Source organism: Homalodisca vitripennis, chromosome 2, assembly GCF_021130785.1.
Source record: "Homalodisca vitripennis isolate AUS2020 chromosome 2, UT_GWSS_2.1, whole genome shotgun sequence".
Lineage (NCBI taxonomy): Eukaryota > Metazoa > Arthropoda > Insecta > Hemiptera > Cicadellidae > Homalodisca > Homalodisca vitripennis.
The window spans coordinates 60,703,428-60,847,606 of NC_060208.1; the positions used below are offsets into that span (position 1 = coordinate 60,703,428).

A 144,179-nucleotide genomic window follows, 5' to 3' on the forward strand; every position below is an offset into this window, starting at 1 on the left:
GATAAGACGTTGATAAAATGGTTTGAAATTGCATGACAGTAAACCAACGTACTGGCACTGCTCAATAATATACTACTAATATACCATATATCTCTCGTATTTGAGATCTAGGTTTGTGACAAGTGACAAAACGCAAAACTATGACATGTTAAGTTTTATAGACGTCACGCTGAATTATATCTAAGACCGGTCAACAGAATACGCTAAAGCAGCCCACTCTTTGTCGCCAAAGATAAGTCCTATGACTTTTAGAGACTTAATCCTTTCCGTCCTTAATTCTCTTCTCTCCTTATTTAAATTCATAGTTAAAGTTTTCCTAAGCTCGGATTTCCCTTAGCCTTGTTCCCTATGACCTAGATATGTTCTGCTTTCCGCTTTTACCAACGTTTCTTTGCTCCTAACCTATTAGTCCAGCGTGCCTTTTCACTATCCTACGTTTCGCGCTTCAACCTTCATTTTCCTTCCATTGATACATCCCGATTTGCACTTCACCTAACACATTCCCCTACTGCCCTACTATTCACAAACATTCGGCGTCGTTCTCAATTCCCTTGCTTCGAGTTCCTCCTATCTCTTTCACCCTGACCTTTTCCATCACCTTAGCGGTTACTCATGTTTCCGTTTATCACTACTTATTTCCTCTTCTCTTGTCTTGCAAATCCACCTTATGTTTAGAATTCAAGTAGTCGGTATCGCGCTATACACCTTTCCCCTAAAAATTGCTTGGTCACTTTCCCCCTTTCCGGGATGACAATAACTTATGTCATACTTTCCTACGTTCAATGTTGTCCCTCCGTCACTGCACCCGACCCCCGACCCAACGACATCTTTGAAACTCTTGTTATCCTAACGCCTTCCGCTTGTTTCCCCATAAACTTAAGTCTCTTCCGAACGCCTCTACTCTTTCACCTAGCTCCTGTACTTCCCATACATCCTGCAGCGCCCCCTTTGAAAAGTTGGCATATTTTTCCCTTCCCTACGGACCCCTAACGAACCTGTCCAAGCATATTTTATGATCACCTTGTGGTCTCCCAGAACAACAGAGTCACATTTTCTGACAGGTATGAGCAGACAGATCCTGAAGGATTTAAACCCCTTATACTTAAAGGATTTAAGTATATCTATATGTTCCTAGGAAGAGATAGTATTGACTATTTCAAGAAAGAAAACCCCTGTTCAATAAATAACTATAGGCCCGTCTCAATTTTGCCTATCTTAAGCAAAATATTTGAAAAACTTTTTCTAGCGAGAATGCTTTACTTCTTAATAAAAACAACCAGCTTTCTGAACACCAATTTGGATTCAGGAAAAATAAATCGACAATAGACGCAGTGGTGAGTCTCGTTGATATGGTTGTAGAGGGGCTAGAACGTCAGGATGACACATTAAGTGTGTTCCTTAACCTTTCTAAAGCATTCGACTGCGTTGACCATGAAGTACTGCTTGACAGACTACAATCTCATGGCATCAGAGGCGTGCCGCTCTTATGGCTTAAATCATTTTTAAGTCAGAGAGCTCAAGTGGTTCAGATCTCAAACCAATTTTCCAAACCAATGCAACTGAGTTATGGAGTTCCCCAGGGCTCTATACTCAGCCCAATCCTTTTCCTGTTGTATGTCAACGACGTACATTCATCGCTGCTGCATGGGAAAATCGTGCAGTATGCTGATGACACGACTCTCTGTTTCAGAGATAACTCACAAGAAGGTTTGGAACTACAAACCTTTGTCGATATCAACAATTGTGTTCAATATTTCAATAGCCTCAACCTTCAAACAAATTCTTCCAAATCCAACGTGCTAAATTTCGCACTGCGCCCAGTGGACTCCCAGTGTGGGTCAGCTGTCATGTTGGCAGATTCCATATTGGAAGAAGTCTACTCCGCAAAATTCCTTGGAATACTCCTCGATCGAGGGTTGACATGGAATAACCATATTGACCATGTGTGTACCAAACTGTCCTCAGGAATATATGTTTTGAGGTCCTTGGCCCGGTATTGCCCCAGTCAGGTATTGATTGCGGCATATTATGGGCTAATTCACTCTCACCTTTCCTATGGGGTGGTGTTGTGGGGGGCCTGTGCAGGCAATAATTTCCTGAGGGTGTTCAAATTACAAAAAAAAAAGCGATTCGTATTATCGCAAAGTTGAATTTCAGAGAGTCGTGCGGGACAGCATTCCAAAAACTGTTGACTTTGCCCAGTCTCTACATTTTAGAAACATCTTTGTTCTGTTTGTCTAAATGTGCCCTTACCAGGGGACGTGACATACACGGGTATGAGACTAGAGGCAGAGATAACTACCGAACTGAAAAACACAGAACGGTAGTTTATGAGCACTTGCCTTCACAGGCAGGTGTTCACTTCATCAACAGATTGCCAAATTCTATGAAAAACGCCCAAACGCCCAAGGCGTCAAAAGCTCGTCTTAAGCGCTTTCTGGTGTCAAAGGCATTCTATAGCGTTGACGAGTTTCTGGCGTTTAACTGGGAGACCGCCCAATTCGATAACTGACTCCAGCGCTGTAAGTGGGTTGAAATTGGCGAAGGATGAATGAGACTGGAATGTATGAAAAATTATGTAAGTTTGAATGTGGTAGTTTTGTGGTATGAGAGTTTAAAATTTAGAAATAATTATGACGTTTGCCATACAATGTGAACAAATTGTTGCGAGCAATTAAAGATTTGATTTGATTTGACATGGCGGTTAGAAGCCAACAGTCAACATTCGTTCTTTTCGCTAGAGAAATCCAAGTATACGAGAGAATACCTTCTCCACTAGAAAAATCCAAGTGGAACCTTTCGCCCTACGCTAGATTAGCCTAATCCGAGCTTTTTCATCACTTTCTCTACTTGAAAAATCCGAGTAGAACCCTTCATTTTTTCGATTAAATAAACCCAAGCAGAATCTTTCGCCTTGCACTAAAGTAATCCCAGTGCACCTATCACTTCCTCCGCTAGATAAATCCAAGCGAAACTCTTCGTCTTTTCCACTAGAGAAATCCAAGCACAAGTTTTTCCACTTCTTACACTAGAGAAATTCGAGCCGAATCTTCGTCCTTTCCGCTAAAGCAATCCTAGCATAAATTTCATTTCCTCCACTAAAGAAATTCAAGTAGAACTTTTCTCCTTGCGCTAGAGTGATCCGAGGACCTCTATTACTTCCTCTGTTAGACAAATCCAAACGCCTATCTTGCTCCCACCGCTGGAGAAATTTAAGCGGAACCTTCGTCTTCTTCGCTAGAGTAATCCAAGCGCTTTTGTTTTCCTTACCCCTCCCTACTGCTACAGAAATCACAGCGTACTTCTCCCCACACTGTGGGCTATGATGATACTACGTGTTTTTATTGATTTAACTTAGGTTGATTCTGCTTTTAATCTGAGTCATCGGCTTACCTATCCCGACTCCATTCTCCCGATCTTTGGAATATTTAATCAATTTACGACAAAGTCTTTCTTGGTGTGAGAAACAACAAAACTAACGTTTATGCGAAAAAAACCATCGTTACAGTCTGGCTGTCGAATTGGGATTAGAACAGTGTTTCAGCATCAAAATCAATGTTTTATCTTACAACTAGATGTGTTTAAATCACTATCCGTTCAGTTTGTAAAAGTTTATTTGTACACACCACAATTTTGGGTTGGTCTAGTCTAATCTTTTTTGTTCCCTCAAGACTAACATAAACTCCCAAGTCCAGCGGTTTTAACTCCTAAAAATACAAAATATCTGCCTAATCATAGGGTAAGAAATAGACGTAGCACACTGTTTCAAAGCACAGTTCCTAAAGAACATAAAGTATATTTAATGCAAGAGCAAATGCCTTTATTATACGAAATAATGAAGTAGACTTAGCTTGCATAACCATTGTGTAATGCAGCACTATAAAACACTAAAAACTTAGATATCTCGTAACACTAAAATTGTTAGTTAATCTGAGCGAATTTCGTAGTGACCTAATTCACTCTAACCACCCTCAACAGTAAACTGTGGGCCTGTTAACCGGATTTGATCGTATGAGGATATTGGCATGCAACTAATAGAGTTGATCCAGTCGGTTGACTTTGACAACAAGAAATTCAAGTTTTATGACTATAATCAACCATAGTACAACCCCTTCGGGAACGTACAAACCTATATGGTGCTCACTATTATTTGGCCAAGTTTTCCTATTTCCTTTATAAACATCTTTCTAGAAGGTTATTCACAAGAACATAACAAAAGATTTGCTTATACAACGAAAATATAAATTTTTTAGTATAAAAGCGTATTATTCTGTTCAGTATTTACTCAGACTTAGAACTTAATATGCTTCTTGAAAACCGAAAAATGAACACTACGTAAAATTAAATTTAGTATAAATTATCGGGATAAGTAGCAGACAGTCTTTTCAAAATTTGCTCAAAAATTTTTTTAACTTCAATGTTTGGATATTTTACTTTGGTGGAGGTCGGTAGTAACGTGTGTTTCTCTGCAAAAGTTAGGTACCCACTTTCCATCAGTATTTGGAGGAATAAATAAAATTCTGAAAAGTCCTCTTCATGCGAAAAACGAGCAGGTTGGATTTCATTTTTGAGATTTTCCACATCGTAAATTGTTAAACTTGGAACCAGCTGGATGGTGACGGTTTCATTTTTGACCAATCGGGTTATAAATTCGTTTAATTGGTAATATGACTCGAAGTATTCTAGTAGCTCTGCTTTTCTCTTGATCAAGATCCAGTGAATGTTGAATTCCCTCATCTTTATGAATTTCAACACAGACAATGGATTGTAGATAAAGAAGTCACTGTACAAGTAGCAGTAACCACCGTACCACTGGAAAACTTTGTCACTGAATCTTTCTAAACCAAATTTTGATAAAAGGAGTTCTGTTTCACGCCTCGTAAAGCCAAAATACGGCGTGAAGTCTTTGGTCTCCATAAATTTAAAGCGTTGAAGCAAATTTATACCCGAGTACTCGACCCCCAAATTGTAAGAAACACAACCCATCACCACAGCTCTCTCCAAAAACTCGTTCAAATTTATTGAATTATCGATCAAACGAAATATCAGCCTACCTATTTTTTCAGAATCTAATTCTTTATTAAACAGACTCTGTGTTATAGAATAGTCGTAATCGTCAATTAGTAAAATTACTTTCTTGCTGTAATGGATGAAAAGAGCTTCGGATAAAAACTTTAATCCTATCTCACAATCTTCCACCTTTAATGTACTAAATTCTAAGAACTTGTTTTTTGTATCATTATCGACTTTCGATGACTCCATGATGTACTCGTGTTGTAAGAATGTATTGCCAATTGACATTTTCAATTCATTATAAACGTCGCCAAATGTTTCGATGGCTCTTTTTGGCCTCAAACTACAGTATATTACTGGATATTTACATAAATGATTTATCACAAAGTCTCTGTCCCTGAAAATGTTAGTGGTTCTGAAAATCTTCGCAGTGTTTTCTCTCCGATTATTGATGTCGGAAAACACTTTTATCATTTGCATATTCATGGACTTTCCGAACTTAGGCGGAGCGGTGAGTAGAATGAAGTTATACTGGAATAATTTCTTCAAGAACCACGTCTTATCGATAAATGCAGACGAATTTCTTATCAAAAGGAATCGCTCCGAATCGGTAATGTTCTTACTAAAAACTTCAACAAAACTCACTTGAATTATAACAAAACACAACACTCTGTTCGTTGAAAAATTTACCATAATATTTTTCACAGTAATATAATTTCCACGTTGACTTCGACACACCGTTAATAACATAAATAAACATCTCTGCTACCGAAACAAACGACTTGTCAACTAAACCACTTCCGCTTGCTAACATGGACTCGGATCTCTTATCACTAGTTTAAATGATGGCTCATAATGATAGTTGTGTTCAATCCAATTCGGTCTCGTATTGATTATTGTGGAATACATAACACACCTAAAGCTATATAAAGGCTTATTATTTGTTTTCTATAAGGTGACCTACGCTGCGCTTGTTAAATTTGCGCATTTAGGTACATTTTAAAACATTTCTTATAATATCACAATTTTTTTAAATACTTTATACTTTGTTTTAATAAGTTAACCTATTTTTAATCTCTCTATTATGCGGAACTTATTACACTAATTATAAAATACTAGTTCCGTTCATACTAAATTTACAGGAAATATATTTTTGTTAAGCCGGTAATAATACAAAATGTGTATTGAAATAGGTTAACAATGTTTAATATACTAATAAGCACCACTTATAAAAATTCCACGATGATAGTTCAACTGGATAGGAGAAATGTGTTGAAAACATTAATTTCTCGCTAGAGGCGAAAACCCACAATTACTCTTTAAACAACACTGAAAGTCTTCTGCACCATATTGTGCAAAGTTTCATCTTCTTTACCTTCTTTCTTCCTCTTTAAGTTTCTTATTTGTTGTTTCTGGTTTTCTTGGCAATTTGTTAGCTCTTTGGCCTTTAAAACCTTTAATCTGCCAATTTGTGGAAGACCTACTACACAGTTTTTCCCTGCAGCACCACATAATTTTAATGTTCTAAAATCCTTACTCTCTCCAAAGCTACTGTGTTGTAAGTAATGGTAGCATCCCATACACCTACTTCTAAAGTGAGAAAACATACAAACTTATTTAAAATACTGGTCCATGTAACGTTCGTTATTCAGTATTACAATTCTACCTGCGTCCATGTTTGAATTTGTTAAAGTCTCTTGCAGTTAAGCTGTAAAAATAGGCTCAATAACTGGCATTACAGGCTCTGGTACACTATATAGGTGAGTATATTTTTCAGCAAGAGCAAGAGCCGTTTGTACTTGCACCAAGAGATTTCCCTCTTCGGACGTAGCTCATGTTGATGTAGATTTTCATTTGACAATTTGGGTTATTTTACAAAAACGTATATTTTTGTAATAAATTAGAGTCAAATATGCAAGTATCATGTATGAAAATATTCTAAAAATATTGGTCAATAAAAACAAAAAAATAAACTTTAAAAATATTGTATTTGCATTTTTGAACTACAACATTACCTTACGAGTTTTTGAAGCAACAGGTGATACTTGAAGTCTTCTGTTTCGCAAATATACACAGTATTTTATGTAAAATTGTACAAACTTAGTACCTTTGTTTTAAACACGGATAAAACAAAAGTAATTTCATTGTTATGCCCCTTTGAGACAAATTTCAATAGTTTAATATATTGGAATTTTCATGTAAAGATAAGGCCATTTCAGCCGCTAAAAGCATTTTATTTTGCAACCAGCAAGCTACTTTTCTTGTGTAAATAATACGTTTATATACAAACTTTTCAGTAGCAATATATAATTGTTTCATCGAGAGTTTATAACTTTACTATGTTTACGAGGTTCAGAGTATATGTGCTGTTTTGTTAATCCTGCTGGGGTTGATGTCGCATTTGTATTTCTATGTAGCATTTCAAGGAGGTAAAGTTATCATGGCCTAGATCTAAGGGTTAACACATCACTTTTATTCGTAGTGTGATTTTTTTAAAGTTTCTAAATTTAATAACATCAATAAATAAAATATTCTTTTAGAATACTATGAAGAATACAAAATAATGTTGATAACCACTTTAGAATACATTTAATAACTATGGATAAAATAATTATTTTTTTTTTAATTCAGCAATTTTGTGTTGGGTAGTAGTGGAAAGTTCGACGGATAACACTACAGAAAATGATATGTATATCACTTAATATTCCTACCTCAAAGCGCTATCACTAATCTCATCTCTAATCAGAAGATAAAGATTGTCTCGAGATAACCTTGTTTACACCGCTGCAGATATGGCAACACTGCAAGTCACAGTCGCTGACAATGTTGGCAACACTGTTGTGGACTCTGTGCATCAATTTTTGTGCAGCCACATATCGCCGTGAGGGGGAGAAATTCCATTCAACCCCGAAGACCGTCAATCTGACAGGGGTCACTATCAAAGTCATTCCCGCACTTCACGACAATTACATGTACTTGGTAAGTACATGTATACTTTGTCTTTCATAGAGAAGGTACGTTACGGCTGGAATTTCACAGATAAAATGTTATTTAAGTACCTGAGCACATTTAAGCAAGAATCACAAACATCAAAACCTTCTATCAGTGGACAAAGAGCGTAAAATTAATAAAAACATTCTCAACCTCTTTAACCTCCACAAACTAATAAAACTGTCTTCTAAATTTAAAAAAAAAAAAATAGTTTACCACTCAGTGGCTTTTTTGCTAATATTTCTAATTCTGACTGTTCAGATTTGTTGTTTTCCAGCAGAAAGTTCGAGACGTGAAATTTTACATGATAATATAGTTGCAACACAATATTTATTCATAACTTTACAAGACAACAATTTGTAAAAGCATATGAAGTGCTCTTGCTAGAAGTTTAAACAGGTGTTAGTAATTTGTGCTTTCTGTCACATCTCCGTTAAATTCTTCTCGCATTCGGTAAGTCTCTTTTGGCGGATTGTATCGGCATGTAGATTGTCTTCGCGGGGCGAGTGCTTCACTAGGTCTGCTACATTAGGACGGTGATGTTTCCTAGCGGTTAGGCCTGTTGATGTTTCGATGTTTATTTCTTCTTCACGTTGATCCAGTCTCGAAAGAAGGAGAATTCCACGTCTTCAAAACCACACACAATGTAATGAGTGTAGGTTATTTTAAGAAATCGTCTGGTATTTGCAGGCTATGTTTTATACGCTAAACATTCCTGCGCCAAGGATTCTTCTTGGCAAGGTCAAAGATCTTTCTATGCTTGCATCGATTCTATGCATGACACCATAGAATTGGGAGGTGCTGTCACCTCACTAGTTCCGCAATGTTTTCAAATTTAAGGCTTCTGGTTGGATATGGCTCTTTACAACGTAATGCGATCTTGGTACGAGATAAGCGTGGACTTAGCTAAATTAAGCCTGTATACACATCACCATTGCTAATGTATTCTCTGCTATGGTCTCTTATTCTATAAACAATGATTGATACTTCAGTTTCTTAAGATTCACCCAGAGAAAACCTGTGTAGATCCATAGCTATATAACAAGATTCTGCTGGGATCCTTAAAATACAAACAGTTAAATCCATCAGTAATAGAGAATATGGTTAAAATTCGTTGATGATAAACACCAGCACGTTTCGAAAATGAACCGCGTTACGATATAGTTGACTAAAATTATCCTATTTCCGTTCCCACCAAAGTAACATAAAGTCCCTAGTCGTCTTCTCCAATAAACCTAATGTCATTGCTTATTCGTACTTTTGAAAATCATCGCGGTGAGAATAATCTAGATGAATATTATTATCCTGGAGGTAAATTTTCACTAGCTCTCAGGAAGTCTCTTAAGCCCCCCCCCACACCTTCGAACATTTCACCCAACCTGACCTGGCGTCGTACCCAACGCCCAACTGTCAAGTTAGACGTTTACCCCCACACTGTCGAACGTGCGATCGAGCAGGTTGGGTGTCTTGTCAGTTGTATTATGGATTTCGAGACAAGTGTAGCTGTTTGTGCTGGCGCTTTTTGTCTGAAACGACAAAAGAAGAAAAAAGATCGACGCTTGTGGTCTATAAAAAATGGTTTTTGGACCGGAGTAAGTTTAGCCATATGTCGCTTCTTGCTGAACTTGCCATTAGTGAGCCTCAAGACTTCAAAAAATTATCTAAGGATGAGCGAGGAAAGCTTTGAATATCTATTCGGAAGACTGTGTGAGCACATAGAAAAAGAAGATGATAGCCTTTTGAGAACCTCAATTCCTGCAAAAGAACGTCTTGCAGCCACTCTCCAGTTTCTAGCCAGTGGTAGGAGCTACGAGAATCTGAAGTTTAGTTGTGCAATATCTCCGCAAGCACTAGGAAAAATCATACCAGAAACTTGTGCAGCTATTTTTGATGTTCTAAAGGAAGATTTCTTAAAGGTAAGTACAAATATTTGTTAATTAGTTTTAACTCACTCTTTTCTTCTTACATTATTATAATCCATAATTTACACAATTGTTTTTTGAGCGCAAAATTGGTTATTGTCGCCGCGGAGAATAAAGCAGGAGGGTACGAAATGAGTATAACCATCTTCCGAGAGCGACAATAACCTATTTTGCTTCAAATTTATCCTATTACGTTATTACTTATTTTTTAGGTCTAAAAAAAACACACATAATTTCAGAAAAAAAATTTATTTTCAAATCTATCTTTTATAAACTTTTCAAAAACATCAAATTTAAAGTCATCAAATAAACAAAAAAAAAAGCTGTAACAGAAGATGCTGTTGTCAATGTAATAGCCTATTATAAAACAAAACGAACAAACAAAGATGAAAAAGCAACTTATATTATACATTGTCCTCGCTGACACCGGGTAGATTCAAATACTGTTTGAGTTCATTCCGAACTTCTTGTTGAGCAGTTTTTTCTTGAATCGCTAGTGCTTGACCTGCGGTAGGTTTAGTTGCTGCCGTTTGACTTTGAGCAGGTTTCTGGTAAAGAAAAAATTCTTAGGACAACGTACAGTTTGAGGTGAAATATCTACTTTTTGTTGCTGTACATGTTTTTGCTGTACTTGTTGTTGTAGATGTTGTCGTTGTACCTGATGTTGAGTAGGGTTGATTTGGCTTTGTACATAATATGGGTCAAAACTGAATGTCTGATGTTGATAATTTTGATCTTGTAAGAAATATTCAGCGTCAGCCGGCCTATACGGATATGGATTGTTGTTTTGATTAGTGTCCATAAAATGGTTAAGTGATGGTATATTTCCGTTGGGTTGGCTGTTGTTCTGTCAATATGGCCGCAGATGCTTTCAAAACTGCCTAACTTACCGTGGAAACAAAACATCAGATATAAGCTTTTCTGCAATTACTTGTTGTTGACGGTCCATATCTTCCAGTTGGAAGCCCACGTTGTTTCCAAAAATGCCCGGAACTTATTATGATTACATAGGACAGACGTAGCTGTATCCAAAAAATCGTTCTTGTTTCTTTTCAAAAATCAGATATCTTTTTTCGGTTTGTTCGAGTAGTTGATCCTGGGTTAGACCTACTTGATACTGATGGGCGACTCTTACTGGTGTACTTGATGGTGATGGGCGTATATCAGCGTGTATCCCTGTAGATGCGTCATCTTGAGCCTGTAAAAAAACACAAAAAAACTGGGTTTTTAAAACAGTTATATATAACAGCACGTCAATCAATATTACCTCAATATAACATTGTTAATTTTAATATATTATAATTTTAACTTTTATGTTTACTTTTTGCAGTTTCCTTGCAATGAATCGGACTGGATGAACATAGCTGTGGACTTCAAAAAGTACTGGCAAGTTGGAAAACTGTGTCGGCGCTATAGACGGAAAACACATAGCGATTCGTCAACCTCCGAAAAGTGGGTCATACTACTACAACTACAAAGGGTTCCACAGCATTGTTTTTTTTGCTGTGGTCAATGCTAATTATGAATTCATCTATGTAAATTGTGGTACTAATGGGAAGAGTATCCGATGGTGGCGTACTTATGGAAACTGATTTTGGAGAGTTGCTGGAAAATAAGGAATTGCACTTGCCGTCACCAACAAAGCTTCGATGACAGGAGGAGACGTTTGCCTCCCTTTTACATTCCTTGGAGATGAAGCTTTTTCCTCTGAAGGAAAATCTTATGAAGCCCTATCCAAACAAAGGAATCACCCACGACGAAAAGATTTTCAACTATCGGATGTGCCGTGCTAGGAGAGTGGTGGAGAATGCGTTTGGCATCTTAGCGACTCGATTTAGAGTCCTTCTTTCGACAATGAATGTTAGTGTAGAGAGGGCAGAAATCATTGTTTTGGCGTGTTGTACTTTACATAATTTTCTACGCCAGAAAAGTCCAACCTACCTAACTCAAAGTAGTGTGGGATTGGGAGGGACACTTCAGCAGGCCAGTTAAATGAGGGTGAGTGGAGGCAGAACACGCAAGAACTTCTTGGGTTTAAAAGAATGAGGCGGGATGTGCAGAGAACAATCAATTGCCAATGCAGTTCGAGGTTGGTATAAAAGTTTCTATAACAACGAAGGAAGTGTTGATTTCCAAGAAGAAAAAATGATTAATAAGCGTTGACAGTTTCGGTATTGAGTGTAAACAAGTGCGATGATATAGTTAACAACGACAAAAATTATAAAATATATTGATTTTGCTATGTAGTCCTATCTTTTTCAATTTGATAACTAAATATTGGTGAACTTTGTACATTTTTTCTAATTCGTTTAGATACCATAACTGTGTCTTATTTATATTTTAATTCGCTAACTTTGGAAAAAAGCAATGTTGTAGTTTATTTAATTATATTGAAACTTAGAAAAAAAAAACTAAAGTGTATTTGTTTTCCCTTTAACGTATGCCTAAATATTACTGTATTGCAATTATATATTGCAATTTTGATTAATATATTCATTCTTGAAATTTAACTTTTATTATGTAAACTTATTAGATAAAAAATTAACTTATATTACCCTTCAAACATGTGCCAAAGAGCTTTTTGTCACCCACGATATTTTTTAATATTGAGGTATGTTACTCTGAAGACAGTTCTAAGTAAAAAATAAATAGGAAGGTAGATAGAAGTAAAACCAAAACAGATGAAATTCCTAGGAAATATACGCGTTTATTTCATCACCATGAGCAATGCTCAAGGCTACACCTCTGTGGGGTTAAGTTAAATGACTGAATATCTATAAATGTTAGAAAACTTGCACAACATTAACACGCAAAGGATATGAGTTTTATCCTAATTATTTATTATTATTTATTTATCATAATTATTAAATAGTTTTTATCTTGGGGGCAAAATTATAGTCTATTGCAACGTACTACGAAATTAAGGAATAAAGTTGAATTTTTCAAACATCATTGACATAATGTTATACTGTTTATATATATAAATTAGTTTTGTGCTGTTTTTTAACTTTAATATAAATTTATTGTAATCTAACTTAACCGTACGAGGTGTTGTCCAAATAATGACCTAGCGCTCAATCCTAAGTAAAATAAGGAAAGTAATAAAACAGTAAATTGGTAACAATTAAACTGACACTTACTTTGGTTATTTCGTCCTGCGTTTCCGCTTCCACGTCGTCCACTCCTTCTTCATCTTCTTCAAGGGACGCAATACTTCTGGATCTTTTGCCGATCGAAGATACACCTTTCCTGACTACCTCTTGGTCTGTTATGAAAAGCAGTAAATCAAAATACCAAAGAGATGGTTCATACACATCATCCTGACCACTTCCGGTAATCTTTGATTTTTCAACCTTTTTCAGCTCTCTTCGGAACGATGCCCTCAAGGTTTCGATTTTGGATTTGACAAATTTCTCGTCGCAATCCGGATTAACTTCCTTGCATTTTTCAACGAGAACGGAATATCCTTCTTTTTGATATTTTTGTTGGAATAATTTTTACTTTTTATGTCCCATAAAGCTCGTTGCTCCCTATAAAGTTCAATAAACTCACACCAAAATGGTTTATTATCGTTTTAAACGGACATTATGAAACTGGCTCGCTCCGAAAAAACAAATAACAAATCTAGTACTACGCCACTGCACTAGGGAAACTGAGGTCTAGCCAGTCGAGCCGCTCGACAGTTCCCCCACACACAGCCCAACATGACAGGCGCGCGGTTGGAGTTGGGTGGTGCTGTCGTACCCAGCATCCAACCCAACAAAACCATCGCGCATGTTGGGTTGGAGCCCACACACTCTCGAATATGTTCGACAAGACGTTGGGTTCCCAACTGCTCGACCAACATGTTCGATAGTGTGTGGGGGGCTTTACACTGCATTGCCTTATACTACAATAGTTCTTGTCTTCCGTCTTTGTCTCATGTTAGTCGTCTCTAGACAGAGCATCCATAACAGAATTAAATCACAAACATGTCTCCCTTATATACAACTTTCACCGTCCTATCTTATCTTTAAACTAAGGATTTGATTCATCTGTCAATCAATACTAGCGTTGTGATGTTGTGTAGTTTTTTTAAAGCATCAAACTTCATATCATACTCTACTAGAACACATTATACCGGGTTAAAAAACATTAAGTAGATTAAAATATTTATCAGTGATGTGTGTGCTACAATCAAATAGAATTCAATAGAATATGTTTTATCCTACACAAATATTCAAGACATAGGTCGAATATACCAGCTTTGTTAAAGAATCAAATTATCACACTTTGTGTTTTTTATTGATTTGTTAAAATGCCAGATGTAACTATATCATTACAGCGTCAGAGCTACCAAAATATTAACTAAATGACACATTTCTTTTCATTCAAAACGTTTTTCATCGTTTGTTTTACAGTGTTTGGCGAAATATAAGCAATTGCATGCAACTTTTATTCCAACGTTTATTATTTCTAAAGGCTTCTTAAAAGCGGCCATTAATTTAGAATTATGAAAACATTGAATCATTACAAATAAGTATGTTTACATACTATTGCTTAATGACCGTGACCAAACCAAGTCCACATATATAGCAATCATTATATACGGTTATAATGATGATAATATAATATCGAATGGTTCCAAGAGTAAAGATTTTATTTTTAATATAATTACACTCTATACCGTCGTCATAGCATTATTCTTTCAAATTATCCTTCAAAACTAATGTAACTTTTATTTGATATTTTGAGATAACAGCAACACATGAAATCCAACATTTTCCCTACCTACAAGAGAGTCGTAAATTTTAAATAAGCAGTTAATTAATACATAATCGACTTGGGTATAGTTGTAATCAATCCTTGTAGTGCCACCAATTTATATCTCAATTTGTTAAGAGGCATGATCGTTCCATGAAATCTATATCTTGCAATGGAGATAAATAATTACGGAGGTTATGGAGTTAAGGTTGTCATACATCCAGTAATGTTTAATGAGATTTATTTCTTACTAAATAAATTGAGACCGATTACCAAAAATCACTTTAATCTCAAAATCGATTATTATTTATAGCGTCATATAAATAAAATGTATCTTTTCCAATAAAAATTTCTCAAAAACTTTTCAAACCTCTCTAAAAATCAAAATGAGACATTCTCTTCATGAAAACCTGTGTCCACCAAATGCACCCGGAATCAGAGGCTATCAAATCCAGCCACACAGATGTTTTGTAAACTATTCACATTTTGTATATTGATTGTATGATTGTTGATATCAGTAACCATGGTTATTAAACATTCAGCAAAATTTAATTCAAAATTCTGCAAAATTAAGCGCGACTTGTTAAAATTCTTAAGTTTTAGAACAATCACTGGGGCAAAACGATGTCAGTCAAAAAAAAATATACATCTATAAATTCTAAAAGAAACAATATTAATGTGTATAATTTTCAAATCCGTGACAATGGAAAAAACCCATTCCGAGGCCCTGTAATACTCCGTCACAAAAGAAGTGTTTCAACTAGCATGCATAATCTAAATCTCAGTATTCGACTCATTCCAAGAACCAGAATTCTCCGACGAAAAAGACAATTTTAACGGCAACAGGACTCTAAATCCCACTCATCCCGGACGTCTATGAAGCGTCAGAAATTATCCGTGGACAAAGAACATTTTCATCTACAGCAACTCTAAATCCCAGTCATTCCTGCCTGTACATCTATGAAGGCCCAGAAATAATCTGTGGAAAAAGACCATTGTCATCTACAGCAACTCTAAATCCCAGTCATTCCGGCCTGGACGTCTATGAAGGGTCAGAAATTCTCCGTGGACAAAGACCATTGTCATCTACAGCAACTCTAAATCCCAGTCATTCCTGCCTGTACATCTATGAAGGCCCAGAAATAATCTGTGGAAAAAGACCATTGTCATCTACAGCAACTCTAAATCCCAGTCATTCCGGCCTGGATGTCTATGAGGGGCCAGAAAATCTCCGTCAAAGAAGAATTTTGTGACTAACATTCAAAATCCCAGTTATCGCACCGGACTTCATTGAAAATGCCTACATTAATGTCGATACAAATTACTTAGATGACAAGTAACATTTTGCCCAGTGTTAACATTTGACAAACCTCCTAAAATGTTGGTAATTTATTGTTTACGACATTCTTTCAAATTCTGTATTAGCCTTAGTTGACTCCAGTACTTACTGTACTCAGGGGGTGGCGGAGGGTAATTCGTAATAAACATTTTGATTATATCGTATTTATTGTTTTTATTTACAACAATTCCATGAAACGGGCTAAAAAATCAGAATTAAAATTGTAAAAGTTAAATGTTACTATAAATAGTGTGTTCAAAAGTAAGTAAAACTTTCAAATTATTTCTATTCTGGCTCTTGCCAATGGATATTTAAGTTTATGAAATCTTGTAAACACAAGACTGACATATCCTAAATCCTTTAATACTTTCAAAAAGTGCATTAGGCTAAACTCGCGTTACAATGGACCATCAGTTCCTCAGAATTACAAGATTACAAAAACAAACTGTATATTTCTTGTAATCAAGAGTCGTTTTGCTGTCCAAGAAGTGACATTGAGTGGTAAAACTATTTATGATTAAAAGGACGTAGAACATAATTTTCGTGGAATATTTAATATCCCATATAAGTAAAGATAAGCATAACCTAAAATATATGTAAAAATATTAACAGAAACAACACTTAATGTAGTAACCCTTCTTGGTAGGTAGGTAGTGACAGAAGTGTGTGTGTGTGCGTGTGCGTGTGTCGGATATACCGGGTGTTTTATAAGTCTCACTCCCTCCTATTAACTTTCTTATGAATAGAGATGGAGTGGTTTATTTTGGGGGATGTTTATATGGCCTACTGAGAAGTTTTTTACGTATGAAAATTTTTTACTCCCTCCCCCCCCCCCTCCAAATGGAGTATTTTTTGAGTAAGTACAAGATTTTAAATAGGAATCACTAGCAAATTATTTTAAAGCTATTATAATAGAAGAGGAATGGTGAAAACTAGAGTTTCCTAATGTTACTCTATCGAATTTGGTGGCCAATTAAAGTTTGAATTTTGTTATAAACCCCCCGTAGGGGTGTAATTACACTTACAAGGGTTATCATGGAATGTTCACATCGACTCCGTTTGCACCAAATTATCCTCATGTTTTGATGTCTTAACCCAAATACTACCCGAATTAAGCACATTATGGCTTGATTTAATCACATCTTACGTATGAATTGGTGTTGTGGGCCTCTTGTGCAAACAATCAATTTTGGAAAGCATTTAAGTTTTAAAATAAAGCGATTGCAATTATTGCCAAAAAGAATTTTCATAGAGTCGTGTCGACCAGCCTTCAGAAATTTGCAATTGTTGACTCTACCCAGTCTCTACATCGTGGAAACAGTTTTGATCTGTATGTCCAAATGTAATGTATGAAAAGGAGACTTGATGTGGCAAATAAAACTTTTGCACGAATGCGGTTTATAATTACAGCGAAATGATCATAGAAAAACAATCTTTCAGAAATTCCGTTTGAATCTGTTTATAAAATCTATCTATAAAATCTACATACAAACTTTAAAATATTAAAAAATATTTTATAATTTCTCAGGATGTGCTTTCAGCTTTCAGCTTGATTTAAGGCGGAGAATGGATATACCCATTTCTCCCTAAATGTTTTTATAATTCTGTAAATTTTATGTTGTAGGTCATCGATGAGGTGAGCAAGGAGGCTGCTGTTATCGATCCTGTCGAACCTGAGCATATCCTAGAGGATCTCAAAGGAAAAGACTACAGACTCACTAAGATTCTGACAACTCACTTCCACAAGTACGTGAAGGTGTGGTATCTTAATACAAGTAGCTCATTGCCTCCTAGACTACTAAAACTGGAATCAATTTGATTGTTGTACGTATATTAGGATAGATCAATGATCTTTATTGCCTTTATATTACATATTATAGAGTTATCTACCGTGATATTACTAAATGCATTCAGGCTAACCAATTGAAAAGAATAGACAAAGTTAAACAGATTAGAATAATTTCAATGTACATTATAACTTTTAAATGGTTTTTTAATTGAACTGATTACCATTCTTGTATTGAACTAGTATAAACTAAACAAAGTAAAGATTTCTTATTTTACCAGGCGAAGTTAGGGCTAAGAAGCCATCTCTAACACTTCACCACTTAGTATATCGAAACAAAGGTTATATCGAATGAGGTTATATCTTCTGTGTTAGTGACCACGCAGGTGGCAACGAGCGGTTGTTGGAGGAGTTCCCCGAGCTACCCGTCTACGGAGGAGATGACCGGGTGAAGGCGCTCACCACGTCGGTAGCGGACGGGGATCGACTCTATATCGGCGGCCTGGAGGTAGACGTCCTTCATACCCCTTGTCACACACGGGGTGACGTCTGCTACTTGGTCAAGACAGGGCGTCAACAGCCGAGGGTGGTCTTTACAGGTCGGTCGTACAAGTTGATATGACTACTCGTCTGCTTACTGATTACTGAGAGCTTCACCTCCTGTTCCCTTTGTCTATGTAGGAGCACGCCACACCACGTGTCACGTAACAGACTTCACTGAAATTGCATCCATAATTTCAGTCTATCAGGTAGTAAAAAAGTTTATATCATCCATGCAAACATAAGAAAACTGCCAGACTACTAGGTGTTAGCTTTCAACAACACACAGGCAAATCCTATGGTGGACATGCACTGTAATCAGATTAATTCTTGGCTAAGTAAAAATGAAATTTCATACAACATTTAAATTCACAGTACAGATGAAATCGTTCTTGAGATGTCCTGCAGATATCCTACTAGTTAGGCTACATAAGTGCGCAGCCAAATTCCATGTAAGGACATTGCCATTATCAAACTATGTTGCTTAAATAGAAATTAAGTCACATTGGAGATATCAAGTGCGTAGCTCACATCGTTCTTGAAATATCCAACAGAAAACAGACACACAGGTAGACTTGATGGGTACTTAAATTTAAAAATTGATTCATAAGTCTATTCAATATTTTTTTAAATATATTCTTATTTTGTTCCAGAAATGTGGCCATATTATAGGTTCATAGCCCTTTAGTTCATAGCATTTTTCAACTTTTTGTGTTCTGCCATGGACGTATATAAGAAGGGGCTCAAGTCCCACAAAAGTTTGAAAGGCCCGTCCTTGCACCCAGTAGTCTGTTTAAGCTAGAACATATGATATCTCAAAACTCAAGTATTTTACAGGAGAACATTCCCAAGTCCCTATTTTGTAGGGTATTTTATACTTCCTAAATAATCCAGAAAAGTGTATCAGGTACCAAAATAATGTTCTATATATGCCACTGTGTTCAGCAGCATGTTTATGGAATAGTTTCTCCTTATTTGATCAAATGTATCAAATCTACCTCCTTGTTATTCTTCATGATTATATATATATATATTTGCCCAATGTATTGCTGGTTTCATATTGATAATTAATATGTTAAATTACATTCTTGGAGTCATATTTCACACTACTAATGATGGAATGTGTCACACCATTTATTTTTGAATTCTCTGGAATTTTTTAATATTTTGCAAGAATTGCACATTTGTTTATTGTATACTTCACATCCATTAATACAGTTACTTTTTCTTTGGGTAGTTTACGTTCGACAAGTTTGTTTTAAAAATTTGATGGTTTACAAAATATAAATATGGTAAACATATGTAGAAATATGTTACGAATTTAAATGTTTATATTTTTATGAAGCTTGTATAGTATACAGCTTTAAAACATATTATACAGGATGACCTTTAAAACATTATAGGTTCAAAAGCGATGCATGGTTTGTGGAATTGTTTCTTAAGTATGCTTTTTCAGAAGTAATTGAAAATAACATATTATTGATTTTTTTATTTGTTATTAAATGAATATCACATTTTTACTTTTTTATGTGCCTTTTTATAAATCTCCAACTTTTTTAAGCCTTTATAAACTTCTGATTTCCAATGCAGCAAAATGTTTATTACCACATTTTGTATTTTCTGGGAACCATTAGTACCATAGTTTAATTTTAAATTAATTGGACAAAATGTATCAACAGTTTTCAGCTACACTTTAAAATTATAATTAACTATAATTGTGCATTATTTTAATTTTTTGATTGAATTCTAAATATTAGTAATGGTTTTTATCTGGGCTGAATTAATAAGCAGTAAAGTACATCAATTAAAAAATGAAATGTTTCAGAACATTTATGAGTGAACTATAATTTATAAAACAAAATGCTAATGTGAAAATAGAGTGTATATTTTGGATAGAAATTTGAATATTTCTCGGAGTTGAATAACTCATTAACCAAATATTTCTTAGCCTCTCCCTTATACTTAGATCTCTAAATTTGATTTCTTAAATATGCGCATAAGATTAGGATTTATTATATTCTATGAGTGTTAGAAGATTTTATCTTCACAACTAAAATGGTTTCAGGAGACACAATGTTTGTAGCTGGTTGTGGCAGGTTTTTCGAAGGTACTGCTGACCAGATGTATGACAACCTGTACAACAAACTGGGCAGTCTGCCTAACGATACTGTAAGTTAAAAAGGTTTTTTTCATTTGCCTTTTAAAAACAATAAAAATATGAAATCTCTGCTTTTCCTTTGTAGAAGCAATAAGGAAATCTAATAATTCTGTTCAATCGAAATTTACACTTTATCCTGTATTATACATCACTATATTATATCTACAGGTTTGAATGGCAAGTAAACTTAATGTTACATTCTAAAAACAGTTTTAATACCTGAATATTATTAAACCACATTTAAGATTATTTGTTACATCATTAAAATAGGTTTATAGTATAATGAATTTGTTCGTTGTTGTCTCCTTTTCAAACATCTAAAGTATTTAGATTTAATTTTAAGATATTTATCTTTAATCTACATTTTCGATTAAGCCATGAGAATTTCAAGTTATTCTATCAACGTCACTTAACAACTTCACAGCAGGAATGTACTATGTGAATATCTTATTATCAAGGGTGTATTCTGAGTGTTGCTGGTATACAGCATATATTACAGTCAAGTGTTAACAACTAACTCTACAGTAATAATTATTATTTCTGTAGTTACAATGTAGCTAATAAACTATGCAGGAACTTTACTGTTGATATATACAACTAAACAAATATAATCCATGTTACTTTTACAATTATTTCACAAATTTTATAACAATAAATAAATAAAATTAAGTGATCTTCTATCATTGTGAGGTTATAGCAAAATCATCATTAAGCTCGAGAAAGGTGTTATTATTATTAACTGCTAAAAACCTTGCTTATATGATTGATTACATTTATTCCAGAACTGGCTTCTTATTAACACTCCAAAAGTTAATTATAATTAATTGTCAAGTCGTAGGTGGTTGGTCGGCAAATGCAGACCTATTGTAACCTGTATTCTGTAGTTCAGTTTCAATAATTAGTGTTGTGTTTAGTTTTTTATTAAGTGCATGTTTTAGAGTTAGTAAAATTGACACACAACATGGTGGTTGTGATTCCTGACTTACACGTGTCACAAAGCTCTGGTATGATTTCCTATTTTGCCTAGTTTGTAATTAATTATGTGTTAAGGTTAGTTATGTAACTGAAGAAGAGATCAGATTGCAGATCTCAAAACTAGTGTTACTGATTTTTTTGTATCACTGAACGATGACAAATGTCCGGAAAAGTCCTGTTTCCTTCACAATCCTTCCATCGTCAAAAACAAACTTCAAACAAAGAATAATTTTCAAATTATGGTTATGTTCAGCATATGACTATCCAAAATTAAACATAATCTAAATAAAAGTGAATTAGTTTCAGACATGAATACTTTTCCTGAACACAACAAAGCAGCAAACGAATATTTCACAAACTACTTCTAAAAAAATCAAATTACTTGTTATAATTTTTTCATGAAATAATATATAATTTTATTAAATCATAATATACAGTTCAAGATCACTGATTGGCATAACTGGATATTGTAATAATTTCAGTTTAGAGTATTATAAATAAGGAACACTCAAATTCATTATTTTTTGCTTATAATCAGTCCTATACTTGGTTAATATTTTGATCTAAGTAAACAAACAGATTGATGACAAAATAGTGATAACAATCAACCGATTTTGAACTGTATCTGATTTACTAATATCATGAATTAATTTCAAGATATTTTATACATTACGGTAACATAAATTTCTAATTTTCAAAACATTTGTTAGAAACTAAGTGACTTTTACCAGGTCATGTTTAGTCATTCGCTGACCCCATCACTCCTCTCAATATTATAGTTATATTAATTTTTTTAAACATCTTGTACATAAATATTCTGTCACATTTTGTTTTGTTATTGCCCTCGTAAATTCAGATGGTATTCTGTGGTCATGAGTTCACCTACCCTAACCTGATGTTTGCTTCGTATGTGGACCCATACAACAGGGAAGTGGCTCGGAAGCTAGAGTGGTCAGAAAAAATGAAAAATGAGAGGCTGCCCACCGTTCCCTCAACTATTGGTGAGTAGAGGTTCTCAATTAATTGGGTTCTTTCACATCACGTCTAGCCACTCATATGATTCTATAAGAGGTTCTATATATTGTATAATGTCATGATGGTAATATATATTTAGAGTATTATTAATAAAGAGTGAGGCAGACCACCTGTCTGCGAAGTATAGCGGCTGAACTGAAAACCTACCTTCTTTGTTTTAACGAAAACCCCCATATTTTAATCTCAAAGAATTCAGGAAAACAATTTTTTACACTCAAAAGCACTTTTAAGGAGTAGAGATCATTTTTAAAATATTTTAAAATGTAAATTTAAGTTGACACATACCTCTTTTTAAAGGTCTCTCTATTAACTGATTATTTAGAAAAAGTTTTAATTTATTTTGCTTCTTGTATATAGGGTGGTTCAAAATGTCAAATTTGTACTGTTTCAATTTTTCTTTTACTGTTATCTCATTACAAATTTTAGCAACTTCAAATTTTTATCCCAAGTTACCAAAGAAGTATTTTTATAAAACATATGTACAGTTGTCACTTTTCAGCACATTTCCAATTTTTTCATAGTTTAAAATTTGGACATTTCAAACCATAAAACATTCCAACAGCAAAGCCACCTCTCTTTTAACTTCTTTTTAATTAATTTAAAAATGTGTTTGTTTGATAAATTACCTTCTACCAATATGAACAAGCTTATTTTCAACAACTATTGAACCTTTTTGAACAAGTTTGGGAGAAATGATAAGAGATGACAACCAAAGGCACTGGATACTTGGTGTGGCATTGTTGGTACTCAAATTGTTGGTTCGTTTTTTTTTCTAAGGATACTTGGACGGAAATATATATAATTTCCTCGTTGACTACTTGCCTAATATAATTATTGTTGAATATTCCTGAACAAAATATCAAGGAAATGTTGTTAGATAAAGTAAAATAAGTTGTGACATTTAATAAGTTTGTTTAGTTATTGTTATACGATTTTTATTTTTATTTTTTATAAAACTATAGAATATGATACAATTTGAAACGAACATGTTATTGTACTAATCAACCACAAAAACGTTAGTAACAGTCATTTTTAGACTGACCTCATCATATAATTTCTGTTTCACTAAACAGCTAATTACAACATATGTGCAGTGAATATTAGTCAGGTTTACCAAGCATCCAAATAGTATAATAAAAATTCCCTTCACACAACCATACAAAAAACAGGTTTTTTACGAATTGCCTGACAAAACCCACAAGGAAAGTATAGCATATATATTTTTTAAATCAGTAAAAAATCTACTTCCTTTTGATTAAGAAAAAAAATGGGTCGTTGCATTAAAACAAATTTACTTGAACCCTACAACACCTGATTTTAGGTCTTGAAAAATTGTTCACTATATTTTAATACTAAAAAAATGTCATGCAGACTTCATGTAAAAAACGTTCCATAAAGAGCTGTGAGTGAAAATTTGGACCAAAACAGTTTTCTGAGCACAGCAAGTAAACAATGGACCAATAATTAACTTAGCCAGATTGATTTGTTGGCCTTGTTACAAATACAAAGTTGATTTAATCCACAACTTTGTCCATTTCATCTTTGCTGTATCTTTTATAGTTTTTGAGATCTCTTCAATGTGCATAAAATTTTGAACACACTGTACATGAAATTTCAAGTTTCTTACTTTTCAGAAAGTGTTTCATAGTTTATGTCAGTGAGCAACTGATTTTGACCTGTGCAGGGGAAGAGTGGGAGACTAACCCGTTTATGAGAGTGGACACCAAGGACCTACAATGGCGCTCAGACTCTTCAGATCCTGTCAAGACTATGGCCCATATTAGAGCAGAGAAAGACACCTTCAAAGTGATATAGTCTAACTGTATGTTTTAATTAAAATGTAAAATTAACATGAAATTTTTAGTTATGAGATTTGTTGGTCTCTTGGTAGAAATTGACGATCAAACAAAAAGTGTGTGCTAGTTTAATTTAATTTCTATAATTTTCATGAAAACATATCCAAATTTGTTGTGGCACTTCAGGATTATCAATATAGTTTATAAAGTACATACCATAGCTGATTGAAAATGAAAAAATCAAAGGCTGATAAACTTCTTCAGATCTGATTTTTTTATTATTTTGTCTTTAGGGAATCACTCCACATAAAAATAACAAGTTATTTCAATTTTGGAAGTTATTGAATTTTTATTTTAATCTATCATACTAGAGTATCTCTTTTTTAAATTAGGTTGGTATACAAGGTCTGTAAATTAAGTAAAAAGACTGATTTTTAAAAATTTGTATTTGAAAATATTACAATTCTATATTGTCACCTTCAAAATAACTTCCTTCTGAAGTCACACAGTGCTGGAGATGATACTTACTATGAGCTTATTTTCACTCCTCATAGTAGTGCTGGAACTCTGATACTGTAATAGCCTTCAGCTGGTCAGTGACAGCCTTTTGAATGCTTTAGACTGTCTCAAAATTAGTTTCCTTAAGGTGATTTTTCAACTTCAGGAAGAGAAAAAAAACAAGACTCATCAGGCAATAAGGAGGTTGAGGAGCCACAGGAACACTTTTGCTGACCAAAAACTCGTTTGTGGAAATTGCTGTGTGACAAGGAGCATTATCGTGATGCAACATCCACTTATTCTTGATGTTTGGTCTTATACGAGTACAATGACCCTTTTTCGAAGTCTGTCAAGAACCTCCCAGTAAAAGTGTTGATTGACCATTTGGTATTGAGGTAAAAACTCGTAGACGATTCCATGAATATCAAAAAAACAAATCAGCATACATTTGATTTTCAACTTCGCTATCCTTGCTTTTTTGGGCCTTAGAGAGGTTGAAGCATGTCACTCCATGCTCTGGCGCTTGGTTTCTGGGCCGTACTCAAACATCTAAGACTCGTAACCAGTAATAATACGGTCCAGAAAACGGGGGTAATTTTCAATTAAATCCAAAAAGTCAAGGCACCTTTTCTTTCCGATGTTCTTCTGGTCTTGTGACAGGTTTTTTGGAACCACTTTTGCGCAGATTTTTTGTCATCTCCTATTCATTAGTCAAAACTTGATGAACGGTGGTTTGAGTCAAATTTAACTCTTCCCCGATCATTCTGACTGTCAACCAACGATCTGAACGCACATCATCCTGGATTCTGTCAACATTCTCATCGATTCTTGAAGATAAAGACTTTCCGCTTCGCAGTTCATCTTCAATCGACTCTCTTCCTTCTGAAAATGCTTTAAACCACCGAAAAATCTGGGCTCTTGATAAAACACTACCTCCGTAGGCCTGCTGGAGTATAGCAAGTTGCACTGTTGTGTAGTTGTTTCCGTTGCACTGTCACCAAGCCTGAAGCAAAACCTGATAGCACACGGTTGCTTGAAATTGATGTCACTCTTTTTTAGAACACAATACAAAAAACTGTTTCACAAAAACAATTGCTACGCACAACCAAATGACATGAGCAAGGTCAAACTTATACTGAAGGTGGATCACATGTTCCTCTACCACCCTTCCTACCCCAGCCAACTCATTGTTGCCAGATCAAACGTGACATTGCCACTCTCATTACTTAATTTACATACCTCTTATGTATCTAATGTAAAAAATACTATAGAAATATTATTTATTTTATTAGTTTCTCAGTTTTTGCTGAACACTGGCATTCCTGGTTGGCTAACAGGAGAATTAATAACACAAATTAAGCTGGATAGATATATATAATTTGCTTTTTGTGATTTTGGCAAGAAATGGATGAAACCGTCACTTATTCCATGAACATTCATAAAATGGCTATAAAATATACAAAATAATATCCTTACAAATTAGTGGACCATCTTAGGGGTGAATAAAACAAGTTGTTACTATAAATAATATATGTACTTTACTTGCATATTTACATAATAATAAAGCTATTTAAAATAAGTTTGCTTTTCATTAATATAAAACTTGTATTTCAATATAAATAAAATTACTCAAGGTACAAACAACAAACACTTTCTGAAAAGCTAAATGATTCCACATACTTAAGTAGAATTCATGGCATAACATGAATACTACTTAGCTGAGATTCATACTTATAGACCGGGACCGAGGATCAGTTGGAATTATATGAGCACACAACCTAGTTTTTTATAAAATTGGTAAAGGAAGTTTTCCCTAAATAAAAGTTAAATCAGTCAATTAAATAATGACCAGTTATTGTAATGAAAATGGCAACTTTCAGTATCTTAATCTTGTTGGCTGATTCTGAGATAGTTGTTATTTAAGTATATTACAATTGGTTATATTTTTGTAAAGGCTTTGTTGATGTAAAACTAGGCTGTTTTTTTGTTTCTTAGTCCCAGACTATGAGAACAGTTCAAAAACATTTATACTCAGCAAAAATGTGTTAAATAAATCATTTAAATTTACCACTGATTTTACATATTGACTTAAACTAAGGTTTTCACACCATGTATTGTGCTTAATTTTGGTTTAATGTATTGTCAACACAAACTACAAACCCAGTTTTCTGAAAAGTTATAACACTATACGTATTCTTCCATATACCACAAAATGTTATTTTTATAGAATGAAACATTACAATAAATAAATAAATAAATATATATATATATATATATATATATATATATATATATATATATATTTATTTATTTATTTATTTATTGAGCTTGTTTGGATTTTAATTTTAATTCATAATTCTCATAAATAAAAATTGATTGTTTAAATGTGTTGTAAACGGACGGCTGGCCTAAACCATCTAATTCTTTTTTTATAATTTCTTTGTTGGAATCCGAGGAAGGTTTATATGAAGACAAATATTGGAAAAATATTATTGTTTAATAAAATATTTTTAAATATATTATATATATTTATTTATTTATTTATTTATTGAGCTTGTTTGGATTTTAATTCATAATTCAGTATTTATGGAAAAAGCATGTGTTCAAATTTTTATTGCTTTTGTCTTTGTAAAGCAAAACAATACTAGTAATTTTTCTAAATTGGTATTATTTACCAATACACATAATAACTAAAAAATTGTGCAAAATCCATTAATATCACTTGCCCCATAAAAATACAATTTTTACTTAATATAACAGTTTCAAAACTTGCTATGGTTCTTACATAACTTACTAGTTTTATTATAAGATTTTTTTTTAGCTGCACAAGTTATGGAATGAGATTTCCCATTATTTGCATATTATGTGAAGTTATATTGTTACAAGGCGTATCCAGAAAGTAAGTATCATTTCATTGTACCGCCGTCCCAGCTCTACGGTCAGCGTTCTGTGCATGCACGTAAATCTTCCTTTTTCATTGGTTCTCCACTAATGCCATTTTGTGAAAATTGTTCTATAATTTGACTTTTGAATGCACAGAATGTGAAACCAGCTGATAGTTATCATCAAATTAAAGACATTTACGGTGAAGACGCAATAGGTGATGGAATGGTGAGAAGTGGCTTAAAATGTTCAATGAAGGACGAACAAATGTTCACGATGAGGCTCAGAGTGGTTGTCCTTCTGATGACATGATGGCCTGGTTGGAAAAGTAAATGAAAATATCCATGAAAACAGACATTTCAATGACCACACTTTTAAATGATTTTCACGAACTGTTTTGTATGAGATTGTTACAGAATGCTTAGATTATCACAAGTTATGTTCCCAATGAGTTCCAAAAACGGTCATCACTGGCGGGAAGTTTTTATGCGGAAGGAATTAAAAAGCTGATCACCCACTACGACAAGTGTTTGTTTGAACATTGGTAGAAACTATGTAGAAAAATAGTTCCAAGTATGTTCTTTCATGTAAAAATAAAATTGACTTGAAAAAATTTGTTTTACTAGTTTTCTCCAAAACAGTGATATATTCCGAATGTGCCTTGTATATCACCTATTATAGGCCCTACTAGTTTAATAGATTAGTTTAAACTAGGTTAAAATTAACCGTTTAAATCATGTTCCAATACTTAAATCATAAGCAGTTTTCAAACATTTATCTCATAAATAAAAATTGATTGTTAAATGTGTTGTAAATGGACGGCTGGCCTAAACCATCTAATTCTTTTTTTATAATTTCTTTGTTGGAATCCGAGGAAGGTTTATATGAAGACAATATTTTTGGAATTGTTATATATTTATATATATGTTATATATATATTTATATATAACAATTCCAAAAATATTGTCTTCATATAAACCTTCCTCGGATTCCAACAAAGAAATTATAAAAAAAGAATTAGATGGTTTAGGCCAGCCGTCCGTTTACAACACATTTAACAATCAATTTTTATTTATGAGATAAATGTTTGAAAACTGCTTATGATTTAAGTATTGGAACATGATTTAAACGGTTAATTTTAACCTAGTTTAAACTAATCTATTAAACTAGTAGGGCCTATAATAGGTGATATACAAGGCACATTCGGAATATATCACTGTTTTGGAGAAAACTAGTAAAACAAATTTTTTCCAGTCAATTTTATTTTTACATGAAAGAACATACTTGGAACTATTTTTCTACATATATATATATATATATATACAATTCCAATAATTATTGGAAAAATATTATTGTTTAATAAAATATTTTAGAATTTAAAATATTGGTAATGTTTGTTTCATAATCCAAAATTAACTAACACCAAACATCTGCTGACACATTCAGCTGAAGTTTGTCAAAGAGGCTGACATATTTGTTTACATTTAAATGTTAAAAGAGTGCTTTATCAGTAATTATACTCCAGATTGCACCAGTGACGAATTTAAAACAGCTAATCTGTTGGAAATACTATTTAAACACTGTTATAAAACCAACCTTACTGAACAAAGTTGAGAATGTTTTTACATAAGGTACTTGTATGTTTTTACAACTGATTGGCTTCTATGACATTGTGACATGGCATGTTTACAGTTATTTAAGGGGGAAAAAAGGAATAAACACTAAAATGCCTCAATAAGCCATTCTTTTCCAGAATACAGTTCTAAAAACAGCAAAACTTCTATAATCTAAATCCTTATAAAGAATTATTTTGGAATGTTGAATGAATTTAATGATTTCCTTCTTACAACAGAAAAATATGCTTCTTGACAGTTATAGGTTTCTCAACCCAATTTATGTAATGTATATTTTCTTCATCTGGACAAAGCAAACTCAAATATGGCACAGAAAATATGTTAGACTGAAAGTGGAATACTAGAGGTGGGAGTAGATGTTTTTTGTTTGAAGTAATTTATGAGAGCTATATGAGTACATTTCTTTTTTTGATTGGAACAACAAGGAACATTTTAATGGCCGAAATAGACATCTTTTGACGGAAGTAGGCTTCTCAGTCCTATGTGTGTATATATATATATATATATATATATATATATAAAAAGTACTTGCTCCGCCGGGAGTCGAACCCGGATCTCTCACTTGCCGGGTGAATGTGCTACCATTACACCACAGAGCGCTTACTTTTTCCGATTCAATTATTTTGTATTTGGCCGTATCTGTCACATATGGGTTTAAATAAGCAAACTAACATATGATCGGAAGACCAAATACCTGTCAAACGACTTTTATTTACATTAAATTGTATAAGTGGCAATAGCCTTATTTAATTTCAATAAACATTGAATCACAAAAAGTACTTGCTCCGCCGGGAGTCGAACCCGGATCTCTCACTTGCCGGGTGAATGTGCTACCATTACACCACAGAGCGCTTACTTTTTCCGATTCAATTATTTTGTATTTGGCCGTATCTGTCACATATGGGTTTGCTTATTTAAACCCATATGTGACAGATACGGCCAAATACAAAATAATTGAATCGGAAAAAGTAAGCGCTCTGTGGTGTAATGGTAGCACATTCACCCGGCAAGTGAGAGATCCGGGTTCGACTCCCGGCGGAGCAAGTACTTTTTGTGATTCAATGTTTATTGAAAATTAAATAAGGCTATTGCCACTTATACAATTTAATGTAAATAAAAGTCGTTTTGACAGGTATTTGGTCTTCCGATCATATGTTAGTTTTGCTTATTTAAACCCATATGTGACAGATACGGCCAAATACAAAATAATTGAATCGGAAAAAGTAAGCGCTCTGTGGTGTAATGGTAGCACATTCACCCGGCAAGTGAGAGATCCGGGTTCGACTCCCGGCGGAGCAAGTACTTTTTGTGATTCAATGTTTATTGAAATTAAATAAGGCTATTGCCACTTATACAATTTAATATATATATATATATATATATATATACATACACAAAAGGGTGTCACAAACTTCAGTGGGTGATATTATTTATCATTTCAAACAAAAAATGTCATATAAACATACATTGAGAAATGTCTTGTTTAGGAGCTAGCCGCCATTTATTTTTTATAAAAAAATTATTATCTCCTAAACTAGTTAAGCTAAAAAAGCCAAATTTAGCATATCCTTTGGACAGATAAGAGATAATTTTTTTTTAAATAATTACTTGTGTTAATTTCTTAAATATTTACAAGATGGCATCTGTTAAGTCAAATAACTAAGTAACTAGTATAGTTATAAAATATTTACTACACACCAACTATTCGAACTATTTCATTACAATTCCAACAGTACTGTAGTTCTTTCAACGAAATTCCTCGACAAATAAGCAAACACAACTATTTTACGAGGGGGTACCCAAAAGTAACCGGAATTGGCAGCCGGCAGCGTGTAGTACACATTCCTGCCGCTAGGCGTGTGTCGCGCAACCCATTGCGAACTCAGTGACCCCAGTTCCGTTGTCCTAGTGCATTCTGTTCGTTCGTAGTGACTGTTTTCGCTAACCCTGTTTTGTTCTTGTTTCGTTTTTTGTCATGGCAAGTTTAAGTGAACAATGTGCACTGTGAAATTTTGTTTTTTACTTGGTAAAAATGCTGCAGAAACTATTTTAATGTTGAATACAGCTTACAAAGATGATGCTATGGGGAAAACTCAGGTCTACGAGTGGTTTGCTCGATTTAAAAATGGCGACATGTCGATTGAAGACAAACCTCGTTCTGGACGTCCATCAACCTCTCGAACGGACGAAAATGTTGAGAAAATTCGTGAACTTGTGCTCACCGACCGTCGACAGACAATTGAGGAACTATCAGAGAGTAGTGGGTTAACTTGGAGCTCGGTTCAGCGAATTTTAACAGGAGATTTAGGACTGAAAAGGGTTGCTGCCAAATTTGTTCCTCGACTTCTGACTGACCATCAAAAGGCACATCGAGTTGAAACTTGCCGCCTACTGAAAGAACATCTCGAAAATGATCCCGATTTTCTGGAAAAGGTAATTACTGGTGATGAGTCATGGTGCTATGGTTATGACCCAGAAATGAAGCAACAGTCAAGCCAATGGAAGTCGCCATCTTCACCTCATCCAAAAAAATGTCGGCAAGTCAAATCAAACATCAAAACCATGTTGATTTGCTTTTTTGATGCTATAGGCATTGTTCATTCTGAGTTTGTTCCTCCAGGTCAGACTATCAACCAAACATTTTATTTGGAGATTTTAAGAAGATTGCGCAACAGTGTTCGCCAGAAAAGACCCGATTTGTGGCAGACTGGAGACTGGTTCTTCCACGACGACAACGCACCGGCACACACAGCCATCTCAGTTAGGCAGTTTTTAGCCAAAAACGGCATGGTTCCGCTGCCCCACGCACCTTACTCGCCTGACCTCGCTCCATGCGACTTTTTTTTATTTCCACACATGAAAAGAGGCTTGAAAGGTCAACGATTTGACAGTGTTGAAGAGGTTAAGAAAAAAACGAAGCTCGAGCTTGCAGCCATTTCTAAAGATGACTACAAAAAATGTTTTGATCAATGGAAATACCGTTGGGACAAGTGTATTAGTTGTAATGGAGATTATTTTGAAGGAGATAAGGTCATATTGTAAAAAATTTGATAATATATAATTTTTTATAAAATAATTCCGGTTTTTTTTTTGGGTACCCCCTCGTAAAGGTATGCTTGCACAAGCCGGGAGCAGCAAACATTTTGTTCTTTCATATGCATCAGCTGTTTTACATCAATTTTTAAAGATAACAGATATTTTGAAAATTTTAAAACAATTCAAACGGTATTTTATTCAACGAAATCTGTCAATGCACAACCACTTTTAACATATACTTGTACAAGCCGGAGCAACAATCAACTGATATCTCTCAACTGTGACATGTTGGTGCTCCCAGCTTGTGCAAGCATATGTTTTAAAGTGGTTATGCTTGCTTATGTATCAACGGATTTCGTTGAAACAAATATTGTTACAATTGGAATGAAATAGTTGGTGTCTAGTAAAATTTGTTTAGCTATACTGGGTTTTTTGTTATTTGACTATAAAAATTTTCAACAGACGCCATTTTGTTAATATTGGATATAAGAACACATTTTTTTCTCTCTTATCTATCCAAACCTATGTTCCAAATTTGACTCTTTTATCTTATAAAGTTTTAGAAATAATAAATTTTGTATACAAAATTGCGGCTAGAGGCTAAATAAGACATTTCTTGACCTATGTTTATATGACATTTTTTGTTTGAAATTATGAGTACTATCAACCATCCTGTATATACTATATTCTTCTTCTTCAATGAGACTACAAGATAACTCAACTATGGCACTTAAAATATCTTAGACTGAAATTACATGACAAGGGCTGAAAAAATTATTTTTGATCAAATTAGGTTTCTGAGATCTACGTTTTTGTATTTTCTTGAATAAGGCAAAATCAGATTTGGTATCGGAAATATAATTAATTAAAAGAAATGTTCACACAAAAGCAAAAACCTGATATAAGAGCAAGTCCTTAAACTCTCATACTCTCGATCATTAACACTAATAATATCTACCTAATGTATACCTACTTGCCATAATTTCCATAGGATTCCATCATATTACATGAAAAATGCTAAGTAGGCTAGGGACTTTGATTTTCAAATTGGCGTGCAAAGCCGTGGGTGACAGCTAGTTTATTTAATAACGTTTTATCTGAAAAATCAAAAATATTACTTCTGAATATTACCTAATACAGTGTTGTGTTTTTGCTCAATGTATCAATATAACAGATTAACTAAATTACAAAAAAATCAGTAACAATATGTTTCGAAATCTGCAATCTGATCTCTTCTTCAATTTTAATAATTAGTGTTGTGTTTAGTTTTTTATTAAGTTCATGTTTCAGAGTTAGTGAAGTTGACTCACAACATGGTGGTTGCGATTCCTGACACGTGTCACAAAGCTTTTTTACCTGAAGAAAAGATCAGACTGCAGATCTCAAAACGTAGTGTTACTGATTTTTTGTATTACTGAACGATGGTAAATGTCCGGAAAAAATCCTGTTTTCCTCACAATCCTTCCATCGTCAAAAACTTCAAACAAAGAACTAAATTATGTACATTTATAAATGATATATAAAACTAAGTAAACACAAATTATTGTTTGTAAACATATCAATGTTTATTAGAAGCTGTATTTGAATTAAACTACAAATTATATAATGTGTTTAGCAGTTTCCAATCACGATTAAAATAGAAAAATAATGTGTATAACATTTGCCACAAAGCATTAAAGACTAGTCATATGGCCGCAAGAAAGTGGCTGGTATTCAAACAAATTAACCTTACAAGATTTGTAGGCCCTTTCAATGTTAAATATTTTTTACAAGTTAATACTCAAAGTGATGACATCACAATAATAAATATATAAGAGGTTGTAAAAATGTTAAATTTGAGAGGAACACAGTTTTGAAATAGACGAATTGTGAAAATATTGACAAATCAATATACAGTATTTTTACAATAACCTTTAAATTGCTAATGCTTCAGTACTTTATTCACAGATTGGCATATCTTAACCCTTAAAGTGCTGAAGAAAATTTGGCCTTGGTTCATTTAGCGTGTAGTTACAGATTTTGTTTTTGCCAAAGTTAAATTTATTTTGTAATTTTTTTTAACTCAATCAGTTTTACATGTAGACAAACCGTATATGTGAGCTCACCTATATTGTCATATCTGCATGCCACACCTCACATTTCAATAGGAAAAGTCTACAAAAGAATAGCACGGGTTTTTAATTGATTTTTCGCGCAACTGGGCAATCTAATTTGTTTCCCGAAGGCCATAAATCAATACAATTACCCATTCCTAGACATTCACAGAATTTTTGTGAATTTTAATGTGCACAATAAAATAAGACAATACGGATATTTCCATATACTGCGTTTAGCACAATTCTGATACCTGTATGCTGCGCTTTAAGGGTTAAAAGCCTTTTATCAATTTTTAAATTAATACTAAGAACGTCAGTATAAAAACACCAACGATGTATTTAGAATTAATTAACTTACCTATATTTTATACATTAAAATGTTTAAATGTTTTATAGTGTAATATTTTCCTTCCTGATTTACAACAGAAAGACACTTTTGTTGAAGGTTTTATAGCTCTTGTTTGCTTTTGATTTTTCCATTTCACAAAACCCTCCATAGATTAACCCAATTTAAATCCAGAATACTACTACTACTCTTTATTCAGCATGCCAGCTCAAATTTTCAATTCGTTCATAGTCAAAATAAAATGTTTATTGTTGATCCACCACAGGAATAAACAAGTTCTGGATGACATTTTTATTGATTAACCAATGCAATAGTTTGAGCACGTTAGACCACAAGCAGAACAGCACTGGACCAGTGGAGATAGTCTAACAAGAAGTGTTCAACAAATAGTGCCTTCAAAAGGATAGAAGATTCTTTTACAAACAAGACTATATTAAATTCAGCGATATTATAAAATTGATAAATTTTTTTTTTATTTGCTAATACCTCAACTGTTCAATTTTTTACAGATGAGAAACAGTACAAATACAATGCATAAAATTAAAGTCTACAAATGGTAACTAAAAACAAATCTATAATTATTATATAACTGTGAGCCATCTTAATACTACACCTTTCTTTCCTTATTCTTGTAAAAAATGTTAACTAATGAAAGGGATAACAATAACAAACAATAACATTCAGCTATAAATAATACCAGTATATAAATTAAGCTATATCACTATATATAATTACAAAGCTTAACCTGCAGCTTATGATTAAGTTATGGTAGTAGTTATACATAATCACTCCCATTCCTTTGTGATGCGGTCAAAGTCCTCGTCCTTAATGAAAGGTTGGTCGATATTACTGAAACAAGAAAAATATTCATTGCTGTTATACAACATACAACACTAAAGCTATCTTATATTGAAAAGGATAATTTAATTCATTCAAATTCTCAAGTAATCAATTAACATATGTCTCTATATTTTTCATAAAATTAGAGCCCTTTTAGCAATCTAGTTCAAACATCAGTTTTTGTTTTACCTTTAATTTAAAATTTAAATATTTCAATATTAGTAAATTAGCCTATTGTTCAATACATATTTTCCTAGTGGATTAAATCAATAGAGAAAAGAACATAATGGTTGACATTAAAATAAGCATTCCTAAAAAAACATATTACCTTCTCTAGCAAACACAATTTAAGAAGATTTGGACCAATAATTTTGTCTTACGTACTGTATTACCAGATGTATAATCTCCAATTATTTACTTACTTAATCATATAATCACCACAGTAGAGACACTCTGACGCAACAATGGAATCTATATCAGTCTTCAGTTGGTCTCTCAGAGAGAGGGAGGTGGAACCCACAGACGTGGTGTCTGATGCAGTTGCGCAAACTGTTGACAACTGTTTCTGCAACAATGAAATCAGTCTTCAGTTAGTCTCTCAGAGAGAGGGAGGTAAAACCCACAGATGTGATGTCTGATGCAGTAGTGCCAACTGTCGGCAACTGTTTCTGTAACAATGGAATATATATTTATCAGTCTTCAGTTGGTCTCTCAGAGAGAGAGAGAGAGAGAGGTAGAACCCACAGATGTGGTGTCTGATGCAGTTGCACCAAACTGTTGACAACTGTTTCTGCAACAATGAAATCAGTCTTCAGTTAGTCTCTCAGAGAGAGGGAGGTAAAACCCACAGATGTGATGTCTGATGCAGTAGTGCACCAACTGTCGGCAACTGTTTCTGTAACAATGGAATATATATTTATCAGTCTTCAGTTGGTCTCTCAGAGAGAGAGAGAGAGGTAGAACCCACAGATGTGGTGTCTGATGCAGTTGCGCAAACTGTTGACAACTGTTTCTGCAACAATGAAATCAGTCTTCAGTTAGTCTCTCAGAGAGAGGGAGGTAAAACCCACAGATGTGATGTCTGATGCAGTAGCGCCAACTGTCGGCAACTGTTTCTGTAACAATGGAATATATATTTCAGTTGGTCTCTCAGAGAGAGAGAGAGAGAGAGGTAGAACCCACAGATGTGGTGTCTGATGCAGTTGCACCAACTGTTGACAACTGTTTCTGCAACAACAAAAAACATTAGTTTACAAACACAATCATTTTACAGGGAAACAGCAAGGACAAAATCTATTGAATATTGTTACAGAGTTAAGTGCTAGCACATTATACAAGAACAATACTATACAGTGCACAGTAATGAGGAATTGTCAGTGTTATTTTCATAATTATGAAAACCTTTCTTAAGAATTCACAATTCATCACTTAATAGTGTACTGTTCAAAATTAAACTTTTGGATGACATGGAAGGTTTGAAATAGCCCACAGCAACTCTTATGTAATCAAATACACATTTAATCTGGCATTTAAAACTGGTTTTCAGAAAATCAATGTATTAATAATCAGTAAATAGACAATCATAAAACAACAAGATAATAAATAACATGACAAGCTGCAGAGTTCAGGCAAGAAAGGCAGCATTTGTAAGACAGATGATTGGTAAGGAACGTGTAGAAGATGTAAACTTACTTGAAGGTCACGTAACCTCGACTGTAGGACAGGTGACAGGTATGGCCTCAACTCAGCCACAAGACAATCTGAGTGAAACCGATGTTGACAGGGAAACATGTAGAAGGGCCTCAGAAGTAGTTGGTTATCACATATGGCACAGGTGTCTCCCGGCTGTAGCACTGTATACCTTTGAACAAATCAGTGAAAGATATTTTGAGAACTATTCAATGGTATGCTTTAAAAAGTTATTGTTTAACAAATATTAGTTTAACACTTCCATTACTCCCTTTTATTCAAAATTGATTTAAAACAAAATATGGTTGAAGCCGTTCACTAAAATTAAAAGCTCCTTTCATTACCTATAGATAGTTATTTATTTTTATTATTTTTTTATAAACTATTACTAATTTACTAAAATAAATACACCTGCTACCTTCAATATCACCGGAATACCATTACCCCCATAACAGTCACAAATACATCCACCACTTCCATTGAAATTGTCTGTACCAACTCATACACTAACAGATACAGATCTCTAGGATCACAGAGGGCAATTTTGTGACATTGATGCTCCTACATTAAAGATTAAAGGTTTGAAAACTACATGTAGAAAATTCCATTCCAAAAACTTCTTTGACCTCAAGGACCAACCATGGGAAAGAGTATCAGGCAATCACGTCAATAATGCTTATATTATTATATTATATAAGATAATTGACTATTTCTTGACATCACTTGTCCACAGAAACTACACGATCTCAGATGAAGCACAAGAGTCCAGTTCTAAACAACCCAGAACTGTTAGGCACATACAAAACACACAGAAGGACTTCATTTTGGCACAAACAAAATTTCACCAGAGTGGAAGGAAAAACAACTGAATACATGCATTTGATAAAAAAAGAAGATATGATCTAAAACTAAGAACTTTAAGACAGGAAGAAATGAAAACTTCATTGCTGAATCCAATAATAAAACTAAAGCTATCTGGAACATCTTAAAATACTGTCAAAAAAGGAAAGTGTAGGGTTAGTATGGAGGATAAATATTGTGATAAATATGTCTGTCCCAGGAGATTTTTCCTGGCAAACTAAACACATCCAAAGTTTATCCTCTGAAGAGGCTTATGAATAAACAGGGAAGCAAATAGGAGTTACAAAATTTCAGGTCCATATCTCTAATCCCGTGTTTCAAAAATTATAGAAAACATAATCTTGGCCAGAATCTTAGACCACCTCAACTACAACAATTTGCCAGATAGACAACACAAATTTAACTAGCTTTCAACTGCCTCAGCCGTAGTTTAATTGTTAACAAAATCAAATCTCTCAGTTCTGAAGACACTGCTGTCAAATGGTTTGAAAGCTATCTTACAGGAAGAAAACTTGTGGTTGAATTAAAACACAAAATTAATGAGGCAGAGAAGGTTGGAAAGTCTAGGTCCTTGGCTAGTAAGAGAGGTGTTCCACAAGATTCCATGCTGGGTGCCATTCTATTTGTCTTGCTTACTGCTGATCTACCTAAATTCCTAGGTAATATCAGCATACCCTATAATGTATGTCGATGATACAGTTCTGATTACAAGCCACAATTCCACTGAGGATCTAGACATTCAGACTTTTATATCAGTAAGCGTGACACAATTGTATTTTCCAACCTTGTATTTAATGCTGCTAAGACAATATTTTGCTTCTGGGCAGCTTCAAGACAAATTTAACAGAACTTCTTCATCTTCAGAGTCAATACTGTTAAACATCTAGGCCTAATTTTTTACCAAAGCCTCTCCGAAACGATCACACTGATCACTGTGTTCAATCACTTCAGATTTTAGTACTGCAATATTTGCATTGAAGAGGATAGCATATTAAGCTCTATTTGAGGCGCATCTTGATGAATGTGTAAATATTATTAATTGATTGATTGATACAACAAAAATAAAGTAAAACAAAAACTAATTAACTTTATAGAAAACTAACTATGAATAAAACCTCTTGTCACAGACCAAATATGTATTTACAATATTAACAAAAGGATACTATTGTTACAAAACATGACATTGAAAAGTAAATTACTATAAATTATGTGAAGTGACCTTTAGGTTTATACTTATCAATGTAAAAGGATTATTATCCAATAAAATAAGTTCTATAATTTAGTTTGAAATTTAATATAAATGTACAAATGTGCATGTATTATTACTACTGTCATTCAGAAACCTACACTAATAAGATTTTTTTATTTTTCTTTTGTGGCAATTGATGCATTTAATAACTGAGTATGCAGCACACTCCAAACATAAATATTAGTGAGTTTATTATTATAATAGATGCAGAAAGTTACAAATAATTTTTATTCCACACAATATTTACAGTAACATCCAAGGACAAAGAATATTAAACATATTTTGAATAATATATAACGCAACAACTCAATAAATTGAAATAAGAGTATGAGTAGGACTACGCAAGTTTAAAATATTTCATGTTACAAGTAACCCTATAACCAAGACGCATTATGCCAAATATTGTTTGCCAAGCAGCTACTCACCTTGTCCTAAATGCCTGAATATCTTGTCTGATAATTTCAGCAGATTTTGTTGCATCCTCCATTTCCTCTTTTAGATCCTGGATGTGTTGGTTATACTCCTGAAATAAATTGAGATTGTACATTAGGGCAGAGATAAGCTGTACCAAATACAAAACTATTTATTGGACTGTTTTTATGTTATATTAAATGTTAAATTAAATGTTTAACAACACATTAAATCAGTATACCTGTGATTAACACTGTAACTTTCAATAGTTTAAACCAAACAGTTCTGGTAATTTTTGAATTAAGGCTTAGGTGGAGACAAAAATTCTATTTTTGTATTTGGCAGATTCCTGAAAGCACTAAGTTATCTGGAATTCTTGCTGTAGATGCTGCCAAATGCTGCAAGTAATTTCTGACTAATATATGTGTCTATGGATCAGATTTTAAAATGTAGTTTCTAGAGCAGTATGCCAGGCTAACATCATATTGTGTGATTTACTTAAGAAATCACCTCTACGAACGTTTCTTTACCAGTAGAATAAACAAAACAAATAGTTTTGAAATAGGTCATCCTCCACTTCAATGTAGAAGACAATTATACTGATCAGACTCAAGAGAATTTTATGCATGGATTAACCACCTTTGCCTATGAAATTAGAATTTCACATGAAAAGTTCACTGTGTTCTTTATCATGATGAACATGTATCATGAAGATTTAAAGATACATTATTTGTATAAATGATTCTTAATATATTATTCCCCTCCAGAGACATGTTATACATGGCCTTTTGTTGAACAAAGTGGTCCTGGCCCAAAATATTAATTTGTCACATATTTTGTGTGATTGTTTGTTGACATAAATGTTGTTAACACTAATTATTATTTAGTACAAATTTCTGCTTTCAAAAATGTTAAGATCTGTGTTCATGATAATAATCCACTCCTTAGTTTTATTTAATGGCTGTAAAAAGGAACATAACCAGCCCTGACCAATATACGTCTTCTATCATCTGGGATTTTTAGTGTGGAATATATTCAGGATTTTAAGTCTCCACATACTAAATATGTAGTTACAAAATGTTGTCGCTGGTATTCTTACAACGATAAACATATGCACAACGATACTAAGCATTCTATTCAATTATGGATACTGGAGGTATTCCCAACCCTGTAATGCATTCCATATTATTGCACTAAGTCTATCATGATCATCAGGCATCCTAATCTGGATGGTGAAATATAATCTTTCTTCAAGAAGAGACCGATTCCCTTGTAAGCCTTATTTTACCCGTCTTCATGGGACACTGGCCTGTACATATCAAACAGAATAAGGGAGAAAATCAATACAGTACAAGGTTGAAGGTACTAATTGCTAAGGTCACAGACAGGATTTGAACCTGCGCTATCTGTAACTCAGATAGTCTGAGTTAGTCAGAAAGTCTGACGCCTTAGACTGGTTGGCCATCAGCACTCCCAATCATATCCTGTGTGATCTTTAGTAACTCTATGTAACTGGCATTGTGTTACACACACTAAAACACAAATATATGGGACCACTACATACAAACACTATTAAGAAGAATGAACTAATTTCTAAAAGAACGAACAGATGGGTTTCATAATATAAGTCTACTTCAACAAGCTCAGTAAACTGCCGTTCCACTTTTACTACATCAATAAAAATGTAATCCTTGTTTAAAACAATAGTGAATACTTCATTGTAAAGTAACATTACACCATCTCATAAAACATTACATAATGTTTTATGAGATGTTCTATCTCATATATCTAAAGCTACCTCTAGGTTTAGATATATGAGAATTATCAATGGAAAAATTGCAAGAGCAACACAAAATATAATTTTTACAAAGTAGATAACAAATATTACAACATTTTTAGATTTTTATCTTTACCTAAACCATTTCAATACTATGCTTGGTAACTAGAAAATCTTTTTGTAATATATCTTATAAGTTTGATTCTGATGAAAAAGGACCAAACACTCTGAGAGCGAATTCTGTAGTTTAACGGAATGACAAAACTGCCCAAGAAAGTGGATCCCATAGTTTTACATGACTGAAATTGTTAACGAAACTATATTGTGTAATCCATAATTTTATGGATTCTGTTTACCTTGTGACATTTATAGATAGTTAGTTTACACAATATAATGCTTGAATGCGCACAATGTACTGAATCAGCTTATTGACAAATCAGAAGCAATGATTTGGTTTGTTTAAAAAAACACATATTTTGAACATTCTAAAAATGCTAAATAATGTGCCACATTTATACGTAATCATCAATGGACAGTTACTATTTTCAATTGAGTTACTGTAAAATGATTGTAAATATATTTAGTTTACATTGTTTGAAATAAAATATGTGTAAATAGTTATGTTTCTTGGAAATATTTACTAATTATTTAATTTTTAATAGAATTTAGCAATTTTAAAATAAAAATAAAAAAGAAAACAAGGGAAATTTAAGGTATGTAAACATTATTTTATATTTGAGTGTTAACTTATGAGTGTTAAAAATGTAAGTGTTAATAATAACATAAAATTTTTTAACCACTAAAAATGTCCAGCATTCTATAGCAAGGCATGTATAATTCAGGGCCAGTACTCAGTGCTAATATACTGTGCTAAATGCACATCAAATATTAATACTGAATATTAAATGCTAATCAAACACATTGAATGTTACCATATCCCCAGACAAAACTAATTATATTGAAAATGCAAGACCAGTAGCCATCCCAGGGGTATTAAATGAAGTTGAATAGTTTTACTGATTGAAAATTACATTTTACTTGAAAACTAGAGAACTAACCTGCAAGGCTCCACAGATTGCCTCTTTGAAATGGTCGATTGTGACAAAGTCGGAGAAAAAAGGCAGGATGTCTTCAATCTTGATCAGGTCTGACTGCCTCAGGAACTCCATAGCCTGCTGTATATCATTCTCCTTGCTCACCACGTGTTGCGCTGGAAACAATGCCATCCGTTTACAATTATAAGATAAAGTATAGTTTTAAACATTTATTGAAATCTAAAGTGAATCACAAGCAGTTTAAATGCGTATTATTATTACACAAGAATACATACAGACACAAATCCTGGCACCTTCACTTACCGATTTTAAGCCAGAGTTTTTTTGTGAGCTCGTCATCACCCGTCGGTAGACTGGCCGTCTGCTTTGCCAGATCTACGCTGACAGACAGTGCGAGATCAACGGCGGATTGCCACAGGCCCAGCAGTGCTGACAATTGAACACACGCCTCAGTCAGGCCACGTTCCCGACACAGCCGCAGTGCATAGTGCACATCATAGTTGATCATGCTCAGTTCTTGACCTGCAAGTAAGCAAAATTTAAATTTATGTTAGTGGAGCATTTTACTTCTTTTTTAAAATAAGCTACATGTTTTAAATAATATTGCTTTGATTGACAAGGTCATAAAATTGGTAATCACAATAAAATATAGCTTGCTTTTAAAAAATAAAATAAAAACATATCATTGCTCTTTAGTAAGAGCGATATAGAGATTAGCAAATTTCATAGACATTCAAAGTGACTTTTTTATGTTTACACTCTTGTATAACCTGTAAATTTGAGCTTCTTCCTTCCATGCCAGAAGCGACCGACTACTTGACCATCAAAGGGTTCTTCGATTTCATAAATAGAGAGAATCGCATTAATTTGATTGGAGTTATAAAATTAAACTGATGAGAGTTCTAACAAGAGGCACACTCTCTCTTTTTTAACAGTTATGTACCTACATTGTTTCTGGTGTATTGAATATCTATCTACACCACATAAGAGTTGGTAAAGGTTGGACTCTTCATCAGTCCAACCTTTTATTTGGGATCATTTATGACAATTTGTGTCATTATCTAAACTAATACCACAGAGTGTGAAAACTAAAAAGGGAAATTGGAGTCCAGTCCAGTTCATTGAATGAAGAGAGAACAATAATAATTTAACTCTCTCAATGGCAAACGACAATGTATAAGACAAGAAGAGTAGCATTTACAGTATTGTAAAATGTTTCCTGTGATTCAGGGGTTTATAGTCAAAAGTCAAAAGATTCTTTATTCATAAACTGTACAAATAATACAGAGAAATAGTGTCATAAGCATCATTTGCATACAGCATGCTATAAAAATACTAATTTAAAATATGTTCACATACACAAACATCTACCTAAACATTTTTTTGTTTTGTTTTTTAAGAAATTAACAAATTCTTCGACATTGTATACACAAATATCACATAAAATAGATCTAATTTCATTTTTAAAATGTTTTTACATTGAGCAATTTAACATTGTATGGTAGCATATTATAAAGCCTCAGACCAAATTCACAAAAACTGTTTATAGTTGTTTGAAAATTGCACTGATTTACTCTAAGGAAATTGTTTTTGTCTGGTAAAATGACTATGAATAGAATTATTTTGTAGGAATTGTATTTAAATTAGTTTTTGATATATAATAAACAGTCTAAAATGTATAAAGAAATAATAGTTAAAATACCAAGTTGCTTAAACAGTGGCTTACAGTGCGTCCTACTACTAACATTAAACATTACTCTAACTGCTCTCTTCTGTAATAAAAATAGTCTTCTTACATTACCAAAATGCCCCCACACAATAATTCCATAAGATAAATGACTTTGAATATGGGCAAAGTAAACAGCTTTCAACACATCTATGCTTACAAAAGATTTAAGTTTTCTAAGCATAAAAATACCTTTAGAAACCTTTTTACATAGAGTTTCAACATGAATGTTCCACTTAACATTAGATTGCACGAAAAACCTAACACTGTCCTCATTTCTTGTTTTAAAGCTGAATTCAATACTCTGAGTTTTATCATTATTCAAACATAATGATTGGCAGCTGTCCAATCTTCGATTATGGAGTTAGAAGTCATAAGGAGGTGATTAGCTACACTAGCATATTTACAATTAATTTGAACAGCTAAATCATCAGCATACATGTAGGCACTTACATAATCATTTGTAAAGGCTGATGATAGATCATTGATGTAAATTATAAACATGGTAGGCCCCAAAATTGAGCCCTGCGGGACCCCTAAGCAGTACAGGTAAATAAGAAGAAAAATATTATTATAGTAGACTGACTGTTGCCTTTCTGATAGGTAAGATCTAATTAAGTTCAAAGCAGATTTATCGAAACCATAATATTTTAAACTTATCTAATAATACACTAATGTGATATAGTATCGAAGGCCTTCGACATGTCATAGAAATTACCTAAAACCTTATTTTTAACATCTAGGCCATTCATACAATTTTTCATAAATTTAACAATAGCATTACATGTGCCTCTATTAGGCCTAAATCCAAACTGATCATCAGAAAAATAGCTTATGTTTTTTCAAAATAGCCACCTATTTTTCTATTCAACAACAATTCAAACACCTTTCCAATAACAGTATTATGGACACTGGCCGATAGTTACAATAATCAGTTTTTACACCTTTTTTTAAACAAAGGAACTACTTTTGATAACTTCAAATGTAAAGGGAACACTGAGTTATCAATACATTGATAAAACAAATAGGCCATAACCTCTGCAATATACGGTGCAGCAAGTTTTAATATTTGTGAATTAAGACAATATACATCTAAACTAACACTATTACTAAGAGAGAGGATGGCACTATATACCTCATCTACACTTACATTACCAACAGAAAAAACATCACAGCCTTGGTTATGACTTAACTTATTAAGATAGTATGTAACATCATGACGAGAACCCAGGTGTATTTCTGTACAATAGATTCAACATTATTTAAAAAGAAATAATTGAACTCATCACATTTTTAATCCAAGTTTATGTGTATCACATATAGGCCTTTCATTCGTACTCATGCCCATCCTTAATAACAGACCATATGCTTTAGGTTTATTATTGGCCTGAAATAAACTCTGTTGCAATAATATGCTTTTTTTAGCCGATGAAATTTCATGTCTGTAAATTATTCTTAGTTGTCTATACGATTCTCTATAGCGAGCTTGACCAGTGTCTTTAAAAAGGTTGTAGATAGTAAGGCATTGTTCTTTGAGATCAGAAAGATTCTGGGTATACCACCTAGGCCTCAGAGGCTTATTCCTTTTATTACTCACAAACTTAGTTGGAAAAACCGTGTCTACAATGTTCAAGAATACACTAAAAAAATATTCAAACTTGTCATTTACTGTACCCAGAGTATACAGAGCAAACCAGTTTTATTTTTCTAAGTAAGGTTATAAAATATAAAACATTAATTTCGTCAATAGTATTTGTCAAGTGAGAGCGCTTACAAGTATTTAACTGTATATTATCTTTGGTGTTTTAGTTGCATTTGTAAAATAACCGAATAATGATCTGATACAACCGTTGGCTCAACACATGCAGACACTATCCTGTCTTGGTGAATTGTGGTGGCAATATTATCAATGCAGGTACCCATATTACCAAATAGACTAGGTCTGGTAACATCCGCCACAGTATAAACTAAGTTAAAACTCATTAACAGGTTAACAAATATAGATCTATTAACACTATCAACCAACAAATCAACATTGAAGTCACCACATAGCATAACAGACGCATTAGACTTATTTCTAAGACATACAACATTCAATACATTAAACAAACATTCAATAAACATATCAAAATTATTACTATCAGGTACACGGTAAATCTCCAAACAAATAACATTGACTTCATGAATGAGGACTGCAGCAACCTCACAAACATGGGAAATCGAAAGTTCAACAAGATACACGAGTTCATCAAATTTTCAACTCCTCCGCAATATAAATAGCAGTACCACCTCTAGGCCTACCTGAAGACGGTCTACTGTAGACACTTGCCAGTTTAAAACCAGACAACACCACATTATGTAAGTCGTCTCGAGTAAGCCAGTGTTCACAGATACCAACAACAGCAATATTGAACTTTCTCAGTATTAAACTAATTTCATCGGTCTTGTCCACGATCCCTTGTACGTTCCAGTGCATAATTGAAAAATGGGATATGCCTGATATTAAATCTAAGTCTGAATTCCCGATGATTTGGACTGGATTAAAAAAATGTTCCCTCGCATCACTAATAGTCTCAGTAGGCATGTTCACAAAAGACTTTTGATATTTGAACCGGTTCACATAGATCCCCATAGGCCAAAAATCTGCATCAAACACTGTTTTCCAAAGAGACAGAGAACTCCTACTTTAAAAAGAACTATATCCTGGCAACCTGTTCTTCAGTTTTGTTACCTCACACTTTCCCTTTCGCACTGTCACTGACATATTGTCTTATGTCTTCACTTTCCGCATTTTTTCTGGAAAACGTGAAACAAAAATATGTCTAAGTTTTTTTCAACCACCTTAAGTTTTTGATTATTAACTACCGCACGGCCCGTCAGAAATTTGTTGTTCCTGTTCATAACATTTCGCTGAGGTTGTGTGGGATTGCGTTTTCTGTGTTGTACCTCAACAAACCCACTATTGACAGCCTCATTTTCAAATTCAACTCTTTCCCGATCCGAGTATGTGAGAGCAGAAGTATCGTCTGCTTCAAATGCAAGACGGACGGCGATTGGAGTTTTTACATGCAGCCTTGCTTTCCTTTCCTTACTCCTGAGACTTGTAGGCACAACTGCCTTCTCGATTCCGTCAATCCCAGCCAATTCACTGCCTTCATCAGAGGTATTGGGCGGCAGCACTGAAATTATTTTCGGTCTTGAGAACGACAATCAAAGTCGACTGATGGAGTCAAATTATGCCTGTCATTTCCTAACCTCACTTGTATTAACCGTTACTATAATCTCGATTAGCACTTTTCGTCAGTAACGATGAGTCAATATTTTGTCCGGGTAGATTTTTAACGACACTCGCATAAGAAACACTATTTTGTTTACTCGTAAAAAAAAAAAAGGTAATACTTGGTCAAGTATTAATAAAAAAACAATCTTCATAGTACTGTAGCATTATTATATTTGCATAATAGCATTTTAACATTTAAATTGTACCTTATTATAAGTATTAGTATAATATACTGTCTATTATTTCAGACAAATCAAAAAAGTTACATTGGTACAGGGTCTACAAAAAATGACTGAGTTGTTTTATAACCTGAAAAATAAAATCCCAATATTCTCACTGTGTACCCTATTTTAAGTTCCTAGTTCTACGAAATGCCTGTTGAACATTAAAAACTGTATACAAAATTTGACATACCTTGCATTGCTAGATATCGCATTAGTCTGTCTGGCTTGTGTTGAGCGTAAAGGGTCAGTAGATAGTTATGTATAGCCTGTTCCTGGACGTTAATAGAGGCCACACAGAACTCTAGATAGCGTATTATCTCATTGGCCTACAAAAGAATAAAAATATAAAATAAAGACATTGACATACACTTTCTATACTATCAACAAACTTGACATGTAAATAACAGAGTGGCATAATATTACTATATGAATCGGTATCAATTTAACAAAAAAATTTTAAACCTTATCATAAAATAAATATTTTACAAAAAGTTTTAGACATAGCATTCTTATATTATACAAACACAAAATTAAATTTAAAAATTGTAAAAGTCTTACATTCTTAAATTTAACACGACTAATGTAATGAACAAATTTGAAGTAGTATAATATTAATCTTAGTCTAATTTAAATAGAAATTGATAATTCTCAATCCATCATCTCTTTTTACTCCTTTTTTCTCACTACGATATTTTGTATATATATATATATATATATATATAAAGACGGATGAGCTTTCCAAGCTTGAATTAGTAATAAAAACCACATCTCCACATCATTTAATTAAAACCTTGTGAATTATTATGATTTACTCTCTAAGTTTGAGTTGTAAGGTATGTTAGCACAGTGAAAACAGACCTGAATGGAAACATGATATGTACCTGAGCATCGTCGCTATGGCAAGAGACCAGGGCAGGCAGCAGTTTTGTCGGGTCCAATGCTTTACCCTGCTCTATCAGTACTTGCACCATGGCTTTTGGTACCGCCTGGATCAGAGGTGGTGCAAACTGATAGAACAGTGATTTCTCCTTTTGCTTCCGTAACACATCAAGTGCTATAACACAATATAGCAAATAAATGAACTATAGTTTTTGTTAATTATAGTTCAACTTTTTCACTTGTGTTGTTTATTTTGTTTTTCATATTTCTTTTGTGTTTATTCCCTAGGGTCATTTAAAAAAATGTGATGGAATGTAAAAAATTTAAGTTTTAAAAGATATTTCATACTTAACCCACCGTTGGTCGCGGGGTGAGCGCGGCGCTCACTTTATATTTCTTCTGAGAAAATCATAATGATAACCTCAAACAGTAATTCCAGTTTGCAGTCTAGCTGACTATTGGAATGTCAGGAGTGGGGGAAGTTGTGAGTGGAAGGGCGTGGTGACCTTCAGTCGCGTCCAGACCCTCGTTGTGTGAAGTAGTACAGGCCGATGAGCGCTCACCCCCGCGACCAAGTGTGTGACTAGTTTTGAGAGGAAGTTGCTTACCCGCGATCGAGTGTATGTGTGTGTGTTTTTGAGTGTGAGTTTCTTACCCGTGAAGAATTTCTCATATTTTGAATATTAACACTATTTCAGTTTATTTACCCTAAATATGACAAATAATGATGATCATATTGTTCAATGGTTATTGGATTCTTCTGATGACGACCAAGAAGAGTATATTGTGGACAGTCATAGTGAAAATGGATCTGAGGATTCTGATGTTGAGAACCTACAGGCAAGTGAACATGACAGTGAATCTGAAGTGTCAGCTGATGAAAACGAACTTATTCAACATCCGGCTCAACCTGAAAATGAAGCTTTGCCTATATCAGAACCACAACCTCACCTTCTCCGTGGACAGGGTAGACAACGTATTCATCCAGTTGTACCACAAGCTGAACATCCATTTCCCAGAGATTATTATGTAGGAAAGGATAATATTACTAAATGGAAAATGTTTCAGTCAGATCAAAATGTTCGTCGACGGCGACAAAATATTGTTTTACATCTTCCTGGTGTAAAAGGAAACGCTAGAAATGCTAAAACTGCAACTGACACGTAGGGTATATTCTTTCCTGGTGATTCATTAGAAGAGATTGTGGAACATACAAATCATCGTATCAGAATCATGAGGAGAGGGTATACAAGAGAGAGAGATGCAAGAGAAACTAATATTCTTTAACTAAAGGCTTTGATTGGAATTCTATGTATGGCTGGAGTAATGAAATCATCCCATCGTGTTCTTGAAGAGCTTTGGGCAACAGACATTACAGCTCCAGAATTCTTTCGTCTTATTATGCCCTATAAAAGATTATATTTCCTCCTAAGAGCCCTAAGATTTGACAATGCTCAGACTCGGCAGGCACGAAAAGCAATGGATAAATTTGCTCTGATCAGAGATTTGTTCCATATGTTTGTACAGAAATGTAAGGATAGTTACTCAGTGGGAGAGTACATAACTCTTGATGAGATGTTGGAAAGTTTTCGTGGGAAATGCAAATTTAGGCAATACATGCCAAAGAAACCTGCCAAATATGGCCTTAAGATATTTGCAGTCACAGATGCGCATATGTTCTATGTCTCAAATATGGAGCCGTATGTGGGTAAACAGCCCCAAGGGCCATTTCAAGTCCCTAACACACCAAGTGCAGTTGTTCATAGATTAGTATCACCCATAAAAAACAGTGGTCGAAATATAACAATGGACAATTACTTCGTTTCTATTCCTTTGGTAAATGAACTAGTAACACAACACCGTCTTACAGTAGTAGGTACTGTAAGAAAGAATAAACGGGAACTCCCACCAGAAGTTGTTGAGACACGTGCAAGACCTCCATGTTCAAGTTTGTTTGCCTTTGGAGAGAACGCTACCCTTGTGCCGTACGTCCCAAAGAAGTACAGAAACGTTATTTTAATTTCAAGTATGCATGATTCATCTGGAATTGATGATTTGACAGGTGATAAGTACAAGCCAGATATTTTGACTTTTTGTAACATGTCGAAAGGTGGAGTTGATACCGTTGACAAAATGAAAGGTCAGTACTCAGTGTCTAGGATCAGCTACAGATGCCAGCCACTGAGAATATTTTTTACATTACTAGATATTGCTGGAATCAACTCTCAGATTATTTTCAGTAGCAATAATAACAGCAAACTTTTACGCAGAAAATACTTAAAAGATCTGGGCGTTTGATCTCTCTAAGGGCTACATGGCTTCTAGAGTTCAAAAGGATGGAATTCACACAGATCTCCGTATGAGGATTCAGCAGCATGGCACCCCAGAAGACCAAATACGTCCTGCCCCTCAAGCACAACCTACAGGACGAGTCAAGTGTGCATATTGCCCAAAAAAGAAAAACCGGAAGACTTCATTGAGGTGTGTGACATGCCATAACGCTATATGTGGGGAACACACGGTTTCAGTGTGTCGCTCCTGCCACACAAATGAGCAAGATGCAGATGATAAGGAGGATATGGAGTAGGATAATTTTAAATTTTGATTTAAATCTAGTAAATTAAGTGTTTTTTAAACTCAACTTTAAATTACGATATACATTTGTTGTAGACTCTAAGATAGTTATGTATTTTAGTAAAGTTGCGAAACCACCTTATATTTAGTTTTTTTTACCCTTACGCTTGATACTAATTAAAACGTAAGTAAACAAGTTCTTGTTTTTATGGAAACAAGAATACACAAAAGGGTAATTAATATTGGTGTTACCACTAGGCTTTACTGTAACCAAAGATTGTAGTTTAGATGCAATAAATTGTATCATCATAGTATTAAAATACATGTACCTGTTATACGAAATAAAGTACAAAAGAAAATAAAAAACAAACAAAAAAAACAACAAAAATAATTAAAACGAAATATTACCAAATTTAAACTAAAAATACAGCTGGTGAGCGCAGCGCTCACCCCCGACCAACCGCGTTACGGAGTAGTGCGCGACCAACGGAGGGTTAATTAATAATTTTTTTATCAAAACAAATTTGATTGGCTTAGTAAAGAAGTTCAAGGTGAATACCTAATGTTAATATTTCAAAACCAACCATCATTATGCTCTAAAGAGGACATTGGGACAAAACCAACCTTTAAAAAAGTCCCCCTTGTGGATATGCTGTTGTATGACTCTCTCGAAATCTTTATTGGCAATTGTCAGCCTTATCATGCTCTGCTTGTCCCCGTGGCTCGCCATCAGGTCATATACTGTGCCCTTGTTCCGCTTTACACACTCCTAGAAATAACATTCATTACAATAGTATAGTGTTTAATAACAATTTAAATACAGAGTGTAAAGATGAATATTGCTTTCAATTGAAAAGCAATAAAAACAAACTAAGTGATGTCTGTCTGTCTAGGGAGTAGAAAGGTATGACTACAAAATTATCTCTTGGCCACTTATGACTAAAATTTGTATAATATGTTTAAGACATAAAAAATAGTATTATTCATAAAGTGTTCTGATTTACTTACAATACAATTAATTAAAAACACTTCTCTAAAGCTTAAATTTGTACTTTTTTATGTCAAATTTGAATCCAAAATAAAGCTTTGCTTTTCTTGAGAGCATGATTACAAAAATGTTAGAATAAAAGCTTTTGTTAGCCATAAAATTAGCCCTAAACATCAGTGTCCTAACAAAGACCAAATAAAACTTAAAAAATGAAGCTAAGTAGTTGTATTGTAAGTGGAATGTATAGAAACAAATGTTTCTTATAAAAACAAATCTAAACAAAGAAAAGTTATGTCACATGTTTAAAAATAAAGCAACAAATATTGAGTTTTATAATATATTTATATATATATATATATATATATATATATAAAATATATAAAAACATCTTTTGTTTCACGAGAAACAATAATGTTCTTACATGTACTTACAAAAAAATATAATTCTTTAAACAAATCCAATTTTTGATAAACAGTACTCTATACCAATTAATGTTAGTGTATGTGTATGTATATATGTTAGTTTGCTTATTTAAACAAATATGTGACAGATACGGCCAAATACAAAATAATTGAATCGGAAAAAGTAAGTGCTCTGTGGTGTAATGGTAGCACATTCACCCAGCAAGTAAGAGATCCGGGTTTGACTCCCGGCGGAGCAAGTACTTTTTGTGATTCAATGTTTATTGAAATTATATATATATATGTATGTATGTGTATGTATGTATGTATATAATCATAGTGATAGGTTGAGATTTTTAACACTTAAAATCGGATTCGAAAATTCTGGTTACGTCCATCACTATGAATATCATATCATACACATTACATGAATATAAAACATTACTAACATGTTCTTAATTTAACTTAACACATTCACGACGTCAGCGTTTCTCCTGACTTTTTTATTTGCCATTGAATTTTTCTATAATAATGGTAAAAAACCGTAAGCTTTTTTTTTGTCAAATATCTAAGTATAACGAGAAAGCTATGTAGGCTTCACAATTTTACACAACAACAATTTATTATGTTTTTCCATTTTTCACATGTACCTCAAGGATACCTAAAAAAACTTAAGTTAGCTTCAAAATTAAGCAATAGTGCACCCGACAGGGTACACAATAGTCTGAGGTATTTATTTGATCAAATTTAACCCAGCAACTGTTGACAATCGCTGCAGCGCCGCGAAAAAGCCACTTCATAAAGTTACTATAATGCTTTTCGACAAAAGTAATGGTAGCATTTGATAGCAGATAAATAAATATAACAATTGGTATGAATTATGGTACTTTTTGGTCTTTGATGCAAGTCAGAGAAATAGAATATCGTATTTAATGTTAATTCTTGTCATTTCTTTGTTGTTGTTTACATATTGGTTAGTTTGTATGTTTATGTTTCTTGTTGAAAGTATGTAATATTATTTGAAGTTATTATTTAATCAAGTGGTATTAACATGTTTAAAAAGTATTTGTCTCTCACAGGAGTGATGTAGTGAAACAAATAATTAGTGTTTTGTTTTAAAATAACCCAAGTGTCGTAATCTATGTAGACCCTAGCTTAGGAGTGTCAATTGTTTGTTTGGAGTTTGTTTTTGACGATGGAAGGATTGTGAAGGAAACAGGATATTTCCAGTCATTTGCCATTGTTGTGATACAAAAAAAATCAGTAACACTAACGTAACTGATTTACATTACATATACAATATAATATACATTCATTACAGTAACAACTAACACTAACTATGTTACTGATATTGTTGTATCGCTGAACAATGGCGAATGTCCGGAAAAAAATTTTGTTTCCTCAAGGAGAGTCAATTTTGTATTTTAGCAAGTTTTATTAATTTTGTATTTTGAATTTTACCAACATTATATGCATTTGAAATGGATAGGAACTATTTATATCAATCTAGTTATATAAGAGACTTGTTAGAAAGTAAACCAGTAGACCATGACAGTGGTCGTGAATATGATTAGGCCTAGTGTAAGATCTCAGTGCCCCAACCGAAACTAGGTTTAAAATTGTACATTTTTGTGAATACATTTTTATAACAATTAGGGATATGTGTTCACAATACAGAATGTGTTTAATAGATAAATAAAATTGTATTTGTTCAAATGAGAAGAAAGTTTTAACATTGCTTCTAACTTTGAATATATAAAGTTTGAAATGTAAAACATTTATGCTTTCCGGATTCATAAATATGATGAGTTATGCTATATCATTTTGTATTTGTACTTGTTATTGATAAATTATAAGTTATTGCAAACTCTTGATGTAATATAATACTGTTTTATGTAAGGAATAAATATTATTGTTGTAATATATATTGTTACCAGGGTAATGTCAATTTTCATTAAAAAAAAACTCTCTGTTGCAAGTTTTATCAATATAAATATAAAAATGTACTAAACAAGTTCATCAAATTATATATTTACTGAAACTAGAGAAATGTATAAATAATTTTTATATTTTGGAATTTTGATTTAGTACAATACACCACTTCTGTAGGTATGGTCCCAACCCCCTAAAACAAAACATATATATATATATATATATATATATATATATATATATATATATATATATATATATATAAAAAGGTTTCAAAATTTTTTTTTAAAGAAAGAATTTTGATAGTAAAGTATGCATAAAAAATACAGATTTTAAAGAAAAAATCATAAAAAATGTATAATGAAATAACTTTTAGTATCTCTTATAATTTTTTATAAAATACCCTTGCAAAACCTGGAAAAGTGGCCTGCCAATAGAGGTAATTTATTTCCCAGTTCTTGGGTTAACAAACCACCAAGATAGGTAAACAATATAAACACACTAATGAAATGCATAGCAACGTGTACCCCATCGGACACAATGCACTTTACAAAAGCCCGGTGTGTACCCAATCAGGCTTTTAATAATTTAAAACTGTGATGTGGATTCCATGGTTGGTGATTATGTTATGTATAAAAACAATACTGTCTTCCTATTTTGTTATTCTGTACTACCCGCAAGTTACACTGCATAAGTATAAATGTGCTTTTACATTTTGTTTAAATTGTAGTTATAGTCTCCTAAAAGAAAAATATTCCACAAGCTATTTAACCCTTTTAGTGCCAAAGTCCGAATTTTCGGACGTTGGATTATTGTCCGTAGTTTGCCAGCGTCCGTATTTTCGGACGCTGGCAGTTTAGGCGAAGATTGCCAGCGTCCGTATTTTTGGACGTTTTCTAAAAAAAAAAATAAAAATTACTTTAACCCTTTGAGTGCCACAGCGTCGCTAATTTTGACGGTACAAAAAGTGCATAAAGTGCCAGCGTCGCCAATTTTTGACGTTTCGTATTTCGATAATATTTTATATAGTACAAGATTATTTTAGCCAAATAATCAGACGGCTGTATTCAATAGGTTCCAAACTATCAATAAATACGAGTTTTATGTTGTTTCTCTACTATTTTATCTGTGAAACTTATGTTGTTTGGGTACTTATCAAGAAGCCACTATTTTTGGACGAGTTTTCCTTATCGGGGACAAAATAAATTACAGTATTAAAATCAACTGACTTTATTTAAACTATTTTGGAATTTACAAGTTATTACGACAATCAATCAAATAAAAAACTATAAGAACAAAGTTTCATTATTCGAAAATGTCAGGTCATTTGTGTGTCTATTTGGAGACGATTTGGAGATAGGAAGTATGACTCATCGAGTATTTTTCGATTCATTATGGAAGAAGGAACGTATAATGAAGTTTACTTTGATCTCTGATAAGGAAAACTCGTCCAAAAATAGTGGGCTTTGATAAGTACCTGTACGATGATTCTGTCTTCCAGTCACGCGACGTAGCGGACGAGTACCGTGTTGCGTAACGGCCTCTCTTGTTGTTTATGTGCCGATAACCAAGCATTTGAGTAAATACAAAATAAAATAGTAACTTATACAGTATTTTAATGTATTTCTTTACAAAATTAATGTATGATTTGAGTTGTGTTCAAGCGAAAAACTTGAATTTTCAGTGTAAATATTATTAGGGTTATTATTTACTAAATGTAAACTTTTATGTAAATATGTTAGCAAGTATTTGTTTCTAAATTTACTAATCATATTTATTTGTGTTGTATTAATGTTTTGTTAGATTTATTGGGAAAACTACATCATTACTAAGTAATTTCTAAACTCTGACAAATGAAGTACAGTTTATAAAAATGTCGGTACCGGGCAGCATTTTGTTAATACATATAATGCCATGTTTTTAATATTCTAGAATACAATATTACACATGAGTTTTATTTAGAATCATATGGCCTTTATCATGGTATAAAGAAAAAAAAATCTTAACAATACCGTATACATACAAATTAGGTCGAAACTTAACTTTTTATACAAAAGTAAAATTTTTTTTATAAATACTGAAATGTTTATATTTTTATAAATAAAATTTTATTTGTAACGATATGTATCATATTCTGCATTTAATAAGAAAAAAAACAACAACAAAATGATGGAAATCTGTTTGGTAGTTATTTTACAACAGCTTTTTTTCCCAAAAGCTTACAAATATGCGAAAAACAGCGTGGCACTTTATGCATATGCCTTCGGAAAATACCCGTGGCACTCAAAGGGTTAATTAGTCAAAATAAATATACTTGTAATGTTTTAGAATCGCAATACAACGATCTTTCCGATAATTATATTACCCAGTTTATAAGTCATACTAGGTAGCCATATTTTGATTTTAAAGTTGGCTATTCTGTGCATTTCGTTTCTCAGCTGTCAACAATTTTTTGAAACAATTGGAGAAAAAAGGAAAAAAAACTGTTGTGTATGTAATGTAGCAAGCACTAAATCAGGAGGAAAACTAAAAAAAATCATCCTATATGTGTATTAAATGTAAGAGAGGAGTGCACACCAAGTGTTACCCTCTACACTTCTGCTGAACGTTCTCTAAAAATTTTCTATTTTGTACATTTTTATGTAATTTTTGTGTACATTTTACTTGTTATTTTAAGTGATCCCTAGAGAACAATTTTTATTTATTTCAAGAGAGTTACTAGCTTATTGATCTGTGAAATAATATTTCTGTGCATTTCGTTTCTCAGCTGTCAACAATTTTTTGAAACAATTGGAGAAAAAAGGAAAAAAACTGTTGTGTATGTAATGTAGCAAGCACTAAATCAGGAGGAAAACTAAAAAAATCATCCTATATGTGTATTAAATGTAAGAGAGGAGTGCACACCAAGTGTTACCCTCTACACTTCTGCTGAACGTTCTCTAAAAATTTTCTATTTTGTACATTTTTATGTAATTTTTTTGTACATTTTACTTGTTATTTTAAGTGATCTCTAGAGAACAATTTTTATTTATTTCAAGAGAGTTACTAGCTTATTGATCTGTGAAATATTTTGACTCTTGTGTTAAGACCTTCAAGAAAACAAGAAGACATTTAACAGATTAGGCAAAACGGAGTGTTTTTCCAGGTTAGCACACTTTTGGATATTCTTTTTGTACTTTCACAATTTTTAATTTATCAGTTTGAAAGTTTGTAAATTTCAATAGAATAAAAATAGGAATTCAGTGATGTAATCAATGTTTTTCCAATGTTCTTTTTATTGTTGTGTATCACAAGTTAAACTCAAAAAAGTAAAAAATAAAAAATTTTAAATACTAATAATTTAATTTTGTTAAAGTAATAAACACAATTTTTTGTTAAATAATGTGCAGGATACAAAATACAACTATTTAAGTTTAAAACAAAAAAAAACCCATGAATTTATTTTAAAAAATAGTGTATTTACAATTGTTTAAAGAATTATGGTACATTTTTGCTAAACGTGGCTGGCAATCTTGGTACAAACATGCATGTGTATGCCTGGCATTCCTGGTACAAATTTTGAAAATTTTGTTTGGCACTAAAAGGGTTAACAAAAGGTTTAATTTATAGTGTACCAATCTTAAATAGAAGTACAGTTTTTTTTTTTTTTCCAAAAAAATAAGACTATATCAATGCTACTGTGACTGTATTTCTGCACTTAGAGTGGCCAGGTCAGTTCACAGTTGCACCTCACTTCCATGTACATTAAAAAATAAAACTCGGACATTTGGCACTCGGAGCAATGAAACAGTTTCTCTCATTCTACTTGCATATTTGGCACTTGGACAAACGAAACTATAACTTACTCGGACATTTTTTACTTAGATGACTGTAACTATTGAAGTTTTGTAGTATTTGTTACTGACTTAAACATTTGAAACTCGAACCAGTGAGGTGCGTTCGATACAACCACCCATTTAATACTCCACTTTAATAGTATTTAAACATAAATTTGGGAAATCTCCTTATAAATTTCCTGTATGACCCACCTCGACTTGTCTGATAGACAGGAACTCGTCTAGCTGTTGCTGTAACTGCAGGTACTCTGTTGTCATCTCTTTGCCCTGATTCCTCAGTGTGCCCATCTGGTTCATGAACAGCTCTATCACCCACATCACTATCATTGTTGTCTGTGTCTGATCAGTCGGCCGAAGTTTGTCTAATTTCTGCCCAAACACACAGACCATATTGTTTAACTCTATTAACACTACTATTTGAGTATGCAATAGTATATGTAGTAGTATAGTTGAGACTTTGGAAACACAAAAGTCTTAGTGAAATTTGAGATAATTTCATATAATTGCACTATTATAATTTTTTGCTACATTACTCCATGTTATGTGTAACTTTAAGAAAATGTAATATTTATAATTGATGAACACCACCACTTCAACAGCTTGAGAGTATTGATAAGGATTTTAATAATAACTATTACCCGAATACAGACCCTGTGAGTATTTCTACACAGGGTTTATTAGTCTCACCTATTAACTGAAGACAAAAAAATTACAAACAATTGCATAGTGCAGTTTGAACATTTGTAGAATGACTCATTAGATTACAATATTTACATTAGCTGTACAGGGTGTCAAAAAATTACTACATCAAACTTCACCATTTGATTTGTCAGATATGATAAGATAAGTAAGAAGTATGGTGAATTAAAGTGTAGTCCTATATTGTTTAGTTTACCGTATATCTGTCTGTTTGAGTCTTTAGAAAAAAATTATATTTTTAATCTAAATACAAGTATAAAGTTCAAACTTTGCAAAATACTTAGTATAATTACAACAAAATAAATTTGATATGAAGATGTTCATCTAAAAGTAACTTAAATCTTACTATTCTCATAAATTTTTCTTATAAAAACATCTCCTGTATATGTATTAATACTGTTTCAGAATTTGTATGGCTGTCATTTTGAAACATAGTAAGATATTTTTCTGAAACATTTTTTTAACAGGTTTTAATTTAGCTACATATTTTGCACAGTTTGAACTTTATACCTTTACTCAGTATAAAGATACTTTTTTCCTTTATAGTACACATACAGACACATTGAACTTTATTCATGAACTTTAAGTATAGAATATGTGTCAAAATAAGCTTCAAAACTAGTATATATAATTGTAATAGTTTTAAACATATAACTTTATGTTACGTCAAGGCTTCTTGGTGGTAATTGTTGCTTCTGGTTGCAAATTCTTCTATAGTGTAAAGGGTCGCCTCCATCATCCAGTCTTGAAGTGATCCAATACTGATTACGTAAAATGGCGCGAGAAAGACTTACAGACGAATTTTTTTATAAGATGCTCCCCTGAGACTTACTGCTCAGTATTTTCCCGCCACCATCCCTGTTACAGATAAGAAGGACAAGCCGAGGAGAGCATGCCACATGTGCAGATAGACCAGAGACGGTGAGCAGTGGAACCGGGATACGATGTGCGTGATTGCGATGTTCCACTTTGTGTGTCCGACTGTTTTAGCACCTTTTATACCATCAAAGATTTCTTAGGAGACTTATATGTACTGTTACTAACTTGTACCTAACCTGTACTTTAGTATGTTTAAGTAAATGCTGGATATTTTATTTTAATCTCATATTTTGTAAATATAATACCTTTTGTGCATAATTACATTAATTTCAGTATAAATACCAAAAAAGCTTCAAAAACGTTTAATTGAGTGTTTTTCACAACACATCTACTGCAATAAGCCCAAATCCCCTAAAAAACAAAATCGAAAATTTAAAAATAACTCACTTTTTATCGCACTCTTACTGATAAAAAACCCACCAGTCAAAAGGATTAAAAGCTTGTCTGCAACTATCATGTGGAAGAAGATTATTCATGATTCTTAGGGCTTTTTTCTGAGTCACCAATACTCGTTGAAGATTTTTGGCTGGACAGCTACTTCATAAAACAAAACCATATCTTTACATGCGACTCAAAGAGTGCATGATAAGCTATTTGTGTTCCAGAGAATGTGAATACTGCCTTCATTCTTCTCAGAACAAAAAGAGTGGAATTCAGCTTCATACATAGACTCAATGTGATGGTCCCACAAAAGGCAGCTGTCAAGGATGACTCCAACATGTTTTTTACATTGCACAGTTTCAATGTTTAGAAGTACAGTAGTAGAATTTTTGTGTTTTCCTATAATTACATGGTTTGTTTTCCCTTCATTAAAGACAAGGTCACTTTGCAAGCAATAATCATGGGCCATATTTACAGATATATAGATACATGTTTCTAAGACCTCGATTGACTTACTGTTGGTGAGGAGGACAGTACATCAGCAAACATGATTGCTTGACCATAGGGTTCCATGTATGTTGTGAAGTTACTTGTAAACAGCACAAACAATACCATATCTAGAACAGAGCCTTTGGGAACACCTCTTTTTACATACTGTGGTCTATATGTCGCACTACTAGTCATTCCATTTATTGTCTGACTTATTTCCACAATTTGTGTTCATCTGGTAAAGTAGTTTTCGAACCAATTTAGTGCAGCATCTTTAATCCCCAAGTTTTCTAGTTTAGCTAATATTAGTTTGTGATCAAGACAGTGAAAGGCTTTGCTTGTGTCCAAAAACATAATACTAACTGTACTTCCTGATTCCAGGTAGTTAATAATGTATTCAACATGTTCTACAAGTGCTGTTGTAGTTGATTTCCCTCGAAAACATAAAATACAAAGAGACAGATGGTAAACCAAGCAATATAGGATAATACTTATATGAATTTTTTTACTTATTTTGACATGACAAATCAATGGTGAGGTTTGATGGAGTAATTTATGGTCATCCTTCATAAGCAATAGGAGATTCACGAAGCTGCAGTCTGCTTTGTACTGGCATAAAAATACAAAAAAGAGTGCCACCTGAACCCAAAGCTGTTTCTTATCTACTGTTTAAAATTATGCCTTTTCATTAAAACCATAAAAATAAACTTACCTTTCTCAAAAAAGTCTTCAGAGCCTGAATCTGCCACACTTGTAGGAACTTGAGGGCAATTTCCTCAAATGAGGAATGGGTTTCTGCATAGTGAATAGCACTCAATTCATATCTGCAACACGAGTGTAATATAGCCCACTGACAATCTACAATTTCTAATGACATAACATTAAATATATTTAATACAGCAAGCACTACTTTTGCTGGTCAGCCATTCTGGTACTCACAGTTGGTGTCAGCAACTGGTAAAATATTTCCTGTAATCAGTCCTTTGGTAGTAAATTCTGCCACTTAAGATCAGATGGATGTCAACTTTTTAAAATGTTTTAAATCAGCATGAGCCTAAATCATTGACTGTTTCTATGACTCAGGATTAATGTGGGGAAACCCTAGTAAAATCACCAGTCACAATTCTGTTCTGTTCTTCCACATTATAATGGAAAAGAAAACCAACATTCATTTCTTAATTTTGTCTTCTTTTTTCAGCAGAAACTTTTTACACACTGTGAGCACAAAGCTTAGGGTAGATTTAGGGTCTGTCATCGTTTCATGAAAAACAGTTCTAAAAGTCTTAAATCTAGAAGATTTTCTGAAAGAATTTAAATTTTGCTAAAACAAATTATTCCATTGTTTTATGAACCAGTTCATTGTTCAACACAAAGAATTACCTCTTGTCTCGTAATCATCATGCATATTATTAAACCCACTTTTAAAATAGGACACCAATAACCCAAAACACTCCCACATATCACTTTTGTCTATATAACAAAACTTTTCCAACATACATCAGCAGTTTTGAGGATTTTTTACCGGTAAAAATCTCTTAATACCACAGAACTCCACATTTGGTTGAATTTTCAGTCAAATTGTTCACTCGGATTTGAAATTGTAAACAAACAAGAAGTGTGATCCCTCACCATTACAATTCCAAATATGTCAACCACCATTTGGCTCTTCAAATGATATACCAAATTTATTAATTTTCCAGTAATCAAGTCAGTACATCTAGCTTTGACAATATCCAATATATTCACTTACTCTTGGTTGTTGAAGTACGTGTCAGCTTGCCTACACAGAACTTGATCCAAGTGTGCTTCGTTATTGGCACAGTAATCTTTTGCCAACTCAAACTGACCTTTTTCCATATAAATCTGGAAAAACATTGTGATGAAAACTAAACAAAACAATATGTACTTCCCAGTTTTAACATCTTTAACATTTACTGTAAATGCAAGGTGGAAAAATAATCAAATAATTTTATACGTGTTGCACACACATAAATGGTTTTACAAATTCAAATTATGACAACAATGAAAATTGTAATACAAAAGTAAAGTTCTTTGAGAGAGATTGGTCACTAAAGAATTTTTTTTAATTCAGAACTCTTTTACAGTGACCTTCCGACATTCAAAGTTACAAATAAAGAAGATAGAAAGAATTGGAATTGGATTTTTACAAACAGATCCTGGAAAATGCTCAGGTGATGATAATGACCTATCATCATAAACCAACTAGAGTGTCCAAGTAAGAATAGAATCTTGTGACTATATAATACTACTAGTGTTTAACATATCATGAACTTTTCATTCAAATTAAAATATGTTTTGAAGTTTGATACGCTTTTCAAAATCTCTCATATAAAGGTTATTCAGAAAACCTTCAATGACCATGGTTAAAAAACTGTTACTCAATCAATTAATTATCATGTCAACAATTTTACTGAAAATACCATTTAATGCTGATAAAAACATTAATGGAACTCATTGTTGAATCACTTTTGACAGAATGAGTAATATACAAATAGTGAGATTTGATTTTCAAGTAACTATAATAAATTCAATACCTTATGTTATGAATGACAAGTTGTATAACATGTGTTTATTTATACAGGGTGCGGCAGTCAATCCCGCATTTATAAATAGCGCGCAGGAGCGTAGGAGTGGTGGGGGCCGAGCAGCCAAGGTCACCATTGTGTTCTCCTATTCATAGCATTTCAGTAGACATGGAGCCGTGGACTAAGCAACAACGTTCGTTTGCCGTGAAAGCTTTTTATCAAAGTGGTAGCTATGTAGCCGCTATGCGTCGTTTCCGAGCGCATTTTCAAATTAATCGCAATAGACCAGTGCCTTCGGTAAACGCAATTAAGTTGTGGGTCGAAAACTTTGAAAATATTGGTGAAACGACAAGGAAAAGAGGTGGCAGTGCGAGATCAGTGCGAACTCCAGAGAATATTGAACGCGTTCGAATTGCTGTGGGAAGAAGCCCTCAGAGATCAGCGCGTCGACAGAGTACGGCACTTGGAATTTCTGACAGAACCGTCAGAAGAATTTTTAGGTTAGATTTACATCACCATCCTTACAAAATTCAAGTGGTTAACGCTTTGAATGAGAATGACTTTGATGCTCGACTGCGTTTCTGTAACCATTTTTTGGAAATGATTGAAGAAAATGGTGAGCTTGTTCACAACCTCTGGATGAGTGACGAGGCGCATTTTCATTTATCGGGATATGTGAACAAACAGAACTTTAGGTATTGGAGTGACCAGAACCCGCAACAATTACATCAAAAACCTCTCCATTCATCTAAGGTAACAGTTTGGTGCGCAATGTCCTCGTCGGGTATCATAGACCTTATTTTTTTGAAAACGAAAGAGAGCAATCTGTTACCGTGAATGCTGAGCGCTATTCGACAATGTTAAGGACATTCTTCATTCCTCAGCTTCGGCAACATGAAGTGAATGAAGAAACATTGTTTCAACAAGATGGAGCAACAAGTCACACAGCCCGCGTGAGCATGAATGTTCTTATCGGAGTTTTCCCAAACCGAGTGATTTCCCGCAATGGCCCGATTCCGTGGCCGCCCCGTTCACCAGACCTCACTGCGTGTGATTTTTTCTTATGGGGTTACCTAAAAAGTAAAGTATACGAAGAAAGACCTCATACTGTTGGTGAACTGAAGGCAAGAATCCGGCTAGAAATTGAGAGAATTCCTCAGCCTATGCTTCGTGATGTTATGAACAGCTTCGCAAATCGCCTGCGCGAATGCCGTACTCGGGAAGGCCGCCATCTTGCTGATGTTATTTTCAAACAGTGATTATTTTCAATGTTTCTTAAATGCTTTTTAATGTAGAAAACTATTTTATGAATATAATTTTGATATCTACGTCCGTTTATTTTTTACACCTATTTCAAAAATGCGGGATTGACTGCCGCACCCTGTATTTATTTTGTTTAGGAGCAAATATTAAAATACAACATTTTTACAGATTTTGATCCTTTAATCTCCTTTCAGTACTCTAACTTATAATTCAGAAAATGCAATACCTCAGACTTATATGTGACATATACAAAACATCAATTAAAAAGGTGGTTATTTTAAGAGACAAATCTACAGGTATAGCGTACTGTTGTAATTCAAACAAACCTGCCAGACATTCCTCTCCTCTCTAGTGACCTTGTAGCGGAACACTGCTCTCTCAGCAATGACCCATACTGTACCCTTTACTGGGTCTTTGGTAATGGACACCAACTTCCCATAGGACTGGAAAACACCATACATAAAGATCATACAACTGTTATGCTGGACTTCAGTAAGGCTTTTTGTCCCCTGGGCCATGAACTAAGGCCAAGCTGGATCTTGGTTCAAGAGCTATCTCAAGATAGACAACATACCTTGGGACAACGAAAGGGATAAAGTCTAAAACCCTCTCAACTGATCAAGGCGTACCTCAAGGCTCTGTATTGGACCCTGTACTTTTTATGTTACTGACCAATGATATGCCATAGTATCTTGAAGAACAGTGCAAACTACTAATGTTTACTGATGGTACAACCCTGCTGCTGGCCGGAAAATGGCAATGTAAAAATATACAGAAATCCTTAGGAAATAATTTTAGGTGTGAATCCCTAGCAAGCAGTCCACAACAACCAACAATACAACATAGTACAGAGTTTGGTCTTGTTAATCAAGCCTTGAGAAGGGTTCAGTTCTAAACTGTGATCTTCACCAACTCAGTGTGGTGTCCAAACTCGAACTTCAAGATTTAAACAGCCAAGTATCAAAAAATGTTACACATTATTGAACAGAAGATAAATTTCATAATGGTGAATGAGTGACAAGGTCGTCAAATTACACTTAATTGGATTCATCATAAAACAAATATTTTGGTGTAAAAATAAACCACACAATGAAAAACCTCTCCAATCAATGTCGTGTGCAGGAACAACATGACTTTACTTTTATAAAAGCAAAAATGCTAACACTTTAACAAGAAACTCTGAACATTATACTGATAAAAAAGGTAAACTTTTGCTCTGCCTGCTCTTGATTATGTGAAATGAAGATAAGCTGTTTTAACAAAATGGACCCAATAATCATCCCACTAATATGTCCGTAGTTTTTTGTAATTAGCAAGTAGCATGAAATCCCTTGATCGGCTTTTTTGCCTGCTCTTGACTCTTTCCTTTGAGTTTATTTTAAATCCAAGGTTTTTAAGATTAATCCACCAAGAACTAGGAACAAATTGAAAAAGTTAAATTATACAAATATTAACAACATTATGTTGAACATTTTAGCCACACATATTTTATTCGTCTTTTGCAACAAACTAAGGGAATATGTAAGAAAGCAGTAACATCTTCCTAATGTAATTTTACTTTTGGGCATTCTTTTTATATTTAACAAATATTCCTAGTCTTTTAAGTTACACATAAATTAATTTAAGAATATTTGATGTTAGAAAATTTACAATATTGAAAATAAACATAATAAAATATAGCTATCAGTGCAATTTTGTTATAACATGTGTTTTATAGCTTATGATTCTTGATTCTTGGTATTCTATAAAATAAGAACAAGAAAGGCAATCAATTTGCTATGAATATGAGAGTGTCAAGAAGCAAATGAGAGCAAAATTCAGTTTACATTTGTTATGAACAGCCAAGATGTTCACTACTGATAATTATACCAAAACTTGTTTTATTGCAGATACACCATTGACAGACTACTGATAAGACACCTTATACACCTAAGAAACACATTACTGACATACCCACCTTGGTATACGTGTAACAGTGTTTATCTAGTTATACTACAGATTTAACCACCTCGTACACTAAGGACAGATTCATCTTGCTGTAGATTTATTATTGACAGATTCTTCACCTTGTGAACGATGATGGACTTACTTTATTATATACATGAATCAACAGACATGTCTTGATATCTAAGTCTTTTTATTGATATAATTTCCATAATATACTTCAGTCAGTCTTATTTGTTGTACAGGATGCATCAGAGTGATTCACTTCTTTACAAATACTCTCATTCATTACATATACCATACCACAAAGAAAAGTTATCCATTTGTTGCAGTCTAGTGGATACAGTAGTTATTGCATGATATCTGAGCACTTCTTTACAAATACTCTCATTCATTACATATACCATACCACAAAGAAAAGTTATCCATTTGTTGCAGTCTAGTGGATACAGTAGTTATTGCATGATATCTGAGCACTTCTTTACAAATACTCTCATTCATTACATATACCATACCACAAAGAAAAGTTATCCATTTGTTGCAGTCTAGTGGATACAGTAGTTATTGCATGATATCTGAGCACTTCTTTACAAATACTCTCATTCATTACATATACCATACCACAAAGAAAAGTTATCCATTTGTTGCAGTCTAGTGGATACAGTAGTTATTGCATGATATCTGAGCACTTCTTTACAAATACTCTCATTCATTACATATACCATACCACAAAGAAAAGTTATCCATTTGTTGCAGTCTAGTGGATACAGTAGTTATTGCATGATATCTGAGTCAAGCAACAAGCTTGTCTACTCCTTGGAAGGGTCCTTACTAACAACACATCTCATAAAATAAAGATTGGTAGTGGTTTGGAAGTTATCTCTAAGCCGTTAATAACCATGTTAAGGCATTGAGTGTGCTTCTTAGACCTAATTTAACCCATTGCGATACCTCCCATATCTGTCGGTGCTGGGCCCTGTTAGGCCAGCAAATATTACACAAATTGTAGTGTTTTAGATAAATAACCGTACAAATAGTAAATATTAACATATTTACATAAAACTTTTACTAAATTATTCAGATTTACACTGACTTTTATATCAACACCTTTACAATTTATTAAAAAAAAACTTTTTTTATTTCAAATAAACAATTTTACAATTATATATTTTGAAACAAATTTTTAAAGCAAATATTTTTTTTCTACATTGAAAATTATTTATGCCCTTTAAAAACTAATTTATTTTATAAATTAAACATACTTTTATGCAAAAATAGGGCACAAATGTTAATTTTGCTATATAAATTATTTTTTAAACATAAAATAAAAATGTTTGCGATTTTTAAAAAATTTTAAAAAAATTAAAAAATACCAAAACCTACCTCCACATTGTTATCAAGATCCAAATCAATTATTTGTAAACTATTTTCTGGATGAATATCACCATCACTATAATCTGATTCACAATCGATGTCACGTTTACGCCTTTCAGTAACAATAGATTCTTCACTTTCCTCAAATTCACTATCTTCTAATTCACTTCCAAACAAAACATTATTAATCTCAAAATCACTTCTTATACGTTTTTGACTCATTTTGAAACTCAAAATAAAATAAAACCTTGTTAGCGCGAACCGGCAACTAGAGCTACTGAATTTCGACGTAGACGGCAACACAGCTGTCCGCTGCTCTCAGCTGACGTAGGCTGTTGCATTGTTTATACTTTATTGTTCTCATCAATGACGTAATTTATTTCGTTTACAAAACCTTTTTTTAATAGATAAAGTAATGTAGATTAACAGACAAACATTAATTTTTATGTTTTTGTTTGTATTAATAATATATATTGGATTTTATTAACGTATTACACAACTACGAAGAAAGAAACTACACGACAGAAATGAAGTTCTCAATGTGTGGAAGGATTATTTTGAAGCTTTACTTAATGGGGAAGTTAAGAATAATATTAATATGGACGTACCAGTGTATCAGAATGTACAACCTGAAGTAAAAAAACCCACATTAGAAGAGATCCGGGAAGTAATTAGAGGACTTAAGAACCACAAGGCACCAGGAAGCGATGGAATAACTTCCGAAATGTTTAAGGATGGAGGTATCGAACTTGCGTCTCAACTGCACAAGCTTATAGAAGACATATGGGAAAAAGAAGAGATGCCTTCGGACTGGGAGGAAGCCATAATTGTGCCTTTACACAAAAAGGGGGACAAACAAGAGGCAAATAATTACAGGGGAATTTCATTGTTGAATACTTCATACAAGATACTGTCAAAAATAATACAGAAAAGATTAGAAGTGTACACAGAAGAAATAATTGAAGATCACCAGGCAGGATTTCAAAAAGGAAGGTCGACCATCGATCAAATATTTGTTCTAAAAGAATCAATAGCCAAGCACTGGGAATTTGATAGAGCATTGTATGGATTATTCATAGACTTTCAGAAAGCTTATGACAGTATCAATCGAAATAAACTATGGGAAAAAATGGAGCAGTATGGAATACCTACAAAACTAACGAAAATGGCAAAACTTAGCTTAGAAAATTCCAAATGCAAAGTTAAAGTGGAAAATTAATATTCACCCGAGTTTGAGGTAAAAACAGGGGTGAGACAGGGAGACAGCCTCTCTCCATTACTGTTCAATTTAGCCCTGGAAGAAGCATTGAAAGAAATAAGAAATAGGAAACTAGGTATAAGCATTGGAACTAAGATAGGAACACTGGCATTTGCGGATGACGTGGTGTTAGTTTCCAATGACAGAGATGAACTGATGGAGATGACAGGAATATTAATAGACAAAACCCGGTCAATAGGACTAGAAATTAACGACGCTAAGACAAAGTTGATTTATTTTAGGCGAGGAAATAATGGTAGAGAAGATTTGGAAATACTGAACCATAAACTCGAACAGTTTGAAAGATTCAAATACCTCGGAGCAATAGTTAATTCAAAGAGTAATGAACTAATAGAAATCCAAAATAGAATAAATTTGGCAAATAGAAGCATGTACGCATTAAATAATATTTTAAAATCAAAATTTACTGTCTTACAAAACAAAATTAAAAATATATAAGACTGTTATAAGACCAGTTCTTCTCTATGGAGCAGAGACATGGATTATAGATAAACAGGCAGAAAAGAGATTGGTTACATTCGAGAATAAAATTTTGAGGAAAATTTTCGGACCTATTAGAGATGGAGATGGATGGAGAATCAGGCACAACCAAGAAATCAGAAAGATGTTTCAATCTCCAGACGTTGTAGGAGAAGCAAAGAGCAAGAGACTTCGGTGGGCAGGCCATGTGATGAGGAGGGAGGATGATAAATTGATTAAAGAGGTTTGGAAACACAATCCAGTTGGAAGAAGACCTCGAGGTAGACCCAAAAATCGCTGGAAGGACCAGGTGGAGAAGGACTTGCGGAAATTGAGAGCGGGTCAGGGGGATTGTGAAGACAGGGAGAGATGGAGGCAGCTGGTTGGCGAGGCCAAATACCATCTAGGGTATCCATGGCCATGGGAGTAAGAGTAAGAGTAAGAGTAATTACACAACTACGAGATAACTCGTAGTTGTACATATGGGTCCTTTTTCCATACTACGAGATAACTCGTAGTTGTAGGCCAATGGATTAATTGATTTAATTTCAAACTAAATCTCAAATAACACCTCCTTTTTATATAGTTTTTCTCCTGACAGACTCACTTCATTACAGATATATACACTACATACAAACCCACCTCGTTATAGAAGTCCTCGAAAACCATGGCCTGGTTGAGTGTTGATACCCCCACCACACGGTTGGGATATAGCAGGAGGACATGGAACTCTGTGAGGACAAAGTTGATGGGCGGGGCAGCGGGGGGCGAGAGCGGATAGTTCAGCCTCTGACTGTCTGCCAGCACTTCGTCTCCTTCCCCAGCAACATCTATCTGCAGTATATCCAGTCAGATTCCACAAAACATATTTCACTTGTACGGGTGGATCCAGGGTTTAAACTGTGATCCATTTTATCACATTTTGCGAAACAAGATGAGAAAATGCGACACTGTTGAGAAAAGCTCTTCGCAAAATTGTGACAAAAGCGATAAAGAACAACTAACCCCAAAAAGTACATCTCATTTTGAAAATAAGTTTGCAAAGTTAAAAGTTTTGTTTTTCAATGATACTGTAAGATTATATATTTTATCATCACATTTAATTTCATGTAGTATATAAAATATTAGACACATGCCGCGCCGCCGGGCAACAAACTGTCTGGTTGGAAAACGCCTGCCTACTCTTGGATCATAAAGTATAGATACCCAAGTTTGAACGTTAACCATAAACTAACTAATAAAGCTAAAATTACAGGAGTTACATTAAAATTTAACTTGTTTATTTCCGGATTAACCAGATGTAAAAGGTACTGGTTTTTGGCCCTTTACTACTAAACTGCAGTTTTGAACATTAATTATTCATTAGAGGCCCAAAGCCCATATGAAAAAATCTGATGGGAAATAGTCAAATACATTAAACAATATTTAATTTAATACTGCTTCTTGAAGTTAAGGGCACGAGTGGTCGTGCACGATCGTTACAACACCATCCTCTAAAGTCCTCTACGGTTTGCTCGTTCCAAAGAGCATGCATTATCTGCGGTAAATTAACAAAATCTGTTTAACACATTCACTGCGGGTGATGAGCATGGTCGTCATGCGAAAATGGCGCACCGGGCGGTGGACGAGCAAGCTCGGCATACGGCAGCTGCTTTCATAATGCCTCAGTGTGAGCTGAGCAGTTGCCCGGGAATGCTGTAACACTCATAGCGAGGTGTGTCTGTTTCGGTGAGTCAGTTGGTGCGATTCGTCGCCGGTTCGCCATTTTCGTTTGTTATGTATAATTTGCGATATTGTGTGAGTGGATTATAGTGTCTGTTGACTGTGTAAGTATATGTACTCGTAATGGAGGAGGACGATAATGTTATTGACAATAATTTTTCATCTGATGAAGACAATGAGTCGAGTTCGAACAGTTCTATGGACAGTGAAGGCGGCGTCCCCCACCCCAATACGTGTAATTGATGTACTATCTACGTGTCATTCATGTACTATATACGTGTAATTCGCTAGTGTTTGTGCCGAAACCTAGTGCGCTGCGAGCACGTACAACACGGGGACCGGCACCCGGTGCGGATGACAAGCAGACTCGGCACGGACATGACGTCACCCGTTCCGGCAACGAAGCTTCCGGGATACCTTGGACAACCCTTTCGGCTATCCTGACTCCGTTTTGGGTAAGTAAAAAACAAAACAAAATTCCCGCATTTTCTGTCGCCGGTAATTTTGTCATCCGCAGTGAATGTGTTAATTGAAGTGGAGTTAAAAACTATAGTTTTAAATTTTTTTTTCACAAAAATAATGACTAAAAGCTCAATAACGTGATCAATGCCAAATTATTTAAACAAACCTGGTTAAGAATAACAGTTAAAATGGTTATTTGACAACCACTTTTATCCATATAATTACAAAATGACATACTCTAAATTAGCACACTTGTATATATCTTGCATAAAACTGTGGTCTTAATAGGAATATAAGTTTTCCTGTGTATGAATGTTCAAAATTGCAGTTGTGTTGAAAAGTAACTTGTTTTATAAAAAATTTAAAAATAACCATACTATAAAATCTTATTTTGTATTTTACATTGAGAGAAGACTATGTTTTTTATTTTTTAAATAAATTAAAATTTTATTTTCTAACCAAACTTTTTTAAATTTAACCTCTTTAAGGAAATCCTTTTTGTTATTGAGGTTCTAAATATTTTAACAACAGTATATTTATTAATGTAAATATAAGATCAGGGGGCTAAAGTATTATAGAACTTAAGACTGTTTTTCGATAAGTATTACTGGAATCTCTGCTGAATACCAATGCTATTAAATATTAATAAGTGCTAAAGGTCAAATATTTTTACTAAAAAGTCTGAAGAGCTTGTAGCATTGTTGCTAAAAAATTTAAACTCTTGGATGATCTAAATGTAAAAAGATTTTACATTTAGAATATCACAGATACTAACAAAGAATGAAGAAACAACAAAGAATAAGTACACAGTATTTTTTTAGTAAATAAGTGTTTTATTCACAGCATGTGATATGTATGCCTTATTTATCATTTATCTAACCCTTTGGAAACACATTTTTTTTATGAATCAGTAACCTTTTGATGACGTTATGAACAAAATGAAACTAATTGTTTAAAGACTGTCTTATGTTGTCACTATGTTTGATTATTGCTTTCTCAGAACTTCTTTGGCTCGACCATTAAGGTTACAATCAGAGAACAAAAATTCTATACTCTTAAGAAAGAGAATTTTTGAGTGGTGTTTATAAACTTACGATTCAATAATGGCTCAATACTGTGGAAAATTATCATAGTAAGGAATTCATTCTTATATTTCAATGGAATTGAGGTCATAAACAAATTTAATCTTATGCAAAAGTATCTTATTAATCATGTTGAATTGTAGGTTTTCAAGATATATAAAAGATGAATGTACAAAATAAAAACATTATCATTCTGAAGTTTAAAAATGGTGTGAATCCTCTGCTTGGTAATATTTACCCAAAACCATTGAAAAAGAAAAGGAAATATTGATTGTTTCATTACGATTTTACTAGCATCTTATTTGATGGACTAGACAAGTTAAATTTTCTAAACGCTTATATCCTATAAAAGAGCGCTAAAACTAAAATTATTAATCACAAAAAGGATCTAACCAATTTCCCGTCACATATGGGGCTTGTTTGAAATTTAAATTATGTTTTTGAATTGGTGGTCATAAGACTAGAATTAACTTATCCAGCTCAATGTTACTGCAGAACAAACTATCAGATCAACTTGCTCTATTTTACTGACAATCATTAGTGCTGGTCTCTAGAGGAAATATATTGAATTACAACATTAAGAGAATATTGCTTTGACTTGTACATAATTTAATTGTTATTTTAGGTCATGTAATCATTACACAACATGGCTGGATACAGTTGTTTGCTTAACAACAGCTATATTGACACACATATTAGTGATGTTAGAGACAAATCTATTGAAATCTTGAAATCTAAACAAACTCCTTTTTATAATGTGTAATGCATTAATGTGGTGTCTAATATACACAGAAGTAAATTATTCAACAAATCACAGAGTACCATAATTATTTAAAACAATTGGAAATGCAAACAAAATACTACACAACCTTGTTCTTAATGCCTTTGATTTTTTTAATCTTGTAAGAATCCTTTTTAGTTTGGTGTGTTACAGAATAGAGACTTGCATTTGAAACTGATTTGGTACTCCGCCTTTCCTGTTCTGGAAACAATAAGCAAAATATGTAAACATACTTTGGGCTTAGATACTTTTGTTAGCCCAACAATTTCTCCATATAATTTGATTATACTTTATTTACTCTTTATATATAATATTAAAAAGATAAAATCTGTTAAACTGTATCTACAAAACTTATATGTCTACATCAAATAAGGAATTAAATTTAAAACTGGATTTTTACGCTTTACCTAATTATAATGTCACAATATTTAATATTATTATATTAATATATAAAACCTACTCTAATTACAACAATCCATACCTGTCCGTAAAATATGGATTCTTCTGTAAGCCATGCAAATGAAGTTGGGAGGTTATGTCTTTGGGTCGACTTTGGATAGAAGAACTGGAGTTTTGAGTATTTCAGTGTCCTCTTACTGGGCACCTCTATGAAGCCTTCTGTAACCGATATATTTAAAATTACAACAGACTATGCAGGACATCCGCACTCATATATATTACAATGTATAAGTTCAGATATTTGTATGAGAATATGTTGTTGTCGTCTAGCTCCTTGTTGGTCGCCAAATTGTGTAGGTTCAGAAATGTCTGCTCCTTGTCAGTTAAGCCATTTTGATGTGTGTCGGTCATCCCATCATGTTGGTTGCCCCAATTTGAATAAATTTAAATAGCCTCACTTTGGTAATCCGAATTTATAAGACGTCAACGTGTGTGTAGTCCCACTTTGGTGTAGTAAACTTATAAGATGTCAGAATATCCCACAATGTTGTTGGTATCAATTTTATACTGGATCTTTAATCATATATTTTTAGGTGCACTATCATTAACTCACTTTTAAGAGAAACACTTTATTATAATGAGTTCCATTTTTTCAGTACATGGTTTTACAAGCATACCAATTCTTTTATAATTGATTTAAAATACACTTCCTCATGGGAAAATTTGCCTCTCATGCTATATTATCGAAATGTACACCTATTCACTTTCACTTTCATCACAAAGAAATATATATAGGTGTTTTCATTTACAAAGACAATTCAGAAAAGAGAATGATGCAGGGCGAGAGCGAAGGGTAACGGAAGTAGATCCCTTCCATTTTCAATCTCGGATCCAAATTAACACTAACTTGTAATATTTCGGTTCATACTGCTTATGAATTTCTTTTACAGTTTAATTATCTGAATCTAATCCAACATAAAGTTAATTTATATTTTCTCTATTAATTTATTTTAAAGTTTACGTGTAATTTGACATAATAATTAGCGACGAGACTATATTACAAGAATTAATTAGACTGTAACCGCTCGCCAATTTGCCAAGGCCTTGTTTGAAATTTGTACTGTGTATTATCGATCTTACAACAATATTACGTGGTTCATACGATATTAATCATTCTTAGGGAGAGAAAGTATGAAAACTAACCTGCCCTAGTGAGGTAAATGTTGAAAATCTGCTGTAACAGGGGTCTCTCATCTGAGCTGTTGACATTGCCCACAAACTGATAGATGCGGTTAGGTGTAGTTGCAATGATGAAATATCGCTCCAAGTTAGGAACTTTGTGGAACTCCAGACCTGTGATGGCACTGTTCCCTTTACCGATGTCAAACACCTGTAAACAACAATTATTTAAAGTACAGCAGTGGTCTCCAGTATGAACTGTTGTTACCCAAGAACTGATGTATGTGGTTAGGTGTAGTTGCTATGATGAAATATCGCTCCAAGTTAGGGACCTTGTGGAACTCCAGACCTGTAATGGCACTGTTCCCTTTACCGATGTCAAACACCTGTAAACAACAATTATTTAAAGTACAGCAGTAGTCTCCAGTATGAACTGTTGTTGCCCAAGAGCTGATGGATGCGATAGAGTGAGGGTACTATATGGTAAAATAACATTCCCAGTTGAGTACCGTATTAGATTCCATACTTGTGATTGCACTTAACAAAAGCATCCTCTCAAAAAACCCAACCTCACTAAGGAGGAACTCAAGGATGTATCAATCTTGGGAAAATTGTTGTACTACTACTGTACTAGATACAGTAACATACGAAGAACAAGGACCCAACAAGATATCTTTGAGCACAAATTATCCAAAACTGTTACAAAACAAAGAATATTTCTCAGAAGAATTAAAATCTAACTCTTCGTTATTTCAAATTCGACAAACATTACCACCCAAAAGTTAACTAACATGGAATGCCTCTTCTGCTAATAATAGGCTCCCTGAATTCACCATATACCGAATTACCTTAGGTTCTAGTGGAAATCCTAACCCTTATTATATGACAAACTGTGTCCTTCATTAACACGCGAGAGGTCGCGCCCGCGGCAGTTTGCCGCGCTTTTTTGATTTCTTTATATTTTCGTTTGCAGTGATGCCCCAGGATAACAGGGTCTCGTTTTATCCCTCCCAGTACATCCCTGCGCCTAACCTTGACAACCGTTAGTCTGTCGCCGGCTTTATTTGCGAGTGGTGGAATTTTTGTTGTAGCTCTGCACCTGCCGCGGCAATATGCCTTCGCGCGATCTCTCCCGTAGTGCATTCTGTTACATCTGAGAATATTGGAAATATTTCTAAATCTTAAATATTTTAATATTTTGTGTTTTTTGTCATGTTTTCGAATACATACACACTTCTTCAGTTAGCTTAGACGATAATGTCCACTGAAACAAAAATTAGTAAACTTGTACTAATTTAGGGGTTTTTATATTTTAACTTTTTATGAAACTTAGAAAGAAATTTTAATTTTTCGTTAACATTTATAATTTTTCTTTTTTATAAAATTGGTTTCTTCATTTGTACATAATATTTTATTGAGTTAGTAATCGTTTGCCTAATTATTGATTTATTATTATATTATAACGTTTTTGAGGCAATTTGTTTTGTTTTAAGGAAATATACATATTATCAAATTTATTTCTTCCTCATAATAAAATACTTTATTGTAATAAAATGTTTCATTTAAAAGCCTAATTTATATTATTGCTGCAAATTGCTCACACGCGACCTTTGTCGTACCAAAATGTCACCAATTCCGAACCAAATATACAGTGTATCATAATAATATTTCTCTTTGTTAGAACTTAAGTGCCCAATTACTTTTATTAGTATATACTGAAAGACAGTAATAGAGACAACACACAACTTTTTTTTTAAACTTTTCTCACCAAATTAAAGCTGCAATTTGAGTAAAAGACGAGCGTGAGCAATTTGCCGTCGCGCGACCTCTCGCGTCCAGGAAGTGAGTGCGATCTCTCGCGTGTTAAAAATCCTAAGGACTTTTTCAAAAAACTAAGTCCTTGATAAATTAGTGGGCTTTGGCGTTTAATCTTTTCACTCTCCAGTAAACATGAAACAGATCATAGACATTAGAATAAAAACTTGAATACTAGTCGGTAGTAAAGTATGTATCTGAAAGTTATTATACTAAATTCATATTAGAACTCTGACTTATGTTTGAATGAATAGTAAAAAAAGTGATTCAGTACCTTACAATACATACAGCTTTTTAGAAAGGTCAGAGTTGCCATCAATGGTACTAACAGGCAACTTAAGGGCTAATTAAAACCCTATACAGGGTTTCTACCCATATTGTTATGGTCTATACAGTCATTCTTTCAAACCATACAGCATCAAGGATTGTACTGTACTGTTTTTATTCTTTAAAAAATTAGGATTATTGGTAAACTTGGTCACGATAATTCTCAGGCTAAAATTTAATATATTTTTCTGGTGTAATAACTCATGAATGATTCATTTCACTAGTTAATAGTGTAATTATTTTCTATCTGTTCCATCCATGTGTATAGGGCTAAATTGGTTAAAAACCTCTGTACGATATTTTTTTTATTTCATGAATAAGTCAATTGTTGATTAATTATTTATTTAATTTTGTATACCCATATTGTTACCACTTCTCAGAGTTTCCCACAATCCTTAATTCTAATAATAATATAAATGTGAAAGTGCCTCTGTTTGTTTGTTTGTTTTGCTTACTCATGCAAACTATTAAACCGATTGTACTGAAACTTTACATAGATATTCTTAGGGTTTCTGGTGTGAATATAGGCTTATTCTTATTTTGAAAATCTCGCTTGAGCTAGGCCCTACTAGTCTCTAAAGTAGCATATAATCCCATTTTGGTCTCAAAATTTGTGGAATATTAAATGAAAGACCCTGTTAAATGTAATCAACATACTGTTATGTGTAAACATTGTTTTATGACAACACAGCCATATGTTTAATTAGTTTACCATTAATTTCCATTTGTTCACATTTTTTGTGTGAAAGCATAGAGTAAACTTGATAGTGACAACACTTCTTGTTTCAACCTTTTCTGCAACTGCTGTTAAGCACAGAGTAAGAAAATATTAATATTAAAAGTTTTAGTGCTACTGAATATTAAATATTCAATATAAAATACAAAGTTACCCATCTTAGTTGTCTTTTGACAGAAGTAGGCTTCTCAGACCTGTGTATGTATGTATGTATGTATGTATGTATATATATATATATATATATATATATATATATATATATATATATATATATATATATATATACACACGAGTCTCGCTAATCCACAAACATCCAGGAAGAAATTCTTATATTTATTTATAACGATAATGCACAGTTATAGCAAATTATTACCTAAAAAATGAAAATGGGAGCATCATATAATTAAAAAAAAACTTTCATCAAATACGCGTACAGTTTTTATTAGGACAAATTGCGTACGGTACAGTAAATTAAATAATTAATTTTTTTTTAATACCAAATTGAAACTTATGGGTTAAGTATGTGTTTAATAAGAAGTTAAATCAAACAATATCTGGACGTACAGTACTGGTATTATTATTGAGTACATTATTAATTGTTAAAAGACATGAAATCAGTAATTGTCTTTTGTCGTATCTATTGGATGACGGGTAGTTTGAACATCGTGTCATCAACATGATATTGGCAGGTGTAGCAGTAGCCTGTTGCTCTAGGTATCGTAGTGCAAGGTCAAGCGCTGCTGCACCGTCGGCGTGTGGCACCAACTCTTCGTTATCACACAGGTTCTCGTCATTACTTCCTTCCTCTTCACACTCCATCAATTCTTGAGTGACTGCGTGAAGAGCGTTTTAAGAGTAATGCTTTTGCTTACTCACAGCAATCAGCTCTCACACTTTTATTAAACAAATAATCACATTGGGATCGATGTTTGCAGTGTGAGACAACAGACGACACACTGCCGACCACTGCAGACTATAGCACAATGTCCAGCTGTTCTATGAATCGGGGTGTGTATTTTTGGCATACCGAGGGAGTAAGAATACTGCTTCATAGTGCTTATACATGTCCAATGTGCGTTACAAAAGTGAACTACGGTGTACTGTAACTTACTAACTATGCTTAGTATTCGATGTCCAACACATTTGCCACATGAAATACAGTACAACAATCAGAAAACACGTTTTAATAAACAATATTGATAACTTTATAACAAAATATACCCATTATCATACTTGAAACCGTGTTTTCCTGTCATTTCAACTAATCCAAATAATCGCGTAATACAAAGTGTGTTTGGTCCTAACTAGTTCGAATTAGCTGTATATATTTTCTTGATCGGAAACAAGGCAAAATCAACGATGGAACAAAAAATTAACACCTGAATAAATTACAAAGGCCATAAATGTGACAGATTTTCTTGATCGTGGCAACAAGGCAAATTCAACATTGGCGTCAGAAATATAATTCACTCAAACCAGAAGTGCTCATATACGTGCAAAGCCTATGAAATTGTGTGCTATTTTTAAGTAAAGAGCTATAAAGTCTGATCTTCTGCTATTTTTTTAATGGTTACAGATAGAAAAACTAAACATAAGTGATGCGTCAAACGGTTGCCTACTACAAATTTACAAATTTTTTACAACTATCTCCCAAAGAAGAGGTGACTCTCCAACTAAAAATTTAGAAACTATAATATCCTTTATACTTTTGGAAAGGGAATGTAAAAGTTATGATTTTAACACAAGACAAAGTTATTTATCTGTCTTTTGTTATTACGTATTTTATATCAAAGTTAAAATTTAACCCAGATACAAAATGCATAAACCCGATTTAAATACCCTGAAAAATCAAATATTGTTGCTAAATATTCAGCTATGCAATATGTATTAAATTTAGAATAGGGAGTTTTTCTTTCTGCTAATATATATCGGATTATTTTTATATTTGATGATGTTTAATAAAACAAAATAACCTTGAAATATTTTAGTATTAATCATGGATATTTTCAGGATAGAGCTCATGACCACAGCAGTGATAATTTTTTATTCAATAACAGGTAATTAAACCAATTTATCCCTTGTTAAATGTTGAATTTATAAATCTGATGTTTTTATCTAAAGAAGAAAGTAATAATATATAAAGATGTATTTATTGCAGTTTGTACCAAGGAAAAAGGAAACACACATTGATGAAATAAAGATATAGGAGTTACTTACTCAAGTTTCTCACAGAACATGTTTATTCAATGTACTTAACAAATGTTACAATGCTACCATAATTTTTACTACATTAACTAATTATACGTTGTAATTATAATGTTCAAATAATTAGAGTAATAATTTTGGCATATGATAAACTCAACCAGAGAAATCCAAGAATAAACAAAAATAAACTCAGAAAGTCCAAGAAGACCCAACAGACAAATTCTACATGCATAATCAAAATTAAAACTTTGTAGTAAAACCATTTATTTCAAGATTGTTGAATGTATTATTTCCAGGTAGATTTCACATTTTACCCACATGCTTACTTATTTTTTATAAACAAAGAAGCGGTCTTTGATGACATATTACACTGAGAAACAGCAGAACTTGGATCACATCTTCAAGAGTCGTCCCCAACAAGCCGTTACATGCGACACTGACATCCCAGCACAATGACCTGAGCCTTACCGTGAAGTATGATTTTGATTTAAACACACGAGGACGGCGTTTGGGAGGAGAGGGACAACACGCACAGCAATCTGACATTTTAAACAACATCATGAACAGCGACATAGTGCGCCGCAACCAGTCCTGCACCACGGGCCAAACTGTGTGTCTTTCCTGCTTCATACATTAGGGCTGAACATTTTAGAAGGAAATAGCAAAGAAAGGCATAAATTATAAATTCAACATGATATATATCCTAGTACATATTTTAATATGAATATGAATGATGGATAACCATAATGAGTGTAATGAATGAGTAAGCTGTAGTCTTGTATATAGATAAGGTACCATGACAGATAATAATCATCTTAAATTAACAGTGTAATGACACAATTACAACAAAGGAAGTTATCCTGTCCAAATGCAGTCTACAACGATATAAACTTTATTATATTGCTAAGCTGCTGGGGTCCTGTTTTCAAAGACAATTTCCATCAATCTACATTGGCAACACTGTACAAGGATCCAAAGAGTTACACATCGGATGGCACGGGAAGACCAACACCCCATCCATTCTTCTATCCCTTCTCAACATTACTCAGAATCCAACAACCGAATAGCTAAATTATATGACTACACACAAAGTATAAAAAATATTTTAAAAAAGACACAAAAAATAACTATTAAATAGTGTTTTATCTTGGTGAAAATTCTGTTACAAATACAAAAAATAGTGTATAAAATGTTTTTTAAATCTCCTTAGAAAAAAATATTTTAAAAATCAACCAAGTGTCGATATTATTTTCGATGTGTGTTTTTTATTTCAAATTCATAACTCAGTACCGGTTATAGTACAAGGGCTATCCAAAAAGTAAATTATGTTTTGCTCTGTAGCCCCTAGGGGCAGGACAATCGTGGCCATTTTAATGTCAGGGCGTTTCTCCGTTTAGTGGCTATCCAGCTGTGCTAGTAAGATGTTACTGTCGCTCCTTGTTGTTTTACAATAGCAATTTCAAATGTGTGACGCAATTGAAAATCCCACGAGTTGTGAAGTGCGTTGGTGGTTTTTCTTGGCAAAGCACTATAAAACAATTGAGACTTATCACCAACTCTGGGAAGTTTATAGTTTATGGGAATGATGTGATTACTGAAGGTGGAGTGCATCTGTGGTGGATTATGTTTAAAAATGGCCAAACTAATGTGCATGATGACAAACGAAGTGGACAGCCAAGCATTGTGGCTGATGAAATTGTCTCTCAAGTCAATGAGAAGATTAAAGAAGAAGGTGTGATTACTTGGTTGAAGTCTCAGGAGGCAGAATTGTATAATGCTGTAATTTTAAAACTAGTTCACCGCTATGATAAGTGCCTAAATGTGTATGGTAACTATGTTGAAAATAGTATTTTAGTGTCACTTTCAAATGTTTATAGTACAATTTTTTCTTGTACTTTTTATTTATATAAAAATTTAATCTAACTTCTGGATAGCCCTCGTATTATGATTTGTTGAATAAAGCTATTACAATAACAATATTCTCACCAAGAATACACATGTATGGAAAAGAGTACAAACATCAGATCGGTAAACAGGACATCAATCACAAAATTTAAAGATTAATGGAACATAAACAATGAAAACTACAAAAAGTCTGACAAACAAAACAGTTAAATGTATTTTTTTACTCAACTAATATTATTCTAATTATTATTATTATTAATGTATTCTATTAATACTCACTAATATTATTTTATTTGTAAATATCATTGTTGATATACAATTTTTTTAAATATATTTCTTTTACTGTTTATTATTTGTTTCTGTGTTTGTGAAGACTGTTAATCTTCACAAATTTAGATAAAAAAATTACAAGAAATCAAGCACAATGTGTATAAAAATTGAGTTTTATTAGCATAATAGTTTAAAATTGAAATATTTAAAAAAGTTATTTCACACTCTACAAGACATACCATTCCTTCAGCGTCCTTGGGACCATAGAGAGGCAAGTAGTTTGGCAACTATCCAAGCAGCACAAGATAATAGACATATTATTTACATGAACCAGAAATGTGTAAAGTAGCTAATGCTAACATGTACCTGAGGCAATAATTTATCACAACTTTAAGTGATTTACCAACATTTTACTTCAGCATCTCATGCATTACCAGCAACACAAGTAACAACCCACACTATCAAAAATTTTTACTGAAAGAAGAATTACTTGCAGCTGAAGGTAAGGAGAACTAAGAGCCGGCCATATTGATTTTTGCCCTGTACAAGCATTGTTAAACTTGAAATATTTTTACCTTATTTTTAGTCCGAAAATTCTAGGAGGTATCACATTTTGAAGACACAATTAATACACATTCAAATGCTTTTTAGCTTTTTTATATTTTAAATGATCATTTAGAAAACATCTGAACTTTTGTACTTTATCATTTTAACCCATCGCCAATCATTATCAATCTGTTTTTCCGTGCATGTCCTAGTGGGCACAAAATTAAGTTGACCGTCGGCAACAGCAAAGTAATGGCATACTAATTAAAACCGCCCGGTATTTATACTCAACTTACTAGTACATTGAACTGGATTCTCATATATAAGTTAAACATATTTTTGTCTATATACTTAAAAAAGAGATATAATACATTATTTCATTAACTATTGTAAAATGCTACTATAAAATGCTAAACAGTTGCTGTTGTAAAAACAGCTGAGGAAAATAACAGATCAGTAGCTCTATAAAGCGGAGTAAATTCAGCTGATTTTTGAACTTTTACAAAGAATTGCAATCTACAGAATATTAAAAAAACTTGTTTCAAAAATGAGAGAAAGACCATTTTTAAAACCATTCAGTACAGTAGTAATGATGCTCACACAGTCTACAAGACATTATTAGAACTAGTACGAAGTAAAAAAAAAAAAACAAATTGCTTTTGTGACCTCAGCTTGTCACCAAAACCTGACCCCACACTCAGAGATCACGTGCCAGATTATCTAACGAGATTTGATTGTTTTAAGATATCCATCCCATCGCTTAGCTCTTTTTCAAAAAAGTCCTATATATGCGGGGTTGAAGCTGTACAATGGTTTACCTGCGGCATATAAGGAAATGAACCAAAAAGAGTTCAAAGAAAAATTGAAAAATGAACTATTGAACACAGCATTTTATTCATTACAAGAATATTTTGAAAGTGATTTGTATCTTGGTTTTTAGGATAAGTATTTTATTTTCTCTGTAGTTGTAAATTGATACTAATTGACCTTATTAATTTTTTATAAGGTTTGACGATGCACCTGTTTTTCTATGTGTATGTACATATTGTAAACGTCTTGTGCAAATAAAGTATGTCTAATGTCTAATGTCTAATGTCTAATCGGAAATGCTCCTGACCACCAGAAATCAGAAACATCTTTATTCAAAATTTACACATGATGCACATGAATGGTATCAAGAATATAAACACAATAAACATATAGTGGGTGTTTGTAAAGTTCACAATAAACCCATAAAAGTTGATAAAAATAGACAATATTAATTATGAATAATTTAGATAAGTATAAAATAAATGGTAACATAAAACACATACAATCTTTACCCATTATTAATTTTTTTTAATTCGAAGAAGGAATATAATGGTAAGTTGGTTAGGTAATTTCGAAAAATTAATTAAAAAGAATTTTTTTTAGTTGAAACGTTTTAGTCTCTTCTATTAATTTTGGAATGGTTCCAAGAAATGTGCACCCAAATATTTTGGCTTTTTACAATAGAATTGCAAATTATGACAATCTGCAACCATATTATTACTATTTAGGGTACTATAGTTGTGAATGTCGCCACAGGTACTAATGTCACTTACACAATTTTTGACTGACAATACAGTGGTACAGATATATGCACTATAAATAATCAATATCCCCAATCGAGGGAAATGAATTTTAACTGATGCATTCCATTGCAATTTTAGAATAATATGGATTGCTTTTTTCTGAATGATTAAAATGGAATCCAAATTTTTTTGCCAATGTAGATCCATCTAAAGAAATATCGAACGTAATGTGTGTGAATCAACATGCGAAAAGGTAAAGATCAATTAGAATTAGAAAATGATAAACACTATATAAACAAAATAATATAATGCTCAGTTAAATAAAAGATGACTAGTGTCAATTGTATTTGTTTGGAGAACGACTCACCTGTTTCCAATATTGCTCAAGACTGGACTGGAATATTCTCTCAGAATCGTTCGACAACTCGGTCTCCAAGATGAGACCTTTGGAGGTACCCAGCAGGAGAGGTCTGGTGGTGTCCGAGCGAACGTTGTTGTAGTTCCAGCCCACGGCCGTAATCTCGTGTCCACGGAATTTAGATGTCTGTAACACCCACACACATTCTGTGCTATTATCATCTGAACAAAACGAGAATGAATTTGATAAGCCCAAGAATGATGTGGTCATACACTAGCTAATTTCATGGTACATGGTTGAAAGGGTACGAGCAGGTTTTGCTGTGAATCAAATCCAATCTAATATCAATGAGGAACAAGCATTTCTTGATTGTTATTTAAGATGCAGCATGTTAATATAATATATCTCCACTCATACTGTCTACACATAAATTTTTTAAAAGATTTATTATCATACAGTGACCAACAGTGCAAATTGGTTGCTTGATCACCTCAGTTGTAGAAAGTTATGAAACCTTTTTAACTTACTTGTAATAAAAATAAAAATTATTCATTGTTGATTACAAGAGCCATAATAATTACTTTACAAGCTCCATAGCAAAACTAAACCGATATTATTATGATTTTTACTTCTGTTTATCACAAACACAAAATTTCTGTATCAATATTTTAATTTTTCAGATTACTTGTTTTGTTTAAACATTTTTAGAATATCAACTTGGTGGATAAGTACAAAAAGATCAATGCTTTTCTACTAATGTCACAAAAACAACACAGTTATGGTTCCATAAATTTCATCTTTATATGTAAAATTTCAATAAATAGAATTTTTCAATAAGTACAGTACTTGCTCTACCTGGCCTTAAATCTGGGTTTCTAACTTACCGAGCTTGAATGCTAATCATTATACTACAGTCCTTAATTTTTATCTATCAATTATTTTATATACAGCTGTTTATGTCATGCATGGTTTGTATAAATAACCAAACTGTTGTGTAACTGCAGGACTAACTACCTGTCAAACAACTCAATATTCATTCATTTCCTATAAGTGGGAATAGATTAATTTAATTTTAATGAAGTTTAATGAACAAAAAATATTTGGTACAATAAATATATGTATATATCCACAATTGCACATGCCTAGATGTATTATACAAATAATTTTAATGGTGCTTATAATAATTTTATTGAGTTTATAACTCATCTTCAAATGCAGGCCTCTACAATATTTAATTATATTGTAATTCACAAGTTCTATCAAAGTTTTTGATAATTTATATATTTTCAAAATTATAAGTGTACTTAATTTGGAGAAATATCTATATCCGCAATACGAGTCAAAATAAAAACTATCACAATTTCATACATATTTTTATTAGGTTTAAAAATACAGTTCCCATTATAAAATTGTCTGAAATTTAAAATTCTAAAAATTTTTAAGAATTTCAGATGATAATAAATTGGCCTAAAAATTAGGCATACAACGTGCTGCCTTATGTTGGTACCTATGCCTAAAGATGGAAGTCAAAGTTTTAAAAAGTATACAACATATCAACAATATAAATAAATGATAATCACCTTAATTCCTATCTACATACTTAATTTGAGTTAATTTCTAAATAACTTGATTTCTGTAAAATAATCAATATTATTAATAATTATTGAGCATCACAGAGAATAATTTACACATGTTTAAGAATTGACGCACCACCTACAGTAGTTTTTTTCTCAATTTAAGAATTTCCAATATTTTATAGGTTTCCATTCTTCAAAACTTAAAATATCATGATAGTTAGACTGCTTTAAAAGATATGGTCACCTATACCAGAAAGAGAGTCATGTTTGCCCTTTTTTAAGAACTTCAAATAATGACATTTCCTAGTATGTATATTTATTCTTATTTAGTTAATGTTAAGGAAAATTTGTATCATTTTAAATTTAGGCAAGATATGCATACCCTCAATACAAGGAATAACTACTTACTTAATCAAGTTTCAGTAAGGTTGTTCAGTAATGTTTTAGAGTTAGTGAAGTTAACACACAACATGGTGGTACAACAGTATTGTTACTGATTCTTTGTATCACTGAACAATGAAAAATGTTTGAAAAAATCATGTTCCATTGCAACAAATGTCTGCTATTGTATCAGATTCTGAACTGGCACTGGTACTGAAATGATAACTCGAAAGATGAGATAACCACATCACTACAAGTTGTGTACTCATATAACAGAGCTGTTGTAAACAACTGGGAAGAAAGTTTCAGATGTGAGACAAAGAAAAGACTCGTCCAGAGTAATCAAACATGCTCATGTCCTTTTAAAAGAAGGCTGTACTAAACTCCTAGACCTGTAAGGAGTATTAAGACCGGTATTTGGAATGCATCAGGACACCTTCTCCAGAATATTTAATGAATACAGGTTTAAGGGAAATTGATGAATGATGACTGTGGAGAAGTACAAGAATCAGAGGAACACATATGGCTGGATATATCCCTTAGAAGAACAAAATTTGAAAAGCAAAAACCTTAAACATGTCACAGGCTACATTAAATATTTATACTAACAATAATTCTATTTACTTACTTTCTTTAAAAAATTGTATAACAAAATAAATTTGATATATACAAAGATAGCTAAAACATTTTACATTTTGTAACAGTATAGTTACACAAATATAAAAACATTCAACTTTACAGAATTTTATTTATTTTATTTTGATTTTTTTTACTCTTTTCCAAATGATAATATTAGAATATTCAATATTTATATTATGTACAAGGCAGATGTATGATTAAATCTAACAAGTAATAACATACACAAAAATTGCTTAAGGGACAACAAGGTGCTTTTACTCGAGTAACTATGAATTAATAGGACTGCATCACTTAACATTCAAAACTAGATAAAAGTGTGACATAAACTATAAATAAGCAAGTAAACTACAAACAAAACATGATCAAATCCAACAAACATTTATTTACTACAAAAGCAAAAAACGTTCACTGATTAACCTACTGTTGTTTACAAGAAAATTATCCAAATGTTATATACTATAATTGAAACAATCATACAACTGGTGGTTTTCTCAGCTTTTGAACTGTTTAAAACATAGTTAGCTAACATACTTAAATGTATATTGCACTTTTAAATACAGTGTAGAAAAATGAATTTTCAATGGTAATAAAGAACAAAACTAATATAAAATTCGATACTTGCATTATACAAATTTTTATTTTGGTATAACAAAATCATATTGAGTCTGAATTATTGGGCAATTTATTCTGGCTACTTTAAAACCTGTTTGAAAAATATGTTGGCAATTCCTAAAACAAATTACTGTAATAGAACTGAATTGCTAGTTACAACTCACAGGTCTTATTTTGTTGGATTTTCGGTTGAGGTAAAACAGTTCTGCTTGCAGCTGCGAATCAGTGTTGCGAGGCACGAAACTCATCAGCAGATGGTCACCCGTTGGGTCCAGGAACATTCCACTTAACTTCAATTGAGGGTTCAGCTTGGAAAACTCAATTTCTGCAAAAAAGAACAAGAAGGGAGTTAATAAAATAATTCCTCAGATAAAAATAATAATATGTAATACTGGGTAATGAAGAATTTTATCCTGGTGACATTGTGTAATAGATAATGTAGGTGATAACAGCATACCTAACAATATTAAATTAACCTGAAATTTGCATCTTTTTATTGCCTTATTAATTTCCTTTCATTCCTGTCAAAAGTGCTTAAGATGATACAATATGTTTTCAGTATGATAATTTTTTCACAATTACAATTAATTAATATAATAAATAACACATTTGAAAAACAGCAACACATAAAACACTGCAAAGTATTACTTCAAAAACAGTTGAATTAACATTAAAAAGCTTACGTCAACTTCCTTTTGGAAGCAAGGAGCTGTAAAGATCCTTGAACAGTATGAAAAGGATTAGGTTAAGCTAGTCATACATATTTAGTTTTCAAATGATATCTGTAAACGATAATGACTGCAATAATCAATCACTAAATTACAGTTAAAGGTAACGTGGCATGTAGCCTACATTCAGATAACTTGTTCAACATCTGTTCAACACAAATGTTTTGCAACCGAACCTGAGATATCTTTAGTCTGGAATAAGGGAAACTGGTATTATAGTATTATATCTGGAAATACACAAGTCTTTTTTTCTAGGGTTGAGAATTCAAACTTTCTCATCAAGGCACAACAAATATACATCTTTGTTACAGTAAGGACACTTTTTGTAATGTAAAATTGGTATGTAAAATAACAAACCAGTTAAACAATACTGCTTCTTTAACACTTTCTTTCTATCACTAATATAACCTGTTAGGTATAGATCATACAGCAAAATATCATTAAAAAGATACAATTAAACTACATAAAATATTTTAAGCATGAGACCTCTCGAATGACATAACAGATAAAGAAATATTCCATAGCCAATCTGAGAAAAAGCATAATTTTGAGGCATGTTACTTTTAGACTAAAGAATCACCCCAAGAGCTTGACATTTTATTGACAATCAAATGTGTATATAATATTTCTTGAAAGAGAAAGAGTATACCATTTTAGGTTTTAGTGATTTAAAAATTAACCATCCACCTTGAATCAGTATGGACCTTCCCTAAACCACTATTTAATTCAGTTGTGCACTAATTATTTACGTTTATACTTAAGGGCAAAATATATCAGCAACATTACTGATAAACAACTTACATTAGTTGGGAAATCATTAATACTATCCAACTAAGAAGTAACTTGGAGTAACTGTTAGAACAAAAAAATCTCTCTACCAAAAAAGGATGTTCGTAAGAGTTAAGTTAATCTTAACCCATCTAAAAGTTTTTAGTTGCCCTAACCCTCCATTTTAGGGAAGAGGGGAGTAATTTTAAAACACATCTAAAATTGCATCAGATGACATTGTTACATATTCCAAAAGGAAATTTGAAAACTCACCTGATCAAAAAGAATGTGGGTCAACTGGTACAACATCTAAACGCATTAGCTGCTGAGCACACTGGGGATACCATTGCCAGTCTGATTCTACTGTAGCATGAGATGCTGATATACGTGTTAAAATGTTCATAACAGCAATTTAAGTGTTAACCAGAATTGGAAAGATTATAGCCACTTTGTCACGAACATCATGAACCAGTATTGTTGAGGCAGTGTTGGTCTCCTCAATGAGTGGTTACCTCAATAATTGAACATATTTTGTCGATATACTTCTTTTACAGTTTACTTCAAACATTTACATAATCACTCACTGGTATCTAGGTAACTATTAATATACCATAGTCAAAACAATATCGGACTCCCACTCAAAACGATACCTTCATGTTTTTCTGGTTGTTTGAGGTCTATCCGGAACAGAATGCCATTGTTCATAGCCAAGACTATCAGCTCACTGCTGACACACATGTGCATGATCCTGTCTGGAGGAGCGAAGTTGACCTTCTGCTTGCAGAACATCGGTGTCTCATCCTCTATTGCCATATTGATGAAACCAGATGCTGATTTCTACAAAAAAGTATGCATAGAATCGTGTTTATTAGCATTTTTCTGAAGCCTAGCCAAGGCACAACTAAGTAGGCTACTATTTATTGACTTATTTAAATAATTGTTTACATTAGAAAATGTTTTCAGCCTACTATTTACTCTACGTGCTTTTGAGATTTTGGGGACCTTTATGTATTGAGAGCAGGAAAGGGAGAAGTGTGGAATCCGTAATCCGTCTCGAAGAGAACATTGAAAAAGAAAATTACAGCATTAAAGTTTTAAACAATACAATTTTATTACTTTTTAGGATTATGCAGTCAATGTCATAACTATCATCTCAGTTTTCTGGTTAACACCATATCAATAGTTTATTTACACAATTACTAATTATGTAAACCTCACTGTTGATAGCCATAACACTTTAACCTAAAACTAATTGTGTTAACAATTTTCGATACAATGTGAGCCGGAAAAATTAAGACAACCAACTAATTATGAAACTACAGTAGAGTCCCGTTAATCCGACCTAATTGGGACCGAGCCCTATTCGGATTATGTGATTGTTCGGATTAGCCAGAATTACAGAAAAATACGGTTTTAAACTTGAGAATGGGTCTATTTTGATATAGAATTATCAACATTGTTTATTAAAACATGTTTTCTGACTGTTGCATTGTATTTCTTGACAAATAAACGTGTTTGCGAATACTAAGCACATTTACCGTATTTAGTGTGAGAGTTCTATTGTTAAGCTATGTGAGCGTACTGGATATTGTACGGGTCCACGCGCTACGGGACGACAAGAACGTGGGTGATAAAGGAGAGTTGGTGCCACACGCAGACGGTGCAGCAGCGCTTAACCTTGCACTACGATACTTAGAGCAACAGGCTACTGCTACACCTGCCGATATCATGTTTATGACACGATGGTGAAACTACGCGTCATCCAATAGACTCTCTTCAATGCGACAGAAGACAATAACTGAATTTATGTCTTTTAACAATTAATATTGTACTGAATAATAATATCAGTACTGTACGTTCAATTTTTGTTTGATCACTTCTTAATACAGTAATTTAACTCATACTTAACCTATAAGTTTCAATTTGGTACTGTATTTAACTTCATTATTTATGTACTGTACCGTACACAATTTGTCTTAATAAAATACTGTATGTCTATTTAATTAAAGTTTTCTTTGTTTATGTATGAAATGATGCACCCATTTTCTTTTTTAAGTAATTAGTTCCTATAACTGTTCATTATCGTTATAAATAATTCCTCCTGGACCTGTTCGGATTAACCGACGTTCGGATTACACGTGTTCGGATTAGCGGGACTCCACTGTAGTTTCATACGCTAAGAACTAACATAACTAGAACAGTAACAAAATTTAAGTTTGTTCTAGGACTATTTTCTTAGCAATTTAAAATTAGATAAGCCAGTATCTTATGATCACTTAGTATAAGAAGATGGTAGAACTCTCATTTCACATAGTCCTAAAATGACCTTTGCACCACTTACGAGACAAGATATTCAGGACAAGTTAAGTTAGGGTACAGGCTGCTTTCTGTCGAGATCCCATGAGGAAAGATAACAGTTATTATCTAAGTCATAAAAGTCAAGAAGGGAAGGTTACCTCTGTTCCAGCCTATCTTCCAGTCAAAGTAGTGGTATCAATTTACAATATCGTGACCATGGAAAGGTATGTTCATTTTTTTTTTTCTGAAAACTACAATTCTTCCTGAAAACAATAGTGAAGAAAAAATTCGTCGGCAACGAAAATCAAAGGAGTTACGATTTTTTGAAATCCTCTGAAAACTCTGTTTTTGACAGTACCTCTGGCAATTTTACTGAAATGATGACGTTAATCCTTTCAACGATGCCTGCCCGCTGCGCAGTGCTGCGCACTGCTTGCTCTTTTAGAAAAAAAATTAACTCGAGCTTGCAAAAGTCGAATCCCAGATCACGTGATGCCCCTGATCCTTAACCCTCCAAGTGTTGTTCGACAAAATTTTGTCGGTTATTTTCCGTTTTTAACGCAATAATGCCCGAAAAGCATCAATATAATACAATAATATACTTTCCCCCCAGTTTATATGCACCTGTGATAATAATACTTTGCTATAAATGCCCAATCCATGAAAAAAAGTCCATTTTTCATGGTCACGGTATTGTAAATAAATACCAAAGTAGTTATAAGCCATATTAGTCTTTAAAACGTTTTTAACATTAAGGGAGCCCAACTACCAAGGAACATCGTTATATCACTAGGAATATAGTAAAGGATTGTTTTATATCAATCCCCTCCTGAACCACTGTTTGTTGAAGATAAGTGAATACCTAGTTCGCTAACTGAGGTTGTTATTAATTGTCTAGTACATTTTTATTGTGTTAAAATTCATTAGGCTTAGCCTATATTAAATTGACAGAAATCCTATTAAAAATGTTATAAGTTTTTTTTTATATATAAATTAACAACCTAAACTTTTACATTTGTAACTAGGACTAGTGTTTTAAGTTATTTCTAAGAACTATTTAGGATTGAACTTACCACTTCTGGTCCAGCTGGAGTTGGTGGTGCAGTAGGACCCACAGTTCTCTGAGAATTTTGTTCATATTGGTCTAACAGTGATGTCATGGTTATTTTCTTAGTTGATTTAGTTTATTTGAAAAGAAAGTCCAAAAGTCAAATTCAGCTGATTAGCGAATTTGGCCTAACCTCGTTGAGTCTTAACCTAATCTAACAATTCAAATGGTGATTCAACTTGTGTAATTTAACTGGATTCACGTTCACTTATTTTAGAAATATTCTCAGCACTGCTATATTGTACCATGGATTTAAATATACTTATTTTTCAACCCCATCGTGTCAAGCAATTCCTTGAATGTAAGTATTAGCCACTAAATAGCCTATTCTTTAAATTCTTTATCGAATGTTGATTTTTTGACAACTACTATTATGTAGCTTACTATTAAGAATTACAAAATGTTAATCAAAGTTTACAAAACAAATTACAAAGAATTATCAAACTGTTATCAAGTGTATATGATATAGCCCTTCATAATGAAACTAACTTGAAACTGACATTAAATCTGAAAAACATCGGCTGAGCGGCTGACGGGCTGACAGCCTCAATACAACTCAGTACAATAACATCAGCTGGACAGTTGAGTGGACTGGACAATAACCATTTTGTGTACATCTGGACAATAAGAATCTTGTGCAGAGTCTGAGCTACCTGTAGGGCCAGTATAACAAAATGCACCATTAAAATTTCTTAATATCAAAATCTATACTATCCATTAATCATAAACAGTATGACAAAACATCAACAATGATACAATTATATTTCAGAATAGATCTAACAAGAACAATGCATGTCCCGTCATCACATCTACACTAAATTCATTCTTAGGTGTTCTTATAACGAAGGACAAAGGCCAGAACCTTAGGTGTCATCTTAGTTATGAATTCAATGAGTAATTCCGGGCTTAGGTTTTAAGACAGAACCATACTAAAACACCGAATTGAGTTATTCCTACACAGCTTAGAAATAGGCAGAATTGGTCAAAATAACAGATAAAGAGTTCAATGAAAGATATTGCACACTTTGCAGCATTTAGGGTCGTTTTAGCCTGCAAACACCAGTTCTCAGTTCCAGCAACCAGAAGCAATCCCTGATTGTAAAAATAGCTTGTTATGTATTGTTAATAAAATTATTTTACTGAATGTTATTTATTGTTAAATACATATTTTATTCTCTTGAGTTGTAAATTTTGTATTGCTTCGAGTGCATGCTGCCTCTGTAAATGGTATGTGGATTTGAGTTTTTGATAATATTGCTGCTCTTTTCTTGTTTTATTATTGTTGTATATCTGGTATTCTATTGCTGTTGTACCGGATTGTTGTATTCTATTGTTATTTTATAATTGTCTATTGATGTTTCTCATATTTTGATTATCATTTTTGTAATATAAGTACACTGGTAAATGTATTTGGTAAAAATAAAATTGCACTGACGATTTTTATACCACCCGCAAAGAGCAAGTCCTAAATTTTCTTCCATAATAAATTCGTTTGTCTTTTAATAAAAAAAAAAACAGGGTGGTTGCATCGATAGAGTTAACACTTCACTGCCGACAACGTCATTTGACGTCGCGCATGGAATTCTTTAGATTTCCGACAATGTGTTTTGACGGCGCCGACTTTTACAGTAATTAAAATGCATTTAAACATAATTAGACTACGGCATTGATAGTCATTTACTATTTCTATGTTTTTATTTGTTACTCTATAAATTATCTAAGACATGTTGTTGGCAGTCACCTAGAATATCGGCAAAAGTGGTTTGTTACGAACTCGTTGTCGCGTCGCAGTCGTTCTACTAATTCGTCGTCTGCATTGTTATTGATTTGTTTGCTATTAATTTAGTTTACAACGACTGTTTTGTGAGTAATAACAATAAATTGTGACAGTATTGAAGACAATAAAGTGCTGGAAGAACTAATCATATTTTTAAGTGACAGTGAAAGTGGTGATTTGTTCCAAGACAACACATAATGATCCTGATTTTACTACCGATGGACTTGTTGACATTTTTTTTTTACTCAAAATAGCAAATATCAGCATATTTAGCTATAGAGACAGTAATTAAAATATTGAATACAGCCAATAATAATGACAATTATATTTATGTTATAGACTAGTACATAGGGATGTTTTTGGTAAACTTTTTAATTTTGTAAAAGCCATTATATTTTTCTATTTTAAAAGAAGTGTTTCTGTTTGAAAATATATTTTATGCATGAGCAGTTGTGTAAAAGAGGAAGAACTCAGCTTTAAAAAATGTAAGTCCCATGGTCTTCTTATGATTGGTTAAAAAGTATATTTATTTTAAAAAATTAGTTAAAACGGGTGGCAGTGTAAGAGGGTTGTCAAAATGAGGAGTAGTCAGTGAAAGTGTTAACTAAGTCGTTAATATATATGAAGCGAAGGGGAGCCAAGATGAGTTCCCTGAAGTGGCAAGAAACTGGCCAGCAGCAAAGAATTCAAACGAATATTCTGCGGTCAGCAAGAAAAGAATGAAACCATCGCAGAAGACAGCCAGAGATAGCGTATGCTTTCAACGTATCAAGAAGATGAGAGTGATTGTACAAAAAAAGACTTCGAAATGGCAGTATAGACACTAGAAAATTATCTACCTACGCCGAAAACTGACTCTATAGAGCTATCGTAAAGATCAAATGCAGTTTTACAGTAGTACACCTTTCATATCAATATTAATTTTTTATCTTACACGTTAATGTTATCATGTACAAATTTCTTTGCTCTTGAGCTCTTGATCTGGAGTAAGTAACAAAAAATTACTATAAAAATAGTAAATATTTCTTACAGTTTTGTAATGTAAACTCCTGTCCATTATTTTATGTTAAAATAATTTCAATCAGTTGTGACACCAAACTGAATAAACATTCATTCAAGTGTTATAAGAATGCGGGAGAATGTTCCAGACAAACAGGGCGATCTCTAATGCAAGGGAATGTGACTGAGCATTCTAGATCCCTGACAATAATAAAAGGGATAATAGAATAGCACAGCGTACAAAAGGCAGTAGTGGTAATTTTAGGAGGGAGCGCGAACAGTCTGCATCAAGAGTTTGATAAATGCGAAGCCGAGAAGGCTCCTTATAGACACTGGAGCCAACATGACCCCAGTTTATCCTTCAGTTATAAATGATAGGGGGCAATACATCCAACAACCTAGACGTTCAGGACCGCAACAGGAGGGTTTGCACAATTCTATGGAGAGACGGCTGCTACCTTTCTCATTGATGGAGACTACTTTCAGCGTCGCGCGTTGGTAGATAATATTAAGGAAGATGTTATACTCGGAATGGACTTTCTATCCATCTTTGAACTCGAACTAGATTTCAAGAAGAATGTGGTGACTATCGGTGGAGAAGAAGTTATTCTACATTCCGGGAATAACTGTACAGCTTATGCTCAGTTAGTCTCGTATGTTATAATTACCAGAAAGAAGCCAAACTGTAAAAAAGGCTGGAGTAGAGGAGGAAATCGACTAAGGAATAGCGTAATATTAGAACCGAAGAGTGATGATGAAAAGCTTTGTCATGGTGTCGTGGTGGCTATAACGTTATTCCTAACTGGCGAGAGTTCCCTTTACTCCTAATGAAGACAGGAGGATTACTCCTCCCCTCACTCTTTCTCTCCCTCCCTCTCTTTCTCCCTGACATAACTTTAATGATTAATTATTTAATTAAACCATTTTAATTAAATCATTTGGAAACATTCAGGTCTACTTCAGACATAGAACATACCACCTCGTGATTGTAAAAAAGGTATAAATATAACGCAGTTTTGAATAAAATAAACAAATAAGTAGTATTCATACTTGATCTCGATATCTTAGAATTAGCAGAAGAGGAAAACGTTTCAGAAAAAGACAAAGCTGATGATAATCAAATCTTTCAACCAGAACCTTTATTTCTGAGGCAGCACGTCTACGACATCCTGAAATAATACAGGGAGTACTTGCTTATCTTAATAATTTTGTGTTAAACTAAATTAGGTGGGAATAAATGTGAAATAAATTATTATAAGTCAAAGCAAGGTTATAACATCAAACGAAGCCAACGACCGGTGAAGTACTTGTTTACATTACTATTTTTTACATTACAAATATACGTGTCTCACGCTAGAACGAGTTTTTAATCTCAAGCATTAGAAAGTAATAGACCAAACACTTTTCATTTCAAAATATTATAGCCTCAAACTCTCAAAGCTGCCAAATTTGTTCAAGTTGGAGTTATCATGACGGCATTATTGCAAAAGTGCTGAATAAGTACATAATTTTGAAATATAATTATATACTTTTCTACTGTATATAAAATATTAGCAATTGAATATGTAATAAAAGTATGTTTTTGCTAGCAACAATGTTTCACTATAATAGTATACTTTTGTACATATGTATTTGCTTGGCTAATATGCGAACCATATGTTAATATGTATTGTGCCATAAAGAAAACTTTGTTCTAGGCTACAACCAGAACGTCCAGAACCTCAAAAAGTCAAAATGAAAATAGTGCCAAAGGAAAGAAAAGAGATGTGTTGTTTTGTTCTGTAATGAGTTTTATGAGAAAAGTTTATTTGTCCAAAGCGGAATAATTTTCACAATCTACACTGAGTAAATATTAAATATTCACTTTTATTATAATAAAATGTTTAAAATTAAGCTATCTTAGGAAGAATATTTATGGAAGTTCTTGTGCCTTTTATCCAAATGTCAGTCGAAACTAATCTTGTAATTATAAACTTATTACTAGGCTCCCAATGGATTTTACAAGTTGTAAGGTAGACCTATATATTTTAATTCATAACATATGAACGCTGGAAATGACAGTGATTACACTACGAATTAAATAAATATTTCAGAAACTTATACTAGGCTATAATTTTACTGTATAGGTCTAGCCTAGAGCTGTTTTGTTTAAAACAAATTGCCAATATTTATTATAATAATTTAAAATATTTTTCATCATCTCCAGTTGTGGCTGATGATATTAGTTTAAGAATTGAGATGTTTTTAAGTTGTATTATAAATTTCAGGTAACATTTAAGCTCTACCATTCAATCTTTTTCTGGTCTAATTTGTAAATAAAAATTATATTATAAAAGAACATTATAAGTACAATTTTCTTTAATGAATTCTTTATTTTTTACCAACTTCAAGATTATATAATGTGTCACTTAGGTTACAGTTACGATATTAGTGAATTGTGTCAGACCAGCCATTAATTAGTCTATATATATTGCAATTTTCAGCTGCCAATGATGACATGAGTAGAATTCAACATTCTTGGCTATATTTTTTTTCTTAGAAATTATCATAAAAACTGACATAGCCTTTAAAAATTTAATATTCAGATTTCTTATTTAGTCTTTTAAATAACAACCAACTGATCTAATATAGCCTGTGCAATAATGTTTAGATTTAGTAAATTATGTAATTCATAACCTAGAAACCATTGATCTCACTATTTTAACTTAAACACAACACTTTCTGTTATGATCAGTGATTAGAGGTGGCAGGCACCAGATATACAGCGTTGTAGGATGTTGTTCGAGTGGTGTTGTCAGATATCCTGCATGCATGCTTCATATAACGTTCATTTTGAAGGAGTAGATATCTTATACTGGTAAGAGGCCACCACTGCAATCGTATCAGGGTACCAAATTTTCAATTAGAAATAATTGGACTATCAAATACAAAAACATTTTAATTACAGTTATTTACAATTAATGTTTATCAGATCTTTTTAATGTATTAAATAACAATATTGTTCCAAATTAATTCAAACAAAGTATTATATTATTTATATGATATTTGAGTAATGGCCGCTAGTATGTGTTGTGTCACTAGCTGTCACACACATTTATCCTTAAAAACACTAAAAAGTATCTAAATGTCAAACTAGTTTTCTTACATTTTATAGATACACATAATGTAGATAGTTTTTTATTCATCAATAAATTATTAACATTTTAGATTTAAAACAGCTGAATTATATTTTAATTTAAAATATCTATAACGTAATTCGTGTCAACATTTTTGTTTCTATAGTTTAGATAATCATAAATATGATTCTATTGTGGTGGTGGCCTCTTATTATACTGCAGCCCTTATACTCATAAGAACACCCATATTTTTCAAAGAGGAGGATTCAAACTTCTTAATGCCATGATTTGTTAAGTTTTATATTATTTTTATTTTCCTCTATGAATGTAAGATAACAGTTATGCAAGAGATAGCTAGTCTGCCTTAGTTATTGCACAACATCACTTTACCTATTTTGTTCTAGGTATATTGTAGAATTTCTTTGAGCTACAGTAGTTATCGTTTTTTAATACATTATACATGATTATGAATTTAATTTAAGTTTTCATAGGTTTTATGCTATTAGACATGAAAATAGTGTTTCTACATTTTGGCAAATATACTTGAAAAGTTTTAATGTGTGTTTTTGTAATATAAACTATTTATTTCCGAAATTGCCCACTAAATTTGTTATGGAATGTATATATTTTAACTGTTTTTTTTTACATGCTTGTAATTAAATACTTACTACAGTCATAAATAATCCTCATACCTAAATTATGTTATCATTTAAAGAGATAAAATGTATCCTTAATGTAAATGTAGTATTAACATTTCAACTTTACATTATAAACCATTCATCAAACAAGTATTAAGTGACTGATGCAAATTCAACTAAACAGAAATTTATAATTTATCATTATATTCAGCAACGTCCAGTCATTCTTAGCATCTTTATATGATGATGAAAATCCATCACTGGTAAAAATGAAGATTCTTTTTCAGGCTAAATATACTACATTGCGTTTATGTTCACTGTTCCTGACTTGGCCCTCTTTGTAATCTTAACTTATATTTTATTCAAGTATAAACTGGCAAACCACAATTTATTGTAGAAGCTTAATTTATAATTCGTGATTTTCTCAACATTGAAATATAGAAATATTATTAGCATATTGGGTTTGTACATATTAAATTTAACTTAAAAAGTTATTTACATAACTTTACTCCAGAAGTAAGACCATTCCAGAAGCTTTGTTTAAACCACAATAATTGGATAACTCAGTAATTATAGCCTAGTTAAAGTTATTCATTTCAGGGTTTTACAAACTACAAAATCCAGCTTACATTGTAATATTTTGGCTTAATGTCAAAGCTTTTTATAAATATTTGTGACTAATATATGTTTAGCTAGTATTTTTGCATGTAGTAATCGTATTGATAACATCAACTTATTCCCATAGTATACCTTACTTACATCCTACTTAGAAATAAACCACAATAATTTATTAGATTAATTGATCTTATCAGTAATCGGTTTTTGTAAAGTGCCTATGTAGGTAGAGTTAAAAAAAATCAATATTATTTCAGCAAATATCATTTTAAAATTTATACAAATATAAACTTAATTTTCAAATTAAAATTATTAACTTAAATGAACTTCAAAATTATGTAAAAATATGGTAATTTGGTAGGTATTGTCACGCCACTATTTTTGGACAAGTGATTCTCATTGGGAACCAAAATAAACTTCATTATATATATGTTACTAGTACTTTCCTTGTTTCATAATGAATCGAAAAATACCCAATGAGTCATACTTCCTGTCGCCAAATCGTCTACAAATAGGCCTAGATGCACGAATTACCTGTCACTTTCAAATAATTAATTGTTGTTCTATTAGTTTTTGTTTTCATTGATTTTCGTGCGCTTGACTAATTTATAATTTCATCAAGAATAATTGTCAAACATTTTGACCGATGAAATTGTCTCTAAAGTCGATGAGAAGATTAAAGAAGATTGCTGATTCACAATAACAGAACTGTCACTTAGTTGTTCTCAAATTTCAAGGAGATTGTTACACAACATTTTTATGTAGAAGTTAGGTTATCATACATTTTTTGCAAATAATTACCATAAATGAACAGAAACCCATAAAAATCAGTGTATGGTTGCTTCATTAACATTTTTGGACACTTACAAAAATATGGTAACTTGTTGCTCAATCAAATCATTACAGGAGATGAGACTTGGGCAAAACATGTGAATTGCTAAACCAAATCACAGTCTATGGAGTGAGGGCACACATGGCAATGTAGAGCTGCGGGAGGGTGTGACTACCTAGTTGAAGTTTCAGGCGGCAGAATTTTATAACTCTGGAATTTAAACTATTTCACCACAATGATAAGTGCCCGATGTTGTATTTTATAACGCTGGAATACTATTTCACCACAATGATAAGTGCCCAATGTTGTATGGCGACTATGTTGAAAAATAGTATTTTAGTGTCACTTTCAAATGTATATAATACAATTTTTTTCTTGTATTTTGTTTGTATCAACAAAACGTAATCTACTTTCTGGATAGCTCTTGTATTTTCCTATGTTGCTCCATTAAATTGCTGGTCTAATTTTTCTATATTTGCAAGCTTAAAAAGAAAAAAAATGTTCAATAACCACTTGACAGAATTTCGTAGTTTTTGTTTTTTTTTTTTTTTAATAAAGTAAAGAAGATTGTATATTTTCTGGTAAAAAATACAATATATTTTTAATGTGTGTTAATACATTTTTGTAAACTTTAAAGTTTCATTAAAAACTGTCCATATTTATAATTTTGTTTAAATTTTTTAGCTATACTACATGAAAAGGGCATGCAATTATAAACAAAATTAGTTTATACTATATTTTTCCGCATTAAACTAATGTCAACAATAGATCGTTAAAATTTGTATGTACATGACAGCAATACTGGAAACAATAAAACAAACAAAAGCTCTTTGCAATGGAAACATCCAAATATCAATATTTATTTATATTATTACACTAATAAATGTAAATTGTACACTGTTTTATGTTTTGTTTTATATCAAAACACAATTACTGGCCTAATCTGAATGTCAAATGCAACTAAATGGGTATGAAAACTGTATATTAAATATCATCTAAATCTGAAATTCGTGTCATTCAATACAGTAATTTACCAGGTTTATACTGTGTCTATGTCGATGTTGTTGCACTCGAGGATTAATATAATAATTCTTTGGGGATATATTGATGTTCTAGAATGTTATTTATTATTCATAAAGTAATGGTAATGTTTATATAATACTAAAAGTATTCTTTTAATCTTTCCATAAAAATTAGCTATAGTATGAAAATAAGGATTTTGTTGAACAAAGACTTGAAAAATAGGTACTAAATATATAGGTACTAAGTATATTATTCCTCAAAACAACCAATGTATACATATAGCGGCAAGTACAGTCTTGACATTCAAAATTTCTATCAGTTCTATTATTTTTATTGTTCAAAAATTGTAGCAGATGTAATATCTTTTCTGCTTTTCTTTTCATCTCTGACCTACAGGTGTTGGCAATTATTTGTTCTCTATTATTTTTGTTGTTGAGGAATTGTAGCAGATGTAGCATCTTTTCTGCTTTTCTTTTAATCTCTGACCTTCAGATATTAGTAGAGGGTAAGAAAAGTCTCTGCCCATCAGACAGAGCAAGGGGTCTATTTCTGGCAGTGGGTGGCTAAGGTATAACAGCAGCTTCTAATCTGTCCTTTTTGGAGTTTTGTGTTGTAACATGTCAGGAACAGCTGGATGATTCCTTCTGAAAAGTACATAAAATATCATTAGGTTTGTTATTAACATTTGAATCATGTTCTGGATCATTACACTTTCTATTTTCCCAATGAACAAAGTATAGGATTTATCTAACCCGGAGTCGGTTTATTTTAACAAACATGATAGGTAGCCCATATAGACACTCCCTAACATCAGGTAATTATGCTCTTACAGACGACTTGAATAAATTCCTGTAACATCTTGATTTCCACCCAAAACCATCTGTAAAAAGAAAGATAAATAAGCTTAATTTTTGTATGAATATTGATTAGTGTTGAATTAGATTGTCTGTAGGATCAGATTTTTTATTTCAGAAATCTGTGCTTTTGTAAAACTTACTATTATTGATGCTTCATCATTGAGACAATTTACAGCTTTTTTGCAGTTGTTCGTTCTAACATTTACTTTACAATATTATGGCTAATAGATTTTCTTCTATTTGCTTGTTTATACACATGTGCTAATTAGTACACTTGTCATTTCCAGTGTATTGAACTCCAGAGGATTGTGTTTTGACTGCATAGGGAGAATGAAAAATTGTTATTTGTTGGGCGTTTGGGATTTTACGTTGCCTTAAGGTCTGCACTGTGGTTCTAGAGAGTCTAGGCGTAGAAAATAGGGGTTAGTTCTATAGGCTGGGAAATTAGGGAATCAGTTGTTATATGTATTATTACCATTGTTAGACTGATAATTTGTCCATGGCTTATCTCTGAGTTTTATATTGTTTTGAGGGTTGCGCTGTAGTTATAGAGGGTATAAGCTCAGATATTGGGAGGTTAGTTGATTATATACGATAAGAAATCGGAAGATCAATTTGTTATCATTGTAGGAATCGTGGGATTGGTCCATATCAGTTTGATGAGTGGAATGTTCAGTAGGAGCATCACTTTTATAGTTAGAAACAAGAGGCTTGGGATTTGACAGTAACCATTTTGTTCAATTCTTCAATCCAGTTCAAAAGAACAGAATTTGTAGGTCTATAAACCATTATAACTTCACTGTAACAACATCTTAACTGTATGAAACGCACAAACAATATCGCTAAAGGTGAGGCTAGAATGTACCTAGCACTGTCTATGACATGATTGGTACAGTAGGTGCTGCCTAACAAGCTTGGAACGGCACATTTTTTCCTCACCCCCATAGATTATATCTGTATGAATAATCACTTAACAATCTGGCTCATGCACTCATTTGAGAATGCATGGAGTTTAAGTATGAAAAAATGTCATTGTAACAAACTTAATTATATTAAGTGCGTATATAAAATATATAAAGATTGCTATATCTGTGTAATTTGCACCATTGTTGTTCAGCTCCAACTATTTTTCTCAGAGGGAGGGGGAATCTACTGGACATCCATGTAATATCCCCCTTCCTTATACATTCATATGACTGAATGAGGCTTACACCCACTAAACCTGAACCTCCCCTTACTCCTAACTATGCATAACTAGAACTGAATAAAAATCATTATTTCAGTTACATACACAATTTACAATTTCTTAGTAGGAATTTAATTTGTTTAATGGGTAATTAACATATTGTCAGTATAACGTAAAGACGTGTTTTACTGTAATGAATCAAATCATTCATTTAATCAAACATCTATTCGCTTTTTATGTACTTTGAAAATTTTTATATTTTTCTCAGTGAAATCACAAAGTTATTATTGCCCAAGATGAAAACACATGTTTTTCACTCAATTTTTTGCATTTTTCCTCAAAAACTACTTAAATTACAATTCTGGGACCTGTTTTATTCCATTTATTAGGTTAAAAACTGTAAGAAATTATTGAATTTGGCCTTTAATCTACCTTACCAGAATTTTAAGAAGACCTCGTTTAACATGGTGAGCTGAAATCTTTTGCTAACCGTAATTCGTCAATGAAGCATTTCCGGACCCATGTTTATATACTTTTTCCTTTATTTTTATATGTAGAATGAGCTCCCACAGTTTCTGCATATCTTCGTGTACACACACACACACACACACACACACACTCACACACTCGCACGCGCACACACTCGCACGCACACACGCACGCACACACTCACGCGCGCACACACTCGCACACACACATGCGCACACACACACGCGCACACACACACACACACACACACACACTCACACAGGATGTTCACAAAAGGATGCCACATACTTCTATGGCTAATACGACTCATCATTTCAGACAAAAAAAGTCTTATAAACATAGGTTGAGAAGTGTCTCGGGTGTTCACAAAAGGGTGTCACAAACTTCTATGACTCATCATTTCAAACAAAAAATGTCATATAATTAATATACATATATATTAAATCCAATAAAGATTAAATTATAAAAGGGACTTGCTCCACTGGGACTCGAATCCGGATTTCTCATTTTGCGGGCAAGCATGCTCTCACTACACCTCAGAGTCCTTACTTTTCCGATTCTATTATTTTATATTTGACTGTCTCTGTCACATATGTGTTTAAATAACTAAATATATACACAGAGGCAACTGTTCTAACAATGTTTCTTGTCCAGGTGGTTGTTCTGTGAAGGCCAGTGAGCTGACGCTCCCACTGGAGGCTGATGGTGGAGGGGGAAGCTAGGACCAATGGGCAACTGTTCTAACAATGTTTCTTGTCCAGGTGGTTGTTCTGTGAAGGGCAGTGAGCTGACGCTCCCACTGGAGGCTGATGGTGGAGGGGGAAGCTAGGACCAATGGGCAACTGTTTCTCTCGAGGTAAGGGCCGACCTCCCCCCCCTCCTCTCACCGCACAAAAACTCAAGGAAGGGACACCGACTGTACAGAAACATACTCAAGGTAATTAATTTCTAGACCTAAATATTTCCATGGAGTGCATTTTGTTGTTTTTAAACTTTTTGAGACATTTGAAATGAGGTATTGCATGTCCTAAGTCTCATTTAGTATATCATTTTAAATTTTTTTAGGAACCACAAAAGGTGATGTGAGATATATTTTAAAATATAGCTATGTGCTGTTTAACACGTTGACTGCCATGAGGACCACCGGTGGCTCTCACTATGTTCTATACGTGACGCCATGAGAGCCACCGGTGGCTCTCTCACTGGTTTTACATCTGAGGCCAATGGCATTTGGGCCAGGAACGTCATAACTGAACTATCATTGGTTATACATCCCATGTGATCAAATACGGTCTCCTGAGTATTATAAATCAACAAGATTCGGTCCTAGGCCAATTGTATTAAAAGTTGTAGCTGAGGACCACCTGTGGCTCTCATGGGCCTGGGCAAAATCTTTTTCTGCTTCCATCTGAGTGGATTTTTTTTAACTTAACCAGCTGTTTTTAGTTTGGTTATGTAATTTCCCGCCAATTCTCGTCACCCTGTTGTTTTGTTTTATTGTGTGGACCACCGGTGGCTCTCATGGCACAGCCAAGTCTCTCTATATCTAGTTTTCCAGCTAATTCGTGTTCTATTCGTTTTGTCTAGATCATAATCTTGAGTTTTAGTGCTGTTACAAAAATGAGTGCGGGTCGATTGAGACATGATGACGAGGATTTAGGGGATTTTGTGAACAGGAATATTAGAGGAACCTGCGAGTACAGGTACAGAGCCAGTGGGTGTTGGAGAGGAGGGATAATAGTGAATTTGACGACAATGGTAGTGAATCAAGTGAATTGTTTGGAGGTCATGATTCAGATATGGACCCTGAATATTTTCCTTCAGAGGATAGTAGTGAAGACAGTGATAACGATATGAATACCTTGGACCAAAGGCAGCTCGTCCACAACCAACTTATTCAGCAGCAGCCCAACCCACAACCACAGCCTGACAATGGAATCCAACAGGTAAAACCAAAACATTGAACCAAATTACTTAGCCTTGACCTGGGGAAATACTAACCAAAACAACTTATCATCATTCGAGTTCAATGCATTACCTCTTATCTCACAAGAAATAAGGGACAAAATTGAGGGTGCTTCCCCATTTGAAGTCTACAACCAAGTCTTTGTTGACAACTCTTTTTTTACAGAAATTGCACTGCAAACAAAACCTATATGCACAGCAGACAATTGAATCTGGTGTACCTTTCTGATAAGTCTCGGCTCAAATCCTGGCTTCCAACAGACGAAAAGGAAATTAAGCAATTTTTTGGTCTCATAATATGGATGGGGTTAGTTCAAATGCCAAGTTTAAATTTGTATTGGAGCACAAAAAACATATACAAAAATGAAATGTGCAAAGTAATGCCTAGAAACAGATTTGAACTGTTACTTAGATGCTTCATTTCAGCGATAATACAAATGCAGATGAAACAAACAAACTATACAAAATACAAAATATACTTGACTCCCTGAATGAAAAATTTAAATCTGCTCTGACTCCTCAGCAGCAACTCTGTATTGACGAGAGTTTGATTCCCTTTCGTGGCAGGGTGGGATTTAGACAATACATCCCTAACAAGGCCAGCCGCTATGGCATTAAGATCTTTAAGCTATGCACTGAAAAGGGTTACACCTGGAATTTTAAGGTGTACACAGGTAAATCCGAAGGAAGGAGAGTTGGTCTTGCTCAGGCCATTGTGATGCAGTTGATTTCCCCGTTACTTGATGCTGGTCGAACACTGTATGTTGACAATTGGTACAGCAGCATAGCTCTAGCCCATACCTTGAAAGAGCGTTCCACTCATTTAGTTGGAACACTTCGTAAAAACAGAAGAGGAATCCCAGCATGCATTGCAAAATGCAAAAGCTAAACAAGGGTGATGTTGTGGGGAAACAAAGCAATAGCAATGTCGTCGTGATAAAATGGAAAGATAAGAGAGAAGTAATGATGATAACGACACAGCATACTGATGAATGTATTGAGATTCCTCAAAGGCGAGGAATCAAAATAAAACCAAGATGTGTGGTTGACTACAACAAGGCCAAATCTTTCATAGATTTGTCTGATCAAATGGCTTCATATTCTAGACCTCTGCGGACGCTGCGTAAAATGGTATAAGAAAGTACTGTTTTGAACTACTTCTAAACACAGCAGTGGTGAACTCACTTCTTCTGTACAACATTGTGAATGAAAAGAAAATGCAAATCACCCAGTTCAGACAGGAAATCGCAGATTCTCTTATTGAAACCAAAGAGGGAGAGGAAGATGAAACCTCAAGCTGCAAGAACTCCCCAAACATAAGCTTATTCGAAATCCAGGGTCCTAAACGCTCAGTACGTCGGAGATGCGGCAAAACTGCTACAAAACTCTCTCAAAGTCTTATGGTCGTGAACATGCCCAGAAACAGTGCAAGAGAGTAACCACAAAATGTGTCATGTGCAATGTATTTATTTGTTTTGAACTGTTTCAATGCAACCCATAAAAGCCCATTCATGTAATATTAGTGTGTAATCTAAAGTTCTGAATACAAACATGATGTACTTATTACATTCAATTATTTTAATTATAATCTAATTTTTCAAGGCTATAGAGGTTTTATAATTTTTAACTTTTACTCATGTTATAAAACAACAAGTTCTTGTACAACTGGGGTTTAACTTAGTCTATTCCTATAGTGTAAACCACAATAAACAAACCAATTTTTCAGCCTTATTTATTTTGAGTTGTAAAAAACAGTATCCAATAACCATATGACCCTTTTTTATCTTCATTTAATAAAGCTATCAGTTAGTATAAATATAATTGCTGGAATGTGTTTACAGATACTGTGAAAAAAGTTTAAAAAAATGTATAACCTGAGAGCCACCGGTGGTCCTCACGGCGTAGTTCAGTACACCTGTTGAGAGCCACCGGTGGTCCTCATGGCGCACAGAGGAAGTTCATAAAAATTAGTCCTTGGCCTACAGATACAGCAAAAATATATTCCTTGGTGGCAGTCAACCGTGTTAAAAAGGACTTTTTCATTATAAAATCAAAATTGTAACACATTATTTTCATATGAATTTTCTATTAATATGTTACATACTTAATAATCATACTGCTGTGCACATGAACAAGAAATAGACTCGTCACTATGCACAAGCTTTTGTGGCCCATGTGGGATTAAATTTTTGTATTATGTATGTTTGTAAGTTCAGAAGTAAATTTGATTTTGAATGTGACCAGCTATATGTATATCACAGACAGTTAAATATATCTTAAAAATTATTTACTTTAGTATTATCTACTTGTGCGGAATTTAAAAATAACATTTTATTTCACTTTTTAAAAGTCACTATCTTAAAACAGCGCTCAGCAAGAAAAATTATGATGTCACTTTTTAAGTGTTTTGAAATATATGTGTAAATTTCAGAACAATAGTATTGTAAAAATATATGTGTAAATTTCAGAACAATAGTATTATAAAAATATATGTGTAAATTTCAGAACAGTATTACATTAACGCCATGATTGAATTAAACAAAGCATTATGCAGAAAATGTTCATATTCAAAATAGCCACTACATTTTGAGAAATTCTATTTTGTTACTGCATAACTTGACCACTGAATAAAAAAAACGAATATGCAGTTCTGCAAGTACCTAGTATAATGCATTTGGTAAAGTATAGACACTGTTAAGTTGCTGACACATAGGAAATAAACGTTTTCATTAGTGTTATTGCTGTCGAAGCAACGTCGATGAACCACTGGAGGATTAATGAGAGTAGATACCACTGAACTAACCATTCTTTTGATCATGGTTGCTGCTGCCCTCCTCACCCCCCTACCAGTGACACTCCATCAGGAGTGTGTACTGTCATCAGAGTTCGTGCTTTTTCTCTCTTGTTTTTACTTTCTGTTTGATGTCTAAATTTGAATATCAGTTATTTTTATAGTGTTAACTTGTGAAATTTCTAATTGTATGTCCATAAGCTATTTGCAAAATTAAGAAAATCTGTTGGAATAACAGATTTAAACAAGACACACATTTTTATGAAAAAAGGGAAAACACCCACAAGAATGGAAAAAGGGCCATTAAATCTTTAAAAAGTAACTTTTTATATTATAAAACTACTATTTAAACTTTTACTTTTTAAAGAGTTTTTTACATTTGAGTACTTAACCCTCCAAGCGCTACTATCGCACTGTGCGATACGTTCGAACCACTTTAAAGTGCTACTATCGCACGTTGCGATATGTTTGAACCACTTTAAAGTGCTACTATCGCAAGGTGCGATATGTTCGTTTTTGTTAAATTACCTTAAAACAGTTTATTTAATTATTCTGTAATTTTCATAGTATGACGTAGGAGAGATTTCTCTACGCACTGGCTCTATTTTGTAAGCCTTTGAGTAGAATGACAAATAACAGTCAGCTGTTGCCGCGCTGTACTTTGTTGTAGTTTTCGTCTAGGTTAGTTATCGTTTAGGCCGCGACGTAGTGTTTTGAATAGTGTTATTATTCACTGTGCAAAAACAAACACATAGTCGGTAATAGTGCCCTGGATGTGATTGTGCAAAAAGCTGCGCTGCTTCGAGCGGGAATAGTGTTGAGTGGTGGGGGTAATGTTATTCGACTGCTGTGTACGTGCCAGTCAGTGCCAGCCATAGCTTGGTCAGGTGTGCATCTTGTATTCATGGTCCAGGAGTTCATAAAAAATGGAGGTTCGACGATAGCTACACAGGGATCGTTCCATGTCCACTTTGCGCATGGTCAGAATAACCCCATTCCTGGTTAAAAAAACTATTTACACTTGGACTCTGAACTTTAGAGAAACAAGTTCTGGGTTAAAAAGTCATCTCCTGGCCGTCCTCACACTGCAACAGGACCTGACAATGTCTCTTTCGTAAGAGTCAATTCAGCAGTTACGACGGCCATGAATGTGATAAACACGCAACAGCCCTACACTTATTGGACCACAGCATTTGCAGAATTCTTCACCAAGATCTGAAGATGCATCCATATAAGGTTATGATGACTCAAGAATTGAGTGGCAGAGACTTTGAACCTGAACAAGATTGTGTTAAGACACTCTTACAAACATGCAATGCACAAATGTCTTCCTTTTATTGGACAAAACCTATTGTCATCTGTCAGGTACAGTGCAGACCTCGAATCATCCGTTCCTTCGTCATTCGTTTCCTCGTCTTCGTCGTTCGTTTTTAATGAATACGGAGCCGACAATATTTGGTTTCAGCAAGATGTTGCAACTTCGTACAAATCTCTTGACATCCTTAGAGACATGTTGTTTCCTAGACAGATTTTATCCCTACGAGGTGATATCGGGGTGGCCTCCATGCTCACCCGACTTGACACCTTGTGATTTCTTCCTATAGGGATACTTCCAATCAAAAGAGTTTCAGAATCGCTCCAGAACCGTAGATGCTCTAAAGGAAGTGATAACAAATTATGTTACTGCCATTCTGCCCGAGATGACTCGCTGTAATGAAAACTTTTCGAGAGAGACTTAATGAATGTAAAGACATGTTTAAAACCCGTACTCAACAGCTATAGTTTAATGTAAATTTAAATGGCATTTTGTATAATTCATTTTATTAAAAAGGTCTTATTTTATCTTATAAGGTTTTGTTTTTATTGCCTTCTAAAATAGAGGAGTTCTTTCTGCCACACCCTGTATATGAGGAACACTGAGTTTGATAATGGTTCATGTCTCTCCACGGCATTGGGCTGAGTGTAAGCGAATATGTGTCATTGATCTTATGGGTAACTATGATGGCAACGATAAAGTTGTTGAATAGTTAATTTTTTAAACAAACTCAATACAACCATAAGAGATTTAAACATGTGACATTATTAAAAAATGTAGCCTAGCCATGCCAGCACATAAAACATCATTTAATAGTGAGTTTTATTATTTAAACACTGATATGAAACCCAATTTAATGATCAAAAATCTGAATGTGTCATGTGGTAAGATAAGTCGAGAAAGATGTCATATGTAGTCTTTAAATTTTACATGAATCTTCATTTCTAAAATAATAACTTTAATGATGTGTAATTTTCGTATCAACTTCTATTTTATATGATTGTCTTTCTCTCTATCTGTCTCACAGGACGTCTGAAGTGAGCTATAGATTTGCATGTAATTTCAGCGAAGCCTGTTTCGACAAGTGGTGTGGCGTACTCTACCTTGCACAGAACATTTATAACTTCAAACACTATTACACCCTCGAATTTTTGCCCTATTTCTGGATGTAGAATTGTGATAGATTTTTGAAGTAAATTCTTTTTTTAAATATTTTAATGATAAAGTAAAAAAAAAGCTTTAGATTTTTTAGTACCCTTTAAAATTATTAACAAATTAAGAAGTGTTTGTATGTGTATTAATTGTATCTTTAAAAAGAAACAATCTAATATTATAAATAAGGTCATAAAAGTGCTTAAAGTTTTACATAGTCGTTATAAGCTAAAATCAAGATGATCTCCAGTACAGCCAGCTATTAAATTGTGCAAAAGTTGTTAACTTTTATAAGTTAAAACATCATGTTAATTGCTAATCACAACTTAAGCACATTACATTATGTAATACTTGTAAATTGCTGCTATTGTTGATTTTGTTTCAGAAATTAACTGGGAAATGTGCAGTGAACAGCGGGAGCTTCAGAGAAATGGGAACAGTGTTTTGAGTGAGCCTCTGGTGCGTGAGAAGAGTGTTCGGACGTTCTGTACACGTGTTGGCCGCACCAGTAGTGAGGCCAAGATAGGTAAGGCAGTGTCGGAGACGCGACTGAACACACTGTTCGACAACTATCGTGACTCTACAGAAGACAGCATATTGGCGGACGGTATAGAGAGGTTGTGTGCGGACCTCAATCTTTCACCAGACGAGTTCCGAGTATTGATCCTCGCGTGGAAGTTGGATGCATCGCAAATGTGTCGGTTTACACGAGATGAGTTTGTCAAGGGTTGTCGAGCTATGCACGTTGACACAGTCAAAGGTATCCAGACTAAACTGCCAGAGTTGGAAGCAGAAGTGTTAGAGAATGCAGAGTCGTTCAAGGACCTCTACCGGTTCACATTTCGGTTCGGCTTGGACGTTTCAGTTGGCCAACGAATCCTAGCCTGCGACATGGCTATTGACCTCTGGAGGCTCGTCTTCTCCGGGCAGGAACCTCCGATTCTCAACCGGTGGTTGAGGTTTCTGGAAAGCCATCCACATGCTCGTGGTATCCCCAGAGACACGTGGAACATGTTCCTCAACTTTGCAGAGGCTGTAGGAAGCGACTTGTCAACCTATGATGACACCGAGGCATGGCCAAGTATCTTTGACGATTTTGTTGAGTTTGAGAACGACCAGGCCAACCAAAACATTACTAAGGAGAGAGAAGAAGTCATCAAACTGAGTCAGTGGAGCAGCTAGGCTTGCCTTGTTCCATTCACTGGACAGGTTGTACTTATTTGGATATCCTAACTGCAGAAAACAGCTTACAATACATTGTATGGCTGTTTTAGGGACCTTTTTAAAAATTATCGTGTAAACAATGTGTGATCTTTGAGCATAACAAGATAGTTATCAGTGAACTGTTTATTTGTGTTTTATACATTAAAATTAATCTGTTTTATGAAGCATACAATTAAAAAGTGTTATTTTACTCATTATTACATTGTAAATTATTGAGAGACTTACTTATTTTGTGTTACAGAGAAGTTCAATCTTTAATGGTTTAATTAATATGTTGAATTTTTGATTCAAATGAAATGCCATCAAAGTATTCCCTTGCTCATTGGAATTGCAGCAAGCTGTTCTGCTACTTGTAGACCCTATTTCTGGTACATTTGAAATGCAAATTGTCAATGCTTAATTTTATATTTCAGGTAACTTGGGTTGTTCAGGCAACTTGTTTATATATATATATATATATATATATATATATATATATAATCTTTTAGACTTATAAATCAGACTTAAAAATTATAAATACGTGTTCAATACAATACTAAATTATTATAAATTAACAAAACACTTAGAAAACAGTTATACCGTTTTAATTTTGTATCTTTATTTTATTATTTATACAAATTATGTCTTATCAAACAAACACTAAAGTTTTAAAACATTGCTATGCACTTAATAATATACTTAAAATAACATTTACTATAAAGGTATAAATATACAATTAAAGCAATATTTTTTTTGTGTGGGACAAGGCATGATTTATAGAAATAATAACGTACTTTGCTGAACTTACAATTAACGTTTAAATTACAATTTACATTTAAAACAAATGACATTTAAAACACATAAACCAATACTTAAAACTTTTATTTTTGTGAGGCCTTTCCATAGCAAGGCTATCTTTGTCAGACACATCACAAAAGTCAAGACGAAGATAGCCTTGCTATCGAAAGGCCTCATAAAAAAAGTATTGGTTTATGTGTTTAAATTGTAATTAAGTTAATAGTAGCCAATACAAGCTCCATCTTCAACATAGATGACAAATAAATTGCAGAAAACAATGACAATAAGCTTACAATGACTACGCGTTACAGATTTATTTTGGACGTTCAAGCGAAGAAGAGTTAAGTGCAGCTGGTTATTTTGGGCTGTTTGCAATTATTAATCAACGTTGTAATAATTTATTTGATAAAATTAATAAGATACAGTTTATTACAAATTAATTTATTTTATAGTTTTCATTGTAAGACATTTTAATCCCTCAAATCACAACAAAATATAATCTCAGATATAAAAATTATTATTAGTTTTTTATTGAATTAGTTAGTTAATGCTGCTATGGGCTTGTTCAACTCAAATGTCTTTAATAGATTCACTTACAATTCAAAAAAATAAGTACATCTTATCTATCTTCTAGTCTTCCTTAAATTCTTTCTAAATCTGGGTCTTCCAGTGGTCTTTTTATTCCACTTACTTCACCAAATTTGATTTGCTACTAAATTAATTTTATCTCATAAGATTTGATCAACAAGTTGCCATCAAAATCTTTGACCACGCTTAAATCTCTATTAGGCTGCCATCAAAATCTTTGACCACACTTAAATCTCTATTAGGCTGCCATCTGGCTGCAGTTTCAAGAAATGAAACTTGTACTCCTTGTATTTTGCCTCTTAAGCTTCCTCTCCATTTTTTAAATCATAGTTCTCTATTACATTAAGTACTTCGTACCTTCTTTTCTCATAAAATCTGTTTTGTCATATGCTTACAGAGCCTCTTTATCGATACAAGCAACTACAATGTTTTTAATTACTTTACTCTTGAGTAATATCATAACAATCCATGTGATATTGTTCTTTAGTCATGTTGGTGCTTGTAATATTCATGTTAGAAAAACTACAGTCAATTCTCTGTTAAATGCTAGTATTATATTTTACACTCATGTTGGTGCCAAATATAAGCATTCCACTGTAATGTTGGATGGAAAACACTTTAAGGAAATATTGATACATTATTATCCAGTGCAGTGTTGCTTGCTTTTATTTGAAACACCTGACAAAAATTCTTTCTCTAAATTAAGAAATTCATCAATTTTAGTTTAAAGGTTAAAAATGAAGGTAACATAGTAGTGTCCCGCTAATATAAACTAGTTTGGAAACTAAATTTGTTAGTGTCACTACATTTTGGGATTATTTAAATTATCGGGACCTCACAGTAGAAAAGAGTAAAAACTTACATAAAGTCAGGTCAATTGAAATTAGGTAGTACAACCACGACGTTAGAGTATAATAGAAGAAAATTATTGGTTTAATACAACATTTTTTACTGAAGGGGGATCCATCTTACTTAGAAGTGTTGTAAATAATAGAGATTGAATATTTTGTTTTAATTCCCATAAAGAATTTTGCAAAATAAAAAATGGATATATAATAATAAGTCAACTATAAACTAATGTTTTTAGCTATTTCGTCCTTAAGGAAAATTATTATGGTGAGTTTTGTTTAAAGCTTTCTTGAAAATACAAATAATTTCGTTTATCAAACCAAATACTTGACACATGAAGTGGCCGGAAGTGCAGGGTGGCCCGAAGGCTCATATCATGTTATAATTTGTTATGGAAAATATCTCTGGTCAGAAGTACAGGTTTTGGTGGCGCCTTTGGCATAAAAAAACCATCCCTTGAGATAGTATCTAAATTGAAGCTCAGATCATGTAAACGCTATCATACAACAATGCGGACACCCAACACTTATCAAAACTAATAATACATTGTCATTTCCCCCGGTAAAGACCCATGCATCTTTATAATTAACAAGTACCAGTAAATTAATAAATAAAGCATGATTAATCGACCATCTTCAGTCAGATAATATGTATAATGGCTAGATAAAGTGATATAGTATTATAAATCACTTTGACCAAAATCACTAGCTATTATACGAGGGCTATCCAGAAAGTAACAGACGTTTTGAAATAAACGATTAACTAACTGAAATAGGAGTATTTTATTATATAAATTTAAAAGGTACACTCTTAGGCTATTTTTCAATGTAATCCCCATTCAAATTGAGACATAATCATAACGTGATACAATTTTTTTCGATTCCAGCTTTGTAGAAATCTGCCGACTGAGATCTAAACCACTGATTAATGCCAGTATGAATTTCAGCGTCACTATTGAAGCGCTGCATTGCGAGCCAGGTCTTCATTGCTGGAAAGAGGTGTTAGTCACTTGGTGCCAGATCTGAGCTATAAGGCAGATGATCAAACACTTCCCAGTCAAAATCATCCAATACGTGTGTACAATTGGCTATGTGGAGACGTGCATGGTCATGGAAAAACAAAATTTTTGAGCTCAATTTTCCCCCTACGCTTGTTTTGTATCGCTTGCTGTAGCTTCTGCAATGTTTGACAGTACCTTTCTGCATTGATTGTTGATCCTCATTCAAGGAAATCGACCACAATCACATCCTTAGTATCCCAAAAAACAGTTGTCATACTCTTTCTCGCTGACAGAGTTTGGAGACATTTTCTTGGGTTTTTTTTGGAGAATATATGTGCCTCCATTCCATAGACTGTATTTTTGTTTCACAATTGACATAATTCACCCATGTTCCATCACCAGTAAAGATACGATCGAGAAGATTGTTACCATGTTTGTCATATTCATCAAGGAAGGTTAACGATGCAGCAAGTCTTTGTTGAGATCTTCTGTAAGGACTTTTTGAACCCACCTGGCACAAAATTTGTGGTATCAAAGCTTCCCTGCAACAGTTTCATGAAGTAAGCTTTGTGAAATTTGTGAAAAATGTTCAGAGAGTTCAATCATTGTAAAACAGCGATTTTCACGAACTTTGTCATTGATTTTCAACATCAAATCTTCAGTCACTAGGCTAAGACCGACTGCTAACTATCATCATGAACATTGGTGTGGCCATTTTTAAAATCAATATACCACTGCCTTACTCTACTTTCACTCACTCTTCTATTTCCATAAACTTCACACAGTTTGGCGATAGATTTCAATTGGATTATGGTTTAATGCCAACAAAGACCTGAATACTGAACGCACTGTACAAGAGGTGGTATTTTCAATTGCAGCATAAATTTTAATTAATCACAGTGAGAATAGTAAAAGAGATACAGACAGTGCCGCGACTACAGCTTGATGTGTACTGAACGCCAGAGTTTTTGACACAAAGATGGCGGCTGTAGCCTCGCCCACTGCCACACCATTCAAAAACATTGTTACTTTCTTGATAGCCCTCGTATATAAAGACTGGATATTATATAATAGCTGGGTTAATTACTTTGGGTATATTACACTGTTTCACCGACATTTATTTCATAATAAAATAGAAGCAGAATTCCATCACAATCTAGCGGTTTGAACTACGTTGCATAAAATTTTACATAAAGGACTTTTTTATTCTAACTTGAAATAGTGATGTATATGTCTAGAAATAGGCTGCTTACCAAACAAACAGAACGGTCTTGTATGACTAGGCCAATGGGTTGATATTTTTTCCACTTGTGAGTTGAATCTGTATGAGGGTGTGTGTACGTATAGATAAAAAAAAGAATACCTTGTACCCCTCAAAACCCCCTTCCATGAAGTACAGTTCTGTGCATATAACTCATATTTTGTTTGCACAAGTGACTTAAATGAATTAAGAGTGATCATGATATTTTACTAAAATAACTAAAAACATTTTATTTTGACCATGTTTAATTTTGTGGTTTATTTCCCCATAGAACACTTCACAATGTTTATAATTCTGGGGTTACGGACTCTACTGTTACTACAATAAATGATATGATAAAACTAGAAACTCAAGATAACCATGTTAATCACAGCTAATCTTAATATTTAAATAAATCATATGCCTACCTCATCAAATTTGTGTCATGAATTACTTCTATTAAAACTGTTTCATTTAGATATTTTAATACGAGAGCTGTTTGGAAGTTTAAACACCTGTTTGACTACAAAATTAAATTAGGTATAAGTACGAGATGTGTTTAAAAAAAATAAGAATTATTAATAAATGTTGCTTCGTCAGGCACCAATTTACACAAAATACTTAAATCTACTAGCTAATGAGAGATTTGTCCATGTACATGTTTGAGTGCTTGAAAATTACTTTGATAATTAAAATCCACTTTTTGTAAAATATATTTTCTGAATCCAGAGGATGTGAAAGTGATCAACTTATTTAGAATGACAACAGGTTTGTACAAACGATTTACTATGAATGAAGGAATGAATGGGTTACTGCTTTTAAAAGTGGCAATTCCAGGCGAGGAGTGAAGTGAGCGATCATCTCTCTTATTTAAACATTGCTTTTACCTCCAGAATTGGTTACAATACCTGATCGTCCGTCACATTTCTTTTCATGTAATGCTAGATTACCTGAGTTTCAGGGTGTGGTATCCCATCTACGGATCCTTTAATGTCAAGTTGAAATTCATAAAAACTTCTGTATTCACGCACTTCATCAAATGTTAAAAACAAAAGTATTGATACATGGAATGAAAAAGATGAACATTTAAATAATAAATTCAACACATCTGACCTTGATTTATCTTCGGCCATATCTGTCTTGCTGTGTGAGTTTAATTTAAGAATATATTATTTTGATATTTCAACTTTTCATTTAGTACAAGACTGCATTTTCAGTTGCTAGTTAGTATATTTCATACTGTCCAAGCGTGTTTAATTTGAGCAGATCTTTTATGATTGTGTAAGGTCTCCATGTTGAAATATATAAAAGAAATCTTGGACATTTGGGAGAGTGTCAAGCTGGATTTAAGGCCATACATAAGGTAATCAAGCTGCTCTTTTTTGTATTTCAAATTATGATAAAAATATAGGTTACCTTCCAAACAACTCTTGTATTTAATGAGTTATAAAAAACTTTTCCATAACTGTACAATATAAATAATGTATGTGGCAAAATACAATGTCAGAATGAAAGGGAAGTTGAGGAAATTTTTCATTCTAGTGACATTTTAAAGTCTGAGCAAGAATAGAAATAAAAGGTCCTATCACATAACAAAATATTTAATATGTTGTTAATTTTTTAAATTTATACCGTAAATGAATGTATAGCACAGATCGTAAAAGATTCTGCAGTATACTCACAGGTTTTTTATTTGTTATGTTTCACCTTATAAAATATTACAATTATATGTTAACATATCAGATTTTAGATGCTGCACTAAGCGGAAGGTGCAATTTTGTTTGGTTACATTATTTTGTAAAATTTAATTGTACAATACTAGGCATAATAAAATTAATTGGTTTTCTTCTTTGTTTGAAAAAATTCTACTTTAGTATGATTAAGATGCTATCTTCAGAATCAGGATGTTGTTAGTGAATCAAAGAAAACCAAAACCAAAAAAATACTGAAACAAATTAAAACACCATGAATGGATATAAACCTGCTTAAACAGTTTGTAAACTATCAATGAAATTAATACATTTTAGAGTAAATATAATGGGGTATCACCAATGTGTTATTAATATTTGTAAATGGTGGACATGTTTTGTATATGTAAATTCAGATAAGCTTTATTTATTTTCCAGTTTTTACCTAGCTTAATAAACCTAGTTTAGTGTTTCATTCGTACTCATTTGTATGTGTAATTTTTATTGCTAAGCATTGCATGACAATATTCATCAAGAACTATGTTAATCGGTTTGTGCTCATTACTTAGCTCTGTTTGAAAAATTGAATTGAAAACCTTTTTACGTACTGAAGTAAAATGTACTGCTGTTCAATGATGCAGAACTTAGATAGACACACACTGAAGTGGCCTTTCAAAGGTGAAATTAGTTTTTTAACCATTGTACAGCACTGATAAGTAGATGTGTGTAATGTATTGACTTATTTATGTGTGCTTGAAAATATGGATGTTCAACATTTTTAACGTTAGAACTATTAGCTGCGATCAAATGGACTTTAGTGTTAGAGAATTTGATTGGTGGCAAAGGTTTTATTTGATCATTGTGATATACTATAAATTTCCTCTGTAAGTATAATTATGGTATTGGAACAGAATTTAGACCCTTTTTGTTATACCCTTGGGAGTCGATTGGGCAGATGTAATATTTATTTTATTTCTTAATGACAATAATTTTAAATAAACTTTTCAATCAATAGGCCTATTGACTTAATATTTAATTAGTGTACCTGTGGGTGTGTATTTTATTCATAACATAACAAGTTTATATATTTTTATAAGTTGCAATTATTGAACCTTTGTAATCATTGTTACACTGAAAGTTTTATCTTAAAGTTGTGTGAAAATATAAATAAGTAATTGCTGTCAAATAATCATTAGTTTCATAATAGTTAACATTTTTTTTCTTAATTTCTTGTAATTACTAATTTTATGTACTAGTACTAATACTAGTAGTCATACCAAATTTCAGTTTATACACAGTGAATGCACTGCTTTAAAAAAATATATTTAGTGATTTTAGTGATCCAGAGAAGTCTTACTGAGTAAAATTCAATCAGAACTAGAAATACTACAATCCTACATTGTTTGAAATGTAAGTTACATGTACTGTATATCATCCAAATTCTATTAGGTTAACAGTTCATTAGGTGCCCACGGACCACTATCACGTTTAGTGTGTGATCACCACCAACCGGTGTCGCATGCAACAATTGCGCTTATTAGTGCTCACTCGTCTTGCAACTGCTCCTCAGTCCATGCCTAGTGTCAACTTGTGTTGTTACTAAATTTGCTATGTTGGGATGATTGAACAGTCTTTGTAACAATAGAATAAAAGGAGAAAGTGCATTATTTAGTTTATATAATACTACAATGGTTCATCCCTAAGAGAAGAAAGGCTCATCAAGAGTTTTGGGTACAACCTAATTTAAGCAGTACAGTATTTGTTATTTAAAGTTGTTATAAGCATAACATTAAACTCATACAATCTTTGATACTATATTTATATTTCTCCACCTTCAGCACTTTCAAGCCCCTTGTACCCAGGAACCATTATATTGTACGCATTTTCCCAGATTTGGAGTATCATCGGAAGTTTGGAGTTTATTGGAATATTCTAGTGATTGGAAATTCCAAATCGCTGGTCTACACTCAATTTCTATAATAAATAGATCACTGTCAAATGCTGATATATTTTTCAGTAGAAGAAATAAACACCAACAAAACAAAAGTTAGGGACAGTCCAGACGCTGCAGTCAAACGCATGCAACTACAACTCGAGTTAGGCCGTGGGCACCAATAGACCCAACTGCTATTGCTTCATTTGGGAGATGACAGTGAAATAACATTCCTATAAAGCTTCTCTGTGTCACCGTAGTTCTGCCTCAGTATTTAACAGAAGACTGCCATTATTGTAAGTAGGTACTTTGATGATATCTGTCGGTCGACTCCTCATAGTGTAAGTGGAAAGCTTACAATAGCTTCTCAGCCAAACCAAGTCTTCCGAGCACTAATGTATGTTACATTGGTTCACCAGTGCGACGGGTTGCATCCCAGCTTGTGCAAGGGTTTCACACTGGTGAGACATGGGGTTGTACAAATTGCCATTTAGTCAGTAATAAGAATTCAGAATTTATCAATTAATATAAATTGAAGATTGGAAAAATATATGTTAATCTTGATTTAGTGCAGTTTTTAAAGGTTTTAGACAGTCATTAAAGACAATGGACATTGTTGATTCTTATTTTTTTAATTACAGAAATTCTAGCTTATACCACCAGGTTAAATTAAGTACTGTCCCAGAAAAATAGTACATTTCTGTAAAATAAATTTAAGACAAATTCCTCATAATAGTAGCTTTAATGAGATTAATTGTATTAAAGGAAGGAATTGTATTATAGTGTTTCAGATACAAATATAGACTGGGTTCCTTTAGTAAAAAGGCCCAGGATCACAAGAGGTTTTAGTCTTTTTTGGGATGCAAGCAAGAAATTAGATTGCAACGCACAGTGTAATGATAAAAACGAGTGAAGATCAACAGCTCAATCTAACCCACAATTTTTTTAAATGTAAAACTAGCCATTGTAAGTTTTAAGTACAGAAAATGACTGCATGGTTGGGTTTTATATGACGAAGGCACATGTCATCTTTTGACTAATAATATTCATAGTTTTTGAGCACTTTTTACACCTAGCGTAAAATGTTTAGTACAGAGCTCCTCTGCTTATTAGCTGTATGATTCAGAAGCAAGCTAAAGTCAATCTTTACAAATCACGGAAATTTTGGCTCTCAATCATAACTCATCCGTCCATTAAGCCTTCTTCATAATAAAAGTATAATGTACCTCTCAACCATGTGTGTGTAACATGAAACTTAATTACTAATGTATTTTTATTTCAATTTGCGGCCTATTGTTATTACTTTTTTTAGAAATTGCATTTTGTGAAGAAATGTATAAATGTAGTACAAATATAAGAATATGTGGGCTAATCTCCATTCTCTGTTCCTCTTCCAAATTTTTTTATTGTTATTTATTCAATTTTTAAAATAATTCAAGATTTTAAACAATAATTTATTTTGGTTATTAGTACAACATTTTCCCCCCTCTTTCAGTGTCTTAAGAAATGTTTACCCTCTTAGAATTTGTTTTGTGAGAGATGTTCTTCATTAAGCTTTTTTTTATTTCTAGTAAAATACCATAAGGAATATTTACAAAGTAATCATTGTAAAACTTTCACTATTTTAATTGTGCATTAATAAATCATTTCATTTTATTTATTAATCATTCACACTTTTAATTTGTAATGCAGATATTTTGATTTGTTATGAAAAGAGAACACACCATAACTAGCCTTGCCTTTGTTTGTTGTGAATGCACATATAAAATGCCTAGTCATTTTTAGTACTTTTTATTTGTATGACTCCATTGAAAGGTAATGAAAAATTCTCCAGAGCCCTTAATTTGGTACATGTTAACCACAGCCCTGAATAAAGATAGATAGAAATCTTTGTCCAACAGTGCACCTTCAGTCAGAAGTCAGAGCAGCTTCGATATCACAAACTTTTGATATCTTAACCTTAGCAACCAAACTTTGTTATAAATTTCTTGATAACTTGAATATTCATTGCTTGGTAAATATCATTTTTCCACATGGTCTCGAAGACCTGGCTTAATAATCCCTGGGAATACAAAAGAATCATTTTTACGTTTAGAACTTAAAAACTAAAATTAAAGCGTCAAAAATAATCATGAAATTTATTTCAGTATGAAGAAAATAATGCAATTTTTTATGAATCTTAAAAGTTGCAACTGTACTTGCAGTTTTCAAAAGATGAATTTTAATAATGAAGAAAACTAGAATAAGTACATAGTTATTGCTTTTTCTTTGTAAAATATAAATCATTATTTAAACTGAAAACTTTATCACAGTGAATAATTTTTTTTTCTTGATAAAAAAGGAAAATTACGTCAATTTCTAAAATTTTCAGTTAAAATCTGTTTATCTCTTGAAATTATCCAATCCTAACACCGCCTTTTGAATGTACATATGGCTTTTTGTACAACCTAGTCAACCCTGTTTATGCAATGTTAGTGCTTTCTGTACAGTTTTTTTATTGAATTTCTTTTTCTTAAGGGTGTTTTGTGATATTGGCCAGTTTCCAGCAGATTCATCAATCGATTTTGCAATTGTTAGACTATTCAAAATGCTAAATATGTAGTTTAAAGGATTAGCGAACTTAGTATTTATCTTGTAAAATGAGTAGCATTTTCCTAGGTGGATATTATCTACTATTCAACAACAATCAATTCTCAAGTATAAAATTGTGTGTTTGAATTAAACATTTTGAGGAAACAAAATTCTGTTACTAAGAAGGTCTTCCTCTGTATAATAGGCAGGTGAATCCCAATCCAAAATAATCAATGGGTTTAATTGGTGGAATAGTAATTTTCAAATTGAAATCACAGACTTACTTGTAAAATATCATTCTGTCCTGAACAAAAATATCTCCTAAATACTTCTGATCAAACCATCTAAATCTAAAAAAACCAATCAGTAACTCTGATTTGTGCGCTGGTTGGCTTTTAAATCAACTCCATACTGAAAGTACTTCTTCAGCTAAAAATTTTAAGTTGAAATTTCTCATTATATGTGTGAACATAGAATTTTATTAAATTGGTTTTAACATCAAGTTGAGAATCAGAATCTGCTGCTAGTTTGTTTTATAAATTTTTTAGTGACAATAGCAATATCAACGTCAATGTGTACTATTGATGTCACTATAAATAATGTGATATGGTATTCTGCTGGAAACCTGCCAGGTGATGTATATAGCTGATATGTATCTATCTGTATGTAAAGTATCAAGCGTAAGAGCTCTTCAATAAGACTGTGTTGGTGGAATATCAGCATTATCATTTACCTAAAAATATTGCAAGAAAATTGTTAATCGAGATAAAAATTCTTTTTTAAATTTATTATCAGTTAAAGGATTTTTTTTAGTTGTTTTGCCCACTAATTGTTTTAATAAATAAGTTGATTTAATTGATTTGTAATTTTGTTTCAATGTTTAATATAATCATGTAATTTTCCTCACATTTATAACTAATGAAAGTATTACCTCAAAAATTGTCTTCCTGTTTGGAATTAGGTTTTATAACTGCTGAAAGGTACTCCACCATAATTTTAATTATATTTTATGTTATGTAATTTAAGAGCGATTAATTTCTGCCGGCCCGAACCATGGTCAAGGTGGCTTATTTATGTTGTTGTAACTCTGTGTGTGATTGTTGGGTTTATTTATAAAGGATAACCTAATTTGTTGTAATTGAACTATAATAGTATCAAAGTATAAATATTTTCAACTGTACTGGCTCTTCATTTACCAAGTCCGTTGATTCAACTCATATGTTGTATTGGGGTATTGCAATAAAGCTCTTGCCAATACTCTGTTATTGTATATATTATACTGACGTTACTATTTTTATATCTGACACTGTGTAAAAACATTGAGACTCACTTTTCAAATTGTAAACTAATAGTAGATATTTGATTTGAAACATACAATTATGCAGTCTTTAAACTGCCAGAGTTCTTAAAAATATAGTTTGGTATTTTTTGAATCCCTAGTTATTTCTGTGATTATATGTAAAAATTTTAATACTTAACACTAGTTTTGTAATACAATCTTTACTTTTAAACCACAGTAATTAATTTTTTACATATAAATCATAATTTAATCTTAAAATTAATATTTTAATGTTGCCTGGAGATAATTAAATTAGATTAAGTGCCAAATTGCATATACATCAATACAAAATACATATATTTCTATCATATCTGTATTTCAATTTACGGAATTAATTAAATTCTTTATAACTTTTGAACAAAGGTAAAGAGGATCGAGGAAGATCATTAAAATTTTTAATTTTTTATATCAAAAACAGTGGGTTGATTACATTTTGTTTTAATTAAAATTAACAAACTAAAAGCACATGACCCCCCCCTATACAATGTGTGGAGAGTGAAGTATAAAGAACTGAATTTTTTATTTCCAACGAATAAACCGTTTTAAAGCTTCAACACATAAATAAACAAATAACTACAGTGTCAATAACAAAACATGTAGATATGGAAAAAAGGATCACTAATGAAGCAGAATCACTCATGACTCAATATGTATATATATAAATGTATGTGTGAGTGTGTTTTTTAAGGAGTTAAAAAGTAATGTCAATATGCAGGTCTTGAGAAAAATTTAGTTGTGACTCTACGAATTTGTGTTGCAACATTCCTATACTGAAATTTTCTTAAAATCGCATTGATATGTTATTTATAGGCTTGCCCATAAATATGTGACAGCACATTACTACTACAGTATGTAATGTTAATTCTTTTTTCATCCATTTCTAATGCATCTATGTTTCTGTCCAGAACAAAATGGATTCTATGCTTTATTAATTGGAAAATTTAATTACTGTAACAATAATTAAATTTGTCTCCAGCTCTAGTCGTTACTTCACACTATCCATCCGGCCATATATTCCTCACGTATTTATCATAGCTGATAAGCGTGCGAATCATCTGTTATTATTCTGATGTTATTTTAAAATCTATTATTAAAAGAAAATATAAGCTATGTTACTAAATAAACTACTCTTAAAAAGCATTTAATTATTTTCAATTGAAAAAGAAAATTTATAACATGTTAACAATTATGAGGCCAAGTGCTCGCTTATACCCATTGAATAAAGTGGAGCGATCAGACAGGTCTTTGGTGTCACAGTATTATACTCCGGCCTGTATTATAGCTAGACTTTGGTATAACCTAGCTAGTCTCAAAAGCTCGAGGCTACTTTGTAGTGTAAAGGGAGTGATGTTTCTAAAATTCTGAGACATCAATGTGCATCAAATAAAACCCCTTTTTACTTGATGAGTGGGTTTATGTAGTAGCCCCTGATGTGTTTTGAACAACACCATTCTATTCCGGTAAAGATTGATCACTTAAACGTTCATGTCATCTAGTGCACTTGAGAATGAAACTGGTGATGATTATGTTGCCTAAATAAATGTTGCTATTCTGCAGAGTTGTGTGGTAAAGCTCAGGATACTCTTTTTAGAGGCCATGAGATTTCAGGTCTGGTGGAGAAAAGTAGAATTGGATATAGAGATGGAAATTCTCCGTAAGGCCTTCACTGACCTGAGAACTACCAAGGAGAGTATCAAGATCAACATGAGTTTGCTAAATGATGGCCTCAACACTCACCCTGTGCAGCAACCAAAGTGCTCCAGAGATATGATTTTCATTTATAAATAGTGTTATTGATATTCAAACACTCAGAATGTACCATCACTAGGTAAGAATACCTAATGTTAGTGTAACAATGTGAAAATAAATAGTTAGTTTAAGAATATATACTATCTTACAAGCTTTTTCTGCTTCTACAAATTAAATTTGTAAGTCAATTGTTTTATTACTACACATTATTTAGAATGAATTTTACTAATATTTGTTAATACTAATAATTGTGGTCCTTAATCAATACTAGTAAACAACTTGGTTTTTATATTTGGATAAAATTTGGAGTAAATTATAATTCCAATGAATGTTACAAAAGTGTGCAGTAAATTATTTTACTGTTTTACAATTGGTTCCTAATGATATTTTTGTTTGATAAACAAATTGCATTGCCAGTACTGAACTCAGTATGAAGACCATGTTAAGAGCAGAGACGACCTTGCAGATTTATTAACATCTCTGGTAAATTACTAACTTCCGTTTTCATGGCAGAAAGACAGATTATACTGTTGATACTAATTTATATGCAGATAGCAATCTCTCATCCTACTGGATGTGAACACACTGGGAATACAGGTCTGTCTCGAGAGTTATGGGTCCTCAACTTATCTCAGCACCTCACCCTATTGGCGAACAAGTATATTTTGTTCAAGTGTATAAGTTGAACGAACTGATGAAGCAACCTTGGTAACATTGTGTTTCTTCTTATACCTTGGTCATGTTTGTGAAAAGAAATGGAGAAAGTAAATTCTTAGGCAAAAACTGATCTCTAGTAATAAGTAGTTTTTGTATACAGCAAAGTGAGAGAAATGAAGTAAAACTTGTGTACAAATATATCATTGAATTCTTAGATCTATACTCTTCTCAAGAACTTTTAGTATGTAAAAATCTCTAAACCAATTACTTTTAAAGTTTTTATTCCTGAAATAAGAATCGCTTTCAACAGTTAAGCTAAAATATTTCAAGGTTTTAAATATGTTAATAATGTTTTGGTGCGTTGCTTTACATTTAAAATAGAGGGAACATTAAAATTCATAGCCTCAAAAGATATGAAAATCTCCGAGCACTTAAATATGAAATATTGTAAGAGATGCCTTAATATCTTTAGGAAATATTACTACTTGAAATCTTTTTTTCTATTAAGATGACAAGTTAGTCAATAAACGCCTATAAATCTATGTTCACAGAATATAATAAATAAGCAGATTTACCAAGGTAAATATGTTGGTTTTTCCATCTCAACGTAAGATTTTTTAATTATCTGACATAAGTCCGTCATTTCAATGAGTATGAAAAATTCAAAGTTAAGATACAACAGTAAGTTTATTTTCTAGGAGATAAAAATTACATTAGTTTTGCTGTTAAGTAACTGATTTTAAGTAAGGATATTGCAACTTGTGTTGCTATATTATATGAATTTGTATTCTAAATCTGAACTATAATTACTTGTTTATGAGAGCTTTTGGTAAAACATTACGCATTCTCTTAAGTTTACACAATTTTTAATTCAAAAGATAGATCTAAGCTATAGAGATTAATTTGTAAATCATACAGGTATATAATCAGGTGTGTGGTCTCATCCGTTTACTCTTTGGACCATCCATTAACACCTTCACTGCGAGACCGAGTTATGTACCAATGGGTAGTCATGAGGTGTGATCACCGCAGTCAATTTGTGAACTATAATATATATCTACCCCACAGAGTATGTAGTTAAGCCACCACTATATTATAATTAGGGTTGGCATATCACTGGAGAATTCCAGCAATATACTAAAATTCTCCTCTTTTTAATTTTCCTACAAAAATACATTGTATGATGAAAATTTTGTATTGAAATTGTATTTGAGAATTTAAAATATTAAATGTTAGTAACTTTATCACATCATGCGATGATTGCCAAAGCTAAACCCACTCTTACTTTACACTTACTTAGTCTATTATTATTACTCTGTGGCTTTGTCTGGTGAAAAACTTCTTTAATTTTAACCTATATAATTATGTCATAGATCACTGAGTATATGAAGATTTATGGTTCTGCACCACCGGCCCACGTAACATGAGTGAACCTAATTGAATAGAGGACTAAAGGAACCTAACCCAAACGAGCGTTTTGGTGTCTATTCTTAGATCTAAATTGTAAAAGACGTGGCTGCGGTGGTCAAGTTTACGACGGCAACTATGCTTATGTTGTAAGGCTTCATGTTTGTAGCTTTTTAACATTTAATATGAATTAATTCTGGCTGTGATGGAAGACAAAGTAACAAATATAAAAAAGAATACAGCTGTGTTTTATTTTTTAATTTTTAGAAAGTGTTTTATGTTTTCTGTTCTATGAACAAAAAAATACAAGTAGGGTCAATTAAATTCATTTAACGTATCAAATATATTACAAACTTTATTCTTATCTCAAGAGTTCTACAAGTATCCTCTGTCAAAGAAAAATCTATTGACAAAGATACAAACAAGTACAATTGGTATTCTATCCATCATTTTCTAGGTTGGCACTTGGCCAATTTTACAACCAACTAAATATTAGCTTCCAGCTATTAAAAATCATTTTTGAATCAAAATTTTATTTTTACATTTGTTATTTGTATGGAAATTGCTGATGATAACAATGTGATTGTATAAGTTTTTACTTCATAAATGTATATTAAAAGGCTCATTATTTTGTCCAATAATCTCTACAATTCATAACATTTATACTCTTGTAAATTTTATTTTTACTCATTACTATTGTTTTTATGATATAATAATTAAATATGAAAACAAAACAATAAAATCATGTTCTACAAAAGATTTGAGAAATCACATAAAATTAGCATATGCTTTAATTCTGTAATTGATCTTTTATGTTTAGAATGCATTAAACACGTTTTTCAATGCTTCATTAAAAAAATATTTCAAGAAATTCTCTCCCACAATAGCGACTTGTGTGCTAAAATCTTCTTTTTCCAGCATTACCATACTATGGCATCTCTTAACTACTGTGACAAATACAAATATATAGATTAAAAAATTTATAATTTTATACATAAAAAATAGAAAATTTTGAAGTGATTTTTTGTCAGACCGAAATGCGGAAATGTTATGAGGCTGCACCTCTTAACTAAATCTATTATCTTGTTTTTCTCGTACTTTTCAAATAATTTTAATTTTAGAAACAATCATAAAAATTATATATTTGTGTATAAACCCTTCTGGATGTTTATTACATGTGTTCAATGTTCTCTTGTTTGTACCTAAGAAACAACTAAAAGTTACACTTTGCCATAATATCAGGTTTATTAATTTGCTCTTAACACTAAATTCGAATAGAGAGTAGACATCTCAAAGTTCCTGCATTTGTAACTAAATCTGTCATCTTGGACTGAAAAATTTTCTCAGTCTTGAGTCTGTACATCATTTTTAGCAATATTATTATTGATTTACTATTACTTTTCCACTTAATGTTTACTCAACTTGTTCTAGTTATTACTCAAATAAAATAATAAAGTTTACTCTTTATTCTATTCTATAGGCTAGTTGCATCCAGATTTAATGTAAATGGTCAGCTTTTGCTTTTGTTTCACCTTGTTATAGTTGGACTTACGATAACAATCCTCAATTTTGTTCTCACTGTTTTCATGCTTTTTAGTTTGAATATTGCTAAAAATATTGGTAAATGTGATATGATAATATAATTTTAATTTATCTCCTGAATTTAGTTTTTTAAATGAAAAACAAAATCACATGCAAACATGACGGTAAACAAAAAGAGATAGACCATTCATTGCATTTAATGTTTTTCTCCTCTTGGTCTATGGAACAATATCCTAAAGTTTTTATACAGTTTTGTTAAAATTAGCATATCAAATATTAACGAGCACCTAAAAGAGGTAAGATAAGCATGTGTACAAAAGTGTATGTCAATCCTTTTTGTAGTTTCGGAGATTTCATGAAATTCCATGATCAGTTCGTAAAATGTTTGAAATAGTTCCGTAGTAAGCAAATATGACCCAATGATAAACTATTAACACTATCTTAAGCTTCAGCAACCAATATTTATTAAAATTCCGAGATGAGTAGACTTGTGAGAATTATCAAGGTTTTTTAACGAGTTATCTTGATTACTTATGAAAACATGCAAGTGTATAAAAACATGTAAACTTACCTATGTAATTGTATCTATGACTCATGTTGAACCGTAGATTATGGTAATTTTAATTTTATAACAATTCTGAATGTGATAAAAATTGTAATCAACAGAATCGTTATAGAGGGTAAACTGTGAAATTTTTAATGCCGCTCCTTAGCAGGCACCTAAGAGGTAAGACGAACAAGTGTAAATCCGGTCTGTAGTTTGAACATTCTGTTTTTTATGAGGTTCCTTGACGCTACCACCTTGGAAATTTTTAGGAATTCTTGAAAACTGGTCAAATTTGTACTTCTTGATCTGAAAACCTTAGATGCTGATTTTTATTCAAGTCTGCCAAAACTTTATGGATAACCCTTTTTTGATGCTGCTATCTTGGAAATGAGTGGGTAATTTGTAAAACTGATATTAGGTACAGGACACGTTTCTTGAGCTGAAAAACATACAAACCAAGTTTCATGCAAATCTATGTATTAATAACTAAAAACTCTCATTTTCTGAAATTTAGTGGCCGCCATCTTGGAATAGTGATAGATAGTAACTTCCAATTTGTACCATTTTTTTTATATTCTCTTTCCTCCAAATGTAAGATGATCCTGTATCTATTATCAGGGCTGCTCAAAATGCTGGTCTTTACATTTAAATTATTCTAAAATTGGTCCGGGAATTGAAATATCTTCTACTTACCTTCACTTAGAAGTTTTTGGTATGCCATTAAAAAAGTATATACCCATGATGTCGCTGTTACTTAGCAGAAAATTGTGTTTGAAGTTACGGATAACTGCTAGTTATCCGTTATAGTTTGTTGTACTTTGCTTGTTATACGTTGCTAGTTATAGTTTGTTATACATTACAAACTAAAAAACCATGTGTTTATGACACAATGCTGACAGGGGTACAATTTTCCAGATTCTGAATTTCCTCTTAGTAGTCAGCTACTTTTTGGACAACCGTCATTTTTTAAACTATACAAAGTGTTTATAACCACACATTATTATTAGCAATAAAAAAGCAACCAAGCATTTTATGAACTAAATAATCTTGGATTATGGTAAAGTTCCAATTTATTAAAAATATGCACTACAATTATTCGCAACTTAAGTACACGTAGTGTACAAACAACAAATATATCTCCAGGAGATATGTCAGACAGGTGTTTGAAACTAAGTTCTGGCAACGGCTTTGTTTACTTTGGCTGAGTCGCAAGTTTTGGAGAAACAAAATGAACTGAGGTTCCACGTGTTGTCTGGAGGGTGATCTTTTTGTTATTTATTACAAAATAACATTAAATCATAAGTAACAAATTTTGTTTAGTGTGATCAAGGCCATTTATGTAGGAATTAACTCTTGCTATTTTTTTATGCATATTTCTTTAATCTGTTAGGGAATTTACAATATATTTAGCTTATTTTGGTAAAGCTATGATGAAAATGAACGAAATCAGTAGATTTTAAGTGGATGATTTCATCTTCTCTACTGTTACCAACCTTATACACGGGATAGTGAAAAATGGGTAGGATATTTCGATCAACTACTGAAGCACAATTGTTCGCTTCATTGTTTTGAATGTTTGTTTGACTACTAGTGCAGTCATTGAAGCATTATTGCTCCGAATTTTTTTACTGTGAACCGAATTACATACAATTTTGGAATTAGGTTCATCTTACCCTTAACTTCAAAAGTGAAAATTATTTGTATTCCGCAACCACCCTGGGGGTGGTTGCCACCCCTTCTCTCGGGGTGATTTTTTGTTTTTCAAAATAACCTTTGATATCAATAGAAGGCTTAATTTTAAGCAAAAAATCATCTATAAAGTTTTTCGAAAAATCCAATACTTTTCAAATTATTGGCAATTGAAAATTCGCAATTTTTTCACGTTTTTCATCGGTTTTTTGCAAATATCTCCAAAAATATACGTTTTATCAAAAATTGTATAAAGATCAAAATTGTAGCAGGTAAAAAAATTAACAATTTGGTTTTTTATAAAGTATCTAAGTGCAATATTAAACTAGATATTAAAGATCAAAGCCGTTTTTTATTTTGTCTGAAATTTAATCGATGTGGTCAATGCCATCTAGCGGCGAGCAGATGCATTTTAGGCATTCTAATAAAAAAGGGTTTTGTAGTTCTTGAAATAAGCTTTAAAATGAGCACTATTAAAAGTCTTTTGCACGTAAAATAAGTGAGCTGTTTTGCAAATAAAAGGAGCATCTAAAGTTTTTTTCTTTTAAATCAACGGGTTTCATCAGTGCCATTTCTACCAAAATTAAAATTAATCGTATTCCGCCTAGAATTAACTTTATTATGAAGAGTTTGATAGATTTTATCAGTTTGGCTGCTTCAGGACACATATGTTTCAAAAAAGTCACGATTAAAAACAAAATCAAATTTTAAAAAAAACACCTTTTTTCATAATATCTCAAAAATGAGGACAGATACGTATAAAAGTGTATGAATGAAAAATTTAGGTACTTTTTTCTGACAAACAATTTGGTTTTTTTTTTTACTGCCAAACAAAAATTGACGGAGATATAATTGTTTAAAGAGCACGTGGCAGCGCAATCACAGCCTCTCTTAAGCCCTTTAACCCTTCACCGCTTGAGAAAAAGGTTTTTTACTATATATTGCAATAAAGGATGTTGTAGCTCTCTTTTAAGTACCTTTACAATGGTTTTTTTAGAAATTGCGATAGCATGAAAATTGAAGGAGTTATGGTCTAAAAACTTCTCATATTTTGTTCTACTTAGTAACTGAAAGTTTCGGAGTGTGAATATTTGGAGCAATGTGAAAGTACGCAATATAATAGAGATCCAAAACTATTGTAATGTGTATATATATATATATATATATATACATAATATGGCTAATATATTTTGGAAACGTAGGCATGAATACACACCAACGTTCTTATATGTATATATAACACATGTGAGTAAATTTTTTATAATTTGTAAATATTTTATTCAATAAATGGCAATTTTTTACTCTAAATTAAATTATTTTTAAATATGTAATCATATATATTTACGGTTTTAATTTAGGGGTAGTTTTAAGGGTAGAGAACTTAAGAATATGATAATTATTTTCGAGAGTGTGGAATAATATTTAAATCCTTTTCATTTTATAAAAAAATTTTAACAATTTTTTATCAAGGGGTAGTTATCAAGGGTTAAAAGGGGGTTAATAATTTGATAATTATCATAGAGCATATAAAAATTATTTCTTACTCTATACTTTCATCTTTTTATGTCGTACCAAAGTATTTTTTGTGATTTTTTTCAATTTAGGGGTTGTTTGCAAGGGTTGTAAGATTTTCAAGGGGTTGAAAATGATTTTAATATGAGGTAATTGTGTTAGAAAACACTTTACAATTTCACCACTTACTATTAGACATGTTTTCTAGCGATAAAATGGCTCAATGTTAATTTTTCCATTAAGGGGTTGTTTACACCCCTTAAAAATAATAGGCGGAGTTCAGATCATTTTCACTTTTGAAGTTAAGGGTAAGATGAGCCTAATTCCAAAATTTCATGCAAATCGGTTCACAGTAAAAAAATTCGGAGGCAAGACCGTATTTTTCGCTTCAATGACTGCACTATACCAGCATTTGTGTGTTATTATTGATGATCACCCAAGATACTTCAAAACTTTTGTTGATAAGCAAAATAGATTTATTAATATACAGACATACAAATTCTGAGCGTATTCTTTTATAAAGTCTAGAAATTCATTGACTTTATCAACACTTGTACATTTTTACTCTCAAAAATATTTTTTCTAGGAACAAGGATTTCTATTATTGTCCAGATGTCATTTATTCTTTTTATAACAGAGTTAATATAATATATAGCCTCTTAGTAAGTATAGTAAAAGGGTAATTTACTATTAATCAACTGTAAATAAATCTAATATCTTGGTGTATATGTTTTGGAAATAAAAAATGTTTCTATTCTATTCTTTTCTATTAATATTTTTTTGTAAAATCCCCTGTGACTAATAAAAAAAGCATTGTTTTTTAGTAAATGTAGCATTTGGATATCATAACTTAGTATTTCACTTAAAATTTGGTTACTCTGAAATAAATTACTTTGCCCACATATTAAAGGTGTAAGAAAATTATTAAAAATTAAAGGGTTATATTAATGATTTTTATTGAAAGAAATAATTGACTGGTGACAAACCTCTTTGATGGCAGATTATAATAAGGAATTTGACAGAGCCAAAATACTTACTAAATTTCTTGAAAAATTACATGGTGAGAAAAACTACCAAGAAACTTATCTTTGTCTTTTAATATACATTACCAAATTATTTACGAACTTCATCGTCAACCACTTCAAATAAATAAAAAAATGTCAACTCAAAAGATATATTATTAAATAACAACATTAAAATTGTATCACTTTTGTTATATCTTATGTCACTGTATACAAACAACAAAGTTAATGTAAATGTAGTGTGATGAATAATATATTGTTAAATTCATGTAGGTATTATTTTGTTGTAGCCAAATGTTTATGCATCAATATAGTTTATACAAATAAAAAAATATTGTATCTGTTATATGTCACTAAAATATTTTAATACCGTGAATGTTGTTTAAAAAAATATTTATAATTATTCTGAAAAAACCTGGTGATCAATTAGCTGACAATCTTGGCACAAGGAAAGAGTTTGCATCAGGAAGTGATTTATACAGCTTCCAACTCACACTACGTTGAATCTGTTGCATCAAATGAGGCCAAATGGACACAGGCCACGATTGACAAATCTGATTAAATATATAAACTCTAGTTGAAATTGGGCCGTAGATGATCAGTCCAACTCTCAGTACTGGGAATAAAATTAATATTGAAATCATGCAATACATGATGAGCAGGGTTACATTTATTTCTTGAAGGTACCTTAGGTAGGTAATTATTCCTTTCTTTTTCCATTTTGTAATACACCACATCATCTGGTAAAAATACGTTAAAAAAATAAATAAGACATTTAATTATACATACTAAAATAAGAAACAACAATTGTGACATAAAATTGTTGTTTTTACTTCGAAATTAACATTAAATGCATTATATATATAATTCAGGAGACTGAGAAGCAATATATGCTATCTGAGAATAGAACCTGGTTTTTTGTGAAATCAAAAACAAATTAATTTCTCCTTACAATAAAAAGATTGTCAATCATGGTTGGTTTAGATTATAGTTCTGATGAAGGGTGAATTGGGAATATATCAAAAATTTTAAAAAAAATACCAAATAAGAATAATTATTTTAGTGTCGACTAACAGACAACAAAACTGAAAAAGGAAGCTTTCAGATGAATTTGTTGGATATTGGAATGTAGGAATGTTGAAACCATTAAAACAAGGCTCATTACTGTGAGACCAAGGAATAACAGGATTTTGGTTTTAACTCTAGATTTTTTTTCTATTTCAAATAGTAATTAAAACGTGTAATATTAATCCTTTCACAACCAATGGCTGCTATTAAATTTGATTACAAAACTGTTAATATATGCTACAAGTATGCTGCATACATTGTGTATCATGAAACACACTGTATGTTGAAATTTGTAATTAGTAACAAAAAACCAAGAGATTACACGTCTAACTGGTTTGTACCTTTAAGTTGAATCTACACTGAGTACGGTAAATCAATGTGTCACTTACATCTGGGCAACCCTATGGATACCCAACATCGGTTCATCGCTAACCGCAAATGTCCATTCGGGTAAAAGTGTTGATCATGAGTTGTAGTTTAGTGGAGGAAGACTGTGTAGGTATAGCTCACTCAGTGTTAAAGGCTGTTGCTAGACTAAACATGAGGGAGTTCTATCTCCTACCTGATGAGGCTGGAACTCAGCCAGTCTCCCCTTCTTCCAAGACGACATGAATGCAATGTAGAGCCTGGTCCCCTCATTGGCTCTTGACAGGAAATGGCTCTTACCATCCAGAAGCATGTGTAACATAATCTTAAGTAGAATGAGAGGTTTCTTCATTGTCCTAAGTGAAAACAAATACAACAAACCAAAAAATTCCGATTAAGTTTTATTATTGTATGGTCTTGACACCAGTGGCAAAGCCAGTAGGGATATGGGGATGCAACCCATGAAAACTTGGGAAAACAAATATTTTAATAACAGTAATCATTTAATAGGCCACAAAAAACAGCTTCAAAGTTGGAATAAGGGAGTCACTCCCGTTATCAAGAGTGTATTAACTAGTAAGACTAATGTGTCACTCCCCAAGTGTTAGATTTAAAAGATTTAATACCAAGTTTTATATGAGTAGATCAAATTTGTCAAAAAATATTTTTGTTATTATACTTTCTTATGTTTGTGACAAGGCAGGAAAAGAATACAAGACAGAGGGAGTGTTTAGGAATTCAAGACAAACAAAATATAGACCATAATTAAAATTCTCAAAGAAATCTATATGACGGCTTAGGACATTACCACTTACAGAAGACTATTGGAAAATGAGAGTGTATTCATAATCTAGGATATGATTGTGTATGCGCATAGGCTTACCGTACTAATGCTTGTTTTTCGTATGTCTTTATTTATTTTGTTGTTGTGTATGTATAATTTTTTAATTAAAAATCTTTGACAATCCCATGTGGAGCACTTTAAATCACCTGATGATAGAACATTTTTTTCATATAACATACAACATTTGCAACTGTTTTGACAGGGTATAGTGCCACATTTTCATTAATTATACAGTTCCCTAGGGCTATAGACCATGAATTTTGAACAACACTTGAATGCACTGAGGGGCATTTCGTTTCCATGCGTTCATGTTATCACAATGGAATAACCATTAATTTGCCACAACCACTATGACAAACTAAAAGAACTAATCTACTGCACAGAAACAGATTACAATAAATGGACCTTATTGATGTACAAGTAGAACTTCAACTGTATATTTTTCATATATTAATCCCTAAATGGCAAGTTTCCCTCATATGGCCAGTTATACTTCATTAACACTTCAGTTGCAACTAATATAAGGCTACAACGTACTGGACTAGTTAACAGACCTTCTAACTGATTCCCACAGTCCCCCAAAAAGTGGCAGATATGATTGGGCACCAGAAGCAAAACCATGGCTTAGAAGTTTGTTTAATCGAAAATATCTCTTATGTATGAGACGATTCAATTAATCTATAATTTTTATTCCACTGAAGGGTAGCTGCCACAAAACTGTCACAAATTAGTTTATAATCTACAAGGTCTACAACCAAAGGAAACTAGAATGGCCATACTATTATAATATTATCATATAATCTTAATAAAATGTAGTTAAAGTTCTCATTTAATATTCCATTATAATTCAAAACATATTTATTGTGACAAGACCAAAATTAAACATACAATAATATAAGGTTCATAAGCATAATTTACTTTCCTAGTCCACACTAAAACCAGAAACTGAAACCACTTTGACTTCGAATGAGGCCATTTAAAACCGTGTTTACATTTCAGATTGAAACGCATTTACATGGTTGGCACCAACACAAGAGTGCATTGCCAACCTCATTTGTTAAGAGGACTTACTCAAAATCATTTCACCAGCACTGGACATTTTTGTCACCAATCAACAATGTTACATTTGCACTTCTCTTCATGTCCAAGATCAAATAGAATATTAATTGTTAAATAAATTGATAGCTTCTAAGAGTTTATCCAGCAGAAATGTAAGGTTTAACCTTATACATAATTGCGTTTTATTATTAATTTGTAGGTTTTAAGTGTTTTTCCTTAATTTAAAATTGAGAGAGGATTACATTATCAGGATTGTGGGTTATGTAAATACCCAGTGGAAAGGTAACTAACTATAAATTGGGTATTTACACAATGAAAAATTAAATGTCCAAAACAAGGATATTTTTTAGCTTTGTACAACACTTTATGTTGTTTTAATGGAGTGTTGGATAAACAGGATTGAAACACCAACTTTTGAAATCTAGCTTTGAAATTAGAGACAATAATTATCTTTCAAGTTTAAACATAATTAAAAGTATCTCTTGGTATTTATAATTTTTTGCTCTGTTATTGTTATTCTTCTTTAAATGCTTTTTTATAGTTCTCTTTTTCTTAAAATAAGATAAAACATTGGATATTACAGATACACAGGCAAAAGAATTTTGCCATGATCCTTAGCGATAGCTAAGCAAAGTATATACTGTAATATTTCAAGTTTATAGTTTATTTATTCTTGAGTTATAGACTTGCTTCATGCTCAACCTAACTAAACAATTCTATTGGCTACATCGTCATCAAACTATATCTGTCTATATACAAATAAACCATTTCAATTTTGGTTCTATAAAATCTATTATTTATAAATTTCAGACTGTGATAATTACTACAGCCTCCTGTCTCTTATTTTTGCCACAAACATCTCTTAGCACATTTTATATATTTATAACATGCGTTGGGAAAGTTGCTGTGTACAGGAATTGTGACTATGCATTTATGAAAATATGTATTAAGAAATTATTAAGCATTTTGAAGAAAACATTAATACCTTCATTACATTTTTTATAAAAGGTGTTCTAAATGGCCTCCATTGGCATCAATACAGCATTGGAAACATTTCATTTTGTTTGCAAACAACTTACTCAACTGAAGAACAGTGATTCCTTGAATGGATGTCGTTATCGTGGCTCTGTTCTGATTCACTGTTTGATTCGCCGCACCCCATAAAAAGAAATCGGGGGAGTCAGATCAGGAGATCTTGCAAGACAAAAATTCTTGAAAATGATTTGTTCACTAAACATGTTGCGCAGGAAGGCCATTGAGATTTTAGATGTTGCTCCGTCTTGTTGGAACCAACCATTATTCATTTCCACTTGTGTTAATTCATTCATGAAGTACTGTAAAATATCAGAACAATAACAATCACTATTGACTGATTTTTAACAAAAATTGGTCCCACAATGCGTGCTCTAACTCACAGCAACCCAGATTCCAATTCTCGCATTGTGTAAGGACTGTTCATGTAAAGTGTGAGGGTTAGTCGACGACCATAGTAGAATATTTTGTGAATTTACATAACCTCCCAAGTGAAACCACGCTTCATCGGTACAAAACGTTACGTCAAGGATGTCTTCGGAATTTTGATCAATGAAACGTTGAAACCAATAATAATAATTTAGTCTTGTCATATCTGAATGTTTCAGCTCTTGAACACACCTTACTCTGTATTGGAATAGGTTAAGTTCTAGTCTGACAATTTTATGTGCGGTAGTAAGTCTGATATCTAACTGTTGTGCTAACTTACGTATTGATTTTGTTGGAATTTGTGCTATAGAATCATAAATATCCAGCAGCTTTTGTTCGTCTAGCTACCGAACGCACAGTATAATATATGTTGTTTCAAAGTAACGACACTTTTGACACAAAATAATAATAAATAAACTGACAAAAAGAAGTATTAAAGAACCCAACAGAATGTAATATCAAAGTCTTACAACCAATCCAATAAAGTAACCTCATTACATGTGTTACTATGTTGCATGTTAAAATTTCAAATGACTACTGTTTGTTTCATTCTATAATCTTTTTTGTTGCCATAATGGTTACTCATAAGACGAATGTAAAAATGTTTACTTTACACTACTCAGTGAAATTCCTTGGGAGTTATGGCATTATCATCGAACTCAATGTTGCATGTACAGAGATGAGATTCATGAACAATTCTATAGGTAAATTCGTTCTCAAGATATCATGTGGACGGAGACAGAAACATTTTTTCACCCATAACGCTGTTAACAAAGTTTATACAGTCGACATTTATCTATAATAAAATCTTTAAAATACTTTAACATTTTTAATACTAGGAGTAGCAATTAAAATGTGGGAACAGAGCATATTTGCTACTTTCATAGTAAGAATATGATTAACAATAATAAATTAAATATTTGTGAAAGATTTTGTTTAGTTTTTGATTAATACAAAGTAAATGAAGTGTATGAATCTCCCTCTAAATAATCAAAATGCATTGTCTATTTCTAGAGCATTTTCTCTGAATTCAGGTTAGAGATCAATTTTAATTCTACTTCCTAATCTTTTAAATTGCTAAATTACGAATTAAAATTTCTGTTAATTTATTTCTAGTGTTGTATAAAATATGAAATATGAGTTTCCATACATTTTCCAAGGTTCAACTTATTCAGAGACGAGACTGAATTAAAATTCCAAATACCTGGGAATTTTTGAACATCGACTTACCCTGGTTTATAAAATACCTGGATATTTTACACCCCAATAAGTTTAGGGAGAATACATTATTTCAAGCAAGTATTTTCAAATTCCATTGGAGATTATGTTAAGTTCTGACTGTGGGAAATATTGAAATTAATTTCTCATATAATTTTGTGCACACATCTACTATGTAACAGCCAGTTTATGGTTAAATAATAATAACTTAAAAGAATTTAGTATGTAGAGGGATAAAATATATACAAAATCCTGTTAACCACTTTTATAACGTATGAATTAATTGCAAGCACTTTTTATTATAAATTTCTGTATATTTTTCTGATTACATGAGATGTAGTATCAGCTAGATGTATCAATAAAGATTGACTGCTCTTGTTCCTTCATTAAGAACCAATGTTGAATGACGAAACTTCAATCTGAATTAAATACATGTGTAAAACTTTAAATTCAATCTACACAGGTATGCTGTTGTTAATATTACATTGTTAGTCATAATTTATCTGTGGGAAATTGTTATTACTGCCTACAAGTTACAGAGTTGACTGATTTTAGTATCTGGTGAGAAGGTTGATACATCTCAGTATTTTACCTCTTGTTTGTTATTTATCATCTAGAAGTAAGTGACAATTCCTGAAGTAATATTTATTATTAAAAGAACTTTATTACCCAGAAAGTAATCAGAAGAATAATCAGAGAATAAACAGTTCTAATAATTTTTGTGTATCGAGGTGGTACAATCTTTTTAATTTTAATAGATTATTAATGATTACATATATTTTTTAACAATAAAAACCATTCATACTGACAGGAAGGTTAAAAAACTATGCAAATGTGAGATACGTAAAATACACTTTATTTGTACATTAAATATGTGAAATGGTGATTTTTACATTGGTGAGGCCACAGTGAGCTTAGTGCAGAGATTTTCAATGTCTGATGGAAGTCTAGAAAATGTTTATATAGCCTCAGCACTTAATTTACATTATATTATTTGTACTGTCTACAAAAAACATGCTCATATAACAAAAAAGAAGGCCTTGTAATGATTAGCCTATTAAGAGTTGCAATTATATGTTTTAAGTTATTTAAATGGCATCTGGATCACAAGTTATCCCAGTAAGAGTTTGAAATTTTTATAATTAGTTATTATTCTTATAATAGTACTAAATGGTAGGTCCAACAACTGGACCAATAATAAACAAATATAGCACAATCAGTATAATTTTATAAAAGTATTAACATTTTTATCAAATTTTAATTGCTCTACAATTACATCTACTAACAGTGATCTTGAATTGTTATTAGTCAATTTTAAAAAGCATAGGCAACCGGTTTATCAATCTATCACATGGCTTATTACTCTATTTCGAAGGCTCTCCAAGCATTAGAAAAAAACTGTCTAATATAATTCTATAGAGTAGTCTAAAGGTATTGGATTCTATTTTCAACGTACCAAAATATCACTGACTTTTATGAGACTAAAAAAGCTGTAGAAGCGCCTTTCTAAGTTCAAGAAGGACCTAGCTCAAGGGATCCAATCGCTCAAGGAACAGAAACCTCCAGCACAATGTAATAAATAAACGAATTCACTTAAATACATTTTAAACAAAACTATGACATCAGTCTTAGAAAAGTACAGAACTTAAATCAGTCTAGTGATACTCGGGGGCGACTGTACAAAAACTAAAACTTGTTTATAAACAAAAATGTACAGATAACAATGTTCTACACTTGTAACAAACGATCTCTTTAAATTAATTCGTACAAACCCAGGGTATTTTTCTTCATTGAATATAAAACAAACACTTTCTCATCAAACACACTTTTCGTTTAAAAAAACTTCTTAGGAATACTGTTTTAAAAATAAAAATAAATTACATCACTTGAATGGAAGAAGGTTACGCTTCCTTACTCTCTGAGACTTCATTTGACGATTCCTGTTTCTTCCCTTCACAAGGTTCACTGTTCCTCTTTTCCCCCGAAGGAACTTCACTTGCATTGGGGGCATTTGTTTGGCTCAGTTCCTCAGTTAATTTTTCACCGGAAGATTGCTCTACAGAAACATCTCCTTGAGGACCTATAGGGATTTCCTCTGGTTTATTTTCATTGACGGTGTTACCACTACCTTCCAGGGGAAGCTGTTCCACTTCCATTGATTCCTCTTCCTTCTTCTCGCTGCGCGTAAGTGGAACTTTATTCTCAAGGACACTAATGCACCTTTGTATACTCTTAATAGTGTTTTTCCTGGCAGCTCTAACCTCCTCTTTCCCTTCAGTCTCAATGTCATCCAATTTTATCAGATTTCTTGTCAACAGCTCATCTAGTAGAATATACTCCTTATCTGATCTTGAGTTTCCATTGAAGCTTTCCACTTTGGCTTTTAATTCGTCCACTTCTTTCTGCACACAGCCTACTCTATACAAAGGATCTCTTGGGTTGACCTCGGGTTGTGGTTCCTGCTGTGGTTGGTTTTGAGGTGGTGGCGGTTCTGGTTTGGGTTGTGGTTGCTCGTATCGTGGTTGTGGAGGAGGTTCAAATCTTGGCTGGGGTGGTTGCTCATATCTCGGTTGTCGTAGCGGATCGTAATGAGGTGGGATATTCGGTGGGGGTTGTGCCTGAAAATGTTGTGTAAATTGTGATTGCTGCGGTGGTTGTCTTGTGTGAAAACTCTGTGGTGGTGCTTGACTCTGTGTAAACTCCGGCTCAACATTCTTTGGTAGCACAGGTTCGTCTCTTCCCTCCACAAATATGGGAATATGTCTCACATTAGATTTAGGCTGTGGCTGCGACTGGG

General features: G+C 32.7%; 5 protein-coding genes across 9 annotated transcripts in view; 2 read left to right on the top strand and 3 right to left on the bottom strand.

Moving 5' to 3' along the window:
- Positions 1–3,758: 3,758 nt before the first annotated feature.
- Positions 3,759–5,851, bottom strand: LOC124354025. The gene has a single exon (XM_046804174.1). The coding sequence runs from the start codon at positions 5,761–5,763 to the stop codon at positions 4,348–4,350; it is 1,416 nt and encodes a 471-aa protein (XP_046660130.1). The 5' UTR covers positions 5,764–5,851; the 3' UTR covers positions 3,759–4,347.
- A 1,942-nt stretch (positions 5,852–7,793) lies between these two features.
- Positions 7,794–26,375, top strand: LOC124354026 (hydroxyacylglutathione hydrolase cytoplasmic-like). Its single transcript, XM_046804175.1, has 6 exons — positions 7,794–7,992; positions 17,633–17,754; positions 18,170–18,393; positions 20,400–20,503; positions 22,324–22,468; positions 24,187–26,375. Exons 1-6 carry the CDS (start codon positions 7,837–7,839, stop codon positions 24,315–24,317), a joined length of 882 nt encoding a protein of 293 aa, XP_046660131.1. The 5' UTR covers positions 7,794–7,836; the 3' UTR covers positions 24,318–26,375.
- An 8,864-nt stretch (positions 26,376–35,239) lies between these two features.
- LOC124354027 (vacuolar protein sorting-associated protein 18 homolog) lies at positions 35,240–93,810 on the bottom strand. 2 transcript variants are annotated; one of them, XM_046804176.1, is made up of 21 exons: positions 93,243–93,810; positions 90,522–90,708; positions 88,540–88,700; positions 85,176–85,352; positions 82,949–82,996; positions 75,476–75,662; positions 74,355–74,491; positions 70,469–70,660; positions 65,097–65,213; positions 62,712–62,824; positions 61,674–61,785; positions 58,706–58,882; positions 51,981–52,125; positions 48,785–48,957; positions 48,094–48,229; positions 42,977–43,195; positions 42,677–42,828; positions 39,856–39,953; positions 37,324–37,492; positions 36,054–36,196; positions 35,240–35,640 (listed from the first exon to the last, which is right to left on the bottom strand). In XM_046804176.1, the coding sequence occupies exons 1-21, from the start codon at positions 93,327–93,329 to the stop codon at positions 35,577–35,579; spliced, it is 2,994 nt and encodes a 997-aa protein (XP_046660132.1). In that variant the 5' UTR covers positions 93,330–93,810; the 3' UTR covers positions 35,240–35,576. The 2 variants fall into 2 exon arrangements, with proteins under 2 accessions (XP_046660132.1, XP_046660133.1); XM_046804177.1 differs by lacking the exon at positions 82,949–82,996.
- Positions 93,811–97,757: 3,947 nt separating this feature from the next.
- Positions 97,758–113,453, top strand: LOC124354028 (DCN1-like protein 3). Its single transcript, XM_046804178.1, has 3 exons — positions 97,758–97,898; positions 105,571–105,746; positions 112,418–113,453. Exons 2-3 carry the CDS (start codon positions 105,644–105,646, stop codon positions 113,212–113,214), a joined length of 900 nt encoding a protein of 299 aa, XP_046660134.1. The 5' UTR covers positions 97,758–97,898; positions 105,571–105,643; the 3' UTR covers positions 113,215–113,453.
- Positions 113,454–142,217: 28,764 nt separating this feature from the next.
- The window catches only part of LOC124354029 (BAG domain-containing protein Samui-like), a 44,780-nt gene continuing 42,818 nt past the window's right edge, over positions 142,218–144,179 (bottom strand). For all 4 annotated transcript variants that reach the window (XM_046804179.1, XM_046804182.1, XM_046804180.1 and 1 more), the window contains exon 2: positions 142,218–144,179. This exon is cut by the window's right edge and continues 514 nt beyond it. In XM_046804179.1, coding sequence (XP_046660135.1) covers positions 143,284–144,179 — 896 coding nt within the window. In that variant the 3' untranslated portion in view covers positions 142,218–143,283.

Bases quoted from the DNA above. Each gene is read 5' to 3' on its own strand.
- LOC124354025 (XM_046804174.1), bottom strand. From the start codon at position 5,763: ATGTTATTAACGGTGTGTCGAAGTCAACGTGGAAATTATATTACTGTG.
- LOC124354026 (XM_046804175.1), top strand. From the start codon at position 7,837: ATGTTGGCAACACTGTTGTGGACTCTGTGCATCAATTTTTGTGCAGCC. The intron at 7,993-17,632 runs GTAAGTACATGT...TTTATGTTGTAG, and splicing joins ACGACAATTACATGTACTTG to GTCATCGATGAGGTGAGCAA. The intron at 17,755-18,169 runs GTACGTGAAGGT...CTTCTGTGTTAG, and splicing joins CTGACAACTCACTTCCACAA to TGACCACGCAGGTGGCAACG.
- LOC124354027 (XM_046804176.1), bottom strand. From the start codon at position 93,329: ATGACATCACTGTTAGACCAATATGAACAAAATTCTCAGAGAACTGTG. The intron at 88,701-90,521 runs GTATCGTTTTGA...TCTTTTTTGCAG, and splicing joins ACAACCAGAAAAACATGAAG to AAATTGAGTTTTCCAAGCTG. The intron at 70,661-74,354 runs GTATGGATTGTT...GATATACTGCAG, and splicing joins AATCCATATTTTACGGACAG to ATAGATGTTGCTGGGGAAGG.
- LOC124354028 (XM_046804178.1), top strand. From the start codon at position 105,644: ATGGGCAACTGTTTCTCTCGAGGTAAGGGCCGACCTCCCCCCCCTCCT. The intron at 105,747-112,417 runs GTAATTAATTTC...ATTTTGTTTCAG, and splicing joins TGTACAGAAACATACTCAAG to AAATTAACTGGGAAATGTGC.